The sequence below is a fragment of the Salvia splendens genome, chromosome 11 (assembly GCF_004379255.2).
Source record: "Salvia splendens isolate huo1 chromosome 11, SspV2, whole genome shotgun sequence".
NCBI lineage: Eukaryota > Viridiplantae > Streptophyta > Magnoliopsida > Lamiales > Lamiaceae > Salvia > Salvia splendens.
Genome location: NC_056042.1, coordinates 3,901,662 through 4,012,256, shown reverse-complemented (window position 1 = coordinate 4,012,256; position 110,595 = coordinate 3,901,662). Strand labels below are relative to the sequence as shown.

The 110,595-nt window shown below is 37.6% G+C and overlaps 12 protein-coding genes across 20 annotated transcripts; 5 read left to right on the top strand and 7 right to left on the bottom strand.

The window, feature by feature from the left end:
* Positions 1–8,101: 8,101 nt before the first annotated feature.
* Positions 8,102–9,031, bottom strand: LOC121756108. The gene has a single exon (XM_042151569.1). The coding sequence runs from the start codon at positions 9,029–9,031 to the stop codon at positions 8,102–8,104; it is 930 nt and encodes a 309-aa protein (XP_042007503.1).
* A 3,746-nt stretch (positions 9,032–12,777) lies between these two features.
* Positions 12,778–13,181, bottom strand: LOC121756107 (heavy metal-associated isoprenylated plant protein 16-like). The gene is made up of 2 exons (XM_042151568.1): positions 13,127–13,181; positions 12,778–13,016 (listed from the first exon to the last, which is right to left on the bottom strand). Exons 1-2 carry the CDS (start codon positions 13,179–13,181, stop codon positions 12,778–12,780), a joined length of 294 nt encoding a protein of 97 aa, XP_042007502.1.
* A 29,389-nt stretch (positions 13,182–42,570) lies between these two features.
* Positions 42,571–47,139, top strand: LOC121754060 (phosphatidylinositol/phosphatidylcholine transfer protein SFH13-like). Of its 3 annotated transcripts, XM_042149390.1 has the most exons (14): positions 42,709–42,809; positions 42,934–43,237; positions 43,771–43,870; positions 44,008–44,274; positions 44,567–44,644; positions 44,796–44,900; positions 44,988–45,037; positions 45,117–45,216; positions 45,336–45,419; positions 45,501–45,614; positions 45,841–45,985; positions 46,223–46,599; positions 46,683–46,757; positions 46,857–47,139. In XM_042149390.1, exons 1-14 carry the CDS (start codon positions 42,794–42,796, stop codon positions 46,875–46,877), a joined length of 1,836 nt encoding a protein of 611 aa, XP_042005324.1. In that variant the 5' UTR covers positions 42,709–42,793; the 3' UTR covers positions 46,878–47,139. The 3 variants fall into 3 exon arrangements, with proteins under 3 accessions (XP_042005323.1, XP_042005324.1, XP_042005325.1); XM_042149389.1 differs by having other exon boundaries at positions 42,571–42,809; positions 44,796–45,037; XM_042149391.1 differs by lacking the exon at positions 45,501–45,614.
* A 1,102-nt stretch (positions 47,140–48,241) lies between these two features.
* On the top strand, positions 48,242–50,599 carry LOC121756393 (GPI-anchored protein LLG1-like). The gene is made up of 3 exons (XM_042151941.1): positions 48,242–48,587; positions 48,675–48,731; positions 50,094–50,599. The coding sequence occupies exons 1-3, from the start codon at positions 48,497–48,499 to the stop codon at positions 50,456–50,458; spliced, it is 513 nt and encodes a 170-aa protein (XP_042007875.1). The 5' UTR covers positions 48,242–48,496; the 3' UTR covers positions 50,459–50,599.
* Positions 50,600–52,940: 2,341 nt separating this feature from the next.
* On the top strand, positions 52,941–58,076 carry LOC121755566 (uncharacterized WD repeat-containing protein C2A9.03-like). 2 transcript variants are annotated; one of them, XM_042150881.1, is made up of 10 exons: positions 52,941–53,237; positions 54,258–54,401; positions 54,790–54,957; positions 55,048–55,134; positions 55,694–55,828; positions 55,955–56,065; positions 56,476–56,567; positions 56,699–56,804; positions 57,171–57,257; positions 57,352–58,076. In XM_042150881.1, exons 1-10 carry the CDS (start codon positions 53,217–53,219, stop codon positions 57,763–57,765), a joined length of 1,365 nt encoding a protein of 454 aa, XP_042006815.1. In that variant the 5' UTR covers positions 52,941–53,216; the 3' UTR covers positions 57,766–58,076. The 2 variants fall into 2 exon arrangements, with proteins under 2 accessions (XP_042006815.1, XP_042006816.1); XM_042150882.1 differs by having other exon boundaries at positions 52,942–53,171.
* Positions 58,077–58,795: 719 nt separating this feature from the next.
* Positions 58,796–59,435, top strand: LOC121753829 (photosystem I reaction center subunit V, chloroplastic-like). The gene has a single exon (XM_042149088.1). The coding sequence runs from the start codon at positions 58,864–58,866 to the stop codon at positions 59,302–59,304; it is 441 nt and encodes a 146-aa protein (XP_042005022.1). The 5' UTR covers positions 58,796–58,863; the 3' UTR covers positions 59,305–59,435.
* Positions 59,436–67,860: 8,425 nt separating this feature from the next.
* LOC121756403 (high mobility group B protein 10-like) lies at positions 67,861–71,810 on the top strand. 2 transcript variants are annotated; one of them, XM_042151949.1, is made up of 6 exons: positions 67,861–68,033; positions 69,175–69,253; positions 69,980–70,142; positions 70,234–70,287; positions 70,395–70,759; positions 71,451–71,810. In XM_042151949.1, exons 1-6 carry the CDS (start codon positions 67,885–67,887, stop codon positions 71,535–71,537), a joined length of 897 nt encoding a protein of 298 aa, XP_042007883.1. In that variant the 5' UTR covers positions 67,861–67,884; the 3' UTR covers positions 71,538–71,810. The 2 variants fall into 2 exon arrangements, with proteins under 2 accessions (XP_042007883.1, XP_042007884.1); XM_042151950.1 differs by having other exon boundaries at positions 67,863–68,033; positions 70,398–70,759.
* Positions 71,811–72,868: 1,058 nt separating this feature from the next.
* Positions 72,869–75,208, bottom strand: LOC121755814 (WPP domain-interacting protein 2-like). The gene is made up of 2 exons (XM_042151213.1): positions 73,845–75,208; positions 72,869–73,700 (listed from the first exon to the last, which is right to left on the bottom strand). Exons 1-2 carry the CDS (start codon positions 74,845–74,847, stop codon positions 73,156–73,158), a joined length of 1,548 nt encoding a protein of 515 aa, XP_042007147.1. The 5' UTR covers positions 74,848–75,208; the 3' UTR covers positions 72,869–73,155.
* A 3,272-nt stretch (positions 75,209–78,480) lies between these two features.
* Positions 78,481–80,115, bottom strand: LOC121754078 (PRA1 family protein G2-like). The gene has a single exon (XM_042149414.1). The coding sequence runs from the start codon at positions 79,326–79,328 to the stop codon at positions 78,735–78,737; it is 594 nt and encodes a 197-aa protein (XP_042005348.1). The 5' UTR covers positions 79,329–80,115; the 3' UTR covers positions 78,481–78,734.
* Positions 80,116–82,597: 2,482 nt separating this feature from the next.
* LOC121755741 lies at positions 82,598–88,212 on the bottom strand. The gene is made up of 4 exons (XM_042151110.1): positions 87,932–88,212; positions 86,922–87,270; positions 85,614–86,619; positions 82,598–85,281 (listed from the first exon to the last, which is right to left on the bottom strand). Exons 2-4 carry the CDS (start codon positions 87,080–87,082, stop codon positions 82,894–82,896), a joined length of 3,555 nt encoding a protein of 1,184 aa, XP_042007044.1. The 5' UTR covers positions 87,083–87,270; positions 87,932–88,212; the 3' UTR covers positions 82,598–82,893.
* A 4,711-nt stretch (positions 88,213–92,923) lies between these two features.
* Positions 92,924–97,501, bottom strand: LOC121755769 (uncharacterized protein At4g26450-like). 2 transcript variants are annotated; one of them, XM_042151151.1, is made up of 6 exons: positions 97,125–97,501; positions 95,700–96,729; positions 94,759–95,615; positions 94,383–94,572; positions 94,035–94,089; positions 92,924–93,282 (listed from the first exon to the last, which is right to left on the bottom strand). In XM_042151151.1, exons 2-6 carry the CDS (start codon positions 96,654–96,656, stop codon positions 93,230–93,232), a joined length of 2,112 nt encoding a protein of 703 aa, XP_042007085.1. In that variant the 5' UTR covers positions 96,657–96,729; positions 97,125–97,501; the 3' UTR covers positions 92,924–93,229. The 2 variants fall into 2 exon arrangements, with proteins under 2 accessions (XP_042007085.1, XP_042007084.1); XM_042151150.1 differs by having other exon boundaries at positions 94,759–96,729.
* A 2,820-nt stretch (positions 97,502–100,321) lies between these two features.
* LOC121753639 (probable WRKY transcription factor 2) lies at positions 100,322–104,811 on the bottom strand. Of its 4 annotated transcripts, none has more exons than XM_042148867.1 (6): positions 104,580–104,811; positions 103,097–103,597; positions 102,407–102,595; positions 101,435–102,219; positions 101,191–101,349; positions 100,322–101,124 (listed from the first exon to the last, which is right to left on the bottom strand). In XM_042148867.1, exons 2-6 carry the CDS (start codon positions 103,538–103,540, stop codon positions 100,617–100,619), a joined length of 2,085 nt encoding a protein of 694 aa, XP_042004801.1. In that variant the 5' UTR covers positions 103,541–103,597; positions 104,580–104,811; the 3' UTR covers positions 100,322–100,616. The 4 variants fall into 4 exon arrangements, with proteins under 4 accessions (XP_042004801.1, XP_042004802.1, XP_042004804.1 ...); XM_042148868.1 differs by lacking the exon at positions 104,580–104,811 and adding an exon at positions 104,198–104,458; XM_042148870.1 differs by lacking the exon at positions 104,580–104,811 and adding an exon at positions 104,229–104,458.
* Positions 104,812–110,595: the final 5,784 nt, after the last annotated feature.

Sequence of the window (110,595 nt, the reverse complement as noted above, 5' to 3'; positions counted from 1 at the left end):
TGTGATAGTCGATATTTCAGACTTGTGAACAACAAATCGATATGCATTACTGTTAAGTGCATATCCAATGAAGATGCAATCAACCGTTTTAGGTCCGATTGTAACTTCTTTGGGTGGAGGAACCATCACCTTTGCCAAACACCCCCATACTTTGAGGTATTTGTAGGATGGCTTCGTTCCCTTCCACAACTCATAAGGAGTAACATCTTTTCCTTTGAGAGGGATTTATTCAAGATATAGTTGGCTGTCAAAACAGCTTCCCCCCACATGTTATGTGGTAATCCTGAAGTCAGAAGCAGTGCATTTATCATCTCTTTTATAGTTCGATTTTTGCGTTCTGCAACACCGTTAGATTGTGGTGAATATGGAGCCGTTGTTTGATGAATTATACCACTTGCGTTGCATAACTCCTCAAACGGGGCTACATATTCGCCTCCTCTATCGCTTCGAATCATTTTGATTTTACAACCAAGTTGATTCTCAACTTCGTTCTTATAATTTTTGAACGCTTCTATTGCTTCATCTTTACTTCTTAAAAGATAAATGTAGCAATACCTTGTGCAATCATCTATGAAAGTGATAAAAGTACTTTTTACCACCTCTAGTTTGCACCATCTTTAAATCACATACATCCGTGTGAATTAATTCAAGGGGTTTTGTGCTTCGTTCAACTGAGTGAAACGACAACTTAGTCATTTTTGCTTCAAGACAAATTTCACATTTATCTTGGGTATCCACTTCATTAGCCTTTAGTAAATCTAAATTTACTAATCTTTTAATGGCTTTTGAATTTACATGTCCCAATCTACAATGTCATAAATTTGAAGACTCGGTCAAATAAGAGGAAGTAGATGTTTTATTATTATTCGCCAATGGCTTTGCAACACTGCGAGTTGCCACACTAAGCTTGAAAAGTCCATCGGTTACATAACATTTTCCGAGGGATTTTCCAAACTTATACAAAGCAAACCTATCAGACTCAAATACAAGTTTAAACCCCTTGTTAACTAGTATTGATCCTGACACTAGGTTCTTGCGGATGTCCGGGACATGCAGCACATCCTTCAAAGTGATTGTGACGCCAGACGTCATCATGAGAATCACGTTGCCAACGCCGAGGATTTCGGACGATGCTTGATTCCCCATGTTGATTTTCCTCCCTTCAACAGCCGTGTAGGAGGCAAACTTGCTCCTATCTGAGCAGACATGAGCAGTAGCGCCGGTGTCGATGTACCAGCCACCCTTGTTATCAACAAGGTTAACTTCTTCAGTGACCACAGCAATGAGGTCGTTCTCGTCCCAGTCCTTGAACTCCTTCTCAACGACGTGGACAGCCGGCTTCTTTTTCTTGCTGCAGCAGTCCTTTGCAAAGTGGCCTGGTTTGCCACATTTGTAGCAGTCGTCTTCAAACTTCTTTGAAGGCTGCTTTCCCTTCCCTTTGTCATTTGAACGGTTTGGGCGAGGGCGTTTGTTGGAGGGACACCCTCGCTCCAACAGATTGGCTTTGGCTTCATTTGGGGTGAAGCCCTTAGCCTTTTGGTCACTTTTGCGCACATCAGCTTCAATGCGCAACTTCACGATCAAGTCTTCAAGGGTCATCTGCTTTCGCTTGTGCTTGAGATAGCTCTTGAAGTCCTTCCAACTGGGAGGAAGCTTGTCAATGATCGTGCACCTTAGGAATTTATCGGGCAAGGTCATCCCTTCAGCCACTAGTGCGTGGATGATCATTTGGAGCTCTTGGACTTGCTCCATGACAGGTCGAGAATCGACCATCTTGTAGTCCATAAATTTGGAAGCTACGACTTGTTCAGTCCCTGCAGCATTATCTATGCTATACTTCTTTTCTAGGTTTTCCTACATTTGTTTATATGTGGTTACATTGGAGTATACATTGTAGAGGCTATCATCTAATGCACTTAAAATAAAATTTTTACATAGATAATCCCCCTTTCTCCAAGCTTCATAGTCCGCCATGACTTCGAGCCTAGTCTCTTGGTCGCTTGGCGCGGGTGACTCGTTTTCCGTGAGGAAGTTGGCGACGCCCAATGTTGTCAAGTAGAACAACATCTTCTGGTACCACCGCTTGAAGTCAGATCCTCCAAACTTCGGTGGCTTCTCGGCAGGTGTCATCATTCTTGGTGCCAAAGGTGCCGCACTTGGTCCATGGAAGGAACCAATTTCGTTGCCCCCGAAGGAGCCAACAACGTGGTTGGGCATAGAGCCCCCACCATTCATGTTGGGCATAGAGCCCGCCATGGTCATGTTGGGCATAGAGCCCGTCATGTTCATATTGGTCCTGGATGAGCCAATACCCGTGTTGGTCCCGAAGGAACCAGCACCCGTGTGAGACCCGAAGGCCCCAGCACCTGTGTGAGACCCGAAGGCCCCTGCACTCGATCCATCAAAGGATCCGAAGGAACCACTAAAAGTGGAACCAATTGTTCCACTCGAGGTGGATCCGCCAGTGAGCCCATGGGTGTTAACATACACCCAAGGGGTTGTTGATGAAGATGGATAGAACCCAGGGGTTGGCATCATCGACGGAATCGATGAAGTGTTGATAGGTCTAGTGGTCGCCATGGTGGAGGAAATGGCGGCGGTGGTGGTGGCAGCAGCGATGTTGAATTCAGTCGACATCTCCAGCAAAGGTGTTAAATGTTTCGAAAGTTTTTAGGTTCAGTTTAGAGTCCAAATTCCTTCAAAAGCAAGTTATATCTCGTCTTGCGATTGTTGGTTTCTGGGGATTACAAGAGATACAAACGGGTGTAATACAACCCAAAAGAAAGAATACAAAAGGAGAAACTAAACTTAAAATTACAACGGAAAATCGAAACAACTAAACCGTGAATTAGCCGAGTCGAGGAGGCCTCTTCCCGCAAGACGAGATACGCCCCGGTAGTGCTCTCGGTTTGGCGTGTCGTCCCCAAAGGTAAAACGGCTACGTCTCTGGTGAAGTAGCACCGCTATCAGCAGAGCTCCGGCGAACTGGATGGAGGAGAGGGCAGAGCTTCGACAGAAAGACAATGCAGAGAGAGGGAGAGAGCTTATGAATGCAGATGATGCTTGTTTGTGTGTAGCTAATGCAGTGATATGGCTAGCCTATTTATAGGCCAAGCCACCATGCAGGGTCAACCGGCCGCGACCACGACCACGAGCACGGGGACGGGCACGGGCTCGGGCTCGGGCGGGCGGCGCGCGCGTGTGCGCGCGTGTGGGCTCTTTCACCCATTTTGGTCCACTATAATTATTAAGTAACATAAAGTCACTTAATTTATACACATTAAAAGATGTGTTACTTCTCCTATGTGGGATAATTAACACTAGTTAATTACTCCCTAAGCTCAAACTCCAAGCTTTAATTAAAAGCTAATTATGCCCAACTTTAATCCACTATTTCTCACTCACCGGAAATCGGATTTGAGAAAGTGAATATACTACATTTATCTACGTAAAATGTAGATCGACGCTATATCATTTAATTTCACAAAATTAAATGTCTCGTCATATTTATTATTTAATCAAAATCCATTGAACAGACATATTTAATCCATGATTTTTACAAAATCCACCCACCCCACACCGATTTCCAAAAAGAAAAGGTCACCCACAAAGCACAAAAATTATTAATTAAGAAACTTATTTATTAAAGAAATGAGCTGACAGCAGTACAGTGCCGCAGGTCGCTTAATATACATTAAATAAGATTAAGTCTAAATAATGTTGTTTGATTAAATAAATAAGTATGGTGTAATAATAATATCATGTATAATTATTAATTAGTCTTGTTTTATAAGTCTTAATTTTTTATTTATTTTTTGTGATAAAATCAATCACGACTAATCTTAATTTCATGCTTAACTCTAATTGGAGTTTCACTAATAAGTACTCGTATAAACTACTACTAGTACTCTGTACTTTATGGAGTTTAGAATATAAACAAAAATAAGAGAAATATTCAATACGTAATAAAGGAACATGAAAAGGAAAATTAGACACAAACTATCATCTTGGATTTTTGATGTTGTTGTTTTGTCGAGTTTCACGATGAAGAATAAAATATTTATTTCTATGTTTAAGATTATAACCAAATTTGAAAAATATATTGAAAGATTAAGAATAAAATAGGAATATGTCATTCACAAATTCTGAAAGGAAAGATTGAAAGAAAAGGGAAAGTCGACTTTTTCGGGCGTGGGTTAAACTCGTTGGAAAAGTCCTCCCTTACAGTACTTTAATAGTATTACTTCTTCATTACTCCCTCTTATCTCATTTCTTTCCGTTACGGGTTTTAAATTTTTTTAAAAAAGTCAGTGGAAGAAAGATAGCGGGATAGAGCTCCTACTTGTATATATTAGCTTTAATTGATATATGAGTGAAATGCGTTAGTGGAATATGAGGTCTCTTTATCATTTATGGCAATTATAAATTAGAACTCCTATTCGCGGACAGATGGAGTATTTAATATGAGTACAGTACTACTATTCAAAAGTCATCAAATTATTAAAATGAAGTTAAATAAAAAGCAACCAAAGAATCGAACAACTAATCCATATCGGCAAATCTCAGTCTCTACTCTCTACATCAATTTCAAATTTGTGAATTTTAGTTATGTGATATTAATCATAATAAATCAAAATAAAAACTCTTTTATATACAAATCATATATTTACAATCCAATATCCCTTCATTTAATTAGCTAGAATTCGAACTTAAAATATGAATTTGAAAGGTAATGGAGGTCAAATGCAATGATTTAGGAATTGGGCTTACATGAAATGGGCCGGCCCGCCAACGGTGACTAATAGTTATTGAATATACTTATTTACGATCCCTCTTATTTCATTTATATAGATAGATAGATAATGCTATAAGATACTATAAGCTAATCCTATTACATAATAAAGATGTACCAAAAAATATTACTAATAAACAAGAATATCACTAGACTCGAGTTAATCTAATCATCTATTACCATCTCATATTTGATGTAAACATAATCAGCATCATGTATGTGTACTGTAAGGTATACTTGATAATTTGATATCTATTTTGTGCACAATTGATTATCTTTCCATCAATGATTGCTTACTGCTACATAGCTAAAAGTTAATGCTACCAATTGCGTTGACATTTAACTTTTTTACTTTTCGAATAAGCATAAATTGCAAAAAGTATAATATACTTGTTTTCAATTCTAATATATCATAAAATTTATTTTTATGATTAAGTATTCTTAAAATAATTTTAGAGATGAGGCACCGTGAATGAGGCAAAAAAAAAAGATAATGCGCCATAAAAAGTGGAATTAATCTCATCTTGGAGGCCCATGACCTAAACCTAATCCACTTTATGTACTGGTTTTACTATTTTTAGCAAATATTCTTTTTATTCTTTCTAATTTCAGTTTAGTACTCCATTGTAGTAAAATTTTGTATACCTATATTTAAGAATCTTTTGCATCAAATTGGAGTATATAATTAAATTTAAAGTATTTATTATCATTTTTATTAGATAACAATTTATTTTTAGAGCTGATAATTAAATTCGAAAGATATCACGCATTATACTATTATAATAAATAATACTATTAAAATAATTAAATTAAGGATGAAAATTGATAAATAAAATTTAAAAAGTGAGACCAAAAGAATGTACTTAGTTGATAACTTGGGATATTGGAATGTATAACAAGCGATGAAGAAGTTTGGACTTTTATATGAGTATTTGCACCTATATATTCCTCCATTTATTATCGTTGAAAGGAACCACAAATTGTATAATGAATAAAGATTAATGTACATAAATTGTACATGTACATAATACTCTTGATTTTGAATATAGTGGTCATGACATGTATAAATAATTCATAATGAATATTCAAAGTAAATATCATTGTTTTAAAGACCGGACCGGTCGGTTCAACCGTTTCAACCGCGAACCGGTAGTCAGTCCGGTCTGGTTCACCCCTAGAAACCCCCAATATGTTAAACCGCTGCTGACCGGCGAAAATCGTGAACCTGAAACCGGTTGTTTACTTTACAAAATAATTTTTCAGTCAGTCCGGTCTGGTTCACCCCTAGAAACCGCCAATATGTTAAACCGCTGCTGACCGGCAAAAACCGTGAACCGGAAACCAGTTTTTTACTTTACAAAATAATTTTTCAAAATTTGTTGTTTGCAAGACTTGAACCCATGATCTCTTCTCTATATACCAACACTTTTACAACTCCACCATATGACCATTATGAAATAATATGAACATTAATTATTCTTATACACTAAAAATGATATTTTTATCCACATAAAATAATAATTCATTTTAATTTTATATTCTTTTAAGAAATTGTTAATTATAATATATATTTTAATTATGCTTTAATAATCACTAGATTTTTAAAATATCTGAGTTTGTAATTACACATAAATTTAATATGTTTTATATGTAAATATAATTTATTATTACTTAATATTAATGTTTTTCTTGTACTATATATTTAATTTATATACACTAACCATTAATATTAATATTTTTACATAAAATAACTAATTATTCATGTTTAATTATTGCTTAATATAATATTATTTCGTTCAATACACTTTTTTTAGTTCCAATGAAATTTATCTATTTATATATAAAATATTAAATTTTTTTTATCTACAATAACTAATGAAACATATATTTAATTTTATTTACCAACAAAAATATTTATGAAATTTGGTCATTTACTAGTAAATTTTAATATTTATATTACAACTAAAACATAAGGTTAATATTTTTGATATATTATTAATTAGGGAGATGATCAAAGTATAACTAATATTAAGTGTATAACTAGAGAACAAATCTCAACCATTAGATCAAAATGATCTAGTTCATTATATGGACGATTTAGTTCACTATAAGAGTGATTTAATTCACTACAGGAAGGAGTGAACCAAAACACCATTATAGTGAAGTATTTACTTCGTGAAGGATTTAGTTCACTGTAAAGGCGTTTTCGTTCACTCCTTCCTGTAGTGAACTAAATCACTCTTATAGTGAACTAAATCGCTCTTATAGTGAACTACATTAGTGTTCTCTAGTTATGCATTTAAGTAGTGGTTTTTCTAGATCACTACTCTAATTATGTGTAAATTTAATATATTTTGTATATTGTATACTTAATTGTATGTATTTACAACAGTAAAACGGTTCGACCAGTGATTGAACCGGTTGGACCGGTTGAACCATGAACCAGTACCTTCGCCGGTTCGCCGACCGGTCCGGTTTTTAAAACATTGGTAAATATGAGCGTAGCTATAGACCCAATTTTAGACCATGTTTATCAGCAACCCCAATCCAACCCAACCATCTACTTTTTCAATATTTAATTCATTTCTATCTCCTCCACATCATCTTACACATCATTAATATTCATCCAACCCAACCACATATATTGTAATGGTTTATCAATGACCACCCAACCACACTATTATATAATTTATTTTTATATTATTTTTTTAATACTATTATTATTACATGAAATACTTATTGTTGTAAATTTATCGAAAAACGTAATAAATGACAAACTAAAAATTATAAAAACAAATAAATAAAAAACATAAATTACAATCATTGAAATACGAAATTGAAAATACATAATTGGTGCTCATACATAAGATGAAAACTAGACATTCAATTGCAATTGCGGAATTTTGCCCATATATGTTCCACCAAATCGTTTAGCAGAGCTTTGTGAGCTTCTCTGTTTTGAAGTTGGGCTTTATTTTTCATGTAAGAAGCTAGACTCGCAATCCTATTCATAGAATATATGAAATCATTATTCGCATCTCCATCTTCATTCTCACGACTACTTTGTCCACGTAGATCTTGAATAAATTCTGCTGGATCACAATAGTTCGAATACGCGCTTCTTTCGTCTTCCACTATCATATTGTGCAAGATTATGCAAGCAATCATTATTTTCCCCATAATATCACGATCCCAAATAAGACATGGACATTTGATAAAAGCAAAAAGAGCTTGCAAAACACCAAAAGCTCGCTCAACATCTTTTCGCGCGGACTCTTGATGTTGAGCAAACAACTTGTGCTTCATCATTTATGGACCTGGGATAGATTTGATAAATGCCGCCCATTGAGGATATATGCCATCAGTGAGATAATATCCTATATTTTTTTCGTGGCCATTTACTATGTAATTGACCTTCGGTGCTCGACCTTCCAAAATATCATCAAAAACAGGAGATTGATCAAGCACGTTAATATCATTTCTCGAACCTGGAGTTCCAAAAAAAGCATGCCATATCCACAGATCTTGAGATGCTACTGCTTCCAAGATGATTGTCGGACTCCCGCTTCTTCTGGCATATTGTCGGGCACATGAAGTGGGACAATTCTTCCATTCCCAATGCATGCAGTCAATACTACCCAACATGCCTGGAAACCCACGTTGTTCTCCAATATGCAGAAGTCTTGCCAAGTCTTCTTCGTTGGGCTTTCGCAAGTACTCATCGCCGAAGTTAGAAATTACACCTTCAACGAACTTGATGAGAAATTTGCGAATGAGTTGTGCGCTCATTCTCAAATATTCGTCGTGCAAGTCGGCCGCTGCCTCGTAGGCCAACATCCTCATCGCTGTTGTACATTTCTGAATTGCAGACATACCAAGTCGACCAGTAGCATCACGCTTTTGCACAAAAAAGTTGTCGGTGTCGATGAGCTTATTGATTATTTTTTCGAACAATGGTTTTCGCATGCGATACCTTGTTCGAAAAAAATCCGGATGATAGATTGGATCTTCAGCAAAGTACTGCTCGAAAATAGTATCATGACCCTCTTCGCGTTTCCTTTCAATGTATCTCCTTTTAGCTCTAGCCGTCTGGGTTGCAGGTGGTGAAGGCAAGGTTGTTGGCCAAATAGCTATATCCTCGATTAGTTGATCGAATTGCTGATTTTGTTCAACAATTTTTTCATCCCATTCATTGTCTTCAAGAAGATTGAAAGCTTCAAAATTAAAACTTGATGACATTTTTTAGGGAGAGTTGGATCAATAATTGTGAGAAGATTTGTTTGTAATTTTCTTGAAGCATATAGGTGAATATATAGAAGCAATTTGTTGAGCATAGGATTCCACTACTACCATTTGTGAGCACATGGCAGAACTTTGGATACCACCACACTTGTGAAAAAAAGACCTGTTATGTAGTCATTCTTTGATTTCCATAATCACATGGGATGTCATTGAATTCCACCACCACCACTTGTGATAGAAATGATTTGTCATGTAGTCATACTTTGATTTTCGTGATCACATGGGATGTCATTGGATTCCACCACCAACACTTGAGATAGAAATGATTTGTCACGTAGTCATACTTTGATTTTCGTGATCACATGGGTTGTCATTGGATCCTTCCACCACTTATGATAGAAATGACTTGTCATGTAGTCATACTTTGATTTTCGTGATCACATGGGTTGTCATTGTATTCCACCACCACTTGTGATAGAAATGACTTGTCATGTAGTCATACTTTGATTTTCGTGATCACATGGGTTGTCATTGTATTTCACCACCACTTGTGATAGAAATGACTTGTCATGTAATCATACTTTGATTTTCGTGATCACATGGGATGTCATTGGATTCCACCACCACCACTTGTGATAGAAATGATTTGTCATGTAGTCATACTTTGATTTTCATGATCACATGGGTTGTCATTGGATTCTTCCACCACTTGTGAGCACAATTCATCTATTCATGCTTTAATTGAAGGGCTTATCACATAAACTGGAAGTTACATAAGCAACAGAAATTAAAGATTACATAATAAGCAACAGAAATTAAAGATTACATAATAAGCAACGGTAATTGAAGATTACATACTAAGCAACATAAGTTGAAAGTTACATACTAAGAAACATACATTAAAAATAGATAAACTACGATCATTTCCCAAACAATTCTGCAATGAGATTGCGTTTCAGATCTTCTTCTTCTGGAGTTAAGTCCCTCCTAGCCATCAGCGGAGTAAGGATAGCTGCCTTGATGTTCCGTTCCTGAATATCACTAGCTGCCTTGATGTTCCGTTCCTGAATATCACATTCCCTTTCATGCGTGTCTCTCATTTCTAGCAGTGCTGCAGTGAAATCATTAGGAATTGTATATGATGGTGTTGCAACTTCTTTGCCTTTTCTTTTTGCCTTAGCCTTAGCTTGATCTCTTCCAATAGGACGTTGCAATGTTGAAGAACGACTCTCAGGAGTGGAGTCGATTTGAGGTCCTCCTTCCTCACTAGTCCTTGACCTTTTTGAGCTCCCACGACTTTCTTTAAGACTATCTTCATCTGGCTGGAAACGCGTTGAACCAATGCTATTCAATTTCAATTCCCACTTGGGATTGAGTCTCATCACCTCCTCAAACACCATATGGTGAGTAAATTTGCTCTTACCATACAGTTGTTGAGCGGCTTTCTCAATGTCCTCTTTAGACTGGCCACTCGTAGCTCGATCATGCGCTTTTTGTATACACCAACCCATTTTGTGACATTTGCGGTGAGTCGTTTGTAGCGCTGTTTCAATGACTCCAAACTTCTTTGTTCACCAATTCTTGGATTTTTCTTTTCTTGTATGCTCATATAGTTTAAGAACATTTTGCCATAGATGGATACTAGTTTGGTTGGTGCCAACAACTGCATTCGTGCTCACGAAACACCAAACAGACATTAATGCCATGTCTTCTTGCTCACTCCAACCATGTGGAGTGTTTACAGCACTCTTGGTTTGTGATATGGCTTGGCTTGAATGTTGATTTTGAAATGAACTTTGAAACTGCTCAGAATTCGGAAAATCATCAAAGCTAGGGAAATAATCTTGTGAAGGGTTAACATTTTGGGAAGGGTTGAAGTTTTGGGAATCGGAGAATATATTATTCTCATCATCCTCCATAGCTAGCAACAAGGGAAACTAAAAAATATGAAATTCTATTAAACAATAAGGATTATAGGAGGAGAAAAGATGATATTTTTTTGTGCGCAAAACTATAGCAAATGTGGTCTCTATTTATAGAGGAAGAAAAATTATGATTTTTGGTATAATTTTTATAATTTTTTAATAAAATATATTAAAGATATATTAATTATTAAAAATAATAATATTAGCCAATGAAATTGTGCCATTTGGCACAATCTCATTGGCTGAGTGGTGAAAGGGGAGGAGAGACAGAAAGGTCTGTTTGAAGAGAGAGGGGGACTTGTGTCAAAGAGAGAGACTCATGTGTAGATAATCTTTTTTTAATTACATTACTTACGTGGCAACCGACCCAACCCAATCGATAAACGTGGTCTTACAGGTCCTCTCAAGACGCAGTCAAGGGTCAACTCTTCCTTATCTACATCTCCCTCCCCAATCTATTAATTAGCTAAATTCTAAACAGACAATTTTGATACAATTGACTACTGAAATATTACAAGGTCTGATGCGGCTAGCATCAACTAACTAATTGTCTCCCTACAAAAGAGATCTTTTATAATTATAATACATTTGTGACTTTGTAGAACAAATTTTGAAGAGATTCAAGCTCGTACAAGTTTGCAGACGATGAGAGTGATCAATCGAAGAATATCACTGCAGACATTGAAAACTACCTATGAATTCAATCGGAAATACATCAATTACATTGGTCAATTTTTTTATTCGTATTTGTATTTGGCTTTAGGTTGGCTTGACCGGATCGTTAAGGTAGGATTAAACTTTGTGAGTATTCTAGAATTCAATAAGTTTTATTAACCTTTGTGAGATGTTAATATTCTAGACTTTTAATAACAAGTAAGAAACAAAGTAAATATCATTAGATAGATGTAAAGAAAATGATACTTACGTCGTCACGTATATCGCGGAGTGTAAAATATATAGTTACCTAGTTATTTTATTAATGAAACCAATATTGTGATATTGATGGGCTATTCAAGTTGACTATTCAGTGCTATTTAAATTGAAACTAGCGTACTTATTAAAATAGCCTATGCATCATTTTCAAACTATTCAACGCTTATGAAATTATTGGGAACTCGCATACAAAAAGTTCGTTAAGATTAGTCCAAATTTTATAATGAGGATAAGAAACAATATTGGGCATATGGATAAAACACATTTACTATTCACATTTAACATGGAATTTGGCTTAGGGGCTCTTCTCAACTTGTTTACCTCCTTTTAGGCTTCATACTTCAACACATGCAATATAAAAATAAATCAATTTAGATCAATGATAATCATTCCATGTCATCTGATTTATGCGAGCTATAAGACATTTTGTATTGAGTGGCCTTTATTTTTCATTCTATTTGATCTTAAATTGTAAATTTGTAATGATCAAATATATAATTATATGAAATTTCATTTTGTCAGTCTTGAATCTCTTTGTTTACTATACGAATGGACTCCACCAATTTGTACTTCCTCTAAGGCAACCCATTTTCTGTCATGTTCACGCCAATTCATGATAGTAATATAATGATATGTTACAAAACGGCAAGTTAAAAATGTAACAAGAAACATAATACTATTACAGTAGTTAATGACCTCCTTGTTACCTAATTAATTTGAGACAAAAGTACTTGGTATGTAAGTTATGCAATATGATTCGGAAAGCTTTGAACAAATCCCCATATGTTCGAAACCCCAAATTGAAAATTTTCATTAATTATCAACACAGACAATACATAAGTAAAATAAAATATATTCAGGTCGAAACACCAAAATAGCAATTAATCACATAATGGAGCAATTGGAGGGAGGAGGATCGTAGCAATAAATGGGGTGGCAATACGGCGGCGGTGGACACAGCGGCGGCACTGGTGGTTTGGGAGGTTGTGGCTTGGCTTCTCCGACGCTTATGATTTCTGCAAAACAAAATTTCTTCCTGAGACAGTTGGCCAAACACACTGAATCTACCTCTTCTCCCACCACCTCTAGCTTATCATTTCCTCCTATACTCACTCCCATCACTCCTGCACCAAATCCATTACTATAAATCATTAATACTATTTATCACTTCAAAACACAAAATAGATAAGTTGACAGACACAAAACAGTACACATATGATAAGAGAAATTATACCTTCAACGGCCACAGCAATTTTTATGGCCTTTGACTTAGCCTTCTCACTATGCATCGGCACATTTATCACTATCTTTTTCTACATTACAAATTACAATCATGTCTATATATGTTATACGTAGAATATATTGATTCACCTTAGTTACACACACACACACTTATTTGGATGTGTCTATGAATCGAAAAGCCTACCTTCATACGTACGATTTAAAGCCTCTGCCAGAAATTTAATTTGTCGGTGTTCTAGATTGGATGGATATAGTTTTCATTGATTTTGCAATTTATAAGGAAGGATAAATATCCAGTTGCAATATATCTATATTTGGACTAATAAATTATGCTCCCTCCGTTCCATAGTAATAGAGTTATTTTGTCATTTTAGTACGTTCCATAATAATAGAATCATTTCTCTTTTTAGTAAAAGTAACATTTTTCCACACCTACTTTACTCTCTTACTTTTTTCTCTCTTCATCTCTCTACATTTTTCATTTTCCACTTTATTTTCCCTTTACTTAACTCACTTAACACAATTTTTCTTAATTTTCGTGTCGAAAATGAATGCCTCCATTACTATGGAAAGAGGAAGTAGTAATATGCATGTGGGTTTCACTGTGTGGTTGCAAGCATTGACGAAGGGAAGGTGGGTCTTCCATGGACCTCCACCAATTTTCAAAAAACATTGTACTACTACTTGGTATATAAAGATATTTTTGTAATTTTATACTTCCTCCGTCTCATATATAAAAATATACTAGACATTTGGAATTGTACGACAAGTAATACAAAATTGGTAAAATAAAAATAAATAGAAGAAAAAATAATTATAATATTATTAGTAGAGAACATGCATGGTTCGCCTTATTATTTTTTGTTAAATATTACATGCTTATCAGCTCCTGATCATGTTTAAGGTTATGCCGAGGAAAGTGGAAGGTATATAACTATATTTTCACAACTTCAATCAAATTGGCTAAATTAATTAATCCATCAAAAAATGGTAGGTTTGTTTGGAGTAATTTTATCTATTAGTATATAGATTTCCATTAGGCAAGCTTATTCGGCCTATTTCGGTTCTGGTTCTAACCAGGTTGATCGGTTTTAGTTTTTTCATAAATCTCCGAACCGAAGCCGACTAATTTTAAGAACCCTCGGTTTTGGAACCAATGTGTAATTTTGATCCAAATTTATTTATAATATTAAATAATTCATTATTAAAAAATAATAATCCAACATCTAGAAATATAACAAATAATACCTAAACTTTCAAATAAACACACAAAAAAAATACAAAACAACAATACCACAATATACATGTCTATTGATGGGTAAGATTGATGTCAAGTGTAGTCTTATTTTGTAAAGAATCATCAAACGATTAACAAATAGTAGGTCGGACTAATTTATGTTGGCAATTCTTTTTTTTAAAGGATCAAATTCTAAAATTTAGCAATTTTAAAAAAAAATGAGTTTTAAAATTGAATCTCATTTTCCCGTTTTTTGGTCCCTTACATTTGCCAAAAAGTTTTTGGTCCTATACATTAAGTGCGTTACCTTTTGAGGTAACGCACTTAATGTATAGGACCAAAAAGTTTTTTAGGGCAAATGTAGAGGACTAAAAATAGACTTTAGTCAATTTCTTATAAAGTTAGATTTCTGTAATATGAAAAGATATTGTATTTTTATAAGCTCTTTTGGAGAACAACAAACTTATGATGTTCTACACATAGTAGTTAGTTCATAAAAAGTGGATTGGGAAATAATTGTAGATTCAAAGCATCACGTTTTAAACATTTTAAATACTTTCGAAAACAGAGTTCGCAAATTTAACACGGTTTTAAATCTAAAAATCACTCAGTATTATTTTATTTCAGTTCAATATTAATTCAATTAAGTTAGATTTATTAGTATATTAAATTATAAAATAAAATAAAGTTGAATTGTAATCCGAAATTTTTTAAAAAAATTGGAACCGGAATTGATTCCCTTATTTCCGGTTCCTCAACTAACCAGTCGGTTGCTTATCAAGAACTGAAAAACTGTATAAGCACCCCTAATTTCTTTGGCCGTGTATGCGTTTTATTCATTATGGATAAGAAAAATGAATTAAAATGATTACACTGTAAATGCTACTCCTACTGAATGAATGTTATAATAATATACTCTCTCCGTCCACAAAGAATATGCACTTAGGGTTTGACACGGATTTTAATACAAAATTGATAAATAAGAGAGAGGTAGGGGAAAAAAACTAATAAAGTATTGTTTGTGGAGAATGAGTCTCACCTCAATAGAGATAAAAGATTTTCTAAAATTAGAAAATGCATATTCTTGTGACGCGAATTAAAAAGTAAAGAGTGCATATTCTTGTGAGATGGGGGAGTATTATTAGTAGTTGGTGAAAAATATTGGTTTTCTCAATAAAGGAGATTACCTACATCAATAACGACTCGTTATTAACGAGTGGAGTGAATATAATGTTGTTGTGGAATAAAACATTAATTTGATTGCGCGAATTAAAATAGTTGCCAGAACTTTATTATTATTAATATATAGAGAGTGGTTTTATTGAGAATTTTTTTAAAAAAATGAGAATTTTGAGAATTGAATTTTTTTATATATATCAATGTATTATATATTATATACACAAAAATAATGATTTTGAATGTAAAGCTATTTATAATACACAACAATTTATGTCATCTTTTTTTATGTGTGGAATTATCTATTCCATCTCGTGAATTTTTATGCGTGGAATAATCTTTTTTTATGGGATTATATTATCTTGTAGAGAGCTATACAATTGATTAATTGATGGAAATGGACTTATGTGTTTGTTTGCATTTGATTTTTAATCTAACAATTGTTAGTTGAATATTAATGTTAAACAGATCATAGGCAACTAAATTATTGAGTTTTGTTTGACTAGAGTGGACTTCGGTCCCCAATTTTCAATTCTCTGATTAAATACTTCACCAGACTATTTTGATTAAACGTTACTTAGCCATCTCGTTTCTAATTAAATTTCTTACATACCCATCGTTTCCATTAATAATTACTTACATACCTCTCTACGTTAAAAACAAAGGGAAATATAGACAGCAGGCACATTGTTGTTACAAATAAAAATTTGTTTTTATGAATTTTATCTATTTTTTATCTATAGAGGACGGACGCATACGTCATCAAAGTGCATCAATCATTGTATTTGTGGTGTTTAATTTTATCGGCAAGCCATCGTATTAAATATCAATAATTTATAGCAAAATGTCAACAGCTTAGCTTGTGAACAACACAAAAGATTTCCAAAATTCAGAATCAAAATCTCAAAATTACATCTCAAAATATGTAGCTCAAAATCCCGGAGATGCAGAGCGTTATCGCGGAAGGTGCTCAAAATCGACGCGCCGTGCCCGCGCAGCAACTGCACCTTCGACGGCGGCGGCGGAGACGGATTCAGCAACCTCTACATCGCCTCCTACTTCTACGACACCGCCGCCGAGGTAGGTGATTCAATTGATGAAAAAATCAATCAATTTCGGAATTGAATCGGTAATAATCGTGATCGTGCAGAGCGGGATAGTGGATGTGGAGGCGAATGCGGCGAGGATCCGGTTGATTGCGTACAAAGAGGCGGCGAAGCGGGCGTGCAGAGCGGATGTGGAGAGTATGAAGGCGATATTTCCGGCGATTGAGCGGGATTTGGGGTATTTGTGTATGGATATGGTGTATGAGTATAGTTTGCTGGTGGATGGATTTGGATTGGTCGTTTGAGGAAGTGAAATTGGTGAAATTACCATTCTGCACTTTCATAATTAATTAACCTAAAAATATTTTTCATGTGGTAAATGTTGGACCACTCATTTAATAAAAATGAATGGCTGATAATGCATCTCAATTCTCAATTAGGCTAAAAAATCTCAATTGATCACAACCATTTATATATATATATATATATATATATATATATATATATATATATATATATATATATATATATATATATATATATATATAGGGGAGCGTTATTCTCCTTTTCACATCTTTGATCCTTTTTCCTTCTTAATATTACGCGTTAGATCTAAGCCATCAACGGATCAGATTGATTCTATAAAACTGGTTCCGTGTTGCATTATAGAAGGTGGTTGTATGCATTACAGGGTTATTATTGACATTTGACGGAAAAGTAACTGCCACATTTTGGTATCTGCGAATAATGCACCACATGGTCACGAGTAATGCATATAATTGACTATATAATGCACAATATGTGAATTGCAATGCATACGAATAAGATGTACCATGTTATGATGTTTGGACACACGTTTCTTGTTTCCCCTAAGGGTTTAATAAGCTTAGGGGCTAGGGTATAGTACGTAGACACGTATGTAATCTTCACATGGTAACGAGTAATGGATATAATTGATTATATAATGCACAATTTGTGAACTGCAATGCATATGAACAAGATGTGCTGTGTTATGATGTTTGACACACGTTTCTTGTTTCCCCTAAGGGTTTAATAAGCTTAGGGGCTAGGGTATAGTACGTACGCATTAATAACAAATTATAAAACGATACGAATAATTCACCAAATTGTCACGAGTAATGGATGTTATTAACTATATAATGCACAATATGTGAACTGCAATGCATACGAATAAGATGTACCATGTTATGATGTTTGACAGACGTTTCTTGTTTCCCCTAAGGGTTTAATAAGCTTAGGGGCTAGGGTATAGTACGTAGACATTACTAACAAATTGTTGTTATTGGAATATACGTATGTGCATTATTTGGTTTAGGTAGTGCATTATGTAGCTGTTAATTGTCATTATCTCAGTATATTATGCATTATTAGAGGTATTGTGTATATGGGTTAATCAACAAATTGAAGATTACATACGTGCATTTAGTAATGTCTACGTACTATACCCTAGCCCCTAAGCTTATTAAACCCTTAGGGGAAACAAGAAACGTGTGTCAAACATCATAACATGGTACATCTTATTCGTATGCATTGCAGTTCACATATTGTGCATTATATAGTTAATAACATCCATTACTCGTGACAATTTGGTGAATTATTCGTACCGTTTTATAATTTGTTATTAATGCGTACGTACTATACCCTAGCCCCTAAGCTTATTAAACCCTTAGGGGAAACAAGAAACGTGTGTCAAACATCATAACACAGCACATCTTGTTCGTATGCATTGCAGTTCACAAATTGTGCATTATATAGTCAATTATATCCATTACTCGTTACCATGTGAAGATTACATACGTGTCTTCGTACTATACCCTAGCCCCTAAGCTTATTAAACCCTTAGGGGAAACAAGAAACGTGTGTCCAAACATCATAACATGGTACATCTTATTCGTATGCATTGCAGTTCACATATTGTGCATTATATAGTCAATTATATGCATTACTCGTGACCATGTGGTGCATTATTCGTAGCAGTTTCCAGCCATTATTAGTTTACTATTGTACCCTCATAATGCACAAAATAGGACAAATAATGCAACACGAGATTAATTACCCAATGTTGATCTTGACCGCCCATTTCTCTAATCTAATGGCTGATATTAAGAAGGAAAAAGGAGGAAATATAGGAAAAGGAAATGAATACACCCCTATATATATATATATATGTTTGTGTTAAAATGACAACACCTCTTAAAGTGACATTGTGACACCACGTATCCAGCAATATTATAAAAGCTACACAACAGTAGTATAAACACTTGGATATTGCTGGCCGAGAAAATTTACCCTTGAGCATTTTTTATGATTGCCACATGGTAGCTGATTATTTGTCCACGTGTACAAATGATTGGTTAGGAATGGTGGTATGATGTTACTTTAACAGGTGTTGTCATTTTATCGCACCCCTATATATATTTATTTAATTATTATTTAATTTAAAATAAGGGTATATTAGTCAATATTATAATTTGGCTTATGACAAAGTGACATAGGGGTATTATAGCTTGGAGAGATTATGTCTCTAAATCACTGCTCTATTAAAAATAGCCTAAATTAGGTTTTTTTTAACTTAGCCTAGTGCTTATAATCCGTACAGACGGTAATAATAATTAAATATGCTGTCTCATCGTAATAAGTAATGATTCCTTGATTTCGACTAATTTAACTGTCAATTATATTCAAAAGAGGTTAAAATATAGAGTGATGCTAAAAGGTTAGGGCTGGCCATAATCATATTTTACAATTAAATTTAATGCATTTAGAAAGTATCAAAATTTCTATGACTACTTTACCCTATGGCTTAAATCTCCCATAAATGTTTGCTTAGCTTATATATACGCTCTATAGTTTACACTGTAATCATTTCTTCTCTTATATTGTCAGATTTTATTTCTTTTTAGTTATAGAAAAAAATGAACAAAATGAATTTCGATTTTTAAGCAAATTAGTGGAGTATAAAATTAATGAGTCCTTAATTTTTACCAATTCTATCTTTCTTTCACTCAATTATTTTTTTACATCTCTTATTAAGTCAATTGATTTTTAAAATAATTTTATAATTAATTTAATAATCATGAAATTTAATAAATTTATAATTAATTGAATAATTTGATATTCAAATGGTAGATCCATACACAGTTGAATAATTGGATGTTTCATTGATTTTATATTGAATTGATAATTTCAATTAACCTTAAATTTGTTTGAAAAAGTACAAAATTTGAAAAAGAAAATTAAAAAAAATATTGTTAAAACTATATAATAAAGTATAATATAAATAGAAATAAAGTAGTAGTAGTAAAAAAAGTTGAGTGGTAAATTACGTCTAAAACTGGAATGGTATCGTGAATTTTAAAAAAAGGTATATTGTCAACTGAAACAAGCATTAAATGAGGCAATTGTTTTATTAATATCTAAAAGTATCTATATTTACTGAAATGACATTTATGACCAGCCATATTATTGCCATATAAACTTACCCTAAAATATATACAGCGTTAATTGCATTATGTTTCGTTAAAATAAAATTAGCTATTTCACGAAACAAATTCTATGATGATACTACTAATTATATTCGTTAAAATATATAACGTTAATTAATTGCCGATGAATAGGCAATTCTGCACCCATTTATTGATTTTAAAAAGTAGGCGAAATTCAAATACTATTAATTTATACAATATGCTTAGTGTTCGGTCGTATTTGTTGTGAGATTATGTGTGAACCATGTATTAGTAGATGAAAATTAATTATACTTTTACCGATTTTAAGTTTGGAATTTCTTCCTACTATTTCTTAAAATGATGTTGTTCAGGAATTTTTTTTACAGCCGATTAATTAATTGAGTGGGATAGGCTTACGCGTTTTTTTGCATTTGAATTTTACGATAATAGTATTAGTTGAATAAAACAACTTGACGATCAAATACATTATCTATGTTAGGAAACAATGATCCTTTATTTTGCTATAGTTGACGTTGATCAGCGATTTTCTTTCCGTGTATATACCTAAAAAACTATTTTGTTTAATCTTGAGTGAGCTTCAAAAACCGTCTCTGTACTATCCGTTTATCTCGTCCTTAGTCTCCAAACTTTCAAAATATTCCAGATAATCCTGGAATAAACGTTTATCTTGAAAATAATCATTTTTCACGGTTTTCGATTAAAAATACCCTTTTAGAGGTTTTGAAGGGTTTGGACAATTTGATATTTCCAAAATTATACTACTTTTCAGGTTGTATCAGCTCAATAATAATTTGGGTCATGGTTGTCTGTTTATATTTCTCTCTTGCCTTTAAAACCCCTCAATTTTACAGCTACATTTAGATTTCAGCAAAATTCCACCAATAAAATCAAAGGTGAAAAATGAAGACAGAATTAACCAGTGGAGGATTAAAGGGCTCTTCCATGATTCTCCAAAGAGTATCAATTTCTATTAAATCAAACTCGTCCCCAATTTCCTCCTTCTCCGGCGATCCCTCTTCTTCCTCAACCATCATCACCTCAAACTCACCTTTCTTTTCTAGAGAAAAAAACAACAACTAAATTTCCACCAAAAACGCGGAATTAGGAAGTGTCGGTACAAAATTGAAGAGAGGAGAATTCGTAACGGACAATCAATTCGAAAAGGGGATCGATGAAGCGCGGTCACATTTGGAATAGGAAAGGATTAGGAAAGTAGGAGAGAAAGAAAATCAAGTCATATTCAATTTGAACTGCATTTCTTCGAGGAAGACTGCATTGTGAGTATGTGTAAAATCATCATCTCTCTCTGCAACTGTACATTCTTCTATTCAAAGCCCGATTCTATATATCTGCGGGCTAAATTCTAATCAACGATATCTCTTATCCGTCTCTTAACCGTCTCATCTCTTCACTATTTATGGGTCAAACTGTACTTTTCATCTCATCTCTTAACTTGGAGACAGCACCTGCAACTCTCCGTCTCTTAACCTTCTCATCCTTTAATAGGAGTTTATTTATTAAAAAAAATCATCTCATCCCTTAACTATTCATTCAATTTCATTTTTTATTTTTATTTCTAACAAATACAATTAATAAAAACATACTTCATTAAATAAAATAAAATTACAACTTAAAATTCTAAAAAAATAAAAAACCACATTAATAACTCTTCCCGGGACGGCCAACGGCGTCGAACCCTTCTTGGAAGAACTCTTTCCGGGCTGCCAATGTATTTGCGATGTGCATAAGAGCATCTCCAATGGCGGCGAGTGGGTCGGCTAGCCGATTTCCGACGCTCGCCGAACCATTGGAACCGGCGAGCGCCATTTCGGTGAAAAAAATCGGCTAGCGCGGCCGATTCGCGAGCGCTCGCCGGTCCGCTCGCCGCCATTGCAGGCTCAGGACCGGCGAGCGTTCGGCGAGCAAATTTAATTATTATTTTTTAAATTTTCGAAACACTATATGTACGCGATTTGCACGTCATTTTCATTCATACTACTTATTTTAACGAGTACTCTCTCTATCTTAATTTCTGTACAAGATCAATAATGCGAAATGAAGAACAACAACGAAGATACTCCAGTGACGAGCGGGTCTCAAACTCCCCCGGTACCCGTGGGAGGTGGATGGGGTCTGATGCCCGGGTACTACAACATGTACCCGTGGGAGCAGATGATGCCAGGGATGGCACTCGGGGAGAGTATGCCGGGGTGGACACCCGGGATGCAGATGATGCTGGGTGGGGTCCCGGGATGCAGATGATGCCGGGAGGGGTACCAGCGACGCAGGGGACGCCGCGGGGGGTACCGGCGACGCAGGGGACGCCGCGGGGGGAAACGTCTATCGCCCTAGTTTTGATTTTTCGACTGATTCTTCGCACACATCGACCCCAACGGAGGCACAGTTCACGCAATATGAGACTTTCTCCTTAGAGGAGTTGGGGTTTAATATTCTCAGTGTTCCGGAAACTCCCGTTCAAACGGGGGAGTAGGGGAGTAGGGGCGGGGTCGGGGCCCCGCAAAGAAGAAGGGCAAGGGGAAGGACAAGAGGGTCGGTCAATCGTCGCGCTTTCCAAGGCATGGGTGAGTGTCTGTGATGATCCTCTGACTTCGAACAATCAGAGGATCGTCAAAATGTGGGCCAAAATTGCTGCAGCCTACATTAGATTTTGCCCGGATGGGAGGCCGCGCACCGGGGAGGAGTGCCGGAAGGGGTGGGACCGAATCGGGGCTGGGGTCTACCTATTTTCGGGCTTGTACGCCAACGCCCTACGCATGCAGAGGAGTGGACAAACGGAGGACGACTGCAGGAGGATAGCGGAGAAAGCCTTCCCCCAGCCCGGGTTGTATAAGGAGTTCACCTACTGGAACAGCTACGAGGTGCTGAACGACTCAGAGAAGTTCCGGGTAGGTGTCGATGCTGGCTGGCCGAAGATGCAACGACTGAACTATACCGGTGATTACAGCGGCGGTTCCCACGACCTCCCCAAGGATGCGGAGGAGCTCCCGTCCCCGCCATCGTTCGCTCGCCGAACTCGCCCGGTTGGTCAAAGGCGGGCGCAATGGGAGGCGAGGGGGGCGCCGGGGGGTCCCAGGAGGTACAGTCGGCATCCCCCCTTGGCCAGTCGACAGAGGATCTCAAATTCTTCGCGCGTCAACAAATGCGTGCTCAGATGGCTAAGACGTTAGTCGAATGGCGGACGGAGACGGACCCCGAGGAGAAGAGTTTTCTTCACGCAATGCTCGTGAGCATGCATGACGATTTGAAGACCGAGGGGGCACCGGGGGGTTCCGGCGGATACGGAGGCGGCGGCGACGGTGACGGTGGCGAGGGGGGCGACGGAGACGAGGAGTGAGGCGGAGGTCGTGTTTTTTTTAAAATAATGTATTTTTTAAAAAATTAATGTATTTTTTAATGTAATTTTTTTTAAATTAATGTATTTTTTTATTGTACTTTTTTACATTTAAATAATATTATTGAATTTTCTCGTATCTATGTCGTACTGTACATTTAATTCCGTATTTTGTGTGATTGTCAATTATTTGTTTTATATAATTAGGGGTGATGTTGCTAGGCTATTGCTGGGCTATTTGCTTGTCCTGATGATGTGGCAGGAGGATTTTTAGTGTTGATGATGTGGCAGGAGGAGTTCGTGGCTGGGCAATTGCTGGGCGAAAGCCACTGGAGATGCCCTAAATAGCCGTTTCCGCATGCGAAAACGGCGACGGAAGTAGGTCTCTCCCCATACCGGGTTGTTACAAAAGTAGTCGCGTACCAACCTTGCGGCGGCTTCCTCCCGGTTACGATGGATGTGAGTCCGGGATCGCTTTTGAGGCGCCGCAGCTTCCTCCTCCTCCCGACGTCGATCTTCTGCTAGCGATTCTTCCATTATTCGACGCATTTGCTCAAATGGATCCATGAATGGATTAAATTTGGGAAGAGAATAATGTTTTGAGATGAAGAATGTAGAGTGTTTGAGTGAGAATAGAGAGTTTTTTTTGGTGGATTAATTTGTGGGAATGATTTGATATTTATTGAAGTGATTGGGGGTTAAATAAATACAAAAAAAAATTGTAAAAACGGCTAGTATAATTTTGGGATTTTTTTATTTTTCAATTTTTTTCTGACTTTTTTTAAAAAAATAATAAAAAATACATTTTTAACGGAAATAAATGACGCCCACTCGCGGGCTGGCGAGTGGGAGTCAAGGACGAAGTTACGGGACGAGATGGGGACGAGACGGAGCCCGCAACGCTGTCTAGCTGTCGTCTCGTCTCTCCGAGACGAGATAGGGACCGCAACGAGACGCGTTGCGGATGCCCTGAGAGCATTCTTCTATTCAAAGCTAGATTCTTCATTGAGCTGACATAAACCCGAAAAGTAAAATTTTGGAAATGACCAAATTGCACAAACCCCCAAAAGAATATTTTTGACCGAAAACAGTGAAAAAAGACAATTTTTGAGATAAACGCTTAGTCCAGGATTGTCTAGAGATATTTTGAAAGTCCAAGGACTAAAGGCGAGATAAACGTATAGTCCACGGACTGCTTTTGAAGTTCACTCCTTAATTTTACTCACCTATCAACTATCTTTGGCCACAGTTGTTTCAGATTTTATTTATTTAATTTTCATTTACACCAAGAAAAGTCCGCAGTGAGAAGATTTCAGTATAGAAGTGAAGTATGATAGCTTGTGAGTTCTTCAATCAAAAAAATCGACATCTTGTTAGTGTTTCGGAAACCCAAATAAGTGATGGGCACACTTTGGTTCACGCGGGTCGTGTCTTAGTAAAACTCACTTGATATACACTATCGCAGTTCAGCAAGCCACATCAACTATTCCGATTCTAGATCACTTCTGGATGATAGTAGTAGTGTCTTACAAAAGATACAAAATCAATTATTCAAGATTTTTAAAGTTTAACATGCACTCTAATTCAAAGTGATAAATAGTTTAAGATTTAATGTAATATTATCTTATTTTAATCTTCTTAATATTGAAAATATGCGCTTCATTCAAAATAACAATCAATTTAATACATGTCACTTTTAAAGGGAGATCAATGGGCCTTAGTAGATCATTGGGCTTGACTATCAATTTCATCAATCCAAAATTTAAGAACATGGGTTTTCACTTTTCAATTCTAGATCATGCACAAATCACTAAAAACTAATCAATAAATATTGATTATTGTTAATTTTTGAATATGCAACATTAAATAACTTGTTTATTTTTATTATTTAAAATTTAATATAACTATGCAAGATTCACATTCCATTAACTTTTTATATCTTGTTTTTGTTATAATTTTGCGCCTAGTTAAAGTGCGACATTTGTTTATGAATAAATGGCGTAAAAATTGAAAAAAAAAGGTTTCTAAATCATGGTTAAAATTTTGGTATATCTAGAAAAACATGCAACTACTAATATTATCTACGGATTTCATGCAACTGAGCATGCAAGAAGAGCAAATTTGTATCTCCAAACACAAATTCATAAACATAGCAATAGTTGAAATACTTATACTGCGTCAAATTAAATTAAAAAAATCGAAAGATTTGAATACCCCACTAACTAAACTTCTGTAGCAATGAATTTGATAGAATACAAATAAAATAATAAAGTTAAAATAAGGAGGGAATCTTGAAATACAAAGCAGTGGTCCATAATCGAAAAAAGGGTGGGGGCACACTCGAAACGTCTCTGTTGTGAAGCAACTACAGATTGTATAAAACCAAATTATTACAGTTTCATTGCTTGTGTTGTTTTGTTTGTTTACTTTCATCCTATTTCGTATTTGATCTAACTCAGTTTTCATTCGAAAGAGACTTTACCAAACTCCCATCTTCTCCATTTCCATGTCTCGGCAATTTGGTACACATGTGACTTCTTCTTCTCAATTTTCATGTTTATTTTACATGAAAAATTGGATCATTAAGGCGTCTAATCAGATATATATATATATATATATATATATATATATATATAAACATGAAATTACTAGAAGTTTAGGGTTTAGGCCGTGTGTGTTGGCCTAACAGTAGAATAAGTAGTGTCGTTTCGAGTCGCCACCTTAGCTAATACATAATTAAAACTTACGGTGTTGCTTACAATATGTTATCTGGAGTGTAAGACAAGAGAAATTTGCTAGCTATCAATCAATATTTTTGTAACCTAAAATGTTACTAAAACAGTATGGAATGAGGGTGAGATTTGTTCCCACAATTACATGTAGAAAAGGTATGCAACATCATATCCTTAAAAATTCCAAGAAAAAGATTTATAAGGTCCCCATCTTTTTTTAGCTTTTTATATGTATAGGAGTAATTATATATGTCTGTATAAATAAATTTTTACGATTTCGCATATGAACTCTCAAATGTACATTTTTCAAGAGATTGCCAATTGGCCCAAATTAATAATAAAAGGGACACCTACCATACCTAAATAATTCAAGTACTAAACGATATACTTGATGTCTACATGACTGCATTACATGAGTTAGTAACTAAACTTAGACCATCCACAATAGGCGCCCAGCGACCGCCCAGCCGAGCGCCGGCGCTGGGCGGTTCGCTGGGCGGTCTATTGCAGCCGCCCAGCGGACGATTGGAGAGAGAAACCGCGCAGCGCTGGGCGGTTTCGTGGCGCTGGGCGGTGCGCTGAGCGATCCGCTCGGCGCTATTGCAGCGTCCGGATCGCCCAGCGCGATTTTTTTTTAAATTCGAATTTTTGAAATTCGAATTTTTTAAAATAAATCAAATATAAAAAAATATTATTTATTTATAAAAATTGTTTTCTATATATAAAAATCAATTTTTATAAATAAATTTATACTAGAAATTCGTAATAGCCCATATATATTTAATGGGCTTGCGAATTTATGAAACTCATTCTTGGTTGTCTCTCTTTTATACAGACATCCTTGAATGTTTTATGTTCCACTTTCGATGTGGGACAAACTCATTCTTGGTTGCCTCTATTTTATAGAGACGTCCTTGAATGTTTTATGTTCCACTTTCGATGTGGGACAAACTCATTCAAGGATGTTTCTCTTTTATAGAGAGATATCCATGAATGTTTTATGTTCCACTTTCGATGTGGGACAAACTCATTCAAGGATGTTTCTCTTTTATAGAGAGATATCCTTGAATGTTTTATGTTCCACTTTCGATGTGGGACAATCTCATTCAAGGATGTTTCTCTTTTATAGAGAGATATCCTTGAATGTTTTATGTTCCACTTTCGATGTGGGACAATCTCATTCAAGGATGTTTCTCTTTAATAGAGAGAAATCCTTGAATGTTTTATGTTCCACTTTCGATGTGGGACAATCTCATTCAAGGATGTTTCTCTTTTATAGAGAGATATACTTGAATGTTTTATGTTCCACTTTCGATGTGGGACAATCTCATTCAAGGATGTTTCTGTTTTATAGAGAGATATCCTTGAATGTTTTATGTTCCACTTTCGATGTGGGACAATCTCATTCAAGGATGTTTCTCTTTTATAGAGAGATATCCTTGAATGTTTTATGTTCCACTTTCGATGTGGGACAAACCCATTCTTGGTTGCCTCTATTTTATAGAGAGATATCCTTAAATGTTTTATGTTCCACTTTCGATGTGGGACAATCTCATTCAAGGATGTTTCTCTTTTATAGAGAGAAATCCTTGAATGTTTTATGTTCCACTTTCGATGTGGGACAATCTCATTCAAGGATGTTTCTCTTTTATAGAGAGATATACTTGAATGTTTTATGTTCCACTTTCGATGTGGGACAATCTCATTCAAGGATGTTTCTCTTTTATAGAGAGATATCCATGAATGTTTTATGTTCCACTTTCGATGTGGGACAAACTCATTCAAGGATGTTTCTCTTTTATAGAGAGATATCCTTGAATGTTTTATGTTCCACTTTCGATGTGGGACAATCTCATTCAAGGATGTTTCTCTTTTATAGAGAGATATCCTTGAATGTTTTATGTTCCACTTTCGATGTGGGACAATCTCATTCAAGGATGTTTCTCTTTTATAGAGATAAATCCTTGAATGTTTTATGTTCCACTTTCGATGTGGGACAATCTCATTCAAGGATGTTTCTCTTTTATAGAGATAAATCCTTGAATGTTTTATGTTCCACTTTCGATGTGGGACAATCTCATTCAAGGATGTTTCTCTTTTATAGAGAGATATACTTGAATGTTTTATGTTCCACTTTCGATGTGGGACAATCTCATTCAAGGATGTTTCTCTTTTATAGAGAGATATCCTTGAATGTTTTATGTTCCACTTTCGATGTGGGACAAACCCATTCTTGGTTGCCTCTATTTTATAGAGAGATATCCTTAAATGTTTTATGTTCCACTTTCGATGTGGGACAATCTCATTCAAGGATGTTTCTCTTTTATAGAGAGATATCCTTGAATGTTTTATGTTCCACTTTCGATGTGAGACAATCTCATTCAAGGATTTTCTATAAAATTGTATTTTAAATTATGTCATTTTTATTTTTTTAAGATTTTAATTATGTCTTTTTTTATTTTTTAACTTTAAGTTGTAATGTTATTTTAAATTTTCATTTGTAAATTTAATTAATGTAATTTTTTTTAATTATGTAATTTTTTTTAATTATGTACTTTTTAAATTTTATTAATATTAGTGAATTTTCCTGTATATGTCTCGTAAATTAAATTTCGTATATTGCGTTATTGTTAATTATTGCATTTTGTATATATTTGTTAATAGTGATGTGGATAGTATGTGGCTAGGCTATGGCTGGGCTATTGCTGGGCTATTTGCTTGTTTTGATGATGTGGCAGAAGGATTTTTAGTGCTGATGATGTGGCAGTGGTTAGGCTATGGCTGGGCTATTGCTGGGCTATTTCTATTGTGGATACTCTTAGGAGAACTGGTCACAATTACATTAAATTTGACAAAAATATATGGACAACAACAATTAATTAATAGCGTATGATTATTGTTATAATTAGTGGATGATTGGCAATATATATTGTTTGTGGGGGTCTGCACCGACCAACCCTCACTTGGTGTGTGAGTGGCATTTAATTTTGAGGATGATGATTCTTGGCTTCCTCCATATTCTGCAACTCTCATTTATTGTGTAACTAAATTCATAATTTCATAATAACTTCCCCTGACTCCTATTAAATTCCATCTCATTTATTGCACCAAACTAGTCTGTTTTGCACTGTCCTACTCCCTATTTCCCCACCTAGTATTTCACATGAGGTCAATCAATATTGTAATGTATACATAAATCAACAAAAAAAATAAAAATTGATGAATTGATCATGTTGATATATAGGGGAGGGAGTGACCCCAGTAGCTACTGTGGTGTCCATGTCTGCAACGAGGTGTGAAAGTGACAAGGCTCTGTGATTTCGACCGTGCATCTCCAATTCCTCTTGTTTCTTTTTCTTACCTTTTTAACCTTTTCAACGCTTCTCTTCATTGCTCATTCCCCCTTTCCTACTTTGTTTTATTCATTTCCATGGTTTCTTTTTATCCCATAAAAAATTGATAGGATAATTTATTGAAGAGTAAAGTTCCCTAAATAATTTATTTGATCCAGAATATTCACTTTTTAAAAATCGAGTCCTAAACAAATGAAATCGTCGTCGGATCGGTCCTTTTTTTACGGATTCCGTTAAAAACTAATAGTCAACGGACAATTAACAAATTTTGACTAAACTAGACTATTAATCTATAATTAATTTTAAAAAATAAGAAATTCACTTTATCTCTTTTCTTCTCTCTTACCCCATCTCTATTCTCCTCTCGTCAGCCACAAATCACAGGATATCCGGCCACCAGCTCCAGCCTGACAGTCAAAGCAACTGTGCTCAAATTCTTGATGACGAAGCTGAAATCGTAAGCTGCGAAACTCCCAAACTCCTTGTAAACCTCCACCCTCGTCACATTCTCTCCATTCACCAACACATCGAAAACCCTCTGCCTAGCCCTAGTAACTGACGTCAATCTCTGCAAACTGAAACAACAGCAAGTAATCCAACTTGACGTCCACCCAGAGCTCGTTCTCCAACACCCCCCGCCGCTGCCAACCCTGAATGCAGTGATCGTCGTCTCGTAGAGCTTCCGGGGGAAGTAATTGGGGCTTGTTTTCGCCCAAGCTACATCTTTGATTGTGGAAATCGCTTTAATCATCGCACCATTGGTGATGGAGACGGATTTCAGCATGAAATCGGAGTCTGAGGGGATGCCATCACATCAAACCCCATAGTGCACCGATCAGACCGAGGGGAGCTTTTGGAAGCGCGTCCTGTTGGCATACAACGAGTTCAAACCTCGAGGCGCCAAACCGCGTGACGGGGAACAGCTCTGCAAAAAGTGGTCTAGGATTCTGCATGCCACCAAGCGGTTCAGCTCCATATACGAGAACAACCTGCTTAGTGCTGAGAGTGGCCGAAGCGAAGCCGTGAAGGCGCCGTCTATGGCCCAATTCAACAAGGAAGGTTGGTCGAAGTTCACCATGTGGGAAGAGTATCTTGTTCTAGAGCATTGTCCGAAATTCCGGGCCACCTGTGCGCAATAGCGGGCAGGAGCTCCTAGGGCGAAGCGTACTAGACATAACATAGCCGGGGACTACAGCAGCGGCAGCGGCTCGCAATCCTTCAACCTCAACGACGAGCAAACCGAAGAGCCCTCCACTACACACTCTAGGCGCCCACGCCCTCCGGGACAACAGGCCTCTATCCGAAGCGCTAGAGTGACTAGAAGTTCCTCCCGCCTATCGTCGGCCGCGTCGGGATCGCGCATCCCGCACCCTGCCCCTATACCGCAACCCATGGCCCCTGGTCCCCACGAGGTCTTGAGGGAGAACCTAGATGTGCAGTTGTTGAAACAACTGCAGGACAACTGCCGTTTCTACGAGACCGCAACCGACCCGGTCATCAAGGGTATATACTGGAAACTCATAGGGGAGATCCAGCGCCGGCTAGGCTTGTCTGATAAGGATTGTACTGGGCGGCCGGCGGCAGCGGGGGAGGCGACGGAGAAGAGGAGGATGAATCCTATTCCGCCACCGAGTAGACGGTGGCAGTTTTTTTATTTGTAATGTTTTAAATATTCGTTGTATAATTTTACCGTTTCCAATACAACGAATATTCGGTCCCAATTACCTCGTTTTCTAATTATTTACATTCCGATAATTTTAATTGATTTAATATAGACGAAAAAAATTAAAATGATAAGTGACTAAAAATTTTGGGGCTATTGGAAGTGTCCACCTTATAGCTGCGGATAATTTTTTTTGTGAGCGCGGACAAATAAACTGGGACTGTGGACAAAAAAGGGGGCAGGGCTATTGGGGTTGTCTGCCTATAGTGGACACTCTAACGCCATGGAAACTGAATGCTGTCGGAGAGATGAGAGATGGGATGGGAGAGAAGAAGCATTTTTTATTTTCTAATTTATTTTAAATTAATTAATCATAAGATTAATATTTTAACTTAGTCAAAATTCGTTAATAATTCGTTGCCTGTTAGTTTTTAACGGAATGCGTAAAAAAGGACCGAATCAGCGACGATTTCATTTGTTTAGGACTCGATTTTTAAAAAGTGAATATTCTTGACCAAATTCATATTTCGGCCATATTTTTATGGCTCTGTCCTAATGTGGCGTTGTTTTGGTTTATGTCCTGCCATGCCCAGGGTTTGTTTCCGCCCAAGCTACATCTTTGATTGTGATTGTGGAAATCGCTTTAATCGTCGCACCATTGGTGATGAAGACAGATTTCAGCATGAAATCGGAGTCTGAGAGCCACAAGCGGCCAATGGGACTCAAACCATAGACCTCATGTGTATAAGTCTAACTTCATTACCACTCCACCACTTCAATTGTTGTGTTATAACAATAACTTTAGTTATTCTTATAGGAATAAATTTCATTCATTCTATGATTAATTATTATTTTTATAAATTGATTAATTAGTTATGACTAATTGTAAATAAAATATGTTAGTTATATATTTGTTATTTAATAAACTTTAATAGTAATTTATTATTTTATTACACTAACTTTGAATATTGTCATATAGATATATATAGATATATATATTTAATTAAATATAAATTTTAATATATTAGGTGCATATTTATATAATTATATTTATATTTCACTAAAATTTAATTATACTTATCCACAGTTAAGTTTAATAATATTTATTATTCACTAAATTATATATTTATATCAATCAAAACTATTTTTATTATATAATAAATTTGATGTATTTATATAATATATATTTAATTATATTTGCTACAGTAAAACGGTCCGACCAGTTGAACCGTGTACCAGTAGCTTCGCCGGTTCGCTTGCCGATCCGATTTTCAAAACATTGATGCCAAGTAAGTGACTCATTATGCCATATCATTGCTGAAATCTTGATTGATTAAAGTCTAAATTTTAACCAAACTTGAACTTTTTTTTCCATTTACCTAAATACAGTAGTACTTGCAAGGATAGTGTTTTTACAAATTTGACCCCACAACTATTCTCAAGGGGCCGGCTTGCTGTGCCAGTTGAAACCTTTCATCAAATCAAATCTGCCCCATGGATTTGAAATCTTTTAGATTCCCTTCACTTAGATATTCTCACAATAAAGTTGCTATTTTCACATCTCTCCAAACCTACACGGAGTATTATTTTTTCTCCATCTCCTTTTTGTTTTTATTCGTATATGGCGTGTTCGGTTGACAAGATTAAATCTCATGATTAAATATGTATCATGTTTGGTTCATAAGATTGAACCCTTCAACTTAATTCTAGATGGATAGTCTCATGATAATTAGTCATAGCTTCCCCCTCCAACTAAAATAATCCTACAACTTAATCCTAGATGGATAGTCTCATGATATTAGTCATGGCAATCGAACGTAACCATAGGAGTATACACTCCCCTCTACTCTACCTATACCCAACTATATTGATTTGCCTATACATTGAAACATGGATTCTCTTTTCTTTTCAGCAGAGCCATAGCCTTGTTTGTAGCCTCCCTTGTTTTTGCTCAAACAAAATGCCTTGTTATTGAAAGTACTCCATTAAATTACAAATGTGGAGACTTTTCAAAATAATCTCAAATATGAAGATAATATGGAGTAACAAAAAAAGCCATCACCCAACTTTATATGTACATTGCATTCAATGTTGCTTCTGCCCTCACTTTTTCATTTTCTTCTTTCATTTTCTTAAGGATATCAACTTTTACCATTGTTTTTTTGTACTCCTATGTGAATATTAACCTACAAAAAACAACATTGTACTTTAATCAAAACCCAACCTAACACTGCAATTTTGCAATACAGCTTTAATCAGAGAAACCCCTTTATTTTATTTTTCTTTTGTCAATGGTGTTGGGTAGCAGAAGATCTAGGTATGTCACCCAATAAAATATTTTTGAATAGAAATAATGTGATAGCTTGAAACCAGTGATCTGACATATTTTTTTGGATGACAACAAAATTATTACACAACTCTCCACATGCATAAAGTTAAACACTGCTACCTTGTAGCCCACTATACATAACCCAATCCCTTGTTACAATGCAATGATGCATTACTCCATTATTTTTCTTCAATTGTAAGTACATAAAATCAAATCTTTGACCCATGAATTTTTAATTGTTTGACATTTTCTGTGACCACCTAAATTATTAAATATATATAATTTCTCATTTATGATAAATAATTGTATGTAGACCGAGCTTAGTGGTCAATGCCTTATAACTAACGGTATAGACGTATAGTTAATGGTCTTTGAATGTATATACATTTCATTTTGATGTAATGATGAGTTGATTACAGTCAAACAATTACTCGTTGTGTAATTAAGAGTAATTTAAGTGGGTTGGATGTATTTGAGTCGTTGACTCTATAATCAAGTTCAGTAACTTGCATTTTTATTTTTATTTTTTTGGTTTCACTACAGGTGTTCCGAAACCGCCGAAGACGGAACCAGATTAATCCTGCTCGACCGGCATTCATTCTAAAAAATTTGAAAATAAACTATATTTACATCATCCTAAAAAAACTACTTCCAACGTTCCAATTTAGTTGAGTCAGAAATTTTAGACGCATAGATTAAGAAATTATGTTGAGAAGTAGGAGAGATGAATAAAATAGAAAAGAGAAAGAGAAAGAAAAGTACGTGGCGGAATAAAATAAGAATAATTGAATGATTTGTTTATTTTTTTTAAATAAAATGACTCAACTTTATTGAGTATTCTAAAAAGGAATACGACTTTACTTAGTTGGGACGGATGAAATACTATTTTGTATCAACCTTAAAATAAACTATATTCCCTCCGCCACAAGGTAGTTGTGAGCATTTGTTTTGGATACGAGATTAAGGAGTTGATGTGTTAAATGACAAAGTGGAAAGAGTAAAGTTAGAAAGCTGAATAAAGTACTACGAGAGAGATAAAGATAAAGTAAAATATGAGAAAAGATAAAGTTTTTGCCACAAATAAAAAAAATAATTCAACTACTTTAAAACAATTAAGAAAAAGTTACTATCACTCAATTATCTTGAGACTATTTTGTACTGTATCATCCCATATTTTGTTATTAATGACGATGAAAGCAAAAAACGGAATTTGTATGGAATTAGTAGTATTACCTTTACCAATCATAAATTCTCAACCTGACAACCTATGTAACTAACGCAACTAACTCTATAAACCTAGTGTTACCTCCCAATATTTTTAAATAAACAAATACTATCCATTACTACTATTATTTCCATCAAATTTATCACTAATATAATGTATGAATCATTATTTTAAGATGTCAGGTCAACAAAGTTTGACTAATAATAAATGTGATGAGACATTTAATTCGAGGAAGTTAAATGATATAGCGTCGATCTACGTTCCGCGTAGATGCCCGTAGTATATTCACTTTCTCAAATCCGATTCTCGGTTAGTGAGAAATAGCGGATTAAAGTTGATCACATTGTAGCTTTTGATAAAGCTAGTTGAAAGTGTAGGGAGTAATTAACTAGTGTTAATTATCCCACATAGGAGATGAGACACATCTTTAAATGTGTATTTATTAAGTGACTTATTACACTTAGTAATTATCGTGGACTAAGATGGGTGAAAGAGCCCACACGCGCGCACACGCGCGCCGAGCCGCGCCCGCGGTCTTGGTCTTGGACTTTGGGCTTGTCCCTGGATCCAGACTTAATGTTTTGGACCACCTCAGTTTTGGGCAGCAGTCTGATCAACTTGACATGTTGCGCCTTGATCAGCAGCCTGATCAACTCGGCCTGCTGCGCTTTGAGCGATGTCTTGATCAAGTCGCTTCACGAAGTCCACATGTGACGGTTGAACTAGGGCGTGTACAGCGTCTAGATTCAACGTCGACCACTCCAACTTTCAAACTCGTAACGGCAGGCGATTACTACCCCGCCATAATAGCCATGATAACAACCATCAAGGTTGAGTTGACCCCTACAGTGGACTAGGCCTATAAATAGGCTAGTCATTCCATGCATCAAAACATAACATTCACAAAGCATATAGCATCATAAGCTCTCCCCCTCTCATGCATTGTTTTTCTGTCGAAAGCTCTGTCCTCTCCTCCATCCAGTTCGCCGGAGCTCTGTTGATTGCGGTGCTGCTTCACCAGAGACGTAGCCGTTTTATCTTTAGGGACGACACGCCAAACCGAGAGCACTAACAGGGCATATCTCGTCTTGCGGAAAGAGGCCTCCTCGACTCGGCTAAGTTTTATTTCCACTTTACAGTTTCGATTTCATTGTAATTTTCAGTTTTAGTTATTTCTTCTTGGTTTGTATTACGCTCGGCTTTTATCTCTGGTTTGAAGTAGAATCCCAACATATACTATTATAATATTGAAGCATTAATAATCTAATGCCTATAAATTTGCATTCAATTATTTGCGCATATGCTTTCTCTTATTCGTGCCCTCTTAAACTTAAAAATATTTATTGAAACCATATTCACAAATTAAACTATATTTAAACTTGAAGAATTTAACAGTGTTGATAATAAAAAAAATTAGGATGAAAAAACATATGTATAAACTAGGAGTACGAAATAGTGGAAGATATTAAATAATGATAATAATATAATACTAAATGCTTCTAAAAGTTTTGACGCAAAAATTTAAGTTTTTTTACGATTAACATATGATACAAAATAAATAATGCAGTGTTTTTGGGTCAATTGAATTCCACTGTCACTTACCTATTCTTATAAGTAAATATTAAAAATAAATTACCAAAAGAAAATGAATAAAATATGGCGGGTAGACTGTGTCTGTAGGCCGTGGAATCACTTTTTACCTCGTTTAAAACCCAAAAAGTGCAAAATACAGACACGCCGTAACTTTTTTATTCCTCTCTCTCCTTCCGGTTTTACCGCCACTGTTATGAGGATTGGGGCAAAACTGCACAATCAGTTCAGTTCGGTTACTAATATACTGTTCGGCGATTAGGGACCGATATGCTGTTCAGTGATCTGACGAACTGCAATCATGCTCGGTGATTGGTCGAGTTTGTAGTCGTGCTCAGGGATTAACCGAGCTCAATGTTCGGTGTTGAGCTCGGTGCTCAGTGCTCGGTGTTGGTGCTCGGTGTTGGCCGAACTTAAACGAGTTCGGTGTTGGTGCTCGGTGTTGGCCGAACTTAAACGAGTTCGGAGTTGACAGTTGTTATTAACTGATGCACGTCGTCGGATGCGACTAGTTAGTTAGCTTTAAATGAAAGCCGTTAGGTTTGAACTAGTTGTTAGATAAGTGTTAGTTAAATAGAGCCGAGCTGTGGAAAAAGAAAAAGAATTTTTTCATCCATGAGTTTTGTAATCTTCCACACAAATAAAACACAAGATTTCCATTGACTCTCCAAGAATTGGTTTTTTGCTTATTCATTTTCATATCAAGTATTCGTTCTTCTCGTTCCGGAATCGATCTCGTTGTGATAACAAGATTGAGTCGCGTATCTGATAGCATTACAAATTGGCGCCGTCTGTGGGAATCGAAGAAGGACGACGAATTCAACAATGTCTACCGCAAAGTTCGACGTTGAGAAATTCACCGGCGAAAATGATTTCGGCCTGTGGAGATTGAAGATGAGAGCTGTTCTGATGCAGCAAGGCGTCTGGGATTATGTGAAATCCAAGACGGACAAGAAAGAGATTCAAGGGATGGATGCGGCGAAATGTCAAGAACTGGAATACAAGGCGTATAGCTCGATTGTCTTGTGCCTCAGCGATAGAGTCTTGAGGGAGGTTCAGAAAGAGGATGATGCCGCGGGAGTGTGGGAGAAATTGGAGAAAATATATATGGAGAAGTCAATCTCCAATAGGTTGCATCTCAAGCAAAGATTGTTCAACTTTAGATTTTCTGACTCCAAGAATCTGGCGGATCAGCTGGAAGATTTTCGAAAGTATATAGATGATCTTGAGGGTGTGGATGATCCCATGAAAGATGAGGATAAAGCTTTGATGTTATTGAATGCTCTGCCTCAGAGTTTTGAGCAATTCAAAGACTCAATACTTCTTGGAAGGGATTCGAAAGTGACTTTGGAGGAGGTATTTTCTGCATTAAAGCTGAAGGCAATGCAGAAATGTGTCAGCAAGCCAATCGATCAAGCTGCTGAAAGCCTCAATGTGAAGGCAACTTCAAAGAAACAATTCAAATTCAAGAAACCCCCATCTGACAAGTGGAAGCCAAGATCATCTAAGGAAGGAGATCAAAAGGAATCTAGAAGCTGCTTCTGGTGTAAGAAACCAGGACACATCAAGCAAAATTGTTTTGCTTGGAAGAAAAAGCAATCTGAAAATCACAAAGGAGATGGCACAGCAGCTATCACTGAGGAAATTGAAGAGGCAAGAGCTCTCAATGTGGTGGAGGATAGCCCATTATCAAGGCTATGGATCATGGACTCAGGCTGCAGTTTCCATATGTCCTCCAATCTCGACTGGTTCCAAGATTTAAAGGAATCTGAAGGCTCGGTGTTGCTGGGAGATGACCATGTGTGTGATGTAAGGGGTGTTGGGAGCATATGTTTGAGGATGGACAATGGAATTTTCAGAACTCTCACTGATGTGAGATACATCCCATCCATTAAAAGGAATCTTATATCCTTGGGTCTTCTTGAGAAGAATGGCTACGAATTGACTCTCTTTGGTGGAGAGATGCTTGTCAAAAAGGATGGCCAAATGATCATGAAGGCTGTCAGAAACAATGTGCTCTATTATCTGAAAGCTGAGGCAGTTGCTGGAACAGCTAACAACACACAAAAGACCATCAATTGGCATGCTAGGCTGGGCCATGTGGGGGACACTGGGCTGATGCAGCTGGTAAAGCAAGGCATTATTCAGATGGCTGATTCAGAGATACAAAGAGCCATTGGATCGTGTGAAGAATGCATTCTTGGCAAAAACAAGAAGCTGCCATATGGAGTGGGCAAACATAACTCAACACAACCTCTCCAATATGTTCACAGTGACATATGGGGCCCTGCACCAGTAAATAGCATTGGAGGAGGCAGGTATTTCTTATCACTTGTTGATGATTTTTCAAGAAAGGTTTGGATAATGATCATGAAAGAAAAGTCAGAGACCTTCAAGAAATTTCAGGAGTGGTGTACTGCAGTTGAGCTAGAAAAGGGGAAGCCTTTGAGATGCCTAAGAACTGACAATGGGCTGGAATTTTTGTCCCATGAGTTTGATGAGTTTTGCAAGAGAAAAGGAATTAAAAGGCATAGAACGGTGCCTCACAACCCACAACAAAATGGGGTCGCCGAGAGAATAAATAGAACCATTCTTGAAAGGGTAAGATGCATGTTGATAGCATCTGGAATGTCAAAACCATTTTGGGCAGAAGCAGCCTCCACAGCTGTTGTTTTAATCAACAAATGCCCCTCTGCTGCCATTGAAAATCAGACTCCGGATAGTAGATGGTATGGATCTTATGGAGACTATTCAAAATTAAGACCATTTGGGTGTAGAGCATATGCTCACATCAAACAAGGAAAGCTGGAACCAAGGGCTCTCAGATGTGTGATGATAGGCTATCAGGTTGGAGTCAAAGGTTACAGATTATGGTGCTGTGAGGAAGGGAATAAGAAGGTTGTCATCAGTAGGGATGTTATTTTCAGGGAATCTGAAATGCCTTTCTTCATGAAGCAAGTTCAGACTGTTGAGTTTGAGGTGGAGGGTCAGAGGGAATCCTCATCTGATGCTGTAAGAAGTCCACCAGATACTGTGAGAAATTCACAAGAAACCAGTGTTGGTGGATCCTCTGAACATGAAAGTAACATCAAGACTCCACAGAGACTGGTTGCAAGAGACAGAACCAGAAGAAGGATCAAGCTCCCTTCCAGATTTCAGGATTTTGATATGATGCACTATGCACTGGCCATAGCTGAGGAGATGGACTATCATGAGCCTTCAAATTACAAGGAAGCAATAAGGAGTCCGGAGAAGGATCAGTGGCTATTAGCCATGCAGGAGGAGATTGATAGCTTGTACAAAAATCACACATGGATTTTGGTGTTGAGGCCAACTGATCAGAAAACAGTTGGTTGTAAATGGATTTTTAAGAAGAAAATTGAGGCCTTCAACAACAATCAAATCAGATTTAAAGCCAGGTTGGTGGCCAAAGGCTTTACACAAAAGGAGGGAGTAGATTATAATGAAATATTCTCCCCTGTGGTAAAGCATAGCTCCATCAGGATTCTACTTGCCATTGTTGCTCAGAGAAATTGGGAATTGCAGCAACTCGATGTCAAAACAGCCTTTCTTCATGGAGAGCTCGAAGAGAAAATTTACATGGAGCAGCCTCCTGGTTTCGTCCAACCAGGAAATGAAGGAAAGGTGTGTTTGCTGAAAAGAAGCTTGTATGGTCTAAAACAAAGTTCAAGACAGTGGTATCTCAGGTTCAATGAGTTCATGCATAAGATCGGTTTTGAGAAGTCTTTGTATGATCATTGTGTCTTCATCAAGAGAAGAGGTGGAGTTGCTGTGGCATATCTACTATTGTATGTAGATGATATGCTGATCTCTGCAGAGCATAAGGAAGAGGTGGAGTTAGTGAAAGGTGATCTGAAATCTGAATTTGATATGAAGGATCTTGGAGATGCAAAGAAGATCCTTGGAATGGAGATCATAAGGGATAGAGACAAGAAAAGGATATGGCTAACTCAGAAAGATTACATCAGGAATGTGATCAAGAAATTTCAGATGGATAAAAGCAAACCAGTGAGTGTGCCCCTGAGCTAGCAGTTTAAGCTCAGTGTAAATCAGTGCCCTAAAGATGATAGTCAGAGAAGAGAGATGGATAAAATCCCATATGCAAACATAGTGGGAAGCATCATGTACACCATGGTGTGTACAAGGCCAGACATCAGCCAAGCCATAAGTGTTGTGAGCAGATACATGGCAGATCCAGGTATGGAGCATTGGCATGCTTTAAAATGGATACTAAGGTATCTGAATGGTACTCAGGATTATGGCATACTGTTTGATGGAAGTAAGAATTTTGATGCACAGCCTCTATTGGGATATTGTGATTCTGATTTTGCTACTAACATTGACACAAGGAAGTCCCAATCCGGCTATGTTTTCTGCATGTATGGAGCTGCTGTAAGTTGGAAGTCGAGTTTGCAATCTGTGGTGGCACTCTCAACAACTGAGGCAGAATATATTTCCATGGCTGAGGCCGTAAAGGAGAGCATGTGGCTGAAAGGAATCTGCTCGGATTTTGGAGTTGATCAAGGAGCTGTGACTGTATTATGTGATTCAAATAGTGCCATATGTTTGTCAAAACATCAGACATTCCATGAGAGGAGCAAGCATGTGGATGTTAAGCTTCATTTTGTGAGGGATGAAGTTGAAATGGGCTCAGTGAAGATTGAAAAGGTAGCTACTGAGCACAATGCAGCTGATATGCTAACAAAGGTGTTGCCCGGACTTAAGTTGAAGTATTGCATGGATTTGGTGAATCTGATTCAGCTGGAGTGATTGTGGAAGATGGATGAAATCTATGGATTGTCCAGTTATGTCCCAAGGTGGAGATTTGTTATGAGGATTGGGGCAAAACTGCACAATCAGTTCAGTTCGGTTACTAATATACTGTTCGGCGATTAGGGACCGATATGCTGTTCAGTGATCTGACGAACTGCAATCATGCTCGGTGATTGGTCGAGTTTGTAGTCGTGCTCAGGGATTAACCGAGCTCAATGTTCGGTGTTGAGCTCGGTGCTCAGTGCTCGGTGTTGGTGCTCGGTGTTGGCCGAACTTAAACGAGTTCGGTGTTGGTGCTCGGTGTTGGCCGAACTTAAACGAGTTCGGAGTTGACAGTTGTTATTAACTGATGCACGTCGTCGGATGCGACTAGTTAGTTAGCTTTAAATGAAAGCCGTTAGGTTTGAACTAGTTGTTAGATAAGTGTTAGTTAAATAGAGCCGAGCTGTGGAAAAAGAAAAAGAATTTTTTCATCCATGAGTTTTGTAATCTTCCACACAAATAAAACACAAGATTTCCATTGACTCTCCAAGAATTGGTTTTTTGCTTATTCATTTTCATATCAAGTATTCGTTCTTCTCGTTCCGGAATCGATCTCGTTGTGATAACAAGATTGAGTCGCGTATCTGATAGCATTACAGCCACGGCAGCAGATTCTTCCCACTCTCCTCTGTTAATTTAAAAAAAAAGGAAATGACACGTAAGCAGTTGAAAGGGGAAGCAGCGGTGCGACAAATAACAGCAATGCCGAAAATACGAAACCAAATAAAAAAAGTTTGACATGATTTGGCTGAGACCGCAAAATACAGCACAGAGGATTGAAATTTGAAGGAGAAGACGTACACACAGCACACCTATACGTACACATTCCCCCTAATCCCTATATAATATTAGTCGTTAGATCTTTCGTTTTCATTCAATCCTTATTTATTTATTTTTCGAGGAAAATTCGCTTCCGATTCTATTTTATTTATTTAACTAAATTTAGCACTCATCTGTGAATTGAAGGCCGAAGAAATAAATGCAGTAGGCTCTCGCTGTTGCGATCCAGCTGCTACGGATTCTGCGGTTTAGTGTAAGTTTTGCTATGGCTAAATGCTTCGCGTTTCGTGATTATCCATTAATCGCATTGATTGAATGCGAGGAGATTTGCGTGTGTTTGTGTGTGTGTTTATGTGTGGAATCGTTTGTAGTGTGTGTGTAATTTTTTATTGTACAAGCCTTTTGAATCTAAATGCAATGCGAGATCCGAGGGATATTTTAATTGCATTATTGAATTTCTCCTTTTATGAAGATTGTGAATGTGGATTATGAGAACCGGTGGAATGTTATGCTTCTGATCTAGCTTCACTAATGGAATTCGGTCATCCAAATTATTTTGACGGTAGCGTAAATTTGAGCTGTTTTTTTGATAAGATTATTTGATGATGACCTTGACTATCTCTCATTGAACTTGCCTTTGTTATTTTGATGTGGTTATTATCTTATCTAGTTTGAGGAATCAATTAGCAATAAACAGTTGATTACACATTGGATTATGGAGTACAAATTTGTTGCCAATACAATTGTTTATTGTTACTGTAGTGCAGCTTGGGCGTCATCATTTTCTTTGCGAACCAGGTGACTTTAACCTTGAAAATCTGATACCTCTCCTCTGAGCTATACATCTTGGTCATGGCGACAATGTCAGGTGGGTGGCTAATAAGCTGCTGCTTTTACTTCAAATATGAATGCCTATTATATGATCCATTATCTGAAGACAGAAACAAGCTCAGAAATGATGTTTTTGGCTCTTGACTTCTTCAATGTGCTAGGCCAGGATGGATTCGATAGTTGTGACGAAACAAGGGAGAGTAAATCAGATTGTGAGAACTCTGATGATGAGAGGAGGAAATCAAGAATTGGGGCTTTCAGGAAAAGGGCTATAAATGCTTCAAGCAAGTTCACTCATTCTCTCAAGAAAAGAGGTAAAAGGAAAGTTCACTTTGGCCTGCCTTCTATTTCCATTGAGGATGTACGCGATGCAAGAGAGGAGAGTGCTGTCTGCGACTTGCGTCAAAAACTTCTAGATAGGGAATTGCTGCCACTGAAACATGATGATTACCATACTTTGTTGAGGTGAGCTTTTCTCTGGGTTGATTTTCTCGATCAGTATTGTAATAATATATCCATTCAGCGGCATATGTGACTTCAGACTTCAGAGCATTTGAGACTGTTGGATGCTCGATCAGTTGTAGTTATTGGGTCCTAACATATTCACCTTTCAAGAGTTGTAACACTGTCAGGAACGTGGTTATTAGTTCTTGCTCATTTTGCCTGGACAAATTGAATCAACCCCATTTTTTGATAATTGATCATAGCAAATGAAATGCTGTGTTTCATTTTGTATGATTTGATGCATGGATTTGTGTTTCTTTTCTTTTGGGTTCTATGATGGTAATTTATGACTATATGGAGAAGTTTCCAACAATAAATAGTAATCAATTTCATTTAATCTTTGAAGTCTGTGGTTGAAGAAACCAGTGATTTGGGTGGGGAGGTTGGGCACCAGTCATTGCCATTTCCCCATCTTCACCATGTCATATAAGGTTCCTCCATCTTTTCTTTTTTCTGCAGTAACCTAACTGTTAATGATATTGATTTGTATACAGATTCCTGAGAGCAAGAGATTTCAACATTGACAAAACCATCCAGATGTGGAAAGAAATGCTTCAGTGGAGGAAAGAGAATGGAGCGGACACCATATTGGAGGTATGTGGTTTACATTATAAAAGTTGAAAAGCAGTTCTGAGTGGATATCTCCTCACTCTTGTACATATGTCACCACTAGGTGGGGGTTAGTGATTGTTTCACCATTTAGTGATGAAATGTGTAATCATTTGCTTCAGGACTTCAAATTTACAGAGCTGGAGGAAGTTTTACAATGTTATCCCCAAGGATACCATGGTGTTGACAAAGAAGGCAGACCTGTATACATTGAAAGGCTTGGGAGGGCCCACCCTGGCAAACTAATGCGCATCACTTCTACTGAACGGTATTTGAAATATCATGTTCAGGAGTTTGAGAAGGTTTTATATGAGAAGTTCCCTGCTTGTTCTGTTTCTGCAAAGAGACGAATATGTTCTTCCACCACAATTTTGGATGTACAAGGCCTGGTTAGTCCATCAACTCAACTCTGAAACAATTTTAGTTCCTGATTCCCTGATTATTATATTGGGTTTTGTGAATAAAAGACGCTTACATTATATGTTTTGATATAATTGACTTCTTTTCCCGCTTCTTGTGTTCTGCGAATAAAGCAACATCCTTTTCTATAACAATAGTTCTCTGAGTGGCAGGGAACTCAGGAATTTATTTTCTGGTTTTATCTTACATTTCTTGTCTTCACATTTGCTGACAAACTTTGAAATTAGATGTCTAGAATAATGTCAATGATGGTTATTTCAGGGGATAAAGAATTTCACCAAGACTGCTACTAGTTTACTGGCTTCCATGACAAAGATTGATAATAGTTACTACCCAGAGGTAATCATTGTCATCTTTGTTGTCATCATCAGTATTAACACCACAAACATCATTATTGTTATTATTGTTGTTGTCGATTAGTTCTAGGGATAATATTTGTTTGAGACTATTTAAGCGCTCCCTTTATAAGTATTTCTATTTGTATGTACAGACTCTTCACTCTATGTACATTGTTAATGCTGGAACTGGATTCAAGAAGGTTCTCTGGCCTGCTGCACAGAAGTTTCTGGATCCAAAAACTCTCTCTAAAATCCATGTAAGGATATGCAAATCCATTTGTGACTTATATCTGTTTGTCCCATTTCCAGCGACATATATTGATCTAAAATTATTTGTCAAACAGGTTTTGGACCCCAAGTCTTCAGGAAAACTACTGGAAGCCATAGATCCATGGTTTAATTTTCTCTTCTGCATGGCCTCATATGTATTTTCCAACAAAATGTCATCTAACAGTTTCTCATTGTATCCATAGTCAATTACCTGAGTTTTTGGGCGGAACATGCTCTTGCAATACTGAGGGAGGTTGCCTAAGATCTAATAAGGGTCCCTGGAATGATCCAGAGATACAAAAGGTTAGCACAATTATGAGTAGTTCGCGTACTTCTAATTGCAACTTGCAGAACATTGCTCAAGATGTCGAAGTCTGTATATCTGTAGTTATTTACTAATGCAAATAATTGTCCTTTTGTAGCTTATGTTCAATGCAGAACCAGCTCTTGTCGGGCATATCGCAAAATCAGCAAGTGACTCATATATTCAAATCCGTTCACTGAAGGTAGTTAGTGTTTTTTTCATAACTAACATTTTTTAGTTTCTGTTATGCCATGTGTCATATTTTGGTGTATCACATTGTAAGGGTAAATGCGGGGATATCTCTACTCTTGAATCATGGTCTGATGGTGATGATCCTTTTTCTCCAACAAGACTAAATAGCTCGGTGAATTCAAAACTGGCTTCTGTTCATGAAGAAGTGAGTCTGATGGAGTATATTATCACTGCACAATATGTAAACAGAATATGGTTACTTTAATTCCCCCCCTCCTTCCATCTCTCTCCTCCCCCTTCATTCTTCTCGCTCACTTTGCACATACCAACTAAAGAACGCACCTATCTTCATGTAGTCATCGTGGAATTTTTGTTGGCAGCAATGCAGTGTGGTTGCCTACTCATGCATAAATTTATAAACTTTTTTTCAGGTCAGAACATCAGATGCGCATACCTATAGCAGTTCCAGTGAGTATTTTAGTGCAGTGGGCAGTGATGGAGATGATGAGTATGGACAGGAGAATGAGTCTATGTATATGAACAGTGCAAGAAATAGAGATGCTGATGCCAAACCAAGTATGAGAGATTTGTTTTTTCTCCTTAACATGTCTCTCTTGTTGTGTGGTGATGTTGATTAGCTATCGGTCGTTCTTTTTTATCTTAATTCGTTATTTATACCTTTCGATCTAAGTAAATTGAGAAAACAAATTGTGATTGTATGTAGTCCTCTTGTCTTTTTTTTACCACTAATTAATTGTTTTAAGCATATAACCCTACTCTTTTGCTTAAGATTGTGTTTTGGGACTGTGTCAGGTACCATAAAGCATAAGATGAAAGTCGTGAAGAGAAGTTTGCATTATATGTCCAGACCGTTAGTGTTTTTACTGGACAAGCTTTCTCTGTTAGTCCAAAAGACGCCTATCGAATATTTGAAGAGACGGAGCAATGTTTGTCCACCAAACGTTTTAAAGAGTGACCCTGAACCAAAAACCAACCATTACGTCCACGAGAGAGCTGTGAGAAGAGAGGAGATGGTACGTCCATGTGTACAGCGTCTCCAAAGACTTGAAAGTTTGCTGGAAGAACTCAACAGCAAACCTAGAGAATTTCCAGCAGAGAAGGACCAAATTCTTCAGCAATCTCTTGATAGGATCAAGAACATGGAGTGCGACCTTGAGAAAACAAAGAGGGTAATCATCCACCAGATTCGGTCTTTACTCAGCTGAGTTCTGGCCAGCATGAATTAAACTGTATCTTTTTTTTTTGTTTCCAGGTGTTGCATGCGACAGTGGTGAAGCAGCTCCATATAGCAGAGTTTCTGGAGAATATGAGAGAGTCTGAGTTTCAGGTAAGTCAATTAGCCAAGCAGGGCATCATGCGCTTCAATTTCACAATTGCAGTGCCTCACTCGGACAATCTTACTGATCTAGTTTGAACTCGTTTGCAGGAACGGAGGTTTTTCTGTTAAGCGTTAACCGTGGGAGGAATGCAGCTTCAGTTATGATTTCGTATTCGGAGGAATGTTGTTGACTGGACAGTGTATACATTTTAGTGTAAAAAAAGGCAATACTTGATCTAACCGTACTCCGATAAACTAGGTTAGGCTCTCTTTTCTCCAAATATAATGTCGGTAAAGAATAGAGCAAACATGTAGAAATGAAGCAGTTTTCATCAAATATGTAACTGCTCTACTAATATTTATACGAGGAAAGATCCATGCTTTTGTTTTAGAGTGCTTCTTTTTTTTATTTTTTATGAAGGAACAAGGAAGCATGTTGTTCTAATGAAACCAACAAAGAGTTGTGGCTTCCACGATGTGGATTTTGTATTCTTAGGTAGGTCTAATATAGTAGTAGTAGTAGTAGTAGTTTCTCCGTCTATGAAAACATGACACAATTTTTCATATTAGATCATTCCACGAGTAAGAAATTAAGAAATTTGCACGTAATATAACAAAGATTAATCGTCTGATTACCATTTACAAAAAAAATCTAGTTGAAACATATTCGCGGTTCATTACAAATAAATAAATAAATTCTGTGTCTGATTGAGTAAATCTAGTTAATTTTATCCATTTAGAATTAAAATATGATCTCATTCGTTGATTTCAGCTAAAACATTTAACTTAGGACATGATATAATTTATTGAAGCCCCAATTAAACTAATCAGCCGATAAGTTACAATTAATGAAATGAATTCAACTATTTAAAATTTAAAACAGCCAGATTTGCAACGATAGAATCATTAATTAACGACATTAATATTTACATGTAATGATTTACAACTTAAATACAACTGTTTAAAAACTCATTTTCGAGAGTCAAGCTCAACATTGATGGTTCGTTCATTCACCATTGCATCGGGGCACGTGATCAAACAACATACTCAATGGTTCTTTTACAGCTACATTTAGCTTTGACGTGGAGCTCTTAGTTCCAAGTCAATGCTTATTGCTATTTACGGAGCATGCCACACATTTAGATTGGCTTGGACCACCGGATGCAACAATTGAAGCATGGCTAGGGTACTCTTCGACATATGATGACAGACATTCGCTTACTCTCGCAACGTTTTATGACTAGAGTAGAGTCACTAGATCATGTTTGTCGTGGAGGTAACCGTGAAGTGGATTTCCGGCATACAGATTTCGTAAAAATTTTGGATCAGATAAGATCGAGCAAAAATCCAAACTGAAATTTGAATAGCTGCTCAAAATCCTAATTTCTTATAGTACTAAAACATATAGTTGGTGTAGACACGGAAACGCAGGAAAATGATATCGCGTTATTATCTGGCAGTGGGCTGTCTTTCATTTATTCCAACCATTACCATTTAAATAATTTAAATAAATTGTCCATCTCTCTTCATCAGTTAACTATCCAAACCCAAAAAGCTAAATCCGTTGATCTTGATCAGTTAATATCTCTTAGCGCATTTATTGCATTTACCGGAAATCTAGAGAGAGAAACGGATCTGCAACGGAACCACCGTTTCGACCTCAAACACTTTTTTTTGCGACAGTTTCAGGTTACTCAAATTGATTTAATTGGATCGGCAAACCAAACGGAGTCATCTATACCACAACCATGCTGAATTCAACTCTCACAAAGCTCTGTTTCGTTCTGCTTGTCTGTCTCTCGCTCTCTACCTCTCTCTGCGCTTCCACTTTCATTTCAGGTTTGTTTTTCGAATTCTCTGTTTAATTTTTGGCTGAAATGGTGTACCTTCCTGATTGTTGATCTTATTTTGTTTTAACCGACGCAGACGCTGTATTTGGATCTTCAGTTTTGAGTGAGAGAAGGCTCCTTCAAGCTAAGATATGTAGGTTTTATTTTTCTCTCTCTTATCCTTAATTTTTCCTTTTTTTTTTTGGATTTTGTTTTTTTATGACGAATCTGTTGGTTATTTAAATCGAATTATGGAAAAATTCAGATTGCAATCAATACTTCATTTGCTGCTGCCTTTGAAAATTTCCACGTTTTAGCTTGTTTCTTAATAAGTAAATATGCTTTCACTTTCCAGCACGAATAGGTTATAGAAATTGTGAATAATTCTTCAAAGAATAAAATTGGGGTGAAGGAAGTTATTTCTTGCCCTAATTCACCGAATTGGCGATTTATTTGCGCCAAATTTGATGAGAGAGGAAAATGTGAGTGGCATGGAGTGTTTGGTCCTTCAAATAGAAACCAGAATCTGGGAAACAACCTTGAGAATGTGATCTGGTGAAATAAATGGCTGGAAATCAAGCATAAGTAGCAATATGAAATTTGAGAGGTTTAGTTTGTGTTTTGTAACCATCTCCAATCATACACCAAAACTCATTTTTGGTGTAGAAAACTTTTCCAACCATACACCAAACCACAAAATTTTGTGAGACATATACTAAAAAATGATGTAAAATTTGAATTTGGTCTCAATGGTTGGAGGAAAACTACTTTTTAGTGAGACATATACTGAGAAATGGGTTTGAGTTTGTTGTAAATGGTTGAAGATAGAGAAACAAAAATTAGGTTGAAAAGTTAGAAACAAGCAGAGTTTGGTTCTCATTCGTGTAGTTTGAGTGGCTAACGTTTTGTCCCCGTTAGAAATAACACATGGAAATTTAAACTAGGATAGGTTTGGATGTTGTCAATGTTTTCCTCGTTCTCTAGCTGGGTTATTTTGAAGTGAGTACTAAAATAAACTTGAGCTGAGTTTCTTTGATCTTCTTTTATCTGTTGGATAATGTCAAGGTTAGGGGAGAAAGGGGTTTTATCCAAATGCCACTTCATTGAAATGATGCTAAATTGCTTTATAGGTCACTTGGTATCATTTTGATGTTTGTTTGGCAAACATCAAGTAATTGATATAAATTGTGTTCCAATTTCAACTTCTTTATATGGTATGTCAAAGAAATCAATCAAAATTAAAACTCTGGTACGTGTTACATGTGCAATGTTGTGTTTGTGTTTGTTGTGTGCACGTGCACGTGCAGTGTGTGTTGTGTGCGTGCACAGTTTGTGCTATGTGTGCGCTGTGATCAACATAATCCCAACGTCGATCTATGTAAGTAACTTAGTAAAGTGATATGGAATATGCACATCTACTCTGTTTCACAAGAAGGGTGTTTTCCTTGATATTGTATCGAATAATTTTGCGTAACTATTGATTTTGAGCTGATGGTTAATCAATCTGTTGTGGCAGCATGCCCTGTGAACTTCGAGTTTCAGAACTACACTATCATCACCAGCAAATGCAAGGGGCCTGAATACCCACCAAGCTTGTGCTGCCCTGCTTTGAAGGAGTTTGCCTGTCCATTTGCGGCCGAGTTGAATGACTTGTCCAATGACTGTGCTTCAACCATGTTCAGCTATATCAACCTCTCCGGGAAGTATCCACCGGGCCTATTTGCCAGTGAGTGCCGTGAGGGCAAGCTTGGCCTCGAGTGCGACGCACCAGCTCCGGGATCTGCACAAGAGAAAGCTAATGTTAACAGTGGAGTTCAGATCGAATACAAGTTGCTGCCGGTGACGGCCTTCCTCCTCGTACTTTCGCTTCTATTTGTTTGAGGGTTTGCACGGCAACTCTATATTCTTTTGTTATAACTATTGTGATATTCAAATTACTCCTAGTGTTAAAAAGGAGGTATATTTATACTAATATTTTTGTATTTCACTAATTTTGATTTTATATCATATACTCCTATTCAATTTGATTTGCAAAAGTAAGTTGATTAAATAGCAATGATTGCATATAATCATGCTAATTACAAGTGAAATTAGGCCACCCGCAACGCGTCATGCGGGTGGCCCGTGTTCCGTCACGCTGGGACGAGACAGCGGCGTGACTCGTTGCGGCGCCCCGTCTTGTCCCCTGCCCGTCCCCAGCTCATCACACGTCCCGTTCCGCCGCGATGGAAAGCGAGACGGCTCGCCACGCGCCGAGGCGGCGTGGCGCGCTCCCAGGCCAGGCGTGACACCCACTTGCCGTCCTGCGAGTGGGCTTCGTCACGCTGACGCAATAATTCTTTTTTTTAAATCGGATTAAATAAAAAAAATGTTAAACGGTAATATTACCGTTAATAGAGCCGTTTTTTCCTTTTTTTAACTCTATAAATACTCCTAATTCATCCTCATTTCACACACAACTACACATCTATTCTTTTCAAATCATCTTCATTTCTTTTCCAATTTTCATCTAACATCTCATCACAAAATGTCCGTCGACGGAAACTCCGGCGGTGGAGGCTCCGGCTTGTGGGATCTCAACGCGTTCGGTGACTGGGGGAACATGTACAACACATTGGGTGGTTCCGGTTCGTCGACGTCGGGCACCCAGGGTTCATCGACGCCGAGGGGGTACCAACCACCCAATTTTGATGTGGATGCATACACTCGTCCCTCCGCCCCGCGGTATTCGCAGGGACTCTCCCAGATTCAGGAGGATTTATCCGGTTCAACCCACTCCGGAAGAAGGCTGAGGCGGGGGAGGAGGCTGAGGCAGGGGAAGTTCCAGGGTGGAGGTGGAGGCGGACGAGGAGAAGGAGGAAGAGGATCTAGGCCGACATTTGTACGGCCCCAAAGAAACGCTGGCGGTGTACAATGTCTGGATCAGCGTCTCGTACGATCCCATCGTCGGAAATCAACAACCATAGAAGTGCTTCTGGGAAAAGGTCACTGAGGCCTACCATGAGATTAAGCTGAAAAAGACCCGCCGTCGCACATATAAGATGCTCCGCGCTCACTTTGACCGAGTCGACAGAGAGGTCAAACGATTCTGCGCCATCTACAAGCATGAAGCGACTCGGTACCAAAGCGGAGCCACGGGAGCCGACATTCTGAGGTCGGATTTGCGGGTCTACTATGAAGACACTGGCAAACAATTCAAATATGCCGATGTTTGGGAGGTCGTCAGGGACGACGAAAGGTGGGTCGGCGGTGTGCGGTCCAGCTCGGGCTCGACCTCGAAGCGTACGAAGCACACGACGAGTGGCCAATACTCGTCTGGTGAGGACGGTTCGGGCAGCGGGCCACGAGAGTTTGCCTCGCAGGAGGAGGAGACCCCGACAGACGATGCCGGGGGGTCCTCCCTTGGACGCCGTCGGCCGTAAGGGAGAAATGCGGTGAATGCGGCTAGAGGGAGGAGGGGCCGAGCAGAATCAAGCCAGGCGGGTTTGGGCTCGGGCTCGGGCTCGGGGGACCCTCGAACTCCCTTATGTCCATGTACATGACCGCCAAAATGGCGGACACTTCCCGCTTTACGCCCAACCAATACCAAGCCTGGCTTACGGAGTTACGTTTATGGCGGCACAACTTGGCATTCCGCCTCCTCAAGGCTTCGGTGCACCTCAACCGCCTCCTCCGGGGGATGATTTGCTGGCGGAGTAGTTTTTTTTATTTTCTATAAAATTATATTTTAAATTATGTCATTTTATTTTTTTAGGATTTTAATTATGTCTTTTTTTTTGAATTTTAAGTTGTATTTTTTTATGTTGTAATTTTATTTTATTTTTAATGAAGTAATTGAATTTGGTTGGAAATAAAAATAAAATGAAATAGAATGAATAGTAATTTAAGGGACGGTTTAAGGGACGGAGGGTTGCAGGTTTCGTCCCTTAGTTAAGGGATGGAGTAAAAAAGTACAGTGGCGCCCGCGAATAGTAATTTAAGGGACGATTAAGTTCCTTTTAAGAAAATTTCAACATTTTTTTCCTTCTAATTTCTAAGAACATTTCAAAAAAATTTCTTCTAAATTTTACTCCAATTTTCAAATACAAATATATCAACTTTCTACTTTTATGATAATCTTTATAAAAAAAGTCAAAATCCAGGGACAAAATATAATTTATGTAATTTTACGAGTTAATATTATTATTTTGATTTTATTAATATTAGCCTGCCATTTGTGTGTCCTTTTCTTATAGCTAATGTTAATATTACTATTATTAATCAAATTATTGTCGTTATTATACAAACAAAGATACCTTAAAAAGAAGGGAAAAAAAACACCCTTCCAAGGTCGAGCTCTAACAATAAATCAATGCATAAAATCAAGCGTCGCTTTCATTTCCTTGTTAGATTGGAAACTCGCTTAAAACCAGTGGATAAAGATTGCAGATATATATCATCACCCCCTTTCTCTCTCCTTCTAGACCTATCTCACAAATTTCGCCAATTTACAATCTGATTTTATCGAATTTGTTTTCTAATCAAACATCATCTCTCAATCGGAATTCATTCCAAGACCTTCCTGATTCTACACGACTTCTCTATTCCCTGGGAGGTCAAAATCTCGACACTTGTTTAGATTTCTGAAGAACTAACGACCATGCTTAATGCGTCTACCGTGGTGTGAATTTTTACTTTTGCGCTGTTGCTTTTATGCTACCATGTTTGGAATTCTAGGGTTTATGTTTACCATGTTGCCTTAATGTCCGTAGTTGATAAACACTGTTTTTTTTATTGTTTTGAATTCTGTGCAATCGTGTTTCATCTCTGCCTCGTCAACTTGTGAAGGAATTTTTGTAATTGGTGCTAATGGGATCACAATTGTTGCGTTTTTTGCTTGTCAATTACTATTTCACAACCGATGTGGCCTTTCCAGTTTTAAAATTGTACTACTCGTTATGGAATTCATTTGATTTATTGCCTTTACAGTGTTAAAACTGTACTCATTGTGGAGTTCAATTAATATATTGCGGAAACGATTGTTCTGCATCCTCATCTGTGTTGTTTCCTACTTTCCTTTGTTTTTGTGCACAAGTTTTGTTCTTGTAGCTTGTTTAGTCATTAACAAATTTTAGTTTCAGTTTATGTATGCTTGGAGTTACCTTTATTTTCTGTTAATGTTAAGCTTAGATCATCTCTACTCTTACATTTTGTTCTACGTGCTGTTCGCTGTTACTATGAGAGTCGGGGAACTGATGCTCCTAATATAATATGATAATTAATGTATTAAAAGGGGTACTGAGAATGTAGCGTACACCCTCCAGTCTGTTTTCATGCCTCAAAAACATTATTCGTCGACTGCACTAATGATATACTGTATGAATTATGTTGTTAGTTCTAGGTCATGTTCCTAAATGATATCAGAAGCTGCACGGTTCTATAAAACCTGTTTATATTGATCCGTTCTTTCCTACGTGACCTTATGCACAAGATAAGGTGGAATGTGTAGCGACTCTTTTCTTAAGTAACATTTATTGCAACCTATCATTTTTTACAAATTTTGACTTGATCTTCATGATGTATCATAAAACGCAACATACCATTTAACTCGATCCTTATAGGTGTCTTGATATTTGTGACTAAGTAAATGCTAATTATATGTAGCCATTGAGCAGTTTCGTTGATTGTTCTTTCTACGTAGATCATGTCCAATCAACAAGGAAATGAAGCTGAAGAAATGGAAGAGGAATATGAGATGGAAGATGCAGATGACGATATGGATGATGAGTTCCACGCAGGAGATGCTGGTGGCTCAGATTCTGATATGGACGAATATGAATACTTGGTTCGATCATGCTTTTTAACTTGCAAATTGAACTGTTAGTGGCTGCTTTTTTTTCAACTTATCTTAATGTTAAAAAATGAAATTTATATATTAAAGTTTTCATCCTCCCTACTGAAGCTTCTGGATGAGATGTTCATATTGCATGATTGTGTTCAAACGTCACTGCCAGCCATATATAAATAATTAAAGTGTGTGGCTCTGCTGAAATGTTAACCAGTTTGCACATGAGAAGCGTGATATTATCTAAAAATCAAAATTTACCTATTTGCCGTAGAATCTTTTAAATGAGCTACCCATTTAGCATTGATCTGATACTCTCGCTTGTTTTACTTTATTGACATCAGATTTAATCTATATGAATTGCTGAACATCACCTCTCTCCTCGCAGAATAATAGAATGCAAGACACAACTGCGGCTCAAGCTAGAAAGGGCAGAGATATCCAAGGGATTCCCTGGGAGCGGCTGCACGTAACAAGAGAGAAATATAGGCAGACTAGACTAGAACAATACAAGAATTACGAAAACATTCCTAAATCTGGAGAGGGATCAGAAAAGGTAGATTCTTTATTTTGTTGCTTTATTTAATCTGTTCTTGGTTGGTTCGGCTTTGCAATTCAATTTATTTCCTTTTCCGGTTTCAAATAGGATTGCAAATCTACTGAAAAAGGAGGTCCGTACTATGTGTTCAGACGAAATTCAAGATCTGCAAAATCTACAATTTTACATTTTCAGGTATTTGAAATAGTTTGCCGAGGATATTTGCTTTATCGATTCATTTTAAGTGCTTAAATGCCTTTTTTTATGAATCTGTACGATGTATTTAAGTAATCAGTGCGTAAACAAAGTGTCTCAGAGTACAATGCTTGAGCGATTTTCCGTATCTCATCGAATAATAATCCTCCTTGTCTAAGATTCTCTGGGGAGCATATCTTCCCATATTATTTTAGTTATTTGGAAAATTATTTAATTGTTCTTTTTTGCGGTCTTAAGTAGAGGCCTTAAGAGCTTGCCTGAATAATGTGTAATGCATAATACTTTCTGCTTCATTGCTGAATATTTTTTGTAAATTCACTGGTCTGGTGGGATAGCTCGAAAACCAGAGGGTTTAGGGTTAGGGGAGCAGTTGGCTCAGTTTGAGTAGCCCTAAATCCTGAATGGGTGGTTTGAGTATCGTCCCTAAACATGTGTGACTTTTTTTCTTCTCTCTTTTCTACCATGACTTATCTTGGCAGTGTTGAAATTGGATTACTATTGCTTACATGTGATTTTTATTTTTTATGTTTTTTTGCAGCTGAGAAATTTGGTATGGGCTACATCAAAACATGATGTCTACTTCCTGTCTCATTTCTCTATCATGCATTGGTCATCGTTATCATGCACCAAATCTGAAGTTCTTAATGTATCAGGACATGTAGCACCTTGTGAGGTAGTATTTCACTTTAGCATCTACTCTCAGTTTTGCTTATAGTGGATGCGTGTGTGTGTGTGTGTATAATATTGTCCTGCAGGTGTTTCAATTTCGAACTCATTTCATTGTTCTTACCTAATGCAGAAACACCCTGGGAGCTTGTTGGAAGGATTTACCCAGACTCAGGTCAGCACGGTAGCAGTGAAAGATAAGTTGCTAGTTGCTGGAGGGTTTCAGGGAGAACTTATCTGCAAGGTGTGCATTCATTACAATATATTTATTTAATGGAGTTGCAGTTTTATTTATTTTTGCTTTGTCCAGCATATTCTTCCCTTATCTTCTGAGGGTAAACTATTTTGCTTGACTGACAGGTGGTGTGGTTTCTGCTGGCAGTTATATTGTTATTGGTTTTAAGTTTTAACTGGAAAAGACATGCTATTTGTAGATTCTTTCAATTCGTTCAATTAATTATCTGGACTTTTACTTACAAATACCTTCAACTCGCCAGTCAGTCATAAATATGCATATAACAGATATAGTCTGTTTACTATGCTTTTCATTCGTGGTATTTGTGATAAATTCTTAATTGACTATTCAGTTTCTCGCACTAAACTAATGGCTATTGCTAGAATATTAGCTATCCATTTCCTCCTGTTTCGTTGCAGAATCTGGATAGGCCTGGAGTTTCCTACTGTACTCGGACTACGTATGAAGATAATGCCATCACTAATGCAGTTGAGATATATACGTCTAGCAGGTATCTGCTCTTAACCAATGTTTGTGGATTTTTTGTTTCTCTCTCTACCTATGATCCCTTCTTTTCTTTTGTACCCTTCTTTTTTCTTTTGCTGGTGATGGACATTCATGAAAGTGTCTTTCTTGTTCCAGTGGGGCAGTGCATTTTGTGGCTTCGAATAATGACAATGGAGTTAGAGACTTTGATATGGAGAAATTTCAACCGTCTAACCATTTTCGATTTACATGGCCAGTCAATGTGAGTCTCTGGCCATCTTATTGTGCATGAACATTCACGTATGTGTGTTGATATCAACCAGTTTATAGATTGACGTTACACACTTGCACGTACACAAAGTTATTTAAGTGTGCTTTTGTGAGTTGGTCACCTGCCTCTATATGTATATTAAAGTAACCCTACTGTGATGGGTATTATTGGAGTACTTGTCTAGGTAGCTAATTGGGGTGGGGCCAATTCAAAATTTTATCAACTTTGGGGTGCAAAATCTTGTTGCCTAACCTGAGATTGTCATTTATGCCTACAATTGCATAAGTTATTTTCAAATGCAAGTGCAGTCCTTTAATATTTCGTGATGATGTTAACTTGACTTTACTCTTCATGCAGCATACTTCCCTAAGTCCCGATGGTAAGCTTCTTGCTATTGTTGGTGATGACCCGGAGGGTATGCTAGTGGATTCCAGGACTGGAAAGGTATACGAATCTTTCCTTGCACCACAGAGACTTCGGTGCTAAGTAATGATGTACTCTGACTGCTGGGTTCTTAATCTTGTATCTTTGTTTGCAGGCAATTGCATCTTTTCAGGGTCACTTGGACTACTCATTTGCATCAGCTTGGCACCCTGGAGGATTGACCTTTGCTACCGGGAACCAGGACAAAACCTGCCGCATTTGGGATATCCGGAATCTTTCAGCATCAGTCACTGCCTTGAAGGGAAACCTAGGAGCCATTCGTTCAATCCGCTATACATCAGATGGCAGATTCATGGCTATGGCAGAACCTGCAGATTTCGTCCATGTATTTGATGTCAATAGTGGGTATGAGAAGGAGCAGGAAATCGATTTCTTTGGTGAGATATCCGGTATGTCATTTAGTCCTGATACAGAATCCCTCTTCATTGGAGTGTGGGACCGTACATATGGTAGCCTTCTTGAGTTTGGCAGACAGAGGGAGTACTCATACCTCGACACTATTTTCTGAGCGGGTTTTGTTATGCGAGCGGGACGAAGTTGTATAGTTGTCATGTTGTGCAATGCAATTTATTTTGGTATCCTAGTTTAGAGGTTTGGTCAAGGGATGATCAGATGCTATGAGTGAAGGGGTGTACAGTGAGGATAGATAGTTATGGTGAAATGGTTGTGCATATCCAACTAGGGATATGAGTTTGTGTCATGATTAAATTTTAAAGCAAACAATAGCTGTGGAGGTCAGGAATCTTGTCATATCTGGTTTGTGAAAAATTGGACTTGTTGCCTTTTCTGTTCTTGGACAATTTGAATTTCGTTTTCCAATTTGCTAGAATTTCTTAGCACCATTCTCTTCATTTTTTTGTGGGTTTTGGATAATTTAATGAATGGAAATCAACCAATCTTCCAATCAAGGTCTTTAATACTATAACTGTAATGTAATTGACAAATCTCACTCTGTATGAAGTAAGTATGGTCGACAGCACAAAATCAGGTTCTTTAACATCACAAGGTCTTGCTTTGGTGTTTGGCCAAGGCTCATACATATAACGATGTCTTTGTTACAATGTGCTTGTTAAGGTAATGTGTTTCTCTTTGATGTAAAATATTGAAACATGGAGTACTATACTTATACACATTTTAAAACCTTTTTCACATGTTATGTAGGAGTAGGATTGATATTTTCTTGAGCATAGTGATTTTATACAGGGGTACGATTTCATAATAAAATTTCTCCAAAAATATAAATATAAATATAAATAAAAATAAAAAAGAGATATGGATCGGGATTGAACCCCCGACGTGAGCGAACACGCAACCTTGTGATCTGGAGTCAGACACGCTACCACGGATCCTGGGTGTTAAATTTAGCCTACGAAAATAATAAGTTGTAATAATAAAACAATAAGGAACAAAATGAACCAAATATGTGTGATCCAGACCCAACCAATGAGGCAGCGCCATATCAGCATTCAAAATCTTCGTTTCACAGCTCCAATTCGTTCACCTCCTCACGAAATCCGCTTCTCCTTATAAACCTCATCTTTGATTAATCCAATCCCACCACCACTTCCAAATCCAAATCCAAATCTCCACCGCAACCACAATCGCAATGGCCTCCGCCTTGTTCTCCGCCCCAACCTTCCAAGGCCTCCGCCCACTGAACAAGGCCACCGACTCCTCCTCCCTCCTCCTCTCCAAGCCCGCCTCCGCCACCTTCCGCCGCAGTGGCGCTGGATTGGCGGTGAAGGCGGAGCTGAACCCGTCGCTGGTGATAAGCCTGAGCACGGGGCTGTCGCTGTTCCTAGGCAGGTTCGTGTTCTTCAACTTCCAGAGGGAGAATGTGGCGAAGCAGGTGCCGGAGCAGAACGGGATCTCGCACTTCGAGGCCGGCGACGTCCGCGCCAAGGAGTACGTCAGCCTCCTCAAATCGAACGATCCTGTTGGATTCAACATCGTCGACGTGCTGGCGTGGGGATCCATCGGCCACATCGTCGCCTACTACGTTCTCGCCACCTCTAGCAATGGCTACGACCCCAGCTTCTTCGGTTGAATTTGAAATTGAATTTCAAACCCTAGCTATATCTACTGTGTGTATACATTCTGATTTACTTTTGCTCAATCTGTCGGCTTGTCTTTTCTTCTTCCATTCATCTACTGAAACTCTCTTTTTTGATTGCTTAATCCACCTGTGAAACAATCTAAATCACGTAAATAACTAGGCTTTCTATTATCAATGCTAAGTAGTAGTGGTGCTCGGAGCCGTTGCAACTCTTCCCTTCTTCTTGCCCACTTTTGTCATTATGGGCTGATGATGAGAAAAGTGCAAATTCTCCTCCATCACCGACTTTTCTAGAATCCCCAATGTCCTCGTACTTGAACAACTTTCCTTCATCACCGAAGAAAGCTCGTTATACTTTGTGGCCACCTTTTGATCTTTTGCTTACCGAATCTTCCTTCACTGGCCATCTTCTTCCGCTTTCCTTCGCCACCTTCTTCCTTGTTTCCAAACAACTTGATGATGCTTCTTTGTTGGAGACTTCAACATTCACTTGGAAACTGTGTATGCATTTTTACATGTATAATTAGAATTATACACTATTTAATTTTCTGCACTTAGCTCCACCACCCAAAAACCACATTTCAACCCCAAACGTGGTACAATCACTGGCGGAAACTGGACTTCAATTCTTGGGGGCCCAATTTACTAGTATTAACTATAATAGAGTATTTTTCGATATTTATCCTCACCGTAAGTAGTTGTATACGGGTGATAGGAAGTTATAAGATATATAGATGAATAATGAGTACGAATAATAAAACTATAAAAGTTGCCCGATGACATTTGAGATTGGGGCAGCATCCTCGGAATTTGGGACATCGACTGGGAAAATTGCGTACTCCCGCCGATGGGAAAATGCGGCGACAGTGACTCGCTCGAGGCGGGAGAATCGCTATCGTGGTGCTCCATTGATGATTCGAAAGAAAGGTATTTAGAGAGAGAGATACTCGTTAAAACAAGTGGTGCGAATAAAATGAAGTTCAACGGGATGTATTTATAGAAAATAAAAAAAATATTTAATGCAATACACGGGAATTCCGTGCGGAATTCCGTGACAGTCAACGCAATGGCGGACGTCAGGACGGAATTCCGTGCGGAATTCCGCTAAACTCCGCGGAACTGCGACGTCCACCTCAGAATTCCATATCCGCGCCCGGTATGTACAATGGCGGACGTCAACCACCGAATTTCCGCACGCCGGTGGGAATTCCGCCCCGACGGGCGCCATTGCGGATGCTCTAAGTTAAAACTAAAAGTTTGTGTATATTTAATAAAATGAAAAGTATTGTTCACTAGATTTTATATGTGTGTTATTTTTTAAGTTAAATAAAAAATTAATAAAGTAAGAGAGAAAAAAAATAGTATAATGTTGTTTTTATTTTAATGAGAAATAAATAAGAGAGATTTTTTTATTGCAATAAGTTAAAACTAAAAGCTTGTATATTGGTAAAGATGAGAAGTATTAATAAAATATAAATTTCACAGACTAAAACACCTACTTTGCGTATTGTGATAATGGAAGCACAAACTAAGCATAACCTGACCTCTCCAAACGGAGACCATGGAGTCAGCCACTTAAGCTGATGAAGAATTATATTCATGAAACTAATAGGAGTAGTATATAGTATATAGTACTCCCTCCGTTCCATAGTAATAGAGGCGCTTTTTTCGGCACGGAGATTAAGAAAAATTGGGTTAGGTGAGTTAAGTACAAGGAGAATAAAGTGAAAAATAAAAAGGTAGAGAGATGAAGAGAGAAAAAAAGTAAGAGAGAATAAAGTAGGTGTGTGTTGACTTTTACTAAAAAAGGAAATGACTCTATTACTATGGAACGTACCAAAATGACAAAATGACTATATTACTGTGGAACGGAGGGAGTAATAGTTACTAAAGTTGGGGGTTCCATGGGATCCCCAGGCCCCATTGTAGGTCCGACACTGGCAACAATGGAGTGGCTGGACACATCGGTGCCATACTGGTTACGGGCACCATGGTCGCCCCCACAATGCATCAACACCGCACTGCATTGCTGATTTGAGCGATCGATGTCATTCACAGCCGCGATGTTGATGCCCTAAAATTAAACTTTTAGAAAATTCAAATTAAGATAGTCATATGACATTTGGAACCGATATACGTTTTACTTGTAAAATAGTGGTATAATAGTAAAATATTAGGTCGTTACGAATGCATTCCCAATTAAGTTGTACATTTACTTTATTGATGCAAATAAATTTTTTTCTGGCTTATTATAACTACTTTATACAACCCGTGACTCCAATTTGAAGCAATCTAACAGACAAACACACCTTTCATTTGAGAAAATTATTGTATAACATGATTATTCTGTCTTTTTTTTTTCATGAAACAAATGGTGAAATGGCTTTGAAAACACTCAAACAAACGTATTTTATGCATAAATTGGTACATCAGATTGTCGACGAGTACTTATATACCGATATTTAAATTCGATAGTTTATTTATAACCTCCCTCGATCTTACACAGACTCCACAAGAGCTTCTCAGATGCGTTAAATCCACGGTATTCCTTTTACTTTTCTTTCTTCACCACACATTATAAATATATACTCCATTTATTCAATTTTTTTATCTTTAAATCGATTTGGACAACACTTATGCCTTGAAAGTCTACACGTAAGAATATATAGCAAAAAAATTTAGCGGAAACAACTCAGTTATTAACCACAAATTTCAGGGAATAAGCCATTTACGGATATAAACATGGATGAGATGAAAAACAAATTAGATCTTACTCTCTTAGACCATCCGCAACGGCGGCCGTCCCGACGGACGTTCGACCTGCGTGCCAGAAGTCCGCGCGGGACGTCCGCCATTAGGGCATCCACAATGGGGCGCCCGAAGGCGCGCCCGATGCGTGACATCGTACTCGGGCGCTCCATCGGGCACCATTGTGGGTGCCCGGACGATGCGACGCCCTAAGCCCACGCCTTATACTTCGTCCGCGGTAGAAGCGCGCCCGATAGGCCATCGGGCGCGCCATCGTCCGCGCCATTGTGGGCGACGCGGACGATGGCGCGCCCAATGGCACGGGTTTTTGATTTTTTTTAATGCTAAATTCGAAAAATTTGTTTAAATACCCCCTACCCCACCTTCATTTGTAACATTTCATTTCACGATTCCACTCTCGAAACTCACATTTAAATACCCCTACCCCACCTTCATTTGTAAAATTTGTTTAAATACCCCCTACCCCAACTTGAATCGTGTAACTTTTGTTAATCAATGCAGTCTTCGCCGGTTCTTATTTAATCGTTGTGTTTTTTAATTAGTTTGCATTATATATTTGAAAAACATTTAAATTAATTAACTAAACAATAGCAAAATCTATATGGCGCGCCTTAGGGCGCCCAACTGTAGGTGGAAGGGTAGGAGGATAAAAAAGATGACGTGGCGGTGCATAGGGCGCGCCTTAGGGCGCCCCATTGCTAATGCCCTTAGGCAGCAGGGAGGAGAACGCGGACGTGCTTTGCGGACACCGGAGTTCAGCGGCATTCCTGGGACGTCCTCCATTGCGGTGCCACGACGGACGTCCCGATTTTTAATTTTTAAAAAAACTCTATATATGGCTCGTTGAACTTCATTTCCTTCGCACCACTTGTTTTAACGAATTTCTTTCTCTCTACTCTCAAATTTTTTGAAGATAAATGGAGCACCACGATAGTGATTCCCCCGCCACGAGCGAGTCACAAACGCCGACTTTTCCCGTTAGAGTTGGGGGAAATGCCGGCGGAAGTGCACCGATGTCCGGGGTGATGCCCGGAATGGCGACGATGATGCCCCAACCCCAAATGTTGGGGATGATGCCCGGGTACTACACTATGTACCCCCTTTGGTGTGGGATGATGCCCCAAATGCCCGGGATGAGTGCCGTGATGACGGGGAGGATGCCCCAAATGCCCGGGATGATGATGCCCGGGATGATGCAGGGCATGCCTGCGCTGCGGGGGGAGCAGGCAGGGGGTCCCCTAATCACCTTGGGACAATGTCTATCGCCCCTACATGGATTTATTGTCTAGTGATTCCCCCTCCCCCAGAGTACTCCTTTGGAGACTCAGTTCACCGGCATTGAGACTGTTCTCTTTTAAGGAGTTGTGGCTATCTCCGGTCAGGGAGTCTCCCACTGAGATGCCACCGGCGGCAGGGAGGACGCCGAAGCAAGGGAGAGGGAAGGGCAAGAGCAAGGGCACTGCCTCGTCATCGCGTGCGGGGAACGAGGGTGGGGCGGGGGCTGAGGAGGAAGGGGAGGAAGTCGGCGGGAGAAAGAAGACCATCTGGAGCATAGGGGAGTGCGTCGCGCTAGCGAAGGCCTGGATCAGTGTAGTCGAGGATCCCTACGTCGGGGCTAACCAGCATATCGACAGAATGTGGTGGCGCATTAGCCAAAGCTACCTCCAATTCAAACCGCCAGGTGGGAAGCCTCACGATGGAGAGCAATGCCGGAAACAGTGGGAGCGGCTGAGGAGGTAGCTCAACCGATTTGCCGGCATCCACCAAAACAACCTCTGCACTTCAACCAGCGGCATGTCCGCCGATGATGTGAAGCTTCTGTTTCACCAGCAGTTCCCCGACAGTGAATTGGGTTTCGGGGAATTCAAATATTAGGAGGTCTATCTTGCGGTGCAGACTTCCGCCAAGTTTAGTTCGGGTGTTGAAGCTAACTGGCCGAAGCGAACGAAGATCAACGCCTCTGGGGAGTCCAGCAGCAGTGCCGGTTCCCACGAACTCCCTGACGCCGAGGCAGAGTTCCCGACCTCGCAATCGTCTTCCCGCCGCCGTCGCTCGGTTGGGCAAAAGACCGCGATGTCGATGGCTAGGGGAAGCGCCAGCGGGTCCCCCGAGGTCCAATCGGCAGCTCCTTCCCAGATCGATCCCGAGCTCCCCTCACTCGCCCGCATACAGCAGCATGAGACCCTGATACTAGGGATGTCAATCGGGCCAACCCGTTCGGGTTCGGGCCAACCCGTTCGGGTTGTCGGGCCATTCGGGTACGGGCTATTCGGGTTATGATTTTTTCTGATTATAAAAGTTTGACCCTAACCCTAACCCTTCGGGTTTCGGGCTAACCCACCAGGTTATTCGGGCCAATGCGTATTTTTTATTCTTTTAATATTTTCAAAAAATAATACGTATTTTAAATTTTCTTTAATTATATACATATTTTTAATTAATCATTCAACAATAAAATACATATTTTTAATTTTCTTTAATATTTTTAAAAAAGATTAAGTTATTTAAATTTAAATAACTTATTCATTACATAATTATTTACAAAATATCTATCAATAGTATGTTTATGTTTATGTATTTAAAACATAAATCAACACTTTGTTTCAAAATTCAAACATAAATCAATTCGTAGAAAATTAAATAAAATTTTCATAACGTGAGAGGTGCATCATAGATGTAACAAAAATATTTTGAATTGTTAAAGAGTGAATTATCAAGATGCTAGCTAATTGGAGTAACTCTAAGTTTTCTTGAATTATAATTGGTCAAATTTAATTTATTCCAGCTGTAAATAAGTCAAATAATAATTTATCTTTGTTTTAAGAATCATCAAAATACGCATAATTTAATGACGAAGCGGCGTCAAAACACTTTGCACTATTATATTGGAAATATACTAAAAGAAAGCTTTTATATACGCGTATCTATGAATCCATGAACCACATGGTGATTTTTTTTGTGATCTTATATAGTCGGTTGACGTATTTGGATTTTGCATGGTTTTAGAGGGTTGTCTTGGATGATTTTGATTATATTTCTATATTTTGGTATGTTTACATGTTTGTTGAGAAATGATAGAAAATTGATTAGAAAATGTACACAAAATATGTGGATGTGCAACAGCCTTGTTTGAGTCAATGTTTCTCGCGATTTTGATGTCTGATAAACCTCTAATACATATCATTCTCTTCGTCTTCGAAAGAGCTTCGCGTGGATATATTGCACGCCTCAATCGGAGCTTTGTAGAGAAAGTTATGACCGTTACAAAAACTGCTCGATGTGCAGAAACCTTTAACCCGACGGGCCGACCCGTAACCCGAACGGGTCAGCCCGCCTAACCCGACAACCAGAACGGGTCAGCCCGAATGGCCCGATTTTAAATTCGGGCTGCGAAATTACAACCCTAACCCTGTATTTTTATCGGGTTATTCGGGCCGGCCCACGGGTTCGGGTTACATTGACATCCCTACCTGATACACACCATGGAGAAGTGGTATGCAACGACTGACCCCTTATACAAGTTGATGCTGAAGGATGTCATCGACAGTATGCGGTGCGACTTGTGGATGCCATCCCTGCCCGTGAGTGACGCCGGGACCGGCCACGGGCACGACTGGACTGGCGGCGGGGACGACGAGGAGTGAGACTGGGGCCGCATTTGTCGAAGCTTGAGGTTATTTTTTTTAACTATGTATTTTTTTAATAATTATATATGTTTTTTGTTTTAAATAAAGTGGTTGCATTTTCTCTATATTCGTGTCGAAATTTTAATTCCGTAAATTGTTTAATTTGTGAATTTTTATTATTGTGGATGTCCGTCGGGATGTCGTTGGGGATGTCCGCCATTAAGCAGTGAGATGTCCTTATGACGTGGCAGTGCAGTGAGACGTCCTTATGACGTGACATGAGGTGTTTATGGGAAGTCCGTTGGGATGTCCGCCGGGACATCCGTCCCACTGATATGCTCTTAGGGCATCCACACTTATGCCACAACTTTTTAGCTATCATATCAACATTTTTCATTTTAGTTACAACACTTGTAATATAATCCATTTAGTTTCATTTCAGCCTCATTTTAAGTCACAATTCAATTTGAGAATTTTCTTTTTAAAAAAGAAAAACTTCTTCATATTACTTAAAAAATACTCCGTATGGATTAATAACTACAATATAAATAACAATTTCAAAAATGAAATCTAATGAAGTCCTAATTTTTCAAGCTCTACAATCATATTTTCAAGGCAGAGTCACTCGATCGGAAAAGCTGTTTGAGTACTTGGATCCATTTCCAATAAATCTAAAGAAAGATAAAAAGAGATTGTGTAAGAAGAGCGAAGTAATTCAAAATAATGAGTAGGAAATGACTATATTCACAGATGAAATTAGAGTATTAAAAGTTACGATAAAAATACGAATGAAATCTACTCGTGCTGGTCAGACGACCGGGCTTTCAGTCGTACGAGGTTGAAATGCCCCCACATTTTTAGTGTTGCAATGCAGCCGTTTGGGACAGCTGCATCATGGATGCTCTTAGGCCATCCAGAACGCTGTTCCTATACTGTTTCTTAAACCACTATTTGAGGGCACCACTGTACTTTTTTACTCCATTCCTTAACTAAGGAACGGAACCTGCAACCCTCCGTTCTTTAACCGTTCCTTAAATTACTATTCATTCAATTTCATTTTTTTTTTATTTCCAACTCAATTCAATTTAAATAAACACACTTTAAAAAACAAACACACTTTATTAAAAAACACACAACATTAAAAAAAATTACAACTTAAACATAAAAAAATAAAAAGCACACAATTAAAATCCTAAAAAAATAAAAGTACACAATTTTAATAATTTCATCCGCCAAAATTTGCCCAAATGTGCTCAATTAGATCTTCTTCAAGTGATTGTTCCAATATTTGACGCATTTGTTCATAAGGATCCATTAGTTTGATTAAATTTGGGAGAAGGAAAATATAGTTGATTTGAGATGAAAATTGGGGTGGAAATAGAGAGGAATAGATGTGTGTTTGTGATTGAAATGAGTATGAAATAGGAGTATTTATAGAGTAAATAAATAAAATAAAAATTTAAAAAAATAAAAAACGGATATAAAAAAACGGTCTCATTACCGTTGCAAAAAATTTTTTTTATTAAATTCGAATTTTTTTTAAAAAAATGAATTATTGCGTCACCGGACGAAGCCCACTCGCGGGGCAGCGAGTGGGCTTCACGCGTCGAATGGGAGGCCGCCACGTCGCCTCGGCGCGTGGCGGAACGTTCCGTTCCGCGTTCCTCCGGAACGGAACGCGGCACGGCATAGGAATGGCGACTGCACGGAACGGCGACGGAACGCACCCCGCAACGCGTGCCGCCGCAGAACCGTTCCGCCGGAACGGCATAGGAACCGCAACGGCGCAGCGTTGCGGGTGCCCTTATACATGAGGGTGTATTGCGTTGCGGGTGCTCTTATACTATATAAAACTAACAATAACAAAAAATAAAATGAATGAAATTCATTGAAGGAGTATTTAATATGTAAATAATTAAAAAAAACAAAAATAAAATGAATGAAATTTATTGAAGGAGTATTTAATATGTAAATAATTAAAAAAAATCGACCGGCGTTGAATAATGAAAAGGGGGTTAGAAATGGAAGGGTTTTAGTTTTAGAGGTAGAGTGCAAACACCCAAATGTAATTCAATAGTAGTGTAATAATTATGATCAATCTGTAAGCGTTAACATTAGAAATGATTAAAATGCTATTTATCTGAACTATAATTGTTTGCTCTCCCAAATTAATAAAATGTCAAACGGCCCATCTTCGGAAGCTCCTATGACAATATACAGTTCCTATCCCAAACCCGAAGCTCAATATCAACAGATTATTCAAAATCCTGATTTTTTCCTGGACAAGCTTCGCGCTTTTCACGCCTTCTACGGCACCAACTTCCGGTATCTCTCCTGCTCCACCCCGCTCAATTTCTTTTTGAAGCTGCGATAATGTTCTAGTTACACTTTTTTGAATAGTTTGTTTCGACCTGCATAATTTGCTTGTGCATGTTGTTTTGGCGGTGTTGGAGTGTTGGTAGACCTGATTTTGAGCTGATTTGTGCTTTTGATTTGATATATTCAACTTTTTTTAGGAGGTAGGATTTAGTAGGGGTTTTTTATTTCTGGTTTTGTTGTTTGAAAAGAGTACTCGCGATGCCCTTTCTCGTGCTGTGGTTAGGAAAAATAATTTGTGGAAGAGTACTAGTATCTTTTAGTAATATTGGATAAACCTATGTACTGAACCATTGTATTGATAGTTATAGTGACTGCTGATATGTTTATAATCCAATTTACTTTGAGGAACACATTATGTTACCTTTGAGTTGATTTTTACATAGAGAATGAGGTTTTAGAGTAAAAATTTCTTGTTTGGGAGGTATTTCCGTGAAAATGAATTTTGAATTTTAAACTTGCAGGAGAGGTCAGAGGTTATATCATACGATATGATATGCCCTATTGTGATTCAGGGAAATGTTGTACCTATTGTACTATGATTTGCCTCTCTAATGAAATTATGAATTCTGTTTTGGCTATTCATAATTATGCTCCTTTACAGAAAAACATCTTAGGGAAATCTAGATACTCCGCTATTGTATATCTTCATTGCACTCTTTGGCTACTATTTTAACATCTAACTATAGCATGGAAGAAGAAAATAATTTTTTGCTCCATGAGCAAGTTCATGATGCTGGGAGTATGAAGTTGCTTATGACATAGGATTGGATCAATTGGCAATTGTTCGGACTTTTAGTTCAAGTGAAATTAGTTGTTTCAGTCCCATTCCATGTGAATCAAGTTTCATATCTGAGACTTGTTATGTATTTTGTGTAATGATAGTAGCTATAATTACTGCTTTTAGAGTAGCATAATCTTTTGGTTTCTCACCTGCATATTCCTATTGTATGCATCTGAAACCTGACTTCGTCACAATAGAAAATATGGTGATTCCGTTGACGCAAATTTGGTGATCATTGCAACCACATGCAAAATTGTTGAGAAATCACTCACTATCTTGTGTTAACTTCTGTCCTTCGCTGTTTAGGGTCCCTATTGTGGGAGGGAGTTCTTTAGATCTGCATCAACTTTTTATAGAGGTGACCACTCGAGGTGGTATTGAAAAAGTATGCTTTCTTAACTCTTCGAATCATTACTGTCTGTATCTTTTTTATTGTACATTTTAGATTGTAATAAAGGACTGCTTATGGTGCGTTTACCTTTCATAATTAAGATTTTTTCTGTTTGTTGCAATAAATGTTACTGTAATGTTTCAAAGATACCCACCGTTTAAAAGTAACATTATAAATCATGAAAATCATGATATGAGGAGTTATCTTTTTTTGAGTTTTTGTTATAAGAGTTTGAATAGCACTTGACATTAAACTTTCTCTAACTTTTTCTGATTATTTACTCGGGAAAATTCATACAGGTTGGGAATTGGGATCACTTTTTACATATTAAACTTTATATATCATTATTCTATGACTCAATCTGTAGACTTGCCTTTCTTGCTCAGTGAAAGGATAAGGGGACTTGTGACGTTCGCATGTGGGTTTAAATTTTACATCAGATTTTCTGTAGAGGAGATGACTGGTGCTTTTCGGTTGAACAATGAGGATTTGGTGAACCATTAGTGGTTAGCTGATTTTTTGGCAACACTATATTATGAGCAGCAGTGCCAGACTGCCAGCAGATAGTGGTATTTAATGGATGCTCTAAAATAACTTGGGAAAGTTGGCGAGATCATACTGATTGGCTGAAGCTGATTACTAGTTCTACACTTATACTATTTCCATAACTTAAAAGTTTATTTTGATGTGTTTGCTAACTATTATATATACATGTGGCAGGTCATAAAAGAACGCAGATGGAAGGAAATCATTGCTGCTTTCAACTTCCCAACTTCTATTACAAGTGCATCATTTGTTTTGCGAAAGTACTATCTCTCGTTGCTTTATCATTTTGAGCAGGTTTATTATTTTCAGAAAGAAGAACCAACCGTTATAGCAGCAGGTACCTTCACAACTTGATTATAGTATTATTCTTTTTTGCCTTCGAGTTTTTCCTGTGTGTAGCTTTTAATCTGCCCAAAACTGTTACATAGGTCAAACATTGTCATATGGGGATGATGATGGTGCTGCATCTGAGAAGCTCTCAGGTGGGGATTCAATACAGCTATATATATAGCATTATTGTGGTCTATTTCGTGTTACTTGACTTTCTTATTCTTGAAAATATTAACATGGGATCGCATTATGTGATTAGCAGCAAATTCTAACTTGGGCGATGGAAGCTTAATCTCTGGAACAATAGACGGAAAATTTGACGATGGATATTTAGTTACGATGAAGGTGGGATCTGAAGTTCTGAAAGGCGTCCTTTATCACTCATGTCCGGAACAGGATGCATACCAAAGTCGTAGCACTTCTGACGATCCTGTCCACCTTAGCCGGAGAAAGAATCATACAGCCGTTAAAGACCCAGCCCATCCCAAGCGAAATAGAAGCGGTTACACCTTCTTTTTTGCAGAGCAATACCAGATACTGAGGCCTTCATACCATGGACAAGAAAGAGCTATCAGCAAAAAAATTGGGCATCTATGGAGCAATTTGACGGAGGCTGAAAAACAGGTAAAATAAAAGTACTCTTGACAGTTTAGGTAACTTATTTGCTGTATCTTCCGATTTCTGCTTAAAATAGATTATAGCTGCTAATATAGTTGTAAATAGCCAATTCTTGTTTGAGTTACTTTCCTTTGCAAAGCAAGTTTTTATGTGGCCCTTGGCCCCTTGTTGTGGAAACTGGAAACCTCAAAGATGATAAGGCTTAGGCTTTAATATAGCTACTAGATCTCTGTATATCCAGGGACTAGTGCAATGACTTTCTCAAGTCTTGTCGGTTTAATTCCTCCTTCTCTGTAGTAAGTAATGATATTAATAGGTAAAGGGTAGTGAAACAAAGCAGGACCCATATATATTCACTCTTGCTGTCTTGTTTGCACAACCTATTGTCAATTGTAACCCCATCCCCCACCCCCAAAATAAATATTGTACTATTCGCTCTCTCATCTGGCCTTGATAAAACTGCTTTCGAATTGTGCTATTCACTTGACCTGGAACTTCACCGTTGTGTTTTCTGTAGGATGTAAAATGCTTCTTTGATCATTCATAGGAGCTCTCAGTTCCAACTCATACACACACATGCATAGAAAATAGAAATATAGTACTAATCCTGGGACTTATACTCTTGAATCTGAAATGCTGAGATAAAATGACACAATTGTATCTTGCAAATAAGTGCTTAACCCTACGGTGATATCAGGTATACCAGGAGAAGGGTTTACGAGACAAGGAAAGATACAAAGCTGAAATGTTGGAGTACAAGTCATCCCAACAAATGCAAGGCTAGCAGGCTTTACTGTTGGTTACTTGGGATGTCTGCATTCGAGGGAATCAATTCTCCAGGTCCTCATTTTCCTCTCTCCCTCCCTCCCTCGTTTGTTATTTTGTTTGTAGAGAAATGACTGAGAAGTTGCTGAGATCTTTCTAATTGACAACGAAGAAGAATTCATATGAACAGAATGGGAACTTTTTTCCTTGAGGAATATGGCATACTGTAGTTGGTTGTTGCTAACGTTTAACTATTGACATTCTTAATCTTTCATGATCTTTTCTCTGCGCCTGAAATGAGTATTTCAGATTATGTCAACCGTTCCATGTATTTACATTTAGTCTGTGATTTCTCTGGAAATTAGTCGACATGATGATTTCGAGACCATTGTTTTCACCCTTGGCCTATAGCTGAATGCAGCAAGTGTGTCAGCTTCCTATTTTATCTTTCCACGATTTTCGCCATTTATTTGAAAACACGTTATAGTTAATGTGACACATCAAATTCCATTATTTGAAAAAACGTTCAGAGTCCTGGGCTCCCACAAGACTTTAAGATACAAGACTTGGTAGTTTTTTTTTTCTTTTAGCATGTGTTTAGGATAGAATTAAATCGAAAATTTATGTATGTGTCATGAGTCATGATCCAGTCTTGTAATTGGTATTTCAATCAGATTTTAAGTTAAATTATAATTGTGATAGGCTTGGCAAGCAGGAACTAAGAATATTTAAGGCTTCACACGCCTGAAAAAAGGAAATTAGAATTTCAATTTCAAATTCCAACAAAAAGAAAATTAAAAGTTAATGTAAATTCAGTTCAATTGTGTTACATATTTAAATCTAATACCTTGGAGTATTGTTTTATGTAAGCAGTCAGGCTTCAACATTTTAAAATTTTAAAGGATTAATGTGTCAATTGACTTTTAGTATAACTTAGGCAATACCTTATCCAAATACTAGGTCACTCAACCATTTGTCAATGTTTCGAACCTTCTCCCAAGTTTAACATTTTCTTTTACCGATTGACCGCTATTTCTCTCAGTTGTTGTAGACAGCCAAAAGTTATACTACATTTTTAGTTGAAATGTGATCAAATATAGGTATTAAAATGTAGGAAGTAGTAGAGGATGCCGGCAAAGCGATTCAACAACTCTCTCTGAAAGCCTTGGCTCTTTTTAATGATCAAGTATTTGGTCGACATAAACTTCACAAATCCACTTCGTATGTTGCATAAGGACGGACAACTCATCGGAAAAGTTGGATGTCGCCAATGCTTCTTTCGTAGTGAATCAAAAGAATCGACACTGCAGTTTTTTACTATTACTATTTGACATACATCACAAAACTCGCTGAGCATATTAACAAATTCATTCTCATCAACAATCAACAACATCTTCATATCCTGAATTTGTATAAGGGGATAACCTTTATTACATAAAAAGTGAAGAAACAAAAAGAAAGAAAGAAAGAAAGAAAGAAAGGGCTGCAAAATCAGAGGCAATACACATTGAAATTCTTTATAGGAAGAGAGCTTACTCAAGGGATTGATCTGCACAACTACTTCTGGAAGAAAAAGATGTAGCCATCACCAGTAAAAAAAAGGCGGGAAGTCAAGAGCTCTAGAACTAGAACTAGAACTAGGTGGGAACAACCTCCACATAATCTCCCGAAAATTGGAGTATAAATACGCCCAAGATGACGAACAACAAAACTAGTTGCATCACGAAACAAGAACCGTACTTAAACGCCCCCTTCTGCAGCTTCAATATTTCGTCCGCACTTGCAATTTCTTCGCAAAAGTTCTCCAACTTGTCAGCCTGTTTCTTAAGCGACGCAGCCTTGTGTTCAGCATCTCCGAGCTGGTCGAGTACCTGCGTCTGCACTGAACTCGGAGCCTTTTGTTCTTCTAATACAGTAATTTGATCAACAGCAGCAACCCTCATCTTTTGTACCGTTCTTGATAGTACCAAATACTCTAGTTCAGCTTCAACCTTCTGCTTGAACAGGTCTTCCAGCTCTGATACAACATCATTAATTCCTCTTTGTGATTGCAAAAAGCTTTGTGAGCCCTCGTCCCTTGTTTCTTGAAGTTTTTGCTCTACATCTAGGAACTCATTGCATAAATCTGAAACAGGACCATCTACTGATACATCATTTCCAATTTCCTTAAACTTAAGCACCTCTGCATCATAATACACCATAACAACTCATCAGAAAAGAACAATAATACGAATCGCACAAAGTTTACCTTTTTTCAACACATATGATTCGAAAAACTTGCAAAAATTAATTATCATTTATCAGGGTGATTGAAAAGAATGCAAACCTGCTTCTAGTGCTTCTTGTGCAGATTGGAGTGTGCGCATAGATTCAGATAGCGGATCCGTATCTCTCATGGGACCATGATTCTCATTTCCTTCTTCAGGTGACAAGTCCTCAAACCCTCCCCTCCCACTATCATTGTCATATCCACTTAGACTTCCATCGTTTACTTGCTTCCCAATTCCCTGAACTTCGTCACCATTTTGTCCATCATACTCATTTATACCTTCACTCCGTCTCCCATTATTCAAAGAGAAGGCTCCCTGCATAAACACAAAATTGGAGCTCCGCGAGTCAGATTCCACGCTGGAGTGAGAGTTTTCTTTCTCGGTTTTGACCCGTTCTCCCCTAGCCTTCTTGCTGGCCTCAATCCGACCTTTTCCATGCTGGCCATACTGCACAGCATACGTCAAATTCTTCCCATTGTAACTACTTATCTTGCTCTTGTCGCGTGGAAATCCCCCAATCACCGGTATCTCATACCTCATCCTTGGAGCACTAGCTGCAGTAGAGGACTTGCTACTCCGATCCTCACTATTCTCAGAATCAGTTCCAGCTGCAAACGATGGACTCAGCCCCAAACTCGACTCATCAAGCAGAGCAGAACCATCGAAATTCCTAACCACAGCATTCGTGGAAGAAACAGAGCCCTCGCTCTTCTGCGCCCGTTTGCTAGGGTTAGAAGATACCTCACGAGGAGAGTCCTGCGCCACCACAGCCACAGCATCAGTTCCACTATCCCCATCTCTGTTAGCATCTCTCTTGATCCTCCTCCATTTCTTCAATCCAAACCCTTTCCTCGTAGGAGTCGGAGTCGACACGTCAGGCTTCAGCTCCACATCAGCTCCCTTAAGATTCAACTCATCCCTATCGCTATTTCCCACTCCATGAGAACCATTAGCTTGAACCTTAGATTCACTCGCACTCCCCAGTTTATCCGAAATCAAATCAGTCGCAATTCCCTCATTATCCTCTACTAATTCACGAACCAAAGAATCGTTCTCCATATATAGCAAAATCGCCTAATCACAGCCTGCAAGCATCATCACTCAAGTACGAGACTCCCAAGTGATGATCCAGATCAAGATCGAGAACAACAGACCATGATTCCAGCTCACGGGATTATCCAAGACCTCGAATCAATGATTCATTCCCCAAACGGAATATTGATTGCAATGATTGACTCAAGCAGAAGTGAATTCCGAAACTAGAAACAAACAATTCATGGGGCGAAAACGAAACTGGAGGAAGGAAAGTGTGATTAACAGCGTACCTTGGGTTTGGTCTCCATAAATAAAAAAAAGGTTGAAAATAATTTTTGGGGGAGAAATGGAAACCCTAGATGCGGAGATCGATGGATTTAGATCAGCAAATTTTAATCCTCATATTCTTAATAGTAATAAAAAATCAAGAATAAAAAAACAGTTGGAAAATGAATTCGGTGGAATCAACGTGGGCTTGGGCCCACCCCACCTCATGACCTGACTATTTTCTATATTTAATATTAATACATCTGACAGGATCAATATTTTCCAGAGTTACTTTTTAATTTTATTTTATTAATGTAGTACTAGTAATTAATTATTTATGAGGATTCCATCTGAATTCTATTTTACATCAATATTTAATTGTGTGGCTTGGTTTTTGAAATACTAATAATAAATCAAATGACGTGTCTTAATTTTCATTGTTAGATGATTGGTGTTTTAAATTTTGGTAAATTGGCAATTAATTAAATGTGGGGTTTGTATGAAATTAAGTGGAATACCGTTGGCGTTGGTTTTGAACTTCAATTCAATTGTTGAATGCAATTTTGTGTTGAGTGGGGCCCCCCTATAGAGCTAGATCATCTGCAACGCTGTCTCTTAACCGTCTCTTAACCGTCTCATCTCTTAATTATTCATGGGCCCCACTGTATTTTTCACTCCATCTCTTAACCTAAGAGACAGGACCTGCAACCCTTCATCTCTTATCCGTCTCTTAATCATCTCATCCCTTAACTATTCATTCAATTTCATTTTTTATTTTATTTCCAACAAATTCAATTAATAAAAACACACTTCATTAAATAAAATAAAATTACAATTTCAAATTCTAAAAAAATTTAAAAAACACATAATTAAAATCCTAAAAAAATATTAAAAATACATAATTTAATTTCTTCCGTGGTTGCCAAAGTTTGCCCAAATGTGCTCCATTAGATCATCTTGGAGTTGGGCGTGGACGGTAGAATCACGTGTCCTTGCCCGAATAGACAACCGATCTTGCACAGACGGATGCATTCCACTGCGAGACGGACTACTTGCAGTAGAGCTTCCCGGGGTTTCAGGGTCGAACCAATTTCCCGCCTCAGGTCCTTCGTCGGCGACAATCATGTTGTGCAAAATTATGTACGTATATATGATGTCGACCATATTCTCCATAAACCACGTACGAGTCGGGGCTTTGATTATGTTGAAGCGAGCTTGGAGAACCCCGAACGCTCTCTCCACATCCTTGCGAGCAGCCTCTTGCTTCTGCGCAAAAGGAGCCAGTTTTTCGTTCACCGGCCTGTTGAACGTCTTCACGAAGGTTGGCCACTTCGGATAGATGTCGTCGGCAAGATAGTACCCCATTTTATACTGCTGGTTGTTAGCGATGAAGTTGATGGTCGGCGCTTTACCATTCAAAACTTTGGTGAAGAGGTCGGATTGGTTGAGCACGTTGACGTCGTTGTTCGATCTGGGGACCCCGAAATACGCATGCCAAATCCATAGCCGGTAGTCGGCAATGGCCTCGAGTATAACGGTGGGGTGGGTGCCTTTGTGGTCGCTTGTGTATGACCTCCTCCACGCCACAGGGCAATTCTTCCATTGCCAATGCATGCAATCGATGCTGTCAAGCATCCCGGGGAATCCGTGCACTTCTTCGTGAAGTCGGAATAGAAACTGACAATCTCCCGTGCTTTGTTTCCGGAGAAATTCGTCGGTGAAGGCTGCCCAGACGTCTTTGCAGAAGTTTATCAAACACATTCCCAGTGCTTTCCCCAATGTGCAGGTATTTGTCGAACACATCCGTCGTTTGTCCAGTAGCAAGCTGACGGATTGCTGTAGTACATTTCTGCAGTGTCGTGTGACTAGGACGGCCAACGACGCCGAACCCTTCTTGGAAGAACTCTTCCCAGACTGCCAATGTATTTGCGATGTGCATAAATAGCTGTTTTCGCATGCGAAAACGGCGACGGAAGTAGATCTCTCCCCATACCGGGTTGTCACAAAAGTAGTCGCGTACCAACCTTGCGGAGGCTTCCTCCCGGTTACGATGGATGTAAGTCCGGGATCGCCTTTGAGGCGCCGCGGCTTCCTCCTCCTCCCGACGTCGATCTTCTGCTAGCGATTCTTCCATTATTCGACGCATTTGCTCAAATGGATCCATGAATGGATTAAATTGGGAGAAGAATAATGCTTTGAGATGAAGAATGTAGAGTGTTTGAGTGAAAATAGAGAGTTTTTTTTGTGGATTAATTTGTGAGAATGATTTGATATTTATAGAAGTGATTGGGGGCTTAAAAAATTAAAAAAAAAAAATTGTAAAAAACGGCTATAAACGGCTAGTATAATTTTGTGATTTTTTTTTATTTTGTGAATTTTTTCTGAATTTTTTAAAAAAACAATAAGAAATACATTTTCAACGTAAATAAACGACACCCACTCGCAGGCCGACGAGTGGGCGTCACGGACGAACCGCAGCTCGCCACGTCGCCAACGCGAGTAGCGAGACAGCTCGCCGAGTGTCTCTCTGAGACGAGTTACGAGACGGGATGGGGACTGGCTGGGGACGAGACAGAGCCCGCAAGCTGTCTCGCTGCCGTCTCGTTTCTCCGAGACGAGATAGAGACCCTAACGGGACGCGTTGCGGATGCCCATAATGCTAATTAATAATTAGAGTTTAATTAAATTATAACTATTGATTAATCTTCTGATTATTTGTGCATAGAATTCTGAAAGAAGATGGTCATTAAAAACTATGATTAATCTTCTAATATGGAGTAGTATATTTTGTATCCCCGTTAATAAAAATCTCAAATTTTATAATGAAAAATGTACTTTTACTTACTCCACTAAACAAAATCAATTTGTTTAACGTAAAACATGTCCCTTTCGAGGGAAATTGAATAGCTTTTTATGTAAGGGCACAGATTTAATTTAATTTAATTGTTGCAATCTACTAGAAAGAGTGATTGAATTTTCACGAAACTACTTTTTTTGGTAGCCAAAAGATAATGATGTGTGCAGAAAATGAAAGTCGTGTGATTAAAAATAGCGAAAAAGGTCATCCCTAATATTGGCTAGCAAAAATTAACGAAAGTAAAATGAAAGTGAACTTCGACCATTTGAATTAAGAGAGTTGTTATACATTAGGAAACAATGAAGAAAGTCATTGCCAAAATTGGCTGACAAAAATTGACAGAAGAAAATTCAGGTTAAAAGAGTTGTTGTACATTAGAATTTACGAATACTCTAGAAATTGAATTTAATGAAATTTATCTGTCTTCATAGACCAATCATAGGTCGGTCATGTCTACCTCTAACTCTACCTGAATCCGCCATTGTTCCGAAATTATTAATTGGATTTATGAAGAATATATGATTAGCATGGTGTTATCAAGATGTATTTTTTACATTTCCCAAAGAGACAATCAACTGGAATCCAGATTTAGGGTTTTGAGAATTGATGATGAGTTATCAAAACCTCAATTGGCACCAAATAATGCTTTGTTCTAATCAATAATAATTTACCAGAATACAAAAACACAAAATTAACCTCACCAATTTCTTTCAAAGAATCACACCAGACAAACACAAAAAAATCAATTCAGAAAAAATTTTGAAAAAACAGAAGATTCGATTCTTATTCACACAGGTGGAGTAAACGAAGCTCCACCACTCCGATTCGTAGAGTGAGACGCGATCAAACCGGTGGAAACGGCGTCGTTCTCGTCGAGAAAAAGCCCTTCCGGATTCCTCAACACGCCATGGACGACGGCGATCAGCAGCCCCACGATAATTCCAATAGACAGATTACGCAGCGGCCCGGTGATATACAGAGCCAAAATCGACAGCATCACAAGGCCAGCAATCACAGCCCAATCGCTGACGTGGCGCCCCCAAACCAGCAGCGGATCCTCCCTGAAGAAGTGGAGGATCAGCCACAGGAACAGCACGAAACCGAGCAGAATCAGCGCGATCGGCGTGGTGATCAGCGACACGGCGGCGCAGGCGGTCACGATCATGGCGTAGTTGAGGGAGAAGTAGGCGGCGTTGCGGCGGAACCGGAGGGAGGCGGCGGAGAGGGATGGGGGGATGTCTAGGGCGGAGACGGTGGCGAGGAACTCCGGCCAGGGGCGGCAGCGGGAGAGGGAGGCGGAGAGGTTCTGCGTCGATCGGAAAATGACGTCGATGCCGGAGATCGGGATTGTGGTGTAGGTCGCCGCGGCGGCGGAGCTCATTTTGGGATATCGGAAAAGGAGATTGATTGGTCAAACTCCGGCAGATGATGGTTCAGTTTTGTTGGGTTTAGATTTGGAGAGCGGATCGTATGCGGCGAGGTGTACACAGTAGGCAGAAGTGTTGTCCACGTTTATGGGGGCCCAGTTTACAGCCCTTTATTCCTACGTTCTCTAAAAGCATCTGGAGAGGATAAATGGAGAGGTAAAAAGAAATAACTACCATATTTACCTCTTCTTCATATAATTTCATGTTCTAATAGAAAGGGTATTTGAGCGGGTATTATACATTCTTTTATTTTGAGAAAGTATCTTTACCTATTCTTAATAGAAAATGTATAAAGTTAGTTATTTTATTTGCTTATTTAATTTACCTTCTTTCCTTGGAGTTCATTACTTTTTAAGAAGGTACAATAAACTTTTTGAGAAGGTAAATGAGAAATATACCTTCTCAATATACCTTTTCCCCTTGGTGATGCTCTAAGAGTATCCACAAAAGCGGACTAGCCCGCCTCTAAGAGCATTATCTAAGAACATCCACAATAGCAGACTAGTCTGTCTCTAAGAGCATCCACAATAGCGGACTAGCGCACCGACTAGCCGCTAGTCTGTGTGCTAGTCCACTATTGTAGGCGGCGAGCGGGTGACGGACGTCCCAGGAAGACGAGAGGTCGTCCGTCGAATAAGGCGGACGTCTGCTATTGTGGGCAGGCGACGGACAAGAGGTAGGAGAGTCCCATTTTTAATTTTTTTTTCTTTTTTATTTATACTCAATATTTACAACTCATTGCACTTTATTTTTTGTAAATTTGATAGACACCAACAATTAAAATGAATTAATCGTATTTTTTCAATTTATTTTATTGGCTAGGGCGTCGGCTAATCCACTATTATGCAGTGGGAAGTCCTAGTGATGTGGCAGTGGGGTGGGATGTCCTAGTGACGTGGCAGAAGGTGTTTTTGGGAAGTACTAGTGCTAGTCCATAGGGAAGTCTTTCCTATTGTAGATGCTCTAAAATAAAAGATTGAATTGAAATAATATTGCAATAACTCAAATATAATACTCCTTCCGTCCCCGATTAATTGTCACGCTTTGACCGGGCACGTGTTATAAGAAATGTAAAGAAAAGTTGGTTGAAAAAGTTAGTGGAATGTGAGACCCACTTTTTTATATTAATTTTATAATAAAATGTGAGTGAAACATTTACGGTAAAAATAAATTGTGACAATTATTGAAGGACAGATCGAAATGAAAAAGAGTGACAATTAATCGGGGACTGAGGGGAGTAATTCTTTATTCGACAAATTTTTACTATATACTGTACACATTATTATACATAGTTAATACAATTCATTATTATATCAATCTATCTATTATGTATGGCATCTTTTTAACAAACTCAAAAGTATAATTGAGATAATTAGATTTCAAATTTAATGTTAACAGGTGACAAATAATGTTAATATAAAATGTCATCATATTGTCAATCGAAGCCGGACATCGGGATTGCGATGTTGGTCACGGAGGCGGAGGTCATTTGGGAATCGGAAAAGAGATTGATTGGTCACACTTTGGCAGAAGCTTCAATTTTGTAATGCTCAAAAAATGTTAAAATAAAGTGGTGTTTAGTTATATAAATATAGAAAGAATAAAGTGAAGTTGTGAATGAAATTCCACTTCTATCACTACTCTACCTCATTTTAGTCAAGTCATGCATGTTATCTATGTTCCTTTCTTAGTCCATATTAATGCATATGGATGTGTACAACACACATTATATGGGTGTATATAAGTGATAAATAATCTAAGAATATTTGGAAGCGAATCCTCAAAAGAGAATAGGAGTAATAATTATTTGAGAGACTAAGTTCGTTGAGCTAAACCTATGAATATTAGCAAAAGATGAGAGGGCCTTAAATTTGAATAAATGGGAGACAACTTATGCGATTCTGAAACGATTATCATTATTATTAGTAGCATTATCTTTTATTATTCTCACTATTCATTCATCACTACTATGGAGTAGAGTAGCTAGCTGTCCACCTTTCACCATGTCCATACACATTCCATCCCCAACCCCAACCAACATATCAACTTATGTTTTATTCAATTAAATTCACTTTAATATGTTTAGTTTCTTCGCTCCATATCAACTAGACGTCACCACAGTTCGGGAACCGCCGGTTCCGGTTCAAGATTTTCTTGAACCTGAACCGGCCCGTCCTAGCTTGGACGGTTCCGGTTCCTGAACCGTGAACCGGCGGTTCACGTCAAGGTCCGGTTCCTGTCCGGTTCCGGGCAGGTTCGACGGTTCATTTTTTTTGTTTTTTTTGTTAAAATTGTAGTTCAAATAAAAAATGTAAATATACTTGCATAAATAAAATTAGAATAATGCGATGTACAAATGCAATTTTGTTGTTACAAATTTCAACTATATTACAAATTACAACTTAAAAATTATAAATTACAGAAGACTTAAAGTCTTGATTACAAATTATATATTCAAAACAAATGGGAGAAAAAAGAAATAAAAGAATAGAGAATAGTGTGATTGTGTGAATATGATAGAGAGTAGTGTGATTGTGTGAATATGATAACGTAAACAACGTGAGTAAATTATGAGCGCAAATAACGTAAACAACTTGAGCAATTAGAGAGAATGGGGATAGATAATACCGAAATTGAGATTGAGAAGAGAAAGACTTGTTAACTCAAGAATGAGGTAAGTATAAATGAAGAGGAATGGGGTATTTACAGGGGAAAATGTGATTAAATTAAATATAAAAAATTAAAAAATTCAAATTTTTGAAAAACCGGCGGAACCGGCGGTTTTTTGGACGGAACAGTCGGTTTCGTCAACGGTTTCTGACGAAAACCGACGGTTCCGCTGACGATTTCTGAAAAGCCTAGTGTGTAGGTCGGAAATAGGCCTGAAAAGCTGTCGGAACCGCCGAACAGCCGGTTCGGAACCGGCGGTTCCGACAAAACCGCCGGTTACGGTTTGCGCACAATTGGAACCTGAACCGGCCAGGGGGAACCGGCGGTTCCGGGCACAGTTCGGACCGTCGCCGACGGTTCCGGTTCGGAACCGCCGGTGACAGTTCCGGGCCAGTTCGGACGGTTCGGTTTGGGGACGTTTAATATCAACCATGAATTTTCCATGCATATACCTCTTTAATTTAGTTACATTTTACCTTTAAATGGGGATTAAAACAAAGTGAAGAGTGATCTATCCTCATACATTCTACTACAAGCAAACACACAAAAACAGTTACTACTATCTTAATTCAACTCATTATTCAAAGAAAGATCCTTTCCTTTTACACACAAAAAGAGTTATCTTAATGTAACTCGGTATACAAGATCAACACTCATCTCTCCTCATCACCTTCATCAGACTCTATATATTATCTTGCCACTTTTGAATATGAAACAACTCAAGCCATCAGATGCCACATTTTGATGCAAAACAAAGTCACTTAACCGGTCATCACAAGAACCTGGCTACGACACTGATTCCATGTTCGTCAAGCACCTCTTCGCTTTCTGCTGAGTCATCGATGATGATTATTTCCTTGCATCCGCCACCAGAAGAATCTTCCTTCTCAGTGCCCACTCACTATCATACGCTGTTGTGCGAGTATCTGGGCTGATCAAACTGAACCCATTACCATATTCGTGATATCCTGGAGCAGAAGTGGGTTTCACACTCGAATTCATTGTCGTTGGCGGATGACAGGGTGGCCTATAGTTAGTAGGAATCTTGAAAGGATCAGATGGATTGAAGTCTAAGTGGTGTGCAGGCATGTAAGAAGGCCCTTGAGATAGCGTATGGTGAAGGGAGTTGGGCTCATTCTGGTTATTTCTGCCGTCAACACATAACCTCACACCGGGATGATCTGTCATCGTGCTCGACTGGCTAGGCAGATTATCCTCTTTATTCACAACCATTAAGTTCTTCCCCATCAGTCTCAGGACAGGATTTGAAGTAGAAGGACTTGGAAACTCACTATCTCGGAACATTGCCTCGGGATTATGAGGAACATAACCTGAGGCTGACTTCGTTGGCTCCTTCTCAGAGAGTGTTTCTGCTGTTAAGTCGATGAAGCAGATTTCATTCTTGGTTATCTGCTTCTCCTGGGGAATAACTGAGAGTGGAGTCACAGTCTGTCGCCTTAAACGTTGTGATTCTTGATAATTCAAAGAACCACCTTTCAGCGACGCATCCTTCCTAGAGCAACAACATGGTTTGATATTCTGGACTTCATAACTCATCTTGACATGGTTAGGCTCTTTTTCTACACAAGCAATCTGCTCAAAAGGAGGAAAACCTTCGACAACAGGATTGTTCCTCTCTGCGGTGAAGTGTGATTGTGCAGATAAGTTAGTGGTGGATATCGAACTAGATCTTCCAGCAATGGAATTCGACACAGTTGACATTGCAGAAATGGGAGAATCCGATGAATCCATATCAACAACTTCATGCCCACCATCAGAAGATTGTATCCGGCAAGTGGTCAATGATGAATGTCCCAATAGTTCTTCCGAGCTCATACGCCCAGGACTCGGCAAAAACGAGCCTGGTGGTCCCGGTATGGGAATTGGATCGACATCAACAAAGTAGTTTCCTTGAGCTTCATCACCATCCATTTCTGACATTTCATGACTATCAGGAGTAACCAAGTTTTTGCCGGCATTGTCTGCACGAAACATCTCTCGGTCAGAATGGAACACTAGCTCAGTTGGGCAATGTCCATCATATGCTTTGCTATAATATTGTGAAACGGGTCCAACAGGAAATGCAGAATCCAGTGATTTGTTAAAGGAAACAAAAGCTTCTTCATCAGTTTCAGCTGGTTCACAAACAAAATCATCCATCATTTCAACCTCTTCTCCCAAGACACTATCAATAGGAACACTGCCAGCCATAAAAGAATCAATTTTGTTCCCAACATTATCACTGTCAGACTCGTGTGATGTCTCTGAACCCTTAGACGTCATGTCTCCTTCACTTTTGTTCACAAATCTCCCTATCCTCTTATGAAGTTTCAAAACCCCATTTCTATAGCTCAAAGGCTCACCATAGTTCTTTTTCACTACAAGATTATCTTCTACATGAAATGTAGGTTGTGAGACTACTGCCTCATCATCTGATCGTGATGTGCAACGCAGCCCAGGGTTCTTGAAACTTGAAAGATCTCTCCCTAAATTCTTCTTCGGTTCCTCACCAGATGGATGCTTAACAGACGACAGCATTGTCCTCAAAGACGAAAATTTCCTACCTCCAGGTGACATTGCATGGCCCAACGACCTTTTTTTTGGAGTAGCTATCACGCCTTCATTAGAAAAAGTACGATGGTGGGAGATGCTTGAGCCACCAAAAGAGCTAACATTTTTCACCGTCGGACTGCTGCTCCCGACTCTCTTATTACTGCGAGAAGGGGCATGATTTTCTGCACGATTTGGAGGATCCAAAATCCGCTCATGAACTGATGAGATGTCTTTTCTTGACTGCTTAACATTAAATTTGGACGCCGAATGATTTTTCTTTTCAGTTCTGTGTTCAGATCTCAACGAAGAAAATCCGGGTCCCTTTCTTAAACAAGGCAGTTCGTGGACTCCTTCAAGAGATCTGCATAGGTTCTCCTTTCTTTTGCGGCCTTCAGGAGGTAACACGGGATTTTCATTGGATGAAATTGGGGATATTGGGGCACTATTTCCTCTACCACCAAGTAACGAAACACTTTTTACTTGCAAGTTCTTCAAACTTTTATCTGGATGCTGAATTTCTAGTTCAAGATTGTTCTTTTTAAGACCTGTACGCTTGGAGCGTACCCACCCTTTAATCATTCCAAAATCATTGAACTTCATATGATCAGAGGCTGTGGGGGACTTTGTAGGATCGTCCTCCTCGTGACTTTCAGAGGGATAAACCTTCGTTTGACCCTCATTAATCTGTGAACAACACGGGGGAGACTTCAAAGAAGAGATGACAAACATATTAAGCATTCGATACATACTAACTGTTACGAGCCTGACTCCACAAAATCACGATTGTATAGAATGAATATAGACAAATAGTTATATTAGATGAAAAAACTAAGCCACAGTCTCCATATTAGCTTGAAACAAATATTTAGAAGCTAATTTCTAAGCTTTCCCAAAGAAATCTTTCTATCGGCTCGTGGAATATAAGGCAGACAATATAGTGAACATTCAACTAAACATGTGCCAGACCACCTAAGTACTGCAGATGAAGATAAAAAGAGAGTGAAGACATGACATACCTCAAGCATAGGGTAGTAAGTTTTAGGACCATGTGGAGGGCAGTCTGGAAGTTGATTGGGAACGGGGGAGCAACTTCCTCGGCCATCAAGAGAGTTCTTCTGAACCTCAAGTCTCTGGACAGTATGTTTCTTCTTCTTCTTCTTAGTCAAATGCAATTGGATTCCTTTATCTCTTTTGACCAACTTGCATGCTCCGGAATCATTAACACTCGACTTTGAAGACGGATGGTTGAGCTTTGATAGAATACAAAGTTTAGTGCCACATGAGTCGATATATACAGCACCGCCTTCACAGTTGATGTCTTCAAAATCGAGTGGAGAACATGTTTTCTTCGTCTTCTCCTCCTCAACTGACACCTCCAGATCCTGAGGGTGAAGGCCCGTATTCGAAGCCCAACTTGTTCCATTTCTTTTATCAAGATCCTCCAAGGTGCAGCGTAGCGCTGTTTCATATATGTCGACCATCAATCTTGTTTTCCGTGGTTTTATTCTATGCTTGTTCACTTTGGGATTTGCTGTCCATTCGATTGTTGACTCTCCAGAAAGGCATTGGTCTATGTGGGCATTCAAAGTAGTGTTAGAAGATGATGAGAATGTCTTGCACACGGGGCACACTTTCGAAGTCATTGTTTCCGAAACCACGGCAGTATCTTCGTTTGCTCTTTGTTCAACAATCAATCTGCACTTCTTAACTGGGCTTTGAATATTGATTTCAGCCTTCTTGGACTCTCGAATCGATGGAAATTCTTTATCCTCTTCAACTTCACTCGAGTTCACATTGTCAACGTTATTAGCTGGCCGTTTGCAAACACCACAGCCGTTCGACTCAGGAAATTTCACATCAGAATACCTCAAACTATCAACTACACCTTGAGATGGGTTTCTCAGAGGCTGGAAAGGAGGCAATACATCCTTCACTCCATGCTTCAAACAAAGCTGCAAATTCTTCTGAGAGAATGGCCAGTTATTCTTGATTTCTTTGCCTCTTGTATTGAATACATAATCCCTGCAACAAAACAAGCAAAACATCAACACTAAAACCAAAAAATCAGCAGCAATTCACACCAGAGAAGAGACCATCAAATCACCCAAACTGAACAACAAAGGCCTATATTTAGCAAACAGAAACACCACTAAAAAAAGAGCTCTTGACAGAGGATTCAAAGGCCACAGCAAAGAAACAAATCTATATCTAACAACCAGATGATCAGATCCTGGTTGGATCTGACCCATCAAGGAGGCCCAAAGAAATTACATGACCATGAGAGAGGAGGACTTTACAACAGGTTAAAAAGAGAGTTTTTTTACCTTATGGAGAAGTTGGGAAGTGGGTTTTTGTCATCAAGGCCTGACTTCAACAGATCTACCCCAAGCAGCTGCTGCTGATTACTCTCACCACTGCCATCGTCACCACTTTTCAGTTGAGGGATTTCACAGAGATCTAAAGGAGGGTTTTCAGTGGATAACATCTGCTGCTATCCTTGTCTTCCTCCTTGTGCTGTTTAGCCAAACAGTCACAAGAACTTCCCCTCTCCCTCTATCTCTCACTCAGCCCCAAAAACGCCGCGCCTCCGTTACCCCACCACCGCAGAATTAAACAAACCCCACCTCACCTAAAGAAAAAAAGATCTCAACTTTTCCAATTAATCCATCAACCCTGCAAGGATTACATACAAATAGAACGCGTCAACACAAGAACCACAGGTTTGAAATATTTTCAGACGGGAACAGTAGATTCTAGACCCCTTCTTTCAACGTCATTTTATGTGGTCGTAATAATGAGTGATCTGAGATACATTTGGAGCGGTATGGGAGAGCAAGAAAAAGGCCCAATTTTGGGGGGATTAAGTGGAGATAAGACCCTAATCAATCGTCATTTTATGTGAGTAAACCAAGGCAAAGTACACAAATTTCGTCGATGGCAGACAACTAAGCGCTTACGCACTCCTAATAAAACCCAATATCAAGAAAGCGATATTTGTATTTTGGATTCAAAATCACAAAATTAATTCGATCGAGAACATTATTCATTCAAAGAAGATAGACCAGATTTACTGGTTTTTCGCTTTCACAAAAGGGAAGACTTTGAGCAAAGTCCGTCAAAGATTTCTATTCACAGATCATAAAATCACAGAAATAGCAACCAATTTATCAAGAAAATCAACAAAAAGGGAAGAATGGGGGTTTACTTCAAGAGACAAAGATACAACCAAAAAAATCTTGTTCAAAACGCAGAAAATAGCAAAAGAAATCAAGAAAATCTGGCTCCAAACCCTCCAACACGAAAAAGAAAAACAGCAGGATATTTCCATACACACCTTTTTAGCTTTGAAACTCTTTGCTAAATGAAGAAAAATGGGTGTGGAAACGAGGTTATCGGATGTATAATGGAGAGGTTAGATACGAAATAGTGAAAGAGAGAGAGAGAATTGAAATTGGGAGTGAAAAGAGAGAGGCGAAAAAGGGGGTTTGGGCATCAGGTTCTTCTCAACCTCAGAAAGCAGGTTTATACCATTAATCACCCCCACGATTCAGCTCACTCTCTGTTGAATATGCGTGAGACACAACCAAAAAAAAGGGTGAAAATGTACAGAGAGAGAGGGGGGAAGGAGCAGTCATAGTCTAAACAAAAGCTGTCCTATCCTATACCTACCCTACACCCATGGGTTTATTTTCTCGAATTATTTAATGCCATACACATTTGAACTCATTTTCTTTTGCGTTCTTATTTCTTGCATGATTCATGAATGTGTGTGTTATTTCGGATTTAGCCTCTTTCTTGCTATAAATTTACAACTTTACAGCAGAAGCCGACAACTCCACGAATTTAATTATTTTAATCATGGAGTAACTTTTACTTAGTTTCTTGTTAATTCTGTAACCTTCAAAATTAAATGGACTTGTAGTTGATTCATATGATTAAGTATCAATGAAATTTGTTATTTAAATCAAAATTTTTAATTCACTTCTAGACAAATTTGATATTTATGTTGATAAACTTCTAGATTATTATTAATGTACAGTGAAAATAAATTGATTAAAGGTAGTTTCCAAAAGTCATGTTAAATTTAATTGTAATACAATCGTACGTGACTATAATGAAAGATACAAAAGTTATGGACTAGTAATATTCTATTTTAAAAATTATGAAATTGACTAGAAGTTAATCAAACATTATGATAATGCTTCATCAATCCACGATTAGAAATCCTAATTTTTGTAATGAATGTTAAGAAATATAAACAAAAAGAAACTAGAAAAAATAATAAGATATGAATCACTTTTTGTAATGTAATGCAAGTGAATAATAGTAACTTACTTATTTACTGTTTATAATAAAAGTTACCTATTTACTGTTTATAATAAAAGTAAAATAAGAGTCATGTTATAGACAACTTGAATAATAATTAGTCATCTCTTGTTTTTTAATAGGATTCTATTCTGCAGATTTAAAAACTAGCAAAAGCTATGAAATTTAAATTTGTTTACAATTATTATAGTATGACAAATAATTTGTGGAGTATTAGATAATTGTCAATAAATTAAAATTTTATAGTAATTATTTTCAATGATTTTTTAAAATAGAAAGAGAGACAACTATTTAACCAAGTCAGTAATTTTTTCTCGTAATTTGACCTTTTAAATATGTACTCCGTACGAAATATTTATTGTAATTTTATTCTTAATTTCTTCTTTTAAAACGGCGTTTTGTTATGTAGCATCTTTAATGACGAGGTTGATATATCATTGGCGTTTTGTTATATAAATGGCGTTCTCAAGTGGAGTAATAAATAAAGATTTACTCATAAATTTCTCTAGTATTGTCACAACTGACCATTCATGGACATCATTATCAAACAACTCTTATTCAACATTTTTTAATTATGTAACTTGTATAACATTTCCACATTAACATTAATTAACATATATAATAGTATTAATTAGCATGTGCATGTCATTAATTTAAATATGTTGTGAATATTAGTCAAGTAAAAATATGCGAGTATTAGAATAGCGATTTTAGTTAGTGGAGTAGGATTAGGTGAAATTGTAAAAGTAGAAAGAAAAGAAAACAATAAAGAAAATACTTTAAAGTTAATAAAACTATAAACAAAAAAAATACCAAATAAACCAAAAGAAAGAAATAAAAAAAGGAATAGGAAATGCATGCATAAAATAATCTAAAAAAATAAGTGTATAATTGGCCGGAATCTAGTACTTGAAGGCACTATTGTATTATGCTTATTAAATTTGCATGGTAATCAGTATTAGATTTACTTTGAAAATTCTGATATTCATACCAAGTTAAAAAAGAATAAAGTAAATAAAAAAGAAAGAAAGAATAGGAAATGCATAATATAGGATAGGAGTATAAAAATGTGTATAATTGGTATCTACTACTTGAAGGCACTATTGTATTAAATTTGCATGGTAAACTAGCATTAGATTTACTTTGAAAATTCTGATATTCATACCAACGTTATAAAATTTGTATAATAAGAATTCAAATTTATACATACAAAAATTACAACGCTCGTCTCACCTAAGCTCAGATGAATTGACTAAGTTTGTATCAAGCCTACTACGACATCAATTCATTTCAGTCATACTAAAAACTTTATGCGTGATATGAAATTATATATATCATGCATAATGAACTATGATAGCATCGACTTCCTGTTGGGTTACAAACCCGTCCCACATCGGATGAGTAAGGGAAGTTGTAACGTGTATATAATTCCTGTCCAACCCCAATTAGTTTGAGGCCTTTTGGGAGTGACCCAAAAACAAATCTGTGTGGGCTTGACCCAAAGTGGACAATATCAAACTAATATTGCAGTCGACGATCCTAACACTTCACGACAATTTTATATGGCAGATGCGATGGTTTCCAATAACTTATTAAAAAATTGTTTAAAAGTAGAGAAAAAAAAAAGAGTAACAGGGAGAAATTATAACTACGTATATTTTAGTTTCTACTCTAAGTGATTAACCTAATTATTAATTTCACTTATTTAAATATTAGATTACTTTACAAATCACCGTAATTAGAATGGCATAACAATAAAGTGAATAATACTGAAAACTAGCCACTTTGGAAGTGTCGATTTATGGGCAGCGACGGTTCAGCTCAAAATTGGGTGTTCAATCACTATATTTTGGGGCCACTTTTGACCATTAAGATTTACTCTTATGTGGCATACCTAATAATTAACATACAAATTGTAATTGTAAAAAATTAATTATATTTCACTTTAATGCATAATGCCAAATAAAATATTGCATATTAGTTAATTACATGTACTTACTAAACATGATATCGATATGTTACATATATATAGTAATCAACTGCTCGTTTAGAATGCAATACTGGATAAGGTATGGCATGTTTTACTAAGACATCTTTTATTAGTAGAAAATAAGATTTTGGTTTATGCTTTGGTTATATCGGTAAATTATCTGCTAAAAAATAATAGTAATATATAAGTTCTGTATCTTTTTTAATATTTTAGATATGTGTTAATATCCTATCTAGGAATATAGATACATATATATCACATTCTTATCCATGCATAGAAATCGAATCCAGAAAATATCACAGTCAAACATTATTAACTACACTACACCTCTATTAAAATGTTACTACTGCTACTTTTTAGCCTAGAAATTATGCAGTAGCATTTTAAAAGTTTGATGCCTTCAGATAGACTGAATATTAGTATAATTGAGGTTTTTAACAAGTCGTGGTATAATTTATGGCTTTTTAGGATTCTTCTTAACTGAAAATGCTTAAAACAGTTCAAACAATAGTGTAAAGAAAATTTACAAAATTACACATAAGATTGAGTAATTATACTAGATAAATTCAATAATTATACATGAAAATTAAGAGACTTAAGATGGGAACTAATTTGAACACTCTTATATATGTAGTACTAAAATAAGAATCATATTTTATTTACATCATGAAGATTCGTGATAAAGTATTGTATCTACAAGCGCAACTTTAGAGTATCCGCATCATCATCTCGATGCGGGCTCGGACTCGTCTCGGCGAGACGAGCCAACATCGAGATAGCGATGCAACCCTCCCATCGCGTCGCGTGTCCCTCCGCCTCGATGAAGCTGGCGAGCTCTGGCGTGAGGCGTGACGCCCACTCACCGGCCCGCAAGTGGATGTCGTCATGCTAACGCAATAAATAATTTTTTTTTAAAAAAAATCGATTTTCCAAAGAAAAAAAAATTAAAATTTTAAAATGGTAATATACCGTTTGAATTTAAAATTTTCATTTTTTATTATTCTATAAATACTCCCATTTTACACACAAAAAATTTAAAATTAAAATTTTAAAACGGTAATATTAGGATTTCAATTATGTATTTTTCGTATTTTCGGATGTGGTAATTTTTGTGGTTTTTAATGATTTTATAAATTATTAGTATTAATTTAATGTTTCAATGAAATATTAATTGAATTTGTTGGAAATAAAAATAAAAAATGAAATTGAATGAATAGTTAAAGGATGAGATTGTTAAGAGATGAAGGGTTACATGTGTTGTCTCTTAGTTAAGAGATGTGGTAAAAAGTGCAGTGAGACTCATGAATAGTTAAAGGATGAGATGGTATTGAGACAAAGATATGGACGGCCTTAAAAAAAAGACTAATTAATTAGTGGAGTATATTATAAATTTACCATTTACCATAAATTGACAATAATCATTTGAAACGTGTTTGGACATACACGTGGCATGTTATATCCTATTACCTTGGGCCGCGTGTGTCCGCCACATTTCTTCAACCCAATTTTCTATAATCATTATTAATAAAATATAAATACCTATATATTGAACATTTGAACCACATCTTTATTAAAAATATGTTTATTAAATTTTCTAATAAGTACTAGTATAACACTACTTTCATACAATACATTCTGTATTTGTGAGAAAAAAGAGTTGACTGCTTCAGCGGATCATAAATTAATAAATAAAAAAAAGGTTTCCAGAATTTATTTATTGAGCAATTCACACTCATAAATAGTTGTTAACCGCGTGCTAAATTTATTACCCAATCAAACACAATGAATGATGATATTAATTACATATTTAAAGGCTTAAATTGAAATTGAAATTGAAATTAAAATGAATCAAAGCTGTGCAGAGTGTAGTTAGGTTAGGTTAAGTTGCAATGGCAATTAATATAATGAACTTATGAAAGTTTGATTTGCCTAAAGGAGGTTTGATATTTATATCTCAATCCAAATTCCAACTCCCAAATACAAAACCTCATTACCTGTGCAGAAAGGAGCTTTGGAATACAAGTTAATTGAACATTTATATAGGTGTTGATGGACAAGTATCTCATCTACATACACAAATATAACCATTCCCACATCTTCATCATTCATATACTCTACACCATAAATCCAGCTAAAATCAAATACAATCCACATTATTAACGGAGATGGGACGAGAAAGTTGTGGTCAAACTCATTGCAACTGGATCACTTGATCAACACTTAATGAGACATCAAGAACAAGTGATCGACAGCTTAACAAAAGCTGCGCGCGTCTGGGCGAGTGGCCAACATTTGATATTAATGCCCTCGCCATGCTCAAAATGGCTTCCCGTAGTCCTGTGATGGCTGCTCCCAGGCTCCCAGTATGCCTGCAACAAATTAACATTAATGTGATCAGAGAGAGTGTGTGCAGGCCAAACACAGTTTCATGTATTACATGCTATAAGGTACCCAATCATTGTGCCCTTTTCAAAAAAAGAGAAAAGATGGAAGCTCAAACTATTGCTATTAAAGAAACGGAGAATCTTAGTTCCTCTGGCTGGAAAGAAACACATGAATGAAATTATGAGATATGTACTTCTGCAATAAACCCCAAGGCAACAATAACAGGTGAATAAACCAGCTTATGCAAACTGCCAAAGGGCAAGTTTGGGTTTTGAGACGAACATGTGGACAATGGCTATTGTTTTAGTAGTAATCCATAAGAAATACGTAAGATTCGTCATTCATGTCTCTATATAAGAAATAACAAGCTTAATTAGAATGGAAAACCTAATCCCCAGAAAAAATTCCATGCCATTAAGGAGATTATCAACAAAAATAACCATACCTTTATTCTAGTGATTTTCAACAAATTGACCAAATTGTTCCCACTACGCTTTAGCTGTACATGCTTGGATGAAGGAAGAAATCTAAACAGATAAAGCCTACTCCTAGACAATTTAAAATTGGAATCTGCCTTCCAGAGAGAGAAAAAGTGGAGGTTATGCATGCCAGAATATAATTAAATTTTGTATCGTGCTGTAATAGATTAAACATTATCCAATTTGTCATGAAAATAATCCAGTGGCAGTGAGCTAACAAGATGAATCATAAACTTTAAAGTATAAGTAAGGCATACTTATTGGTATTTCGCCCAGGGACATATAAATTGAGTCATCATCGCCAAGAATCCCCTGCAAATATAGAGTAAGATATTATCATCTAAGGAAAGTAAGATGAGACATTGTTCAGTAGTCATCCATAATTAGAGAGAAAGAAATAGAAATTGACTAATAGGAGACCACAAATGTAAGATATTTGAGATATCATGTTAGATCACAAAATGAGTATCTAATATACTAGTTTATATCCTTTTTTTTCCAAAGACAATAGTTCCCTGTTGATTACAAAGAGATGCGAGTCATCATTAGTTGAGCCCGTGAAATTTCATCACAACAAATTAATGGGACTAGGGTCATTCTGTTACCTCTTCATTTGGTAGACCCATATGATTGTGCAATGAATTTAAATCTGTCGGCACAGAAGAACAGTTTGGGCTGTCACTTCCAAGTAGTTCCGATATCATAAGCCCATAACCATCCTGAACGTCAGGCATCCCATTAGCATTGTGTACATTTGTAGGCAAGCCATCCAGGTCAGTGAATACAGTATCTCCCCTGAATGATCAAGACATATATCAACAACCATGCAAAGCATAAAGCAGTTAAAATGTGAAGGCATGAGACACAAACCAAAGAGTTTTTTTACTTATAGTAACATTTACGTGTTCATTGCTTTTTGTGTGCATCCAAAAAAGAAGTAATTCACAAGTACATGTATGCATGTTACATCAACAAACTAACCTTCTATCTGAAGTACCATAGGTTTTGTCATCATGTGCAGATTCCTTTTCCAAATCAATAACCTCAATATCCTTCTCATTCACACTGTGTTTACCAGTTTTATTAGACATATTGCCATTGTTAGACATGGACAAATCAACATCTATAGATGTTGCTGCTTTTCCTGATTGGGTGATGGATGGAAAAACCAGCAGGGGACCAGCATCATGACTCTCGTTGACATCACAACCTCCAACAAGATTCAGGTCACAAGTCTTAAATGAACTGGGAAACAGCTGCTTTTCTTGCATGAACTCTGACGAATCAGCATTATCTTTGGAAAGTAGTGAAATATCCAAACTACTCTGATCAGGACACGGAGCCAGATGAGAACCCTGTGAAGTACTTGGTTCTTGTGATAGTGGCTTGTTTTCTGTTGAGCTAGAAATTGGAGCAGAGCTATTAGATTGAGCATCCTGCAGAGGAACCCATTGTCTAAGTTTTTTAAAATCCTCCTTACCATCATGATTACAATCTATTGCTCGTTTTTCACCCCGTTCCATTAGCATGGACTTTGACCTTCCGAAGCCTGACATTCCCTCATCTGGTTGTTGCTCTTTATATAAAGATCGTTCAGCAAAAGACTCTGACCTTAAGCTCGGTGCTGACCTTGTTGAGCATATAATGTTCATCTCTTTTTTTGAAGTGGGATCATCTGATTGAAGACTTTTAAGCTCATGATTTTGATGGGTAGCAGCGTTACCTGCCGAATTCCCAATACCAACATCTATACTATGCACTCCAGTATCCTCCACAGGTTGTCTCTTGGAAATGCTCTCTTCTTCTTTCATGGGTTTCAGATCAGTCTTCGTCAGACCCTTCATTGTCAACGATGAACGAGCTTTAGTGGGAACATTTGCAAATTTGCACTGCTTTACTAAATCAACATGGTCCTCACTTACCAAAGTATCCTCTACTCCAAAAGATGCAACCTCCTTTTTCTCATCATTTTGCTGCGTTTCATTATCACTATTTACAGCTTTAATCAATTCCGACTCATCATCAGACTTTTTTGTGGCTTCGGTGTTTGCATCTGATGCTAGACACTTCCCATTACTCAAAACACTAGTACTCACATCTGCATCTTCCACTAGGTTACGTTTCTCCAATCCAGAAACTATTTGAGTTTCACTTTCAATTTCTTGAGCTATTTCATCAGGAGAAGACCCATGCATCTCACAATTACCATCTTTCCCCAAAGGCTGTTCACTGTAATGTCCAACAGAAGTATCACTATCTACCTCTGCACCCGGGTAAGTTCTAATCTTCTCCGCCAACGATCCACTTTTTCCCAATTCTCTACTAACCTCCGACCCATAAATTTTGAAAGATTCACTTCTTTTCCTTCCGCGTTCCATTCCTCGAATAGAACTTCTAGAACCCATTGAATTATATTCATCAGAATACTTTCTCCTACCTGGAGCTACATCCATACCAGCATTTCCCAAACGGGAATGAGCTGACGCACGGCCATCCACAGAAGTCTGTATTTTTTCTGCTTCATTAGACTTATATCCCTGAAAGTTTCCAACCAGGTTTTTCAAGCCATCACCCTGCCACTTCCCTGAAAGTGCATTTGGTGGCAGCATGCCTTTAGAAACCAAATACTCAGCGGCCATCCTTCCAGCTTCCATGAAAACATCGGTCCCCCTTTGAGGGGGCAGAGGTGGCTGATACGGCTTCGAGTAACCACCATTTCCATAACCACCACGATTATAGTTCCTGTACTCGGAATTGTGCATCCGATAACCTCTAATTGAACCTTCAGGGGGGATTCGTGAGGCAGCAGCAGCACCCCCCATCCCCATGGTATTCGACCTGTGCCCATTCCCAGGTCCATTTCGATGCTTCGCATGCATATTTTACAAGTATTCAAATTTATGATACAATATTGGTATACACAGCCAGATCAGAAACTGCAAACTCTCCAACCTGCATTTCACAGAATTCCATAACTTAAGCTGAGTTCAAATATTTGTAAATGAAAATTAAAATTCCATTTCCAATCATACAACATATGATTACAATCAGCAGCGGAATGCATTTCATCATTGACTCTCTATTCTCTAGCTCAATCACACAGAGACAGAAAGAATGAGATGAACTAATGAATATTTGAAATAAATAACTAATCCAGTCACTCAATACGATAAGATCTTTTTCTTAAGCAGGTCTCCAATCATTTCTGAGGTTTCTTACAAAACCCTAGAATTTAGGCTATTCTCATGCTTTAAGAGTAGAGGCGTTCGTTCATATAGATCAGTTTGCAGATCTGACTAATTCTGAATTCAAATAATTTCATATTCAGCACGGCGTCGAGGGTTTACCTTGCGAAAATTGAGTGAAGTTCCAGAGCTGAAATTTAAGGGGATTTCAGTCTTTCAGATCAGATCCAATTCTCACTCTCATCGTCACATCAATTTCAATTGGGGAAAAGATCTGTTCAACTACATCAACAGGAAACAAAATTCATTATCCAGCTAAGTTGTGCGTGTGTTATAAGCGGAAATCTGTGGGTAAAATCTGGCAATTTTAAGCCAATTCTCGCAGTTTCAGGCACGGTCCAAGAATCGATTTCAGTTTGACGAGAGATGCTTGCAATTTTTAATCCATGGATTGTGAAATTGGTAGGTGTGCTTCTGATTCGCCTTTACTTTTCTTTTTTAGGGATTAAACAAAACAAAATGGGTTCAATCTTTTTTTTCTTTTGTCGTTCATTTTTCTTGTTTGTTTATTTAGAGCATCCACAACTGTTAACGTAGCCAGCCGTCCGTCCGTACCAGCAGCGCGGCACCCGCTGCTCACCGTGCACGTCCGTGCCAGCGAGCAGTCCACGTGTCAGCCGTCCATTGGCCGCCAATAGTATTGGCAATTTGATTTTTTTTAAAAAAATCAGATTTTAATTAAAAAAATTCGATTAAAAATAAAAAAAATATTTTCCCGCTTCCCAAAAAATATATCCGTTTTCTACTCACTTTTATTTTTTTTTAATTTATTCCCCAAAAATACACATTTTCATCTAAAAATACGCCCACTTCCACACCAAAAATTCACACCACACTACACAATTCTAATCTAAATTCTCTCATTTCTATTCTTAAGGCATCCGCAGTGGCGCGGAATTCCCCGCGGAATTCCCAAAAACACCTTCTGCCACGTCATAAGGACTTCCCACTGCACTGCCACATCATACGGAATTCCCATTGCACAGTGGCGGAATTCCCCGCGAAATTCCCACAAAAAAAAATTCACAAATTAAACAATTTCCGGAAGTAAACAATTTACGTAATTAAAATTTCGACACAAATATGGAAAAATTCCATTAAAAAAAGAAAAGTACATTTCACCAAATTAAAAAAATATATATTTCAATAATTAAAAACTACATCAACGAGCAGTATATATAGACGGTACCAAAAAAATGAAATAAAGCGGAATTTCGCGGGAGTCAACGCAATGGCGTTAAGCGGAATTCCGTGCGGAATTCCGCTTAACGCCGCGGAACTGCGACGTCCTCTGGGGAATTCCGTATCCGTTGCGGGCATGCACAATGGCGGACGTCAGCGACGGAATTCCCGCACACCGGTGGGAATTCCGCCCCGAAGGGCGCCATTGCGGATGCTCTTACAATTCTCAATCTTTATTTCACTCACAACAAAAAAATGTCCGGCTCCGGCGATCACCCCTCCGGCTCCCACGGTTGGAACCCCGATTGGTTCGGTTCACAGCCATTTCCTAGTCCGGAAACGGAATATTCGGCCCTCCTCAAACCCAAAGTTCGCAAGTTCTGGGTGGCTACCGGCCTTACCCGATCGACGACCAAGATGCCCCGGAAGGGCAATACGGGTGGACACCCGAACCACCCGTACCTAGAGCGGGAGGGAGCGGCCCCTCTCAAACTCCTCCTCTTCCTATTCTTGGTGTCTGCACCCCGTACACTCCGGGGGAGATGAAGCAATTATTCAAAGCGTACTTGTCAATCTCCGAAGATCCGGAGGTTGGCACGAACCAATCATTTGACCATTATTGGTGACACATCTGTCGCTGGTACAATAAAAACCGGCCAGCTGGAATAATCGAGCGCAACGAGAGTATGGTGCGCAATGTCATATACAGAACCAATGAAGAAATTCAAAAGTTCCAGGGGTATTACCTCCAGGAAGAACGGTCGGCGGGGAGCGGCCGGAGCGAGCTTGACATCATCAGTTCCGGCTTGGCGACCTACTAATCTATGAACTACAAGCCGTTCAAGTACCTCAACATTTGGCAGGAGACGTGGGCGCATTCGAAGTATAGGGGAGACGTATCATCCTCCTCTAGCTCATCTTCCAAACGGTCGAGGTCGGTATCCCTATCCGACGCCGGCTCCGAGGATGTGGCTAGCCAACTTGCCGGATCTAACTTGGGTAGCCCCGACGCCGGCCGGAGCAATTCCCAACGCTGGCCGCAAGGAAGGAAGAAGGCGGCGGCCAACTGTCATCGCGCCGCGACTCCATTCGCACCCGCTCCCTAAGTGCCACCTCAACCCCCCCACCAACTCGTTGTGGGGGATTTCGGCCTAACTCAATTTGGACGATAGGTCAACTATGACCCTCGAGCAACTTCGATCGCATGTGGTGATGATACAGGGTCTCCAAAGAATATTGGGGGTAGAGCCGGATGAATAATCATCCACAGGGGTAATTTTTAATTTTTAGGTGTTTAATTATGTAATTTTTAATTTTTAGGATTTTAATTATGCAATTTTTAATTTTTAGTATTTTAATTATCTAATTTTTAATTTTTTTATAATTTGTAATATTATTCCGGGTATTTTTAATGCATTTTAATTTTGTGTAAATGTTTTTATTTAAATTGAATAATAGAATGATGAGACCCTTGAGCTTGTCCTTGCGGAAGAGTACGGATGTGGGTGTTGTGCTCTTGCCTATGAGCAGGGAGTAAAAGTGGGACCGGACCCACATCCGTGCTCGTTGGCAAGAGCACGGATGTGGATGCTCTTATCGCTTTTTCATCTATTTTTTTATTTTTTCAAAACATTAATTTCAATAGACGAGGACCACACATGACACACTATATTAATACAATAGATTTTGTTTAGCAGAATTGCATCTCAAATTACATCATTAACAAAAATTTGTATTCAGATGTACTAAAAATAAGATTTACTATTTTACTAACTTTTTCCATTTAGTATTTCACAAAATTAATATCGAATCAATTTTATATTTCATAAATATGATGACATTTTTGTGTACACTCGTCAAACTCTACAATGGAATATTCGACTTTTATGCTATCTGACTCTAACATATCGTACTTATATTAGATGTAGTTCACTTATTTAATAGTAGTTTCGAATCACATGAAAATGGAGTACTCCATTTGTTAAGTTTTTAAACTTAGTTATATAAAGTGACAATAAACATAATATAATAATTTTATAACATGTTATTTAAAAATTTGGTTAAAACTAATTTTACATACTAGTATTAATCAAGAAAAGTATTTGTAAAAGCTCAAATTAATAAGCCTAGATACATCTGGCGAGATCAACATTATACATAAATATAAAAAAGATTCACATAAAATCTGTTTTTTGCTCAAAAAAACTAACACAGCCATGGCCTCTCAACAATATCAACATATTGTGCAAAATCCCAAAAACAAATGCTGTATAGTTCCCTTTGATTCTAACACCAGAAAGAAATAAAGAATGGTTTCTAATGAGTAATCCCAGTTCAAAATCACATATAAAAGAGAGTTATATATATATATATATGTTTGCATGTTTCCACATCTCTTCTTTGGACATTTACTTATATCGGTGGTCCGAGCGGCAGTCTGCTCATAAGCTGCTGGTAAACTGATGATGCATTGTTGGATGTGTTCAAACCCCCTGCATCCGTCCCGGGCTCCGGCTTCGGCATCATATACCCCATCTCGTTCACACCCCGGTTTTGATGCCCTAAATACGGATGATGCACCGGCAGCTTGCCTTGGTTAGCCCCCATGATGCCCAGCCCAGCCTGATCCATTCTGTATCCGAAGCCTGACCCCGCCCCAAACGAGCCTAGTGGTGGCCTCTCAAACCAGGTTGAGCTGCCACGAAGGTGGGAGGGCTCGGGCCTGTGCAGGTTATTACCTGGAGCAGCATGAGCTTGCTGAGGAGGGCGCGTGTTCTGACCACCTCCACTGTTGCGCGCTGCTGGGACATCGTGATTGTGCTTGCCCTCGTACGTTGTTATCACAGACTTGAGGTCGTGGGAAGCCCTCTCCACGTGTTTCCTCACGTTGCAGCCTGCACTCGTGCACTTGTAGTAGCTCCTGCATCAGATAAGTTAGTGATAGTCTCGATGATAAATGAGGTGATGAGCGGGAAGATTAATTAACCTTGGGTTCGGATTTCCTTTCACGACTTTCTGTCCATATTTGCGCCAGCGGTATCCATCATCGAGGATGTCCACTTCACTGGTTGTCTGGACTACTACTCTCGGCTCCCTGATCGGTCTAGAAGCCCCACTCATCTCTGGGGCATAAGTTTCGATTCTCCTGCAATACCAAACAAGGCAGTGATTAGCATCGAGTTGTATTTCCGCCTCAGTGAATAAATTACATGAGAAAAAGTCGAAAAAACCTTCTCTTTGATTCTGACTCGTCTCCTTCGCCATCGTAACCTAATGATACGCTGCCATGCGTTGCACGATCATCCTCTTCTTCTTCATTTGAGAAAGTAGAAGATCCATCAACACCATCCACTGTCTCGTACGTGGTTCCATTTCTAGCTCCATTGTTGTATTCTTGGCCCGGCAATGCTGAAGGAGATCCATCAAGATTGTCCGGTTTCCAGCCTCCTGCAGCATTTCCATTTTGTACTGCCGACCAGATTTGATCACCAGTTCCAGGTTGGTCAGAGTCGAGCTGAATATCACCGAGCCCATTTGAGGACCCAAGAGCTGATCTGCGGTTGGGAGGAGGCTTTGGGTGGTTATGGGCGCCCTTGTAAGTTATCTCGGTGATGTGACCTTCTTGAGACCGTTCGACCTTTTTCTTCACGGGACAACTTTGGTGCGTGCATTTGTAATAACTCCTAGGATACTCACTTCCTTTCACATGCTTCTGCCCATATTTTCGCCAGTTGTAGCCATCATCAGCCGTGCTGCCACCACCATTGGGATCTCCGCTGCTTCTTTGATCTCCATCGTCGTTTTGTTCATCAAAAGGCGGAGAATGCTCCACGGCACCAGCAGAGAGCTGAGTCTGCAGCAGATTGCTGCTGCTATTGTTACCCAAATCTGATCCACCAAAACTCGCCTCCTGAAACAAGGTACTATTGTTTGCCAAGTACGATTTTGTCGGTTCTATATGTTGACGTGGTTGGGAGGTATTCGAGTGAACAGTAAACCCAGCACTAGGAAACGTCTGCACAGCAAAGCCATATGGACAAATTTGGTCAGCAAATGAAAAGAAGAACTGAAACGCAAAACTCGCCATCATAAACTTACTACACAATAACATATCGACATATATATACGTTGCAATGGGGCAAACAAAAACACAGGACACATGTATAGAACAGGGAAATAAAGAAAAGCAAGCGATCAATTACTTTATTTGTTGCATTTAAGTATGGGAATGAAGCGGATTCAGCCATGGGTTTGAATGCAAACGACGAGGCATTGGTGTCCTCAAAATTATTCTCCTTCCCCTTATCAGAATCGCCTATCATCAGTCCTGACTCGCGATAGTCTCCACTCGGGGCAAAAGAAAATTTTCCAGTTGTAGGAGATGGCAGAACCTGTAAAGTAACAAAGCCCAATATTAGCAGTCACATCAACTGAGAAATGAAGTACGAGGGTCAGTCACTTGCACTAGAGCTGCAACAAATAACACACACATGGAAACAAATTGCAAGATGCAAACATTTGGAAACCATTTGTCATGGTCACAAACTCTATTAGTCCTAATCTTTCTTATCTCAATACATATAATAAACTGTTGACAACCTACACGATAATGGATGAAAAAGAAGCAACGGAAAGACCATTCTTCTCTCAAAGATAAGTCATGTGCACCAAAAAATGTTAGGCTCATTTGTTCATGAGATATGTAGTACAATACACAGCCTTCAATAAATCATCATATTCCAGAATATACGACAGTACAACAACTCGAACATGTATATAACTAGGTTGCTCGCATATATATGTCTGTTTATTTGCAGCAGTTTAGAGAAGAGAATCCTGATAGAGCTTTTCCTACTAAAAGGAACACACAAGTTTTATAGTGCAGAGTTTACCAGTGAATTAGAGAGGAAAACTGGAGAATCGAGCAGAGTGGTTGGACTAAGACCAGGAGGAATCGTCAAATAAGGAGATTGAACTTCTGGTTTCTTAGAAAGGTCAGAAGGTCTGATGCTCTCTGTATTCAGCCTTGGAGCATTGAAACCAGCTCTAGCTGCAATCCTCTCCTTAAGACTCCCTCGGGAGCTCAACTTTGGTTCACTCACCGCATTGCACTTGTTGGTTTCATCATCTCCGAAACTAGCTTCACTCTGAACATTTCGATTGCCATCTCTGGAGGTAACTTGTTGTTCAGGCTCACTTCTATTTCCACCAGCAGATTCTACAGGCAGCCGTGCTCCCACATCATCGTTCATCATTGATAAGAGAAAAGCACCCGTATTAGGGCTCGGGGGCATCCAATCACCCATAATAGCGACGTGATCATCAAATCCACCCATGGGAATCTTGAGATTGTGCTGATATTATCCACTCAATATGAGACCTCACGCTCAAAGCTGGATACAGAAGACAAAAAGCAGAAAATTTCAGTAGGCATATAGAATAGACAGCATAAGCAAATCAGATTCCTTCAAGCATTAAATATTTTTCATTCACATTCATTTTGTTAACACAGAAAAAGGAACTTCCTAAACAGCAGTCAAGATCAACTTTTGTGAACAGAACCCAATTCTCAATAACCCAACAAAAGAAACAGAGACAAAACAACCCTTTTCTCGGGTTTTATTCATCTCGAATCTGAACCTAATAGATCACAAGACAAAAGCACAAAACTCCAGAAACATATCAAGAATTATATGTGTGTGTCAGAGCACAATCTTGACAAAGGGCTAAGAGTGTCGAAAATAAAGAAACCAGCACCTATTTTTTAGAACCAAACAATCCAAGGAATCAATCAAAGCTTAAGAGTAACTCTATAGACAATTCCAAACCAAGCTCAATTCAAAGGAGACCTACAATTAAACCCCCAATTTTCACAAACATCAGAAGCCAAATTTGAAGAGACCCAAAAATCCTCAGTTCCTAAAATCACACAAGATCTAACAGAATAAGCATAACAGCAGCCATAAAAAGTGGAAAACTACATAAAAACAGACCCAAAAAAAATCAGCAAAATCGAGACTTTTCCTGTGCATGGACCATCATCAGGTACAGGAAAAGGTGGGGTGCAGCTCAAATTTAGAACAATGGCCCAGACAATAAATTCCCCACCATCACAAAAATGGCAAAACAGAAGGGGAAAAAGGAAAAATAACAAAAACAAAATCGGATTCAATGATTAGTAAATGATGAAGTGTTTTTCAGTACGTGCAGAGAAACATGGAGCAGTCAAAAAATTAAAGAAATCAAACTCTGTTTCTGACCCTTGTTAGATTAGTAATCAGAATTTGCGGAAAATTAAAATAAAAGACAAATCTTTATTCTGTTTCTCCCCCGTTTCCAAACAAATTAGCAAACACCGAGAAACAAAAGTCCAACCTTCCTGTCAATTTCACTGCTGCTTTCTCTCTCTAGATTCTTGCGCATCCGCTCCCCTCTCTCTCTCTCTCTAGGAAATGGCTAAGCAGTAAGCAAGAAATGTGATTGCTGATGAGACAAAAAGATTTTCTTTGCAAAATAAAATGGGAAAAGGTGGGGTTGTTTTGGGGGAGTTATGATTTTTGGATGTTTTTGGAAAGAAAATAGTATCAGTACATAAGAAACCTTTCACTTACTGACAATAATCTGCACTGATTCAAATATTTTTCATTTGATTTCCCAAAATTGTGATTAAATACCGGTTTAGATTAAAATTATAGGATTTCCCCTTAAAGGGCCAAAATTGGGATTTCATACGTTTGACCAGCCAATGAGATGGCGCCATGTGGAGTTTGACTGGCGAAGGTAATGAAAAGGGAGGTTAATAATTGGGTAGCTCAATAATTGGTAAAGCAATATAATTGCAGTGAATTTAATTCTTGGTAACGTAAAAAAATAAAAATTAAACTTGGGTTGTAACGGCCAATTTGCTCATGTGTAGCTTGTGTACTATCTCATATACTAAAAATATGATACTATAAATTTGTGTATAGTTTCTATTTCACTAGTTAAGATCGAGATGAAATCGTATATTGTAACGACATTGAAAAATATATGGAAATTTGATCGACGAATATTGCGATGAGCCTCTATTTTAGCTAAAGATTGCATGAATTTTAGCGGCTAAGTTATTATTTATTGAATCATGGAATAAATAATTATGGATTAAAAAAATTAATAGATTTAATCTATGCATGATATCAAATTTAGTGTATGCTTTAAAATGTGATAAAAGAGTGAATTGATATGATTTCATATTGATAAAAGATGCATGTATAGTGCTTCATGTATAGATGGCAATCGATACCAAATATAGTCTTATCATTTATTTTTTTGTTTGTTCTCTAATAGGTGCAATATATACGTAATAACATGTGAATTATGTATAAATTTAAAGTACAATGTTACTAAAAATTGAAGTACTAATTTTGTATATCCAATTTTTTAATGAAACCCGAAATCACTACTTTTGATGTACATTCGGTAACTATGTTTATGTGTAATAACTTGCATTTTAGTCAAGGCTTTATTGGAATTTTTAGACAACGATTAATGTCTTATATGTTATACTACTACTTTTTTAACATGGGTCAAAATTTACAATATTGTTTGATTTTAAATGGAAACTATATATTCCTATTTATGAAAACTTATACTATATAACACAATTTTCAACTTATAATATCTCCATATATAATGCATGTGACTGTTACGAATTATTTTAATCATTTTATGAAGCATCTATTATTTTATTCCTCATATATACTATCTATTACTGTTAGATTAAGTTCATGCATTCAAGTTTCAGGTTGGTTTTACTAATATAAATTCAAAAATTGACTTTATGGTTTATAAAATGCACTTATGAAAAAAAAAGAAAATGGCATTGATTCCAAATAAATATCAGGCAGTTTTTGATGGTCAACGGCTATATGATATTAAATTTTGTTAATATTTTGATGTGTACATACATTATTATTATTATTATTATCATTATTGTTATTATCACTGTTATTAAAGGGCCGTTGTGGAAATTAAAGGCTAGTATTAGGCATCCAAGGTACTACTACTATTTTCTTAAAATCTATATAATATAATAATATACAAAAATTATTCGATCTTGAAACTAAATTATGATTGTATGAACGAATGTGCTTGACACTCTCCAGAATCTTGGAAAAGTTCTAAAAATGCAAAAAATTAAAGAAATGTGAGTATTCTCTATGGTGTCTTCAAGTTCTTGTCCAACCATATGAAGAAAAAGAAAAGACAAATATGATTCTCTCATTTTACAGAATCTTACACACATTTGCTTATTTGGATGATACTAGTTTTTATAAGAAAATTATTAAAAAATATTTTAACAAATCTAGAGAAGACTTTGATGCATAAACCGACAAAAGATTAGATTTTATTGTCATTATACATAAATCGAAAAAGAATTATATTGTCACTCACAACTCAGATACAACTCTATTGTGCATAAATCGCCAAAGGAATAGATTTTATGGTCATCCACAATTCAGATACAGCTCCATTGTACAAAATATCGGTTTCAAGCATTTTCAAGTCAATTATTTAACACATATAATTAAATATAATATCACCATTCACTAAACATTTATCTATCCTTCGGATTTCAAAAGTGCAAGTAGATATAGTAGTTTTATTTAATTTATTTGTTTTCAGTTTCGTATTATCATATTCAAGTGATTAACTAATCATTCTCAATTTTGTAGTGAACTACTAGTATTTTATGTGACATTATTTACTTTCGGAGCCCAATGAATTCGCTTTTTCTTTGTTTTTTTCTTCCTTTTATTGGTGATGTATAGAATAATAATCACATCTTTAAATTTTCATTTTTCAATTGTTTCTCTTACTTTGATTTAGTATACTTAATATTCTTAAATACCTTAATACTACTCCTATACTTTAATAGACTAGTTGCATTGATAAAATTTTCATCCAAAATTACTTACTACAAAGAAAATGCAATTTTACTGTATCATCGAATTGTTCCCTTTTAGATATTTTGTATAACTATATTGGTCCATATAAACCCATCAATTTATTAAATTGTGCATTGTCTTCATTAACCAATTAATGTTCCATAAGTGTATCTTTATACCCATGCATCTCCTATTAATTTATTAATACTAGTGTAACAATATATTAATTGTCTTGTGGATTCTGTGAATCGAACTTTCAATCTATTGGTTTGAGCAAAAACATTTTGCATGCTAACTTATATTTCATCATGCTAAACTGTTGGTTAGAGGGGGAAACGAAAGTATCTTCTTCCCAACTAAGTTATGCTTCTGTCACATGATAATCATTTTGGTAATGCTCCCTTTAAATTCGTAGGGATTTTTTGAAGAATTTTATTCTTAGAGCATCAGCAATGGCGCCCGTCCCGGCGTGCCGGAATTCCGTGGCGGACGTCTGCCATTGTGCATGGTATGCACGGATACGGAATTCCGCCGAGGACACCGCAGTTCCGCGGCGTTACGCGGAATTCCGTCACGACGGGCGTTCGGACGTCCGCGCGGAATTCCAGTTTATTGCATTAAATTTTTTTAATTGTGGGAAGTCCTTCGGGATGTCCGTCACTATGCAATGGGAAGTCCTTATGACGTGGCAGTACAGTGGAAAGTCCGTATGACGTGGCAAAAGGTGTATTTGGGAATTTCGTCGGGAATTTCGCGCCACTGTTGTTGCTCTTATCCTGTTTTTATAAGTTCAGTAGGATGGAGTACATTTTGTTGGAGTATGGTTGAAAAGGAATCTAAATACTATCATGTCTATCAGAGTAGGTAAATGATGTTGTTGGGGCTCAGTGGGTACAAAACACATGAGGACTAAGTACAAAATACACTCAGTGTGTAACGCCAAAATTCTAGACTAAGACAATTAGTACAGTATATTCATAAATAAAATACAAAAGCTTAATATATTAAAAAAAGGTCATTTAAAGTAAATAATGTTAATTCCTAGTTTTACCAAAATCAGCATCTAAGCAAAACAAAATTCATCACTTAGATGGATCCATTTATCCACCAAAAAAATCAAAACACAGTTCATTTTTATTTTGGATCATTAGTTTTTGCTCCTAATTAACATACATGAATCCATTTTTATTTTCAAAGTTTCATGCAGAGTTGAAAATTGATCCAAAATTTTTGTATGTTACCTCACAATTATATAATCAACGCCAAGATATGGAATTTCCAAGATAGATGAGGATTAGTTAAAGACTTAAAGATAAAGTGGGTGGATGCAATGATGTTTTGCAAGCTATACTAAATAATATTTGTCGTAATTGATGGATCAAGTGAATTAGTCTATGATTATGGTGAATAAACTTCTTTTATGGACTTTTGTACATACATTTGAGGTCCAATGTGATTTCTGTTTTTATTAGGATTAAGACTCGATTATATTGTCTATATATAATTATTATCTCATTGTAAGTTGTATCCGAAAATTAAGTGAATTAGACAAGACAAGTTAGACACATGAAACACATTTTCGGTAGAATTGGAACTTCATAATTTTGAGGTAATATTTATCAATTATCAATTCAAGAAATTAACTATCACGTTGTCAGATAACTTGATACTCCCTCTGTCCCACCTTAGCAGTCTCGTTGATTTTTCAGCACTTGTTTTATGAAAATGATAACCAATAGTTAAAGTGGAAAGATGGGATGGAGGGAGTATATAACTAAAATATTAAAGAAAATAATGTGTCATAAGATGTTATAATTTACTCCATCTTAATTATCAACAAATTTATATTCAAGTATGCAATTATAATGTTATTGGTAGACATAGAACACCTAATCAATAGTGTAATTAACTTTACATAGATAGTACTCCTATATTACACGGTTGCTGGACGGACTACCACAAGTACTAATAAATATTCTTGAGCAATAAAAAATTAATTGTAACTGATTAACATTTTACATGATCATAAAATATATATGATCATGTCCACTCGTGCACAAAAAGCCAAAATACATTTTGCAGCGTAGATTTGTCTCAAAGATGCAATATTTTATGTTTAAAACAATGCAAATGCATGTGTTTGTTTTGTTCACATTTCACAAACGCAAAATCTTTTAAAAATAATATTCAAAGTCAATGCTATAAGTATTTTTAAAGTGGATGAAAAAGAGATGTGAAGATCTGAAAATTAACTTCACTTGCGAGAAAGAAAAAAAAAGCAATGGTGAAATTAAGTGTATCTATGTTAGGACTTTAAAAAATTCTCTTCATCTTACTTAATATGTCCATTTCTTATTTTTAATTTGTTAAAATTAAGACGCCATCTTTCTATATTTATAAATTTTTTTACATTTTCTCTCATTCTTATACAAAACTCAAATCGTATTTTTCTTCATACTTTAATACACTAAATATAGTACTACTATATGCTAGATGATTGGAAATTATCTTAGAAAACTCATCTAAAAGTATAAAGAATTACTTGTATTTAAAAGAAAAGTTAGAAGACCGAGTCAAACATATTTATATATTCACAAAGCAGTGCAACAGTGTGACTAAAAGTTGATTAGAGGAATCAAAAGAGTAATTAAGACCACCTTAATCAACGTTAGCAATCAAAGGCGGTATTATATCACGGAACATGTTGGATCATATGTTTATCCACTTTGGTTTTTGTCGGTATTCTAGTATTTTATTTTCAAACTATTATGCGTGAGACATGTACTACTACTATATGTAATACCCCGACTTTTTCTATCTTTTAGTTGTTATTGAAGGGACGTCGTTTGTGTAGCCGAAAAAAAATTCCTTCAATTCTTTTGGAATAGCCAGTATTTTTATTATTGAATTTGGGCTATGATCTTTTTATTGATTTGTACGAAGCCCAATTCTTCGTCACCAACTTTTGGAAGTCCTTTTCAACTTCCTTTTGGGCCTAGTGCAATTTTTCCTTTTAGCCCAATTTGAAATCCATTTATTATGAGTTATTAATTTTCATCCCACATTGAATATGCAAGAATTTAACGTGAGATTAGTCTCACCCAAATTTCTGTTCCACAAAATCCGGTTTCTACTTCCCATATTCCATGAAATCGGTTATCTACACCTATATCTCTCATGATCCCACGTTCATCACTCCCAATCAGTCAATCAACATCTTTTTTTCCAACCAATTTCACAATTATCACAATCCTTTTCACCACTTCCATAATTGTAAAGAAACAGAGAAAACGAGAGAGAGTTAGAAAAGAGAGAAGGGGGCGGCGGTGGTGCAGTGTTGAGAAGCAGGCTGCGCAAGCTCCAGCAGCGAGGACGGCGGCGTGGTTCCGAACGGAGCGATAGCGGCGGACAGCGGCTGTTCGGTGGAGGTGACTTCGCAGAGGAAAGACGACGGACAGCACGGG

Coding starts and splice junctions, on each gene's coding strand:
- LOC121753639 (XM_042148867.1), bottom strand. CDS start 103,540: ATGGGTGGATTTGATGATCACGTCGCTATTATGGGTGATTGGATGCCC. Junction 102,596..103,096: donor TTTTCCTCTCTAATTCACTG/GTAAACTCTGCA, acceptor GTTACTTTACAG/GTTCTGCCATCTCCTACAAC. Junction 102,220..102,406: donor ACTTAAATGCAACAAATAAA/GTAATTGATCGC, acceptor TTTGCTGTGCAG/ACGTTTCCTAGTGCTGGGTT.
- LOC121756403 (XM_042151949.1), top strand. CDS start 67,885: ATGTCAAACGGCCCATCTTCGGAAGCTCCTATGACAATATACAGTTCC. Junction 69,254..69,979: donor CTCGAGGTGGTATTGAAAAA/GTATGCTTTCTT, acceptor TACATGTGGCAG/GTCATAAAAGAACGCAGATG. Junction 70,760..71,450: donor TGACGGAGGCTGAAAAACAG/GTAAAATAAAAG, acceptor CGGTGATATCAG/GTATACCAGGAGAAGGGTTT.
- LOC121754078 (XM_042149414.1), bottom strand. CDS start 79,328: ATGAGCTCCGCCGCCGCGGCGACCTACACCACAATCCCGATCTCCGGC.
- LOC121755566 (XM_042150881.1), top strand. CDS start 53,217: ATGCTTAATGCGTCTACCGTG. Junction 53,238..54,257: donor TGCTTAATGCGTCTACCGTG/GTGTGAATTTTT, acceptor CTTTCTACGTAG/ATCATGTCCAATCAACAAGG. Junction 54,402..54,789: donor TGGACGAATATGAATACTTG/GTTCGATCATGC, acceptor CTCTCCTCGCAG/AATAATAGAATGCAAGACAC.
- LOC121753829 (XM_042149088.1), top strand. CDS start 58,864: ATGGCCTCCGCCTTGTTCTCCGCCCCAACCTTCCAAGGCCTCCGCCCA.
- LOC121754060 (XM_042149389.1), top strand. Junction 43,871..44,007: donor GAGCGGACACCATATTGGAG/GTATGTGGTTTA, acceptor CATTTGCTTCAG/GACTTCAAATTTACAGAGCT. Junction 44,275..44,566: donor TTTTGGATGTACAAGGCCTG/GTTAGTCCATCA, acceptor TGGTTATTTCAG/GGGATAAAGAATTTCACCAA.
- LOC121756393 (XM_042151941.1), top strand. CDS start 48,497: ATGCTGAATTCAACTCTCACAAAGCTCTGTTTCGTTCTGCTTGTCTGT. Junction 48,588..48,674: donor CGCTTCCACTTTCATTTCAG/GTTTGTTTTTCG, acceptor TAACCGACGCAG/ACGCTGTATTTGGATCTTCA. Junction 48,732..50,093: donor GCTCCTTCAAGCTAAGATAT/GTAGGTTTTATT, acceptor CTGTTGTGGCAG/CATGCCCTGTGAACTTCGAG.
- LOC121755741 (XM_042151110.1), bottom strand. CDS start 87,082: ATGTTATCCACTGAAAACCCTCCTTTAGATCTCTGTGAAATCCCTCAA. Junction 86,620..86,921: donor CTTCCCAACTTCTCCATAAG/GTAAAAAAACTC, acceptor GTTTTGTTGCAG/GGATTATGTATTCAATACAA. Junction 85,282..85,613: donor CTTACTACCCTATGCTTGAG/GTATGTCATGTC, acceptor TGTTGTTCACAG/ATTAATGAGGGTCAAACGAA.
- LOC121756107 (XM_042151568.1), bottom strand. CDS start 13,181: ATGCATAGTGAGAAGGCTAAGTCAAAGGCCATAAAAATTGCTGTGGCC. Junction 13,017..13,126: donor AATTGCTGTGGCCGTTGAAG/GTATAATTTCTC, acceptor GATTTGGTGCAG/GAGTGATGGGAGTGAGTATA.
- LOC121755769 (XM_042151150.1), bottom strand. CDS start 96,656: ATGCATGCGAAGCATCGAAATGGACCTGGGAATGGGCACAGGTCGAAT. Junction 94,573..94,758: donor TATGGTACTTCAGATAGAAG/GTTAGTTTGTTG, acceptor TTGATCATTCAG/GGGAGATACTGTATTCACTG. Junction 94,090..94,382: donor TGGGTCTACCAAATGAAGAG/GTAACAGAATGA, acceptor CTATATTTGCAG/GGGATTCTTGGCGATGATGA.
- LOC121756108 (XM_042151569.1), bottom strand. CDS start 9,031: ATGTCATCAAGTTTTAATTTTGAAGCTTTCAATCTTCTTGAAGACAAT.
- LOC121755814 (XM_042151213.1), bottom strand. CDS start 74,847: ATGGAGAACGATTCTTTGGTTCGTGAATTAGTAGAGGATAATGAGGGA. Junction 73,701..73,844: donor ACAAGAAGCACTAGAAGCAG/GTTTGCATTCTT, acceptor ATTATGATGCAG/AGGTGCTTAAGTTTAAGGAA.